The sequence below is a fragment of the Megascapheus bottae genome, chromosome 13, assembly GCF_031878675.1.
Source record: "Megascapheus bottae isolate mThoBot1 chromosome 13, mThoBot2.hap1, whole genome shotgun sequence".
Lineage (NCBI taxonomy): Eukaryota > Metazoa > Chordata > Mammalia > Rodentia > Geomyidae > Megascapheus > Megascapheus bottae.
Window position 1 is genome coordinate 33,860,563 of NC_143521.1, and position 144,179 is coordinate 34,004,741.

The following is a 144,179-nucleotide window of genomic DNA, read 5'->3' on the forward strand; positions in this document are numbered from 1 at the left end:
ATCAGAGATGGAGAAAGGCAATCTAGACAAAGAATTAAATTGGACAAGTAGCCAAAGTTTGGTGTTACAGAATAGATTCCAAAATTGCATGTAAGTTTGGGTCATTTAATGTGACCCACGGTTGAATTGTGGATGCCAGAGTAATTTATATTTTATCCCATAATTTGGTGGAGAACCAAAAGAAGCTCAAGTGAAAGTGTGAAATGAACAAGAGTAAGTTTCAGAAATACTCTGACATCAGTGTGTTAGAATGAATGTGTCTGTAGAGATGAGATGAAGTTTCTAATAAGGTCAACATGAGCAGAAATATAGGAAGTAATTGTGTAATAGAAAATAGATTACATGAAACTCAACTTTTATGACAAATGTCAGCTTTTGAGATCTGCTCTTTGAAGGAGGTATTTGAATAATTCTGTTAGCATGGTCTCTAAAGGCATTTTGAATTCTATGTATGATTTATTCTTAGAGTGGCCAGAAGGTATAATTCTATTCTCAATTCAATCTTTTCCAAAATAAAGAGCAATAGCTTTTTCCTTTCAATATGTTTTGGGGGCTGAAAGAAATGTTAGATTTAGTCTTATGAGCAAAGAATATATTGTTCTAATTTATCGAGGAAAATTACATTTTTTACAAGGTAGTGATTCAAAACTTATGCACTTGAAAATACACAAAAGAGAAAATGCATTCATCCTTTTCCATTTTGGAAACAGGAAAGGAGAGGATTGACTTTCTCTTTGTGGCATACATAGAAATGCCACAAACTTTAAAGTGAGCAAAACACAGGAAACAGACATTGCATAAGAAATGTAAGTGCTATGACAGTATTGGTGCACCATGCCCTTTGAGAACTATTCTGCTTTTAAGAGTACACATGTTTCCATCTGTTTGGTTTTCAACTGATAAATACACATTAGGATTTTTGAAAATGATATCATTGCAGAAACAGACATATGAGCCTTACTTAATAAATGACTCTATTGTTTAACATTCATCTTAAGGCAATGATACAATTGCACGAATCTGTTTGTCTAGAAGGATGAGTTGATAAGTGTTACTCTGAAGAGTTTACAAATATGAATGTAATCTGAACCCAATGTTAAATGGAGAAGATTTTACATTCACCAGAATGAAACAGATAGCACTTAAGAATTCATATGATGCATGTTTAGTTAACATCAGCAAAACGTGAAAAAGTAATAACAGGAATTTCAAATAATCTTTCCTGTGAGAGGTACTAGTTTTCAGAAACACAAAGGGTAAAAATGCAGATAAAGTGGTGCTGTAAACAAATTTGCCATTACTATACCACACCAGAATTTATATTGATCATTAGAGACCAATTTCCAATTACTCAGGAAGAAAATTGTCTTCTAAGCAAGGTATCTTTATGCGTGAATTTTTGGATGATCTTGAGCTTTCAACTTGAAAATAGTAGGCCGAGATTTTATTACCAGGACCTTATACTCAATGAGATGTTGAAAGTTAAATATGTATAAGTACAAACTACTGAATAATAAAAGGAATGTGCCGTTTCAACATTAAAACCTCAATGAAACATCTCTTATTAGAGTAGGAGGTCATATTTAACTATTCAAATAAAATAAACATTAATGTCATATGACCATTGAACAAAAGAAAAATGCTGTTTTATTAGTGTTATTCAAAGAGGACTTTGTGTAAGTGTGCGTGTATTTTAGACAATCTGCAGGCAATGCTTTCTCTCATGAATGCTGTCTTTTTAAGAGGTTTAATGGGAAGCCTGAATATTTTTCCTCAGAGAACAATAATTTCAGAAGATTGCATCCAGAACATTATTTAATACATTGTAAGATACAAAGCAAAAAACAAAACTTACACCAAAGGCAATCATAAGAATGCTTCATCTCATCAAAATAATTACATCCAATATTTCAAACTAAATATTAAAAAAAAGTTATCTATTTTCATTCCACAGTAAGGTCACGGAGTTTTTAAAAAATTTAGTTCCGGGGCCGGGAGTTTGGCCTAGTGGTTAAAGTGTTTGCCTAGCATGCATTAAGACCCGGGTTTGATTCCTTGGTACCACATATATAGAAAAGCCTGAAGTGGTGCTGAGGCTCAAGTGGTAGAGCTCTAGCCTTGAGAAAATCCAAGGACAGTGCTCAGGCCCTAAGCTCAAGCCCAGGACTGGCAAAAAAAAAAAAAAAAAATTTAGTTCCACCTTCCAAGTTAGGATTAAAGTGTAGATTGTTAGCTACACTTTCTTAACTGTTGATCCTTTTCTTTATGTAGAACTCATCAAAAATGCACATACTCATAATAAATATCCATTATTAAATCAAAACCAAAAAACAAAAGGTTATTTTAATGTCACATCAAATACAATGGATCCCATAAATTATTTTGTCCTCTATATCAGATATCAGGAATTTTCCCCCAAATATTAAAATTTTCTAAAACTTCAATCTATGTGGTATTGGTCATAATGACAATTAAGAGATCAATGAAAACTAGTACTATTCAGGACAGCCTTATGATTTTTAAAGTGAAATGCCATGTTAAAAAGAATGCATGGTTCATTTACTAGAATCAAATGTGTGCACAGAAAATAACTATTATCAAGCTGGAAAAATCCAAATTACATAGAAAAAAACACATTAGAAGGATTTGTATTTTTAACAATCCCAAAGTTCAGTTGCAACGTACTTTTAAAATGTTTCTGTGATCAGTTTTTAATACTTTAATACTAAAGGTAACAAAAATATTGAAAAATACTGTGTAAGTAAACATGAGTATTGAACATTTTAATCACAAGACATAAAATTTTTACATTATATTAAAATTCATCTAGAAATAGTAGTCTAAGAATTCAATTTATTCTAGAAAAAATTAGGTTTTGAAAATATTGATGTATTTAGCTATAGTAAAAAAATCATGAGACAAAGTATAATATGAAGAGATTTAATTGAATCTTAAATAACATATTTTTGAGAGTCCATAATTATGCTCTGGAATATCTCAAACTCTAAACCATCTGTTCAATAAGTTCCTATCATATTTTTTGTAAATATATCCTCTTAAAAATATAAAATTTTAAAGAATTTATAATTTGTAGGATCTAAAATTATCAAAAGGATCATAATTAAAAGTACACATTTTGAACTTAGTCATAGACACATTTTTGTCAAAGCACCCTGAAAATATTAGGACTGAAAAAAATCATATACTCAGTATACTCAGTCTAAAAAATGTTTTCTTTGTTTGCCACTCTCTAGGTTTATCAAATTAAAATTTACAGTGAAAATGGGTAATGTAAAAAAGTACATTTATCACACAGTACATAATTGAGAAGACCATCATCAAATAAAAAAGAAAAGCACTATCATTTTGAAAATGCATTGTTCATTCACTAGTGACTCAACATAAAAGCAAGGCTGTAATATTAACTAAAATGCATCAACAGGTTATTTTAAAGTCGACACTACCCATAGGTCACTTTTAAAATAAGTATTTGCTTTAATGTCTATTAAAAAGTTGTTCGAGTTTGTAGGTTATTTTAGCTCTTTAAAAAAATAACTTTTTCTTTTCTGTCTTTTTCTGTAGGTCGAGGGGCTGGGGCTCAGGGATCGGGTGCTGTCCCTGAGCTTTTTTTGCTCAAGTTCCAACAGTGACCCTCAGATCTCAGCCTCCTGAGTAGCTAGGATTAGCGCGTGAGACACTGGCACCTAGCTGAAAATGAATTTTTTTTTAAAAAAAATAATCATTAGACAGCCAACATAAGAATCTCAAAATCTGGGGGGCAGGGAGTCCTCTAATTCTAATTAATTACATGCCCCCTTCAGTTTCCTGGGGTCTACTTTAGACGGAATGTTAGCTACTGCCCATAATCAGCTGGAATAGCTCAAGGTGAGGTCAGAGCACCAACAAGTGACTCGCAGGTTCCTTCGGGGTTGCACACAATTCCCCAAAGTTCTTCTGTGACCAAGTAGCATGAAGCTGCAATGGATTCAAAGACGTTAGGCCTGCCCAACGCTGCTGTCACTTGGAAAGTCCGCAGCAGCTGCGCCTGCGCATCACCCTCGGGAGTCAGGAAGGCAGCGTCAGCTGCATTCTGTCCTTTACAACTGTCCTAACGGCAACTGGGGCTCGTTCTTCCGGTGAAGGAAGTGGCGATCTAGAAACCCTTTGCTCTGATTGGTCCACTTGGCAGGAAAATGTGGCCTGTGGCCCGCCCTTTCCTTTGCTGGTAGGCGGGAACTGTAAACCGGAAGTACTCAGCCCCTCCAGGCATTTACTGGATTTACCGGTCAGCCGTCTTCGGCTGTTCTTTTTGGCTTTTGTCTGTGAGGTCCTTGGTAAGTTTTTTCGAGTTTGGCGTGAGGGGTGTTCAGCGTTCGTCTCCACTGGATGTCACAGTTGCCCACGCAGCCAGGAAAGCTCATTTTGGGTTTTGTTTTTGTGTGGGTCATGGGGCTTGAGTTTAGGGCCTGGGCGCTGTCCATGAGCTCTTCAGCCTCAGGCCTGCGCTCTACCACCCGAGCCACCGCACCACTTCCGGTTTCCTGGTGGCCAATCGGAGATGAGAGTCTCACGGACTTTACTGCCGGGGCTGGCTGGGAACCATGATCCTTAGATCTCAGTACAGGTTTACAGGCGACATTGGGCCTGGCTTGCTTGCTACCTCTCTTCCTTTCTCTCATTTCTTTCCTTTCCCCTTCATGTTTCTGTTTCTCTCCCTGAGAGAGAAGATAACATTACATCATTTTGGATCTACCTCACCCCTCCCAGCCTCTTCGATTGTAGAGTAAGATTAGAGAGAAAAGGGAAAAGGGAAAGGAGTTGTCAGTGACTGACCCTGTTCAAGTAGGAGGGGTTAAGCTTTGGTAGATTTGGGATAGGATGGAATCAGGGTAAATTTTTCAGCTGTAAATCCCCAGAGATAACAGTTGTAACCATGGAGAATGATTGTTTTTATATTCAGCAACAACAACAACAAAAAAAAAACGGGCCAAGAGTTTGGCTAGTGGTAGAGTGCTTGCCTAGCATGCACGAAGGCCCGGGTTCAATTCCTTGGTACCACATACATTGAAAAAAAATCTGGAAGAGGTTCAAGCCTCACAACTGGCCAAAAAAAAAAACAAAACCCAAATAACAAAAAAACAGTACACAGGCAAGTTGGTACCCTTTGGTCTGTCAAAAACTTTGAAAAACACAAAATCTGACCACAAGTGCTGAGACATCAAATGATAGCTGTTGCTTGACTTTAAAAACTGCAGACAATTTTTGTGTGGGTAGTCTTATCTGAGAGAAAAGTTGAATGGTAGAGGATTTTCTGTAGATCAGCCATTTAGATCTTAATTTTTTTCTTTAAATCTCCAGGAATAACTGCAGGAAATATTTAATCCCAGGCTTGGGCAGATGGCATGGAAAGCCTGATCACATTGTATTTAACTTTTTCTTTCTTCTTTCTTTACCCTTCTTTCTCTTTTCCTCTCCTTCCTTCTTCCCTCCTTCTCTCCCTCCCTCTCTGTCTCTTCTCTCACACTCTTTTTGCTGGTCCTGAGGCTTGAACTCTGAGGCTGGGAGCTGTCCCTGAGCTCCTTTTACTCAAGGCTAGTGTGCTTCCATTTGAGTCACAGCACCATTTCTAGCTTTTTCTGAATAGTTTATTGGAGACAAGAGTCTCACTTAAGTGTCCTGTCTGCACTGGCTTCAAACCAATGATCCTCAGAACTCAGCCTTCTAAGTAGCTAGGATTACAGCTGTTAGCCACTGGTTCCCACTTCTGACATTCTTTACTTTCATTCTTTTTTTCTTGTTTAGATTTCGCTCCAGTCAAGTGGAAATAGAAGAAGGACAAATTGTGGGTGTGTATGCCACCCTCTTGATCTCAATGACTTTGCAGTTAATAAAGTGCTTTGACAGTAACTTTGATCATTGAGGCTCACAGTGATGCTACCTGTAGAAGGTGCATGCAGATATAAATTTACAAATGAAAATGAAAAAGATACCTTCACATAAAAACCACATAACCTCATTACTGAAAATGAAGAATAGCTCACTAAAATTATTTAGAATATCAAAGCAAGTAAAGAGATTCATAATTGGAATGCTCAATGTTTTGTTCTAGAAATTAGTTTTACTTAGGAATTTGAGATACAAAAGTAGTTTAAAACATGCTTCAGTGTTAACAGCAACAGAAGAGAATGTTAGCAGAACAACAAAATAGGTTAGATCTGGAGGAAAAGAAAAGAGAATGGATTTAAAAAGTAATATGGAAAATTGTATTTTACATTGAAGTAGACAATTTGGTGGAGAGAATAGAGATTTAAGCAGCTCTAATTATTGTTCAGAAATGTATTATAAGAGGGAGAGTTATAGATGATATATAGGGATACACAGAAAATTTGGAGGGATGATAATGTTGATAAGGATGGCACTGATTAAGATGCATTGTATTCATAAACTGCTTGTTTATATGGCACCTTCCTTTTACAACTACTTAAAGATAGCAATTTTTTAGTAAGTGAAAAATTAAAAAAAACAATTATTACGCCTAAAAAGAAAGTTCTTAGGCAGGTTAAATTGCTTTAAAAAAAGGAGTAAAACTTTCAAAAAAGTATAGAAAGATAGAAAGAACTAAAAACTCAAGGTGTATTTGTTACTGTAGAAAAGTAGGAAAGAATGGTCTTCAAGATCTACAATTCAGTGATGAAAGACAATGCCTAAAGGAGCACAAGGAAGAGGAATTAGCTTTCATTGGGCCTGAGGGTCTCAGGCTTCAGTAGCATCAATTGCAGCTTCAGTTCAGAAATCTGTTGAGAGTGATTTTCCAGCCGAAACAAATGGGATAAGACAGAAACATTCCCTAAGAGGCAAGTTTCACCAGTTTAGCAATTCTATTGACAAGAGGCAGTGGAAAGAGCTACTGTGGTATAGGATTGAAATTATCTGCTTACTGTGGATGGTGAGCTCTGTTCTTTAAGATAAGAGTACATTTCCAACAGTATCAGAAAGCCAAAACTGGGCAGGTATGGGTGGTGGTAGTAATTGAAGAGTGAATGGAAACGAAGAGCTAGTTAAAACATGTTATAGATGACAAAAACAAGTGAACTTTAAGTAAATATGACGACTTTGAGTTTCAACTTTTCTGAGAAAACAGATGACCTCTTTTAATATCTCTCCAATTTGGTTTCTGAGTATAGCATGTTCTTTGGGCAAATTGTTCTAGGCTCCAGGAAGTGCTTATATTTGAATGTCATCGGTGTTCAACTGGTTTTGTTAAGTTTTATTATTTTTGAATCATACATCCACAGTTCATCAAATGAAGTGATCTGAAAAAGCATGTTTATAAATCTTCTGTTCATGTCTTTACCAATCTCTTAGTGATTATAGTTGTTTAATAAAAGAAAATTGTCCATTGGTATTATACTTTACAATACTAATACTGTTTTATGTACTCTATTTTGCAAATGTTAGTTCGTTTATATCTGTTATCATTCAATTCCTACAATTCTCATATAAAGGTAGCACAAAAATGATTTTAATTTGTAAGTGGCAGAAACAGACAGAAACAGGCCCCAGAGTCAGAACTATGAGTAAATTATATAATCAATTTTATTCTTTTCCAAACACCTTTTGTATCTTATTTTTAAGTACAAATATATAAAAATACTAATGTATAACCTTTTCTTCTCTTCAAAAGAGGACAGTCTTTGTGCTGTGTACCTTTTTTTAAACAGTTCACTTCATATTTCAGAAATAATTTCTGCACTGGTATACAGAGACATTCGCATTCAGGGTGGCTTATGTGTGTTAGGCGTGTACTCTTAGTAGTTAAGCCATATTCCTGTCCCCAATTTTTCTTGTTTGTCAGTTGTGATACTCTAGACCTGGGTGCTGTCCCTGAGCTCTTCAGCTCAAGGCTTGCATTCTCCACGTGAGCCACAGTACCACTTCCAGTTTTCTGGTGGTTAATTGGAGAGAAGAGTCTCATGGACTTTCATCATGCCTGGGTTGGCTTTGAACCACAATCCTCAGATCTAAGCCTCCTGAGTAGCTAGTATTAAAGGCATGAACCACTGGCACCTGGCTCCCTTTTTTTGTGTGTGTGGGTCATGGGGCTTGAACTGGGCTTGGGCACTGTCCCTGACCTCATCAGCTCAAGGCTACTGCCCTACCCTTGAGACAAGACCCATTTCCTGTTTTCTAGAGGTTAATTTAAGATAAAGAGTCTCAGGTTCTTTTGTGTTCTGGCTGGCTTTGAACCTTGATCCTCAGATCTCAGCCTTCTGAGTAGTTAGAATTACAGGTGTGAGCCAGCGTGCCCAGCCCGTTTTTTTTGTATTAATATGGTATTACTATTTTGTTGTGTGAATGTATCATAGTTTATTTAAATAGTTTCCTGTTAATGGACATTTAGTATTTCTGTGCTATAGGCATAAATGGTAGTAGTAGTAACAATAATAACAAATATTATTTTGACATCTATATGAAGTAGAAATTACTAGAAGTATACTTACTGGATCAAATGATGATGCATGTGTAACGTTGTATCTGTGTGCCTATATTTTCCAGTAAGTATTGTACAGTGTTGCATTTTCCTTATAAGGGAATATTTTATATCATCTTGGCCTTCTCTGCTTACTGAAGATCAAGGGTTTTATTGGAAAGATAATAGGCTTGATTCTTTATTACAGAATTTTAGTGAATAGTTATGATCTATTTAGGAACACATAGCTCTGTTATTTTCAGACCTGTTCTGAATTTTCTTGACCTATAAATATTTAGAAATTGTCTCCCCACTACTTAGACATGGTGCCTGCATATATATTTCAGTATATAATGTTTGATTTTGAGAGAGCTAAATTTGTATTAGGTCATAACAGTTGCCTCCATCATTAGGGAAACAAATGGCTTCAGAGATAGGTAATTTTTATAGTGGATATAAATTATTTCTAGCAGAATTGAAAGACTCTTCAGTTTCATAGTGAACATATTTCCATATTGTAGGAGGCTTTGGAAAATTTTACAAATAGAAAAATTCACATATCTATATATGTGTTATATGATTGTCATTTATGCTAGAAAAAATTATCCTGTACCTACAGAAAAGCAAGTAGTTCACAAATAATGGCTTCTATAATAATTTTAATACTTACAGTCTTAAAAAATACCTAGTCAGTGTTTCAGCTTTCAGTAGCAATCATTAAGCTGAAAATACTGTTCATTTTTAAAATTTCTTTGTGATGTGTATTCATGACTACAATCTTGAATATTGCCTAAGTCTTAAGATCTACAGCACAGAGAGATATCCGTATTTTCTCATGGAAGGCCACTAGCCACTATTTAGCTCCAATTTCTACCTGTATTTCATTGGTGAAAGAACATTTCCCCACAGATAACTCACATATGCCTAATGCATACTTACATACACATATACATACATACACTACATTAAATCAATACTTGAAATGTAGTTAGGTTTCTATAATTTCCAGAGCATTATCAAAATGAATTTTATGCTCTCAGAGGCATTGAGAATCTGTCCTCTTAGTTGCTAAATTCAGTAGTTAGAAGATTTTTTTAATTAATATTTTAGAGTCTACTTATAAAAGTTCTAAATTCTTTTTATATTCTTTTTAATAGTATGGCACTTTTTCAAAGGCACTATAAAACATAGGTAGAAAGATAAAGCTACTATAAATGGAATTATAATGTAGTATAATAAATGTTTTTTTTTTTCTTTTGTCGATCATTGGCTTTGAATTCTGGGCCTGGGCGTCATCCCTGAGCTCTTCAGCTCAAGGCTAGAACTTTACCACTTGAGCCACAGGGCCACTTCTAGTTTTCTGGTGGCTAATTGGAGATAAGAGTCTCATAAAAATGCCAGGGGCTGGCTTTGAACCATAATCTTCAGATCTCAGCCTCCTAAGTAGCTAGGATTATAGGCATAAGCCACTGGCACCCTGCTAATATAGAATATTTTAAAGCTAGCTATTGTGCTGAAAGAGAGAATGTATCCGTAAATGAATATGGTCATGATTGGTGATATTTGGTGGAAGAGAAGACACCTATTTTGAACCTAGTTTAGGAGGAAGAAAGAACAGTTCTGCTATATTAATTGATATGAACTGAGATAAGTATCCAACATATGTTTTTTAAATCGTTTTTCCATCTGTAGTGAAATAATTTAGTGATACATATGAAGTGCTACAATGAACACCTTCACTTAATACAACACTAACTTACTGGTTAACTGTATAATCTGGAACAGGAGGATATATGCTAGCAGTGATGCGTATTTAAACTTAAATAAAGGATTTTAATCCAGGATTTTAAATCCTATCTGCTGTGCATTATGCTATCAGCAAAATTTTTAACAAGAAATAAAAAGTGTATGAAACATTACTTTAGAAAAATTGTGTAGTGGGAAATTGAATACAGAGTTAAGAAGTTCAGTTGGGAGACCACTGGAATAATTTAATCAATAAATTATGAGAAAATGTAATTTTGACATTTGGAACAATTCAAAAGAATAAGAATCTCTTGAAGACTTAGTGAGTGAAGAGAGAGATAATTCAAAAGTAATTTGAGGATTTGGAAAAGACAAATTCAGAAGAGAAGGGGGCCTAATTCATCCTCAAGCATATATAAATATTGGTCAATATTCAGAAGAAAGTTTCCTAGACATCAAATAGGATGAAATGCTAAGCAGAGGAAATGGCTTAGAGTTCACCATTCTAATGGTGATAATAGTCATAAGAATGAGGAATGTCTTAGAACTATAAAGATAAAGAGTAGATTTTACAGAGAGCTCATAGTTAAGATGAGAAGAGGTAGAAGTCAGAAAACACTTGTGTAGTGAAGGAAACTGAAGAAACAGTGATGCAAAATTAATATGGTTAGAAATATCAAATTTTTATGTGAGATAAAAGAAATTAAGATCAAAGAAATGCTCATTTGATTTATAGTATGCCTAGGGTAAAGTAGTGAAGAGATGAACTTATATTTTCATGTAAATACACACTTGAGGCATTGTTGCCCATTTTTGCAGACTAATTTGTCAGATAAATTGGGAATTCTTTAATTTGCAAGGTGGAAATACCGAGGACTCCATTGGGTTGAGAGCCATAGAAATTATCTTGCTTAAACACTGCTTAAGAGAGGATATGAGCTAGTTTCTAAATTTCTAATTCTAGGTGCAATGAAGTACCATTTTGCAAGCAGAAGGCTAAGCTTGGTCTACTGAGTGGAGCTAATGTAAAGGTCATTCAAAGACAGTATTTGTACTGACATTCCAGAAGGCACATGCTCAGTAGCTTTCTCTGATATTGAGAGAAGAAAAACAAGGAGAGTTAGTGTCTGATAGATGCTTTTTACATAGATAAAAAATGAGAAAAAACCCAGAGATGTCAACTCCCATTCTGACTTAAGATCTAAAACAAGGGTGGCAGCTGGGGATAAAGGAATAAGAACGTCAGTTTTACAAAGGATCTAGCAGTTCATGGCAGAGTACACAGCCTTAGTGACCTGTATTCCCAGACAGTCGCCCCTCTCTTGACCCTGTTTGTTTCTGGTTCAGTTGTCTGTGCCTCAGGGTAAGACTAAAATAGGGGACAACTGGGAAACTTGCCATGGACTACAGAATAAGCCTTCAATTGTCATTTTAATGGGACTACCATTTCACCTTAATTCAATTTCCCTACCTCCAAGAATATATCTTGTTTTGTAAGTTCACGAGCTGACACATCATCCAGAGAGACTATTTATTTTCCCTATCTTCTTCACACAAAGGCTGAGATTATTCTTGAAACTGTAATCAAGATCTTCTGTCTTTGGGTTGCAAAGAAAATGCATTCAACTGTACTTGAAAGAGAAAATTGAAATTCGGCTACAGATGATAAAGCACATTCTCCTTCTCTTTCAATTTTGTGTGCTCATATCAGCTGAACTGCATTAATAAAAGCAATGGATGCTTGTTGCTAGCTATTGGGAAAAAATACAATATTCGATTGCCCAAAATGGTATATTAGGTGTATTGAGGTTTACTTCTATTAGAGAAACTTGTGCTTTTAGTTGTGGGCATTTTTTTCCCCTTGTGAGTGTTAGCGTGGTACAAAATGAACCAGGAAAATAGTCCCTAGAGGAAAATTTTTCTACTAGCTTTAATAGCAGAACAATTGTGAGTCTTCCAGAAAATGATTAAATCTCAAGTGTGATTGGCTTGCCTGTCTGCCTGTTGTAACCATTCCACATTACTGGTGTTAGTTGTTTTGGGACACAATCCAGTAGACATATTAGAATGCATAAGGATAGCTTTAATTATTTATGGAATTTGTTCAGTATGTAAGTCATGAAGTGGCTACTGGGTACATTTACCAGCAGCACAGCTACCACAATAATAATAAGCATCCAGAAATAAAATCAGGGTGCCTCTAAGATAACCGTAAATGATATCTAGGCTGTAGCTTTCTATTTTCTTCCAACAGATAGTTGCATGGATATGCTGACAGTGAAACCATGGCCAAATTTACAAGTTTAGAACAAAGTTAAAATTTCTACTCCTGTGCATTCAATAAATGATTCTTATTAGCCAAATCTAAAATAGACCAGTGGCACACTTTTAGGCAAAATCAAAGATCAGGAATAATTTATCATAAGTACTGCTAGTTTTTTCTTTGTGTGTTTTAATGATATCACTTACTCCAGGAGTCCCACTGATCTTGGAACTGGGATTTGATCTCCCAAACTCGATCATTTGATCCTCGCCTTCATTCTCATCTTTTACTGGTTATATAAGAGATAGACTCTTTTTTTTCTTCCTTTTTTATTGTAATTAATAGAAGGGTTACACTATATTCACCAGGTAGAAGCTGCATTACTTCACAAACATTGATACCCTTTCTCATGACATGGTCCCCATTTCCCTCCCCCTCCCCCAGGTCATCTTGATTTCCCCCCTTTCCCTATCCAATTTCAAATAACCAATTAAGCACATATAAAATATATAAGATAACAAAGTGAAATATTGTAACAATATGGAATAACCAAGGGATAGCAAAAGAGATGAGAGATAACATAGTACATTAAGGACAACAGTCACTCATTATATGGCCTTTGTTTCCTTATCCTGGAGGTCCTTACATTTTTGTGTCATACCATTTGGCCTTATGTCTCTAGATTTTGTTCTATTGTAAATCTCTGCTAGGAGAGCCCAGGGTTTCTACTGATTATGACAAATGAGAGAGACTATTGGGCCTATGTTCCTTTGAGTCTGGCTTTCTTCACTTAATGTGATTTTTTCTAAGTCTTTCCATTTTCTTACAAATGGGGCAGTGTCGTTCTTTCTGACAGCAGCATAGAATTCCATTGTGTACAAATACCACATCTTGTTGATCCACTCATCAACTGAGGGATATCTGGGTTGGTTCCATATCTTTGCTATGGTAAATAGTGCTGCAATGAACATCATTGTGCTAGTGGATTTAGTATGTCCTTGTTTCTGGATGATTGGGTAAATGCCAAGTAGTGGAAATGCTGGGTCATAGGGGAGTTCTATATTTAGTCTTTTGAGGAACTGCCATACTGCTTTCCATAGTGGTCGAACGAGTTTGCACTCCCACCAACAGTGTAGTAGTGATCCCTCCTGGCCACATCCCCTCCAGCATCTGTTATTAGTTTTCTTGATCCTGGCTATTCTAACTGGAGTGAGGTGAAATCTTAGAGTTGTTTTGATTTGCATTTCTTTTATGACCAGAGATGTCAAGCATTCCTTCATGTGTCTATAGGCCATTTTTATTTCTTCCTCAGAGAAGAAAGAGATGGAATCTTTCAGACTTTTCTACCTATGCTGATTTTGAACCATAGTCCTCTAGATTACATTATTCTAAATAGCTAGGAGTATAGACCTGAGCCATTAGTGCACAGTTCCTTATGTGTTTTCCCCCTTTCCTCCAAACTTATTTAATCTTAAGAGGAGATAAAATTTATTATCACTGAAGTTTAAATAATAAAGGTGATAATGATGAAAAATAAATGATAAAAGTCACCAAATTTCTTTGAGACCAGTTAACACTAGATTCAAATAATTTTAATAATTGTGAGGTAATTTTTTGTTTGTTTGTTTTTGTTGGTCATGGGACTTGAACTCTAGGCTTGGGCATTGTCCCTGAGCTCTTTAGCTCAAGGCTTACCACCATACCCTTGAGCCACAGAGCCACTCCTGGTTTTCTGGTGATTAATTGGAGATAAGAGTCTCACAGACTTTTTAGTGCCTAGGCTGACTGAACTATGACCCTCAGATCTCAGCCTCCTGAATAGCTAGGATTACAGGTGTGAGTCACTGGCCCAGCCAAGGTTAGTGTTTTTATTTAAATAATTACTTCCTCTAGTACATCAAGATTTGGTAAACCCAACTCACAAAACTTGGGGGGAAAACACACTAAAAAAACACCATGATTTATTAATTCAATTACTTGTTACATAGTATTTATATTAGAGATTCTCATTGTACTCATTTTCATTGTTAAGACTCTAAAAGACCTTTATCTAAGAAACTTACATAACTGTGTCAATGTTCTACAACCTTTATCTGTGAAAAATTATTTCCAGAACAACAATGAAACAATTCAAAATCTTAGCAAACATAGATGATAGTCTTAGAGCTACAATGACCTATTCCAATAAGTCTTAAATTTCCAAAGAGGTGGAGGCTACTCGAGTTTTTCTCCTTATGGAGGTATTATTTTTGAAAGTGGAAGTTGATATGGGGAGGAAAGCCAGGGTTTGGAGAATAGGAGTCAAATGTTGAGTAAATCAACATTCCAAGTGTCCACAGTCTACCTTGTGTACAAGAGTATAGCAAGTCCTAACAGTGTACAGGAATGTTCACATGTGCTTCAGTTTCTTTATCGTGACTTCTCCCTTAAACACTTCTTAAGGTTCATTACAGGTAATAGAAATAAAGATATATGGCAGTGATTCAAAATATATCTACCTTTCTTGTCTACATATATCAATTAATCTGACATTTCTGCTGGACTTGTTTTGCTGTTAAAAAATATCAACAAAATCCAATAAACAGTTGGTTCAGTATTGCTCTTTCCTTTTTGTATGCAAACTAGTCAAAAAACGTAACAATAGTCTGCAGATAATAGCAAAGTTGAGAAGATGCAAACACTATTGTACTTAGCAAAAGCGTATCTTTTAACTGCTCTCTGAGTCAGGTGATCTCTTTTTTTTTCTCTGACATTGATGTATTAAGTAGGTTGTTTGGGTCCTGGGAGTTTTACTCAATTATAGTTCTTAAGATTTGCTTATTTTGAAGGAAACTGAACAATAACTAAAAATACATTTAACTGAATAGAGTAAAAGAGTAAAGAAATAAATGGTAATATATAAAATGTCCTTTGTACAGTACTGGAACAAAAGAAACTTACTGTCTAAGGCTCATTTTCTGTTCACTGAATCACAATAACAATTTAATTTGGTTTTACAATGCTTACAACTAAGTTTGGCTTTCAGGATGTGTTGCCCTGAAAATTTTGTGGTCCTTTAGTTTGTGCTGAATTTACCATCATTCTGTAATGATACTGGTTGGAAGAAAATAAGAAGCAAGAGTGGGATATGGGCACACAAACCAGTAATGGGATGGTATGATATTCTCTTGTCTCCATAGATTTCAAAAAGATGTAGAAAATATAAGTTGAAATTAAGACAGTATTTTTGTAATTTTGTTTTGAAGTTAGAGAAGGCAACTTTATCCCATTGTTTTATTAGCAGTGCATTCACTTAGAATTGAACTTTGTTCAATTGTCTTTTGTGATCTTTTCCCTAATTTCTCATTTATTACTGTTCCATTTCATTCATTTCTTCCAGATTATATTCTTTATTCTGACATGTAAGTGTTGAAGTCCCGAGACTCTGTCTTTGGATATCTCCCTTTTATATGTCTTCTCATTATGTGATCTTTTAGGTGCTATCTCTCTACAGAAGAACACCTAGAAACTATATCTGGGCTTAATCTGTCACTTGAACATCAGACCCATATCCAGCTGTATACTTCAACATACTCAAACTTTATATTTGATGTTTTCTGTTAAGCCTTTCCCATTTGGTGTTTCACTTTAAGTAAATGGTAATATCTAGACATTAGGTCATAATTTTAACATCACAATTCTTGTCATTCTTGTTTTCACACGCCATATCAGTAAAACTGCTGGATCTCATACTTCTCCATTTCTACTGTCATGTCTTTCATTCCAGCCATTGTTACCCTAGCCTTAATTGTTACCTTAACTCTTGCAACTAATCTTATGTCCATTTAGGTATGCTTCTCATATGGACAGAAAGGTTACTTCAAAATGTCACTATGCTATTCCTTCAGTGAAAACATTTCTGCTTACTTTAACTGTCATTCTTGGAAATATTCAAAATTCTTACCATATCCCACAGACAACAACATTTAACATATTTCCAGACTATCCAGCTCTTATATTTTACTCAGCACTTCCAGTCATTCTTTTACTTAGTGATTTAAGCATGTTTGAGTATTTTTAGTTGCTTGTCGGCTTGCAATGTTCCCCATCTGGCTGTCCACAGGATTTGTCCACTTAGTCTGTTTTTCCATCAGCTTGTCTAGCTTCATTGACTACCATGCTGGAAGTAACACCCTTCTTTTATTTTTCTTTATGCCATGGCTTTGCCTTCATTCATAGTAAAATATAAGGCCTATGAGGGTAGAGGTATTTTCTGTTTATTTCAATTGTCCTTTTATAAACTCCAAGCTTTAGACCTCCTCATCTAGGTACTGAACATATAGATACTAAATGAATATTTGGGAAATACTGTGCCATTTGTACTCTAATGGCTCCATTTGCTTTAGAATAGCATTTTTCCCTCTTTTTATCAGCAATATGGATTATTACCATAGTGAAATCCATTCTACTTGCCAGCGACTTTTGAGATCCACCTTTTAGCAGATAATCTCTACAAAATAGTAGTCAAATTCATGTGATTATGAAAACAGGGCATATACTAAGAAAGACCTAGACTATTCAGATACACCAGGGTAACAAATAGAGTCCTTCCGGAGAGCGTAAGTCTTCTCTTTGTTCCTTGGCTTGATCCACTTTTTTTCTGTAAATGGGCTCAGTTGGCTGTGTAGGTTGAAGTTGTTAGTATTTATGTGAATTCCTTATTATTTGTGATGCTGGCATTCCTTTCAATAAACAGTTTTCTTTTTCATAATAAAATAATGCAGACTAGATTAACTAGAAAATTACAGAATAGCCATTATAGAAAAATTAGTAATTGCTTAAAATTCATCAGGCATGGTTGCTGTAAACAATTGATTTTTGCTTACCTGTTTTACTTTAGAACATGTACGTATGTATCTATCTTATTTGAGTTAGTCCACAGTTATTGAGCAATATTTGTATTTAGAACCTGTTATTCCTTCCTTAAATAAGTTTAATAGAAAAGCTGAAAAATTTTGACTCTTCTCTTTCTGTGAGCTGTTTCTTCAAAAGCATCCCCTTTCCATAGACTTAAATACTTCTTTCTCTCCACATCACCATTACTCAGTGCTTTAATACATTTGTGCTCCTTTTCGTACCTTTCTAGATCTTCCCTTTAATATGTATGAAATACGTTTATGGAAGATTGTATAACTTTGTTTCCAGTTTGAAAGTTTTATTTCTGTTTTACTTTTCTCAAGCTAGCCAGAAAAATGTTGGAAAGCATAATTTAATCGGTAAATACAAGTGTTCAAATGTGTCAAATGTGAAGAGTGGTCCTGTGGCATCTGGACTGTAGACACGGTAAAGAGTTGAGAGCTAACACTGCTTTATTGTAGAGCCTAAATCCAGAGAACATATGTCAAGTATATCACAGGATTACACTTGATGATTCAAGAGAGATATGAAAAATTTAGCCAAAAAGATTATGCATAATACACATAAAGGGAGAAGAAAACGTGAGAGCTGTTCATAAGGATAGTTTGGCTTATTTACCAAATGGAGTCTGTCCCCGTGTATTTGTTTTAATGAATACATGAATGTCATAGAAAGTTTAGATCAATAATTCTGATATTTAAAGAGATATTTTTGGTGCATGTTTTGTGTTGTTGGTGATATATTTGACAGCAGTCGAGGAAAGAGATGCATTTGAAATTGGAGAAAGAGATAAGAAAGCAAACACAGTGCAATTTTAATGATGAAGAAATATGCACAATCATCTGCCTCAATCTCTCATTCTCATTTAGTTCGTATAATGCTTTTTAATATAATTTTATTTTTATAATTAAGGTGTTTCTTTTTAAAATAATGTCAACCCTTTGCTGTTCTGAGTTTTCCCCTCCAGTCCCTGCTCACAAGTTATATAGTTCATTTTCCACAGAGTTTATATTGGATATCATGAGTCCATTTGTTAACCCTCTCTCCCCTCTTTACCCATCCCTACAAAAATAAAACCCAAAGCAAAAGCAAACACTACAGATTTTTTTTTTTTTGCCAGTGCTCAGGGCCTGAGCACAGTCCTTGGACATTCTCAAGGCTAGAACTCTTACCAGTTGAGCCATAGCACCACTTCTGGCTTTTTTCTATGTATGTAGTACTGAGGAATCAAACCCTGGGTCTTTGTGCATGCTAGGCAAGCACTCTACCACTAGACTAAACTCCCGGCCAAAACACCACAGAATTTTAAGTTGGCATGAGAAATCTAGAAATAGAATATTTACAAACCAAGACTTAAATGTGTTATTTCCAAAATTTGTAAGGGATTTTGTGAAGTCTTTGTGAACTGCAGTCATTTGTTACACCCAAGGCAGCCATCTGAGACATAAAGTACATCTCAGAGAAAGTCATCTGAGCACTTGTGGGATCTACTAAGGGTACTACTTTCTTACTCCGGATGTGCTCCTAATGCTATGACACAGCATGTGAGTTATTACTTATCACTAATATGCAATAACATCACTGAGCATCACTGTGGAATGTTGTTTTGCAGATGTTTGAGTCATTAAAAGTGATGTCAACGCAGCAAGAATGCCTTTCATTTTGAGGCATCCATGTCTTCAGCAGGAGTTAGCCATCTACTGTTTTTTTTTCTTGATTATTGGCTCCAAATATGAGAGGCACGTCTACCAGATGGCAAAGAATTCCTTGGACTAGGCCACCAAACTCCTTTCTTTCTTGCATTCTTCATGCCACTTACTACCACAGAAGCTAACTTGGATGAAATAAAATTAGGGAAGAATTAGATATAAAACTTCCCCGAGTGTTAGACAATGTACTGGTGAAGGACCTCTGTCTACAAACCAGCCAAAATGAGAAAAAAGTTCCATTTCTTAAATAAATTTGCTTTCTTATTTCTTTGTTTATCCTTAGGCTAGGAGAACTTTCTCTGGAAAATGTACTCCAGAAGTCACAATGGTGGATATAAGACAAGAGATAGGATTCCTTTTCTTTTTTCCTTTCCTTCATTCTCATTTAACTATACTTAACCCTCTTGGATGTGAGACACACATAATGGCTCTTTTTTGTTGTTAGATTTCTCGTACTTATAGTAGAAAACCAAAAATCAATTACAGTTTTATGTTACTGTGCTTAGAGTATAAAACATGTCTGTAATTTTTCCCCAAATAATGAAGTTTTGTCCAGTAGGAGGACAGCTTCAAGTACAAATAGGGGTTTTCTTATTTCTTTAATTATCTGTTCTTAAATCTATAGGAAGAATCTCCTACATTGAATTTCTGGTTTGATGAGTTTATTATTTGAGATGTTAAAAATAGGTGCTGAGGTTTTACCTAATCCTGTGTGAGAAAAATATTCATCTATAGTTACCTTTTTCTTTACTGTTGTTTTTTATTTTGGCATATATGTTAACACTTTTATTTATTAATCAGGGGTGTTTTGCAGTAACTCCTAGCTTTTGGAGGCTTCACTTTATCATCTGTATCAAATTTTTTATAATTAGCTGATTTTTTGATGTTACAAATATTGAAATATATGTCCATATGTGTCCATATGAAGGACTGTAAAATATTTTATAGTCTCCATAGTTTTTTTTATATTATTCTGAAGTGATTGTTGTTGTTGTTGTTGTTGTTCCTTTCTTAGTCATTCTTGGGCTGTGTTTAACTGTAATCATATTTCTTTTCCTGTTTCTAAGACTAGTGGGACAAGTATAAGTTAGTACTAGAGGTTATCCATCTTGTTTTCTAAATCCTAATTTTTTACACTAGTTATTTTACCTTAGATAGTATTTTACAGATACTAAGATATTGCCCATATGGTAAGAAATTTTAGTAGTTAATTCAGTATATTTATTCCAGCATGAATGAGATTTTTTTTTTATTTTTTTATTTTTTATTGTAATTAGTAAAAGGGTTACATGATATTTGCAAGATAGAAGGTGCGTTAATTCACATACATTGATACCCTTTCACATGTCTTGGTACCCATTTCCCTCCCCCCCCACACCCCCCACTCGTCTTGGTTTTCCCCCCTTCCCTATCAAATTTCAAATATCCAAATACAAATAAATTCAATATATTAGATAACAAAGTGAGATACTATACCAATATGAGATAACAAGGGACAGCAAAGGAGATGAGAGACAACATAGTACATTAAGGACAACAATCATTCATTATATGGCTTTTGGTTCACTATCCTGGAGGTCCTTTTAATTAGCTTCACATTATATGTCCTTATGTATCAAGATTATGCTCTATTGCAAATCTCTGCTAGTAGAGCCCAAGGTTTCTACTGATTATGACAAATGAGGGAAACCATTGAGCCTAAGTTCCTTTGAGTCTGGCTTACTTCACTTAATATGATTTTTTCTAAGTCTTTCCATTTCCTAACAAATGGGGCGATGTCATTCTTTCTGACAGCAGCATAGAATTCCATTGTGTACAAATACCACAACTTGTTGATCCACTCATCAACTGAGGGACATCTAGGTTGGTTCCATATCTTTGCTATGGTAAATAGTGCTGCAATGAACATTGTTGTGCTAGTGGGTTTAGTATGTCCTTGTTTCTGGGTGGTTGGGTAAATGCCAAGTAGTGGAATTGCTGGGTCATAGGGGAGCTCTATGTTTAGCCTTTTGAGGCACTGCCACACTGCTTTCCATAGTGGTTGGACGAGTTTGCACTCCCACCAACAGTGTAGTAGTGATCCCTCCTGGCCACATCCCCTCCAGCATCTGTTGTCATTCGTTTTCCTAATCCTGGCCATTCTAGCTTGAGTGAGGTGGAATCTTAGAGTTGTTTTGATTTGCATTTCTTTTATGACCAGAGATGTTGAGCATTTCTTCATGTGTCTCTAGGCCATTTTTGTTTCTTCTTCAGAGAAGACTCTCTTTAAGTCTTTGGCCCATTTTTTAATGGGATGGTTGTTACTTTGGAGGTTAGTTTTGGAGTGATTCAATTTTTTGAGTTGTTGATATATTTTAGATATGAGGCCTTTGTCCGTTGTTTGGTTGGTGAAGATCTTCTCCCACTCTGTAGGCTTCCTAATTAATTTACTAGCTATGTCCTTTGCCATACAAAAGCTCTGCAGTTTAATGCAGTCCCACTTATCCAGCCTTTCTCTGATTTGTTGTGATTCTTGGTCCTTATTAAGAAAGTTTCGACCTGTGCCAAGGAGGCCTAGTGTATCTCCTATTCCTTCCTGTAGAGTTTTCAGTGTGTCAGCTTTTACCTCCAGGTCTTTGATCCGTTTGGAGTTAATTCTAGTGCGAGGTGACAAAGAAGGATCCAGCTTAAGTTTTCTGCAGGTGCTTAACCAGTTCTGCCAGCACAACTTGTTGAAGAGGCTATCTTTCTTCCATTCTATTTTTTTGGCTCCCTTGTCAAAGATTAGGTGGCCATAGGTCTGTGGTTTAATATCTGGGTCCTCAGTTCTATTCCATTGGTCTTCAGGCCTGTTCCTGTGCCAGTACCAAGCTGTTTTGAGGATTATAGCTCTGTAATAGAGTCTAAAGTTTGGAATTGAAATTCCTCCAGCGCTGTTTTTTCTGCTAAGAAGTGTTTTTGCTATACGGGGTCTTTTATTATTCCATATGAAATTTTGGATTGCCTCTTCTATTTCTTTAAAGAATGACATTGGTATGTTGATGGGTATTGCATTGAATTTGTAGATAGCTCTTGGCAAGATTGTCATTTTCACAATGTTGATTCTTCCAATCCAGGAGCATGGGAGGTTTTTCAATTTCCGTAGTTCTGCTTTAATTTCCTTTTTTAGGGTTTTGAAGTTTTCGTCAAAAAGGTCCTTTACATTCTTAGTTAAGCTAATTCCTAGGTACTTTATTTTCTTTGAGGCTATTGTGAAAGGAGTTTCTTTCCTGATTATTGCCTCGTTCCTCTCACTGTTGGCATAAAAGAAGGCAGTTGATTTTTGAGGGTTGATTTTATAGCCTGCTACTCTTCCAAAGCTTTGGATCAGCTCAAGGAGTTTGGGAGTAGAGTCTATAGGATTCTTTAAATACAGAATCATGTCATCTGCAAAGAGGGATAGTTTTATTTCCTCTGTCCCTACTTGGATCCCCTTTATGCTTGCTTCTTGCCTTATTGCACTGGCTAGGAATTCTAGTACTATGTTAAAGAGTAGTGGAGAGAGTGGGCATCCTTGTCTCGTTCCTGATTTTAGAGGGAATGGCTTTAGATTTTCACCATTAAGTGTAATACTAGCAGTAGGTTTCTCATACACAGCCTTTATTACCTTAAGGAATGTTCCATGGATTCCTAGTTTCTCCAGAGCTTTTAACATGAAGGGGTGTTGGATCTTGTCAAATGCCTTTTCCGCGTCTATTGAGACAATCATGTGATTTTTGTCTTTGCTCCTGTTGATGTGTTGAATTATATTAATTGATTTGCGTATGTTGAACCAGCTTTGCCTCCCTGTGATGAATCCAGTTTGATCATAGTGTATAATTTTTTTGATGAGTTGTTGTAGACGGTTGGCCAGTATTTTGTTGAGAAGTTTTGCATCGATGTTCATCAAAGATATAGGTCTATAGTTCTCTTTCTTTGATGAATCTCTGTCTGGTTTGGGGATGAGGGTTATACTGGCTTCATAGAATGAGTTTGGTAAGGAACCTTCATTTTCAATTTCGTTGAAGAGCTTGAGGAGTATTGGTGTGAGCTCTGCTTTGAAGACCTTATAGAATTCAGCTGTGAATCCATCTGGCCCTGGGCTTTTGTTAGGTGGAAGTTCTCTAATTGCCATTTCTATTTCAGAGCTTGAAATAGGCCTGTTGAGTTGGCTTAGTTCTTCTTGGTTCAGTGTGGGTATGTTAATATTGGCTAGGAATTCATCCATTTCATCTAGGTTCTCAAATTTGTTGGCATAAAGGTTTGAGAAGTATTCCCTCATGATATTCTGGATCTTGGTAATTTCTGTCGTGATACTACCATTTTCGTCTGTGATTTTGTTTATTTCAGTATGCTCTCTTCTTTTTTTGGTAAGATTTGCTAAGGGCTTGTCAATTTTGTTAATTCTTTCAAAGAACCAACTCCTTGTTTTGTTGATTCTTTCTATAGTTTTTTTGGATTCCAAATCATTTAATTCTGCTTTGATTTTAATTATTTGCTTTCTTCTACTGGGATTAGGGTTGGTTTGTTGCTCTTTTTCCAGGAGCTTAAGGTGGGACATTAACTTGTTGGTTTGCAATTTTTCCAACTTGTTGTTGTAGGCACTCAGCACTATAAATTTTCCTCTGAGTACTGCCTTTGCTGTGTCCCAAAGGAGTTGGTATTTTGTGTGCTCCTTACTGTTAAATTTCATAAACTGTTGGATTTCTGTTCTGATCTCTTCAATGACCCATTGGTGGTTCAACAATGTGTTGTTCAGTCTCCATGAGTTACAGGGTTTTCGTTGGTGGAGGTGTGTGTTCAGTTCAAGTTTGATGCCTTTGTGGTCTGAGAGTGTGCATGGAATAATTTCTGTGTTTCTGAATCTGTCCAGGTTTGTTTTATGGCCTAAGATGTGATCTATTTTGGAAAATGTTCCATGTGCTGCTGAGAAAAATGTATATTGTGTTCTTGCTGGGTGGAATATTCTGCAGATGTCTGTTAGATCTAGTTGGTCTATATAGCTGTTCAGTTCTAAGGTTTCTCTGTTGAGTTTTTGCCTTGTTGATCTGTCCATAGGTGAGAGTGGTGTGTTAAAGTCACCGACAATCACTGTATTTCGATCTATGTATGGTTTCAGTGTAAGTAAAGTTTGCTTGATGAAGTTTGGAGCTCCGGGATTGGGTGTGTAAATATTTAGGATCGTTATGTCTTCCTGGAGGAAAGATCCCTTTAGTAGTATGTAGTAGCCTTCTTTGTCTTTTCTTACTAATTTTGGTTTGAAGTCTATTTTATCTGATATGAGGATGGCAACTCCAGCCTGTTTATGGGGGCCGTTAGCTTGATAGAGTTTATTCCAACCTCTCACTTTCAAAAGATGCTTGTTTTTTTGAGTAAGATGTGTCTCTTGAAGACAGCAGAACGATGGCTCTTGCTTTTTGATCCAACTAGACAGCCTATGCCGTTTAATTGGAGAGTTGAGTCCATTGATATTGAGAGTTAGGATTGAGAGATATTTATTAGGTCCTACCATTTTTAAAAGCTTTTATTTGGGCCTGTGTCTTGACAGTTCTTGTGGTCCTTAGGTGGTATGCTGTTTAGGTGCCATTTCTTTCCCTATATTGCCTTTATTTTGGTTTTCTATGTATAGAATATCTTTGAGAATTCTCTGTAGTGTTGGTTTTGTTGCGACATATTGTTGCAGCTTTTCCCTGGAATGGAATGTTTTTATTGTTCCCTCAGTTATGAATGAGAGCTTAGCTGGGTACAGTATTCTTGGTTGGTAGTTGTTTGACTTAAGGGCATGACATATATGCTTCCAGTCACTTCTTGCTTGCATGGTCTCTGCTGAGTAATCTGGGGTGATTCTGATTGGTTTTCCTTTATAGGTTACTGAACCCTTTTCCCTGGCTGCCTTTAGGATCCTTTTTTTGGTTTCTACTGATCCAGTTCGGATTACGATGTGGCGGTGAGATGTTCTTTTCTGGTCAGGTCTGTTTGGGGTTCTGAAAGCTTCTTGTATCTGGATGGGTCTGCCCTTCTGGATATTTGGGAAATTCTCTGAGATGATTCCCTGAAGTATATTTCCAATACCATTGACCTCTTTCTCCAGACCCTCCTCAATACCAATTAGCCTTAAATTAGGCTTCCTAATTGTATCTTGGACCTCCTGAAGCGCTCTCTCATTTTTCCTAGATTTGGATTGACTCATTTTCTGTTCTTTCTCTATAATAACTAAATTATCTTCAGCCCCGGAAATTCTCTCCTCTGCATTGTCTAACCTGCTATCAAAGCTATCTACTTTATTTTTTATTTCCCTTGCTACTAATTGCTCATTTTTGATGCCTTGCATCTCTTCTTTTAGATCATGTATGGATTTCTTTAGCTCCTTGATTTCCATTTGAGTGGTTAGCTCAGTAGCTTTATTTTCTTTGAACATTTGCTAGAGTTCGGTCACCTTTTTATTTGTGGATTCTATGAATTCATCCATCTTTCTTTGAACAGCCTTTATTATGGCTTCCTTTATGGCTCCTTCTTTTTCACTTATTACCTTGTTTATGGTTTCCTCTTGTTCAGCTATGGCTTCCTCCCTTATCTCTTTCTTTATATTTTCACATTTTTCATTAATGATGTTTATCAATTGCATTTGTACAGCACTTGGAAGACTCTCCTCTAGGCTTGCCAGTGACTGTTCCATTGTCTGTTTACATTGGGTGGGGGAGGTGGGAGGTGTTGTTTCTTGATTTGACATTTTTCTTGAGTTTCTTGTTCTGCCCATTTGAAAATGGGAGCAAGATTAATACTAAACACGATTATAGTTTTTCAGATATAACCAACCTAGACCTCTGTAGCTGGCAGACTCTAGATGTTCACGAGTTTTGATTGGTGTTATCACTCTTTTCGTGCAGTTACCGACTAGTCTAATTTTTCACTGATAAGCAATTTATATTCAAAACAATAAGCCTCTCAATCCAATCTCTATTGTCTTTAAGTCCCTCTGAGCCTAGAGGATAATTAAACACCTAGATATACAATGTTGCTCAACAGCCGTCAAGTGTAGATCCATGCAGTATAAGGGTTGAAAGAGGAGCAGAGGTCCAGAGATAGAAAAATAGAATGAGAGAGGTCAGGGGGTAAGTAGGTAGAGTATTTGGAAAGTATTAGAATAAAACTTATGTGTTGCTGCGCGACTAGCTCTTAGCCCAACCAGTGGCCTCACTGTGGACCATGGGATGGATCTGCGAGCTTCTGTCTGAGCGCGGTTGGCGGACGTTTTCCTGTGCTGCTTCCAGGGGCGGCCCCAAGCCAAGGGTCTGGGGATTGAGAGTTTCAGGACCTCTCAGCAGGACCAGCAGGAGGCCCCTCTGTTCCCAGGGGCGGGGCCCAGCTGGGGGCGTGGGCTCCAAGGGCAGAGCCTCGCCTTTTTGGTTCTCAGAAGGGGAGCTTGGCTGCTGGTAGGCCCTTCAGATCCCTGCTGTGTTTCCACTGCTTTGTCAGAGTCTGTGACTGTGGGGGCGGCCCTCGGTGGTGTCTTGCTCAGGGTTTCCAGCTGGAGGATGCCCCACTCGAGAATTGAGGGGGGGCAGATGCTGGCTCCTATTTACCCGCACCCCCTACCCACTTTTGTAAGGCAGGGTCTCAAAGCGCTCCACTCTCCAGATCCAGTGGCCTGGGTGAGGAGCCTGGTGGGCGGGTGGGAGCTGGGACAGCTCCGTCTCCCCTGGTGGGGTGCTGAGTCATAGGGTCCGCCCGCTTGTCAGTCTCCAGTCAGAGGGCTGGGGGTTGAGCCTGTTGGGCGGGTGGGAGTTGGGACAGCCCCGCCTCCCTTGATGGGGTGCTGGGTCTTATGGGTAGCCCGCCTGTCAATCTCCAGTCAATGGCCTGAGGGAGGGGGCTGTTGAGTAGAGGGACAGGATTCTAAATTCCTTGCCCCCCTGCTCCTGCCAGTCTTTGTCGGGGCGGGGTGTTGGGGTCTGAGTTAAGTTCTATTGCTTGGCACCCACTCCGCTTTCCCGATGTGTTTGGGGACGCGCTGTATTACTCACGCCTCTGCGTCCATCTGCGGGTGCTCCACGGTGGTGGGGAGTCTTTCACTCCCCTCGGGTCTCCGCAGCCGCCTGTGTTCTGCGTCTGGGTTCCGCTGCTTGCTGTCTGGTTCCGCGTCTGGGTTCCGCTGCTTCCGCCGTTCGCTGGCCCGGTTCTGTGCTGGTTTCTGCAGCCGTTGGGTTCCCAGCCTGGTGCCCTCCACTGCTGCCGCTTTTCGTGGATTAGAGCCCGTGCCCGCCCCTGCTTTCCCCGCGTGGAGCCGGTGCCAGCTCAAGCCGCTTTTCGCAGCTTGGTCTGGTGTGGCTTTCCGTGGCTTTGGGCGAGAGGTGGGGGAGGGGTCTTCGCGTTCCGAATTCTTTGAGAAAGTTGGATGTGAGCTTTATCTGGATTTCTTTTCCGGTTTGAGTCCTTCTCCGTTGCTTTTTGAGTTTGTTGTCGTGGATTTCTTTAGAAAGTTGGCTCGTGGGACTCCCTGGTTCTCTCTTTTTGTCAGAGAAAGCTAAGCAGCATCCCTATTGTCTCGGCGCCATCTTCCTTCTCCATGAATGAGATTTTATTTGGAAAGCAAACCCAGTTTAGGAACATCTTATCTAAGTAATGTGCCCAAAAGAAAAGATGAACTAGGAGTGAGAGACAGGAGAAGTGGTTAATGGTGAGTATTTTAAAGGCAGTGGAGTATATTTATCCAAAGTTTTACCATGACTAGTGAGAAAGCAAAAGTTCTTAGCCTCAATGGTTTTGAAAGTCGTGGATTTGGCCCAAAACCTCAGTTCCTTTGTTCAATAACCTACATTTTCACATCTCTGTTATGAAATTACTTACTCTATACTCATTTTCTACAAATTTTCATCTACTTTCTACCCAAGTTTATCTTATATTGCTTCTGTAATTCATTTCTAATTGTTTTTCCAGTGGTCTTTGAGATTGTTTTTTTTTTTTTAAATCTTTTAGTTGTAGTGGATTTTGATATTGTTCAATTAATATTGCTGTTAATTTTAGTTCAAAAAATCTAACATTGTAAGCAGAGAGTGGAGGTAAGATTTCCTCTCCAGATTGCACAGGATAATTCATGTGTAGATTAGTATTTTGTTCTGATGTAGCAGGAGCTGTTATCCAGGAACTATCAAATAGTGTTAGCTTTCTAACAGAACACATGCATATAAAAGTTTCAGAAAGATTTTTAATGTGATAGAAAATACTTGAGAACAGTTTTACATTTAGATTTAAATTTAATTCTTTGATCGGAGAACAACTAATACTGTTAAATGGAAATTCAGTCACATCATGAGAGGTTGAATCATAGTTTTTATTAGAAAGCCAGCATCCACAAATGGATGCATATCCCCTCACCAAAACTTTCAGACTTGAATATACTTAATACTGTTAGGAATCTGAGGCATGGGAGTAGTAAAGAAAGAGCAGAAAAATAATGTCAACAAATCTGATCATTACTTACAGAGAATTGAAGGGGGATGCCATGGTGATCTGAGGAGTGTCAGGAGACATGAGACATGGTGCAAAATGGTGGCAGAGGTAGTGGGGCCCAAATAATGTCAGTCATAGTCAAGGATCAAGGGTTGCAGGGAACTTGAGAGTTCACAGTCTCCCAAATTCATGGTACAAGGCCGGTTGATCACCTGTTGTCAAAGTCTCCACCCCCACTGGTGGGAATTCAGGCACCTATTGCCTGAGGCAGAGTGAGAGTAGTTCACTTGTAAGAGGGGGAAGGGGAAAAGAAAAATGATTTTGAGGGGGATGGAGGTAGAGAAAGTGGGAGAAAAACATGAGAAAGGGTTACCAATATTTAAGAAGTAATGTACTCACTACCTGACAAATGTAACTACAACCCCTCCATATGCTACATTGACAATAAAATTCAACAACAACAACAACAACAACAATAATAATAATAATAAAAGAGTTTTTGGATCCACCAAGATGCAAAGATGGCACCAGTTAGACCAGTGTTCATATTTTATTCCCTACTGGCTTTGTGTACATAGAATAAAAAAATAGACTCTTCAATTAGAGGGCTGTATTGAGAACTTAGGACCATGAACTTAACCAAATTATTACAATTTTAAAGTTTTAAGAGGCTCCTGTACTAGACCTGTTTCTGGTGTTCGAGATGTGTATTTTTTAGAACCCACAAAGCCTTCTTAACTCTAAAACCTGTGTTAGAAATACACGGAACCAGGATTTTATCATCCTTTCATAGAAATTCACAAGATCATTAAAATATTACTATCTAGTATGTTTATACAAATTTTGTTTATAAAATGTTGCCAGGTACTGGTGGCTCACACCTGCAATCCTAGTTACTCAGGAGGCAGAGGTCTGAGGATTGAATCTGTGAAACTATCTCCAATAAATTACAAAAAAAAACAAAAACAAAAAATCAGTAGAGCTGTGGTTCAAGAGATAGAGAGAGCATAGGCTTTGAGCAACAAAGAAACTCAGGGACAGTGCCCAGGCCCTGAGTTCAGGCCTCAACAAATAAATAAATAAATTATATTCATTCTTTTGTAACATAGAGTGTATCCCATTCATTTATCTTAAATATTTATCCTTTATAATAATACACTTAGTGCAATTTCATTTTATAAAAATTTTCTCCTTATTTTATAATATCAATTTATGTTCTTATGGATAATAGGAAAACAATATAAGGAATATTTATGCTTTGATCACATTATTATTTATTTGAACTAGTGATTGTTACATAGGAAAACAAGTTGCGAGCAGTACATAAAGTTTACCATATTTGCTCCTGGATTGGAAGAATCAACATCGTGAAAAAGACAATCTTGCCAAAGGCTGTCTACAAATTCAACGCAATACCCATCAATATCCCCATGTCATTCTTTAAAGAAATAGAAGAGGCAATCCAAAATTTCATATGGAATAATAAAAGACCCCGTACAGCAAAAACACTTCTTAGCAGAAAGAACAGCGCAGGAGGAATTTCATTACCAAGCTTTAGACTCTATTACAGAGCTATAATTATCAAAACAGCTTGGTACTGGCACAGGAACAGGCCTGAAGACCAATGGAATAGAACTGAGGACCCAGATATTAAACCACAGACCTATAGCCACCTAATCTTTGACAAGGGAGCCAAAAAAATAGAATGGAAGAAAGACAGCCTCTTCAACAAGTTAAGTGTTGGCAGAACTGGTAAGCACCGACAGAAAACTAAACTAGGATCCTTCTTTATCACCCTGCACTAGAATTAACTCCAAATGGATCAAAGACCTGGAGGTAAAAGCTGACACACTGAAAACTTTACAAGAAGGAATAGGAGATACATGAGGCTCCTTGGCACAGGTCGAAACTTTCTTAATAAGGAACAAGTATCACAACAAATCAGAGAAAGGCTGGATAAGTGGGACTGCATTAAACTGCAGAGCTTTTGTATGGCAAAGGACATAGCTAGTAAATTAATTAGGAAGCCTACAGAGTGGGAGAAGATCTTCACCACCCATACAACAGACAAAGGCTGTATCTAAAATATATCAACAACTCAAAAAATTGAATCACTCCAAAACTAATCTCCAAAGTAACAACCATCCCATTAAAAGGCCAAAGACTTAAAGAGAGTCTTCTCTGAAGAAGAAACAAAAATGGCCTAGAGACACATGAAGAAATGCTCAACATCTCTGGTCATAAAAGAAATGCAAATCAAAACAACTCTAAGATTCCACCTCACTCAAGCTAGAATGGCCAGGATCAGGAAAACGAATGACAACAGATGCTGGAGGGGATGTGGCCAGGAGGGATCACTACTACACTGTTGGTGGGAGTGCAAACTCGTTCAACCACTATGGAAAGCAGTATGGCAGTTCCTCAAAAGACTAAACATAGAGCTCCCCTATGACCCAGCAATTCCACTACTTGGCATTTACCCAACCACCCAGAAACAAGGACATACTAAATCCACTAGCACAGTGATGTTCATTGTAGCACTATTTACCATAGCAAAGATATGGAACCAACCCAGATGCCCCTCAGTTGATGACTGGATCAACAAGTTGTGGTATTTGTACACAATGGAATTCTATGCTTCTGTCAGAAAGAATGACATCGCTCCATTTGTTAGGAAATGGAAAGACTTAGAAAAAATCATATTAAGTGAAGTAAGCCAGACTCAAAGGAACTTAGGCTCAATGGTTTCCCTCATTTATCTTAATCAGTAGAAACCTTCGGCTCTACTAGCAGAGATTTGCAGTAGAGCAAAACCTTGATACATAAGTCCATATAGTACGATGTCAAATGAAAGGATCTCTAGGATATAGAAACAAAAGCCATATAATGAATGATTGTTGTCCTTAAGGTACTATGTTATCTCTCATCTCTTTTGCTGTGTCTTGGTCGTCTCATATTGTTACAGTATCTCACTTTGTTATCTGATATATCGGATATATTTGTATTTGGTTATTTGAAATTGGATAGGGATGAGGGCCGGGAGTTTGGCCTAGTGGTAGAGTGCTTGCCTAGCATGCACGAAGACCCAGGTTCGATTCCTCGGTACCCCACATACATAGCAAAAAGCTGGAAGTGGTGCTGAGGCTCAAGTGGTAGAGCTCTAGCCTTGAGAAAGTCCAAGGACAGTGCTCAAACCCTGAGCTCAAGCCCAGGACTGGGAAAAAAAAAAAAAAGAAATTGGATAGGGAAGGGGGGAAAACAAGATGAGGGGTGAGGGTGGAGGGGGAAATAGGGACCAAGACATGTGAAAAGGTATCAGTGTATGTGAATTAGTGCACCTTCTATCTGGCAAATATCATGTAACCCTTTTATTAATTACAATAAAAAATATCAAAAAAAACTTTAAAAGGTTTACCATATTACATAGTCAAACTAAGTATTGTATAATTCAGAGAAAAATATTACCAGTTCCATAGAGTAGTTCAAATAATTATCTGAGAGCATGGAGACTAAAAAGAAATTCATTCTGGTAGAGGAAAGATTGTGGGGACATCTCAGGGTTGTTGAATAGATAACTAAAATGTGATGCTATTGGCTAGGCCTCCTAAATCTGTCGGTGCAATAATTTTGGGCTCTTTTCCATAGTCACTAGAAACTTGCTGGATTTGACATGATACAACTGGTGCTTTAGGGAATTTGATCAAGAGAAATTGTATAATGTGAATTAGAGGCAGTAAAGCCTGTCATCTAGTCTGTAAGCATGAGCTGAAAGTCTTCTGGTTCCAGCTATAATGTTGTTCTAGCTATATAATGTATAGGATTGACAAGATGGAAGAATTTTATAATTTAGAGGAACTTTATAATGTGGATCAGAGGAAGCAAAAGCCGTTTTTTGGTCAACAAGAATGAGGTGATACTCTTAAGGTCCTACTGATAATCTATAATCTAGATTGATTGATTTTTTTTCTCATGCTATTGAATTTGAAATGCATTTTAAACATTTTTCTTGAGTAATTATTTTAATCCATGAGATCTCTAAAAGTATTTGAGGACTTTTCATTAAAAAGCAAAATAAAAAAATTAAAATAATTTGTAATAAATGGTTAGAAATCATGCCTGGTGTCAGTGGTTCATGCCAGCCACTTGAGCTACTCACAAGGTTGAAATCCGAGGATCATGGTTCAAAATCAGCCCAGCCAGGAAAGATCATGGAACTAATCTCTAACTATCAAAAAGTCTGTAAGTGGAGCTCTGGTTCGAGTGGTAGAGTTGTACCCTTGAGAACAGTCCCCAAGCCCTGAATTAAATCACTGAACTGGCGCGCACGCGCGCGCACACACACACACACACACACACACACACACACACACACCCCTTTATATAGAAGGTATTTCTCTATATTGAGGCCACTTACCTGTATATGGGTAATTACCATACCATATGCTGTGTTTATATCTATATTTAATATATACTATAGTAATGCAGTATATACACACATACACAGTATGTGTATGTATAAATATATATAGGACTTACACACAGGTAAGTATGTGCTCTATATAATTCAGGAAGCTTTATTATCCAACCATAATATTAGCATCAAAAGGGAGATAAGAAGTATTTTTGATAAGTGCTACTGGGAGGTATAAGTGAGCTTGCAATTTTTGCACAACTTAGAAGAGCTATAGGGAACAGCGGATATGTCAGGGAAGGAGCCCATTGATTAATCAGTAATTTGGCTCTATGTCTGTGAGCAAAAAAACACAACAGAAGCAAAGGAATCAGGGTATAATTACATGCCAGTCTTATGTAAAATACATCAAATATCAATGTTGAGAGAAATTTCTAAAACCATCTGCTTAGTTTGTATAATTAGACTAAGTTTACAATTCTCTTGTATTTTATAATAGGTAGTTGCCATGGATAAATAATATTACAGGCTTCTCAGAGAGACTAAACCATAGATGATACATTTTGTTTTAAAGTATGGATGTTTATAAAAAATATACCTCACCAGAGGATCTGTGTGAGGGACCATATGCTTTTGAGGAGTTACCGATATGTAATATAAAATGAAGAAAAGATAAATTTCAGCCTGTTGTTTATTCTTAGTTTTGTTATTACTGAAAAAGTTTATCCTCAGAGAAGATTTCAGAAGTAAATTTTTTCTCATCACTCCTCTTTCAAGATCTTCTTTTATCTTAATTACAACCTCATTGCTTTGCCTGAGGTATATTTTGTGGAGCTTAAAATATAAATTTTAACAAATTTTACTTCTCCTTCCAGACATGTTGGTTTTACTCGAATGAAATGTGAATAAGTAGTGGGTTTGTATCTTAACTTTAAAACTATTCATTAAAATCAATCCATACAAAATCTGAGGTAAGTGTCCAGGCTTTATGTAAAAAACAAAATTGATGGATAAACCAGTACTCACAGGCTAATAGAAGCCTTGCTCTAGTTCAACTGGACACAGAAAATAAATTTACACTTGTATTTGACAGTCCACCTTATTTTAAACCATTTACGCATTGGGTATTTAATTCAATTTCTTTATATTTCAACTAACCAAAAATGGCTTAAATAGAAAACTAAACAATAACTCCATTACTAAGAAATAATAATAGAAAAATTTATTAAATTCTCACTATATTCTAAGTGATTTGTATTTTGTTTTCAGTAATTAACATTAATTCATGTAAGATATGTAGCATCATTACTCCATTTTACAGAGGACAGAAATTAGACACAAAGTTAATCTTTGAATTGTGCAGAATTACATGCCTAGGAAGTGGTGAAAACATAAAATTCCGACTGTTGGCATCCTATTTTCTGTATAGAAACTCTGTAAAATCAACGATGGTTACTGCTAAATTATGCTTGTTGTAAGTTTCTTGGCAGAACTAGAACCTAAAATTCTAATCTTGACTTACATTGGAAAAGATACACTAACTGGGATAGTGTGTTGTTCTTAACATATGTGTTAAATGTGATAAAAATGCATAGTTAAATTAACAATTCCTGCCACTAGGCTCTATGACAGGGTTTAAATGACTAAAAGAATGCCTATTGATAAAATTTTGAAAATTTTCTTTCTGAAGGTTGATAATTAGTTTTGTATTCGTGAATGTTAGAGAAAATCTGAAATGTAAGTATCTCTAAATACATGAGTAAAATAGTAATGGCTACCAGACTGAATTGTTAGTTATACTTCACTTATTCTTCCCCAGCCTCCTTTCCTAGAAGAGAAAAGTAGAACTTAATGATGTAAAATATCTTGTTCAGCTGGGGGCAGTGGTTCATGCCTGTAATCCTAGTTACTCAGGAGGCTGAGATCTGAGAATTACTGAGGATTCCCAAACTAGCTTGGGCACTAAGGTCTGTGAGACACTTATCTCCAGTTAATCACTAGAAAACAAGAAGTGGCACTGTTGGCTCTAGTGGTAGAGCAGTAGCCTGGAGCTGAAGAGCTCAGGACCAACACCCAGACCCAGGGGTAGGATAGTAGCCTGGAGCTGAAGAGCTCAGGGACAGCACCCAGGCCCAGAGTTCAAGCCCCAGACTGACCAAAAAAAAAAATCTTGTTCAGAATCACAGAATTTATGAATGTCAAATTCAGGATTGTAGTTCAGATCTTTAACTCGTAACATCTAATATGTTTAAACCTTTCAGTGGGAACCTGGGAGTCAAAAAATCCCCACAAAATTTAAAAAAATGTAACAAAACAAATTGGCACCCATAACTCATGCATAAAATCATAGTTATTTAGGGGGCTGAGATCGGAGGATTGTAGTTCAAAGCGAGCCTGGGCAGGCAGGGAAGTCAGTGAGACTCTATCTTCAATCAACTACCAAAAAGTGGATCAGTGGCTTTATGTAGTAGGCATCAACTTTGAACAGATTAGCCAAAAGATAGTAGCCAGGCCAGTACAAGTTCCAGTACTGGTCAAAAATAAAGGCACTAAATAAGAAAACAAAAACAAAAATGAGTAGTAGAGGGGGAGAAGTTGAATTAAGATTTGGAAAATAGGTTATACTTGTAGCAAAGGCAATAGGGAAAGGAAACAAGAAAGCTTAGTCAGGAGTACAAAGTTCCCTTTTCTTCACATATCCTTCATTTCTATGACAAATTAGAGTCAATCAAATTGTTAAATGAAATTTCTACCTTAGTTGTTATTTGACTTTGACAATTTTCCCAACTCAATTTCACCATAATATTGTATGGATTAATATAGCCATCAGTTCAAGTTTCATAAGACAAAAATATTAGTACATCAAATATCTGAAGCTTCCCAAAGTATAAACAAATATTTTGCTACAGCAATTAAGACACCACAGAATTATTGTAAAATTAGAAGTTAATATGAACACACATGTGCGTCTGAGAAGTGTGTGTCAGATTTAGATGATGTTCTAAAATATTTACTTTTAAATTAGCTTTTAATATGAAAAAAGTAGAGATGTTCCATAATTTATCAACCTAATTTGTCATGTTTAGAGAAGTCAGAAAGATCAATTTGGGCATCAGTGGCTCACTCTTGTAATTGTAACTACTGAGGAGCCTGAGATTTCAGACTCACAGAAGCCATCCCATGCAGAAAACTCCATGATATTCTTCAATTGACCAGACAAAACATGTATTGGAGGTCTTGCTCCAGTAGTAAAGGACCAGCCTTAACTGAAAAAGACAAGTGACAATGTGAGGCCCTCCTTGCAAGCCCCAGAAATGGCACAAAAATAGAAAACAGGAAAAAAAAGTTAAAGATCTAGGTTACCCCAGATTTGCATTCCCAAGTGACAGCAGTTGTCAGATACTGGATGGACAGTATTATTTTTTTCTTAGGTCATTCATGGGGCTTGAACTCAGCCTGGGCACTGTCCCCAAGCTGTTCACCTCAAGGCTACTGTCCTATCCCTGGGCTTTAATGCCTGGGCAGTTTGTGAACCTTGATCCTCAGATTTCAGATGTCAGCCACTCGAGTAGCTAGAATTTCAGGTGTGAGCCACCGCACCTGGCTGGATGGACAGTATTTCTAAAAAGAGAACTGTTTAGTTTGTATCACTCTATTCTCTATTTTACTTTTACTTATCTTAATCTTGTAATTATTGAAATTTACAGTTGCTAAAATTAATACATTCATTTTCCTATTTGAATATATTCTCACTTTTCATCTTTATTTTTTCCTTATTCTGCTATATGATCCCATGTGTTCTATTATATTCCATATTGTAGTATATTATTGTACATTATTTATCTTGTGTATCTTTGGTACTTGTATAGGTTCTTGGAGGGCAAGCTATGTCACATAAGTTAGTGAAAACTAGCTAAGTTGTACTATAATATAACTCTATAGTTGTACTATATATAACTCTAGTTAAGTGTAGAGATGAAAAAAAGAAAAAAAAAATTCCTTGCTCTTTGCTCTTTACAGTGCCAGCATTGCTTTAGCATGGCTTTCCTCTCTTCAGTGAAACTTAGTGCTGCATATATTCTGGAAACATGTTTTGATATGTTTTTTTTTTACTTGAGCAGCTATCCCACTGGGAAATTGTGCTTGTTCTTTTGTTTAATTTAACTGTTACAGAAATATGTTGAAATGCTCCACTATTTCAGTTCCTACTGTGAAAATATTTGGTAAGCAGCCTTATTAAACACTTTTCTTTTCTCTCCCAACTCTGCAGATCGTAGGAATTTGAAAGTTGGAAGGGACTAGAAAGCTTATCTGCACCTCCTCTTAAAGTCTAGAAAATTGTAGGCTTGTAGTTCACCCAAAGGTAGAAGACCCTCAACTAGAACCCAGAGTTCAATTCAACCCAGGGTTCTAATTCAAACTCTTTTTACATTTTAAATAGATTTTAAATAAAATGATATTTGCAAAGCCAACAAAATGGATTCTATTTAGATAGTTATATTCACTCCCTCTGATTCCAAATCAGCCAGCACTTACTAACTTACTATATGGCATAATTTTGTTCTCCTACAAATCATATAGGGTGAATACTGTTATTTTCTTCAACTCACAAAAGAGAAATTTGAAGTTAAAATGGGTTAAAAAAAACTGAAGGAGGGGCCGGGAGTTTGGCTTAGTGGTAGAGTGCTTGCCTAGCATGCACGAAGACCCCGGTTCGATTCCTCGGTACCCCATATACATAGCAAAAAGCCGGAAGTGGTGCTGAGACTCAAGTGGTAGAGTGCTAGCCTTGAGAAATTCCAAGGAAAGTGCTCAGACCCTGAGCTCAAGCCCAGGACTGGCAAAAAACAAAACAAAACAAAACAAAACAAACAAAAAAAAACTGAAGGAATTCACGACTAAAGAGAAATCCAAGTGAGAGTTTGACATTTATCCTGAGGCTCCCGTTCTGTATATTTTACCACTAGATTCTCTGAGTGGTCATCATATATTTGTTTTTTAATTTTCTAATGAACTTGTCTCAGTGAAAGAGTTCTCAGTGATAAAGTTCTTAGTTTTTTTTATCCAGAATTTACCTTTATTAAAAATGTGTTGGTGGAGAGATTTGAACTTAGGGCTTTGTGCTTATTAGAGCTCTACCACTCAAGGTATACCTTGCCCCCTAGCCTCTCTGTGCTCAAAGTTAGTGCCCCACAACTTTAGCCATAGCTCCATTTTTGGCTTTTTATGTGTAGTTTGTTAGAGATAAGAGTCTCATAGCCTGTTCTGCCCAAGCTGGCCTGGAGCTGTGATCCTCAGATCTCAGCCTCCTGAGTAGCTAAGCTTACAGGTGTTTACTACTGGTAACCATTACAGTCACACATTTACAGTAAAAAATTTCTGTTTTCATTACTTGTGTCTCTTTTTTGTTCCAACTATTTCTATTTGTACTCATCATTTTACATGTGAAATTCAGAAATTATTCTATTTGGATTAATAATATTTCACTAGACTATAAATATATTTTTATTGATGCTTGCCTCAAAAAACAAAATACAACTTTTAAGCATTGTTGACTGTCTAATTTAAAAAATTCGCTAGTACCTTTGCTATAAGATTTCTTAATAAGCTCAAAAATGTTTTCCTATAAGGGCATGTTTGCTCTTTAACTGTTCATCCTTCCTGTGAGATTTATGAACTGTATATATTTTTTAAAGGAAGATTTACTGTTCAAAATTTTTGTTTGTGCAAATACTGGGGCTTGAACTCCGGACTTCTCTTCATTTAGATTTTTGATCACAGCTGATATTCTACCACAGCTCCATGTCTTCCTTTTTGCTAACTGATGATAAGAATCTTAAAAATTTGTTTCCTTTGGGCTAGGAATGTGGCTTAGTGGTAGAGTGTTTGCCTTGAGCAAAAGTAGCTAAAGGACAGTGCCTAGGCCCTGAATTCAAGCCCCATGACTGACCAAATGAACAACAAATCTGTTTCCCTGGTCTGTCCCCAAACGAAGATTCTTGTATTTCAACCGTCTGTGTAGCTAATATTAGGTGCTTAATCCATCTGTATTTGGCTACTGTTTTTGTTGTTTTGTTTTGTTTTAATGCCAGTCCTGGGGCTTGAATTTAGGGCCTGGGCACTGTCCTTGAGCATTTTTTGCTCAATGTTAATTCCTTACTAAATGAACAATGCCTCCATTCCTGGATTTTTGGTAACTGGAGATAAAATTCTCATGAACTTCCTTTCCTGGTCTGACTTTGAACCATTATCCGTAGATCTGTCTCCTGAGTAGCTAGGATTACAGGAGTGATCCACTCTGGCACTCTAGTGCCAGCTTCTGTTCAGATTCTCTTTTTTTTTTTTTGTCAGCCATGGGGCATGAACTCTGTCCTGAGCTCTTCAGCTCAAGTCTACTGCCCTACCCCTTAAGCCACAGCCCCACTTTCCATTTTCTAAGGTTAATTGGAGATGAGTCTCTCATTCTTTAGTGCCCAGGCTGGTTTTGAACCGTGATCCTCAGATCTTAGCCTCCTGAATAGCTAGGATTACAGGCATGAGCCACTGCACCTGGCTTTATTCAAATTCTTAATAACATTTTATATTCAGTTATTCAGTTTGGCACAATGAGAGAAGACTAAGGAAACTAGGTTTTTCAGTTGACAGGGAGAGAAGTTAATGAATCCTATAACAAATACCTATGAAATAATTTTTAGCATGGAATAATCAAGATTAATGTCCTAGTCCACTGGAATTGGTCTGAAGTGTGTTAGTTGAAGCACCAAAGAGATAGGTAATGTTAAACAGGGCTTTGAAAGAACATCCTCATCTCATAGACTGTGATTTCAGTCCTCATTGGTTTGTAGTAACTTGGAGAACACATATAATTCAGATCTCAGCTATTATTTTTATCTAAAATGATATTATTCTAATGATTAAAGAAAGCCATATTTAACTGTGAATGTCTTTGGATAGTCTAAAAAATGTAGGAATAAAAAACATGAACTCAGCTGGGTGCTGATGGCTCAGGATCATGATTCAAAACCAGTCTCAGAAAGCCCATGGTATTTTTACTTCCAGTTAACCATGATAAAACTGGAAGTAGAGCGATGGCTCAAAATATTAGAGCCTGGAGCAGAAGAGTTTAGGGATAACCCCCAGGCTCTGAGTTGAAGCTCCAACAAAAAGAAAAATTGGCCTCAGAAAAATCCACTATAAATTCCTGCCTATCTACTTCTCTGGATCCGTGCATGTATTTTACTACTTAAACATGTATCTGAATGAAAATAGATTTATAACTCACGTACTACTCATTTGTTTGCTAATGTAACTTAATATTGTGTAACATATATGCCTCTATAAATTCAACAAATTTGGGATTGTGGGTAAATTATTTTGGAACTGTCAATCCACTTATAAGAGTAGCACAATGTATGATCAAATTTCTTAATTCTATGAGGTATTAGATAGTGGAGAAAAATGAACATAAAAGGCCCCTACCAATTGTTTCAGGGTTCATAATCACAAACTCAGAAATTAGGTTTAGGTGGTACTGGTGGCACAGATTCAAAGCCAGGAGGAGAATGCTCATAAGTCCCCATGATAATCTATTTGGGGAAGCCTATTCCAGACAACAATAAAAAAAAATCATCAAAGATGAGTAGAAATGTATATGAACAGGATTTACTTTTTAAAAAATGCTTTCATGAATAAAAATGTATTTCATAGCAAAAAAAAGAGTAGCACAGTGTACAAAGGTAATTTGTCATATGCTTAATATTGTTTAAACACATGCTGTTAAATGTCTTCAGTATATTTCATTTATGGTGATTAGTACATATATCATTTTTAAAAAATTAGAAATGAATATTGAGAACCATTATAATGAAATCTTCATTTTCTCCTTATTAATTGGATAAATAATAGTTAAATCTCGGTAGGAATGAATCATAGCTATAGACTTAATAGATTAAATCTGTGAAATTTAAAAATGAGCAAAATCAGTTTTTTTCTTCTAAGTAAAACATCATTATGCATGATTTTATAAAATATAGATGAAAATATAATCTGTATACCATCATTTCATTATTTATGTTTTTATAATTTTTCCTATTAAAATACTATAGAAGCATATTCATTAAACTATACAAATGACTTTTTCCATGTCATTAATTTTTTTCTAGCTTTCAGAGGAATTTTATAATATTCTCTTACAAGAATATACAGTTACTTTAATATCTGGTATACAGCAGACATTAAAGTATTCAATTATGTCATAATCCACAATAAACATCTTAATATATACTGCTAGATTTAATTCCTGATGCCTTCCATTCAATTATTACTTTCACAAACATGATTGAGGTAGATATTAAGTGTCAGGCATGTGCTGACACAGGAAAATAGCCAATGACTTCATTGAACTTATAAAATAGAACTTTCACAAAGGGTGACAATGTTTGCACTGTCCTATATAGTTACTTTATTTTAGGTCATGTGTATTTGAATTTAGATAACCACAGATGGCTCTTGGTTACTATTTTGGAGACACAGCATCATGTACAATTTACTTAGTTATAAAATCTGCTACCACATTTCACTGTTGTGTACTGTTAGAGCACTCACAGTACCTGTACTAAGATATTGTTTCATATATTACAGAAGAAAAACAATTGTATTATTCTAAGGAAGTTCTCATAAATCAGCAATACTATTTTATACTCACTATATTAGGTATCCAGTAATTCGAAATAAATTGGGAAACTATATAAAATTACATGTTGATGCATGTTAACTTAGATAGTACTCTGTTACAAATAACTAATTATGAAATACTGCAAAATTAATTAGTAGCACCATTTTACAAACAATTATTCTTTCTTCCCACTATATCTTTGTTTCCTTGATTTATGTCATTAAAATAGTTTTAAAGTTCCTTTACTTAAATTATCTACAAGTAAGGCATGGGATTCTCTGCTATTACATTTTCCCATTTTACTTATTTGAGAACCTGCATATAATATATTTAGATTCTAGTGTTATACATAAAATGTGGAAAAATTAAGTACATAATTTGTAGATGATTCACAATCACTTGAATGAAAAATACATTGCTAACCATGATATGTAATTATATCTTTATTTTATGCTGGCTATTAATAATAATAATAATAGTAATAGTAGTAGTAGTAGTAATTTTTTATACATCACCAAAGCAAACAGAGCAAATATTCACTCAAGACAGAGCTAAAATAAATGAAAATACTAAAAGTAACTTGCAAGTTCTATTATAATCTAATAACACAATCACACTAAAGAGAATATGAAAGAAAATATTGTGAACAACAATATATTGTGTGGCTAATGACAAAAACTCTGCACAATTGCTTTTACTCTAATTTGTAAAGTTAATGGGCATTTGTTAGCAAAGTACACATTATATCCTGCCAACATATGTATGTTGGTATGTGTTTTCCTAGAATTTCAAGTAAATGTTTGATTGTCAGCATTGAGTTTCTCACTATCACTTAAAGTAACATAAGTAAAGAATATAGGGGTGGGGAAGGGAAAATGGGGACAAAAACATGAGTGGGGGTGTCAATGTGTGAGAAGCAATGCACCTACTACCTGAGGAATGTAACTGTAACCCCTCTACACATTATCCCAACAATAAAAAAAAGAACATGGGAGAAGTCTTAAAAATGCATGTGATAGTATTACATGCATATAAATTTGTTGTTTTATGAAATATGAATATGAACTAATAAATATATTATTACAATTCTGAGTAGACTACAGGTACCGAGATAGCAAATGCTGAACCATTGCTCTTATGTTAAATACATTGTGTTAGTAATTGGTGAGCTTCTTGATCACAATATTTCAATCACCCGATCAGCTCTGCCATTTTGTGCTTTAGTTATTTTCCAGGTGGGTTCTCATGTTTTTGAAACTATGATCTTCTTGCCTATTCCTCCTGCATAGCTAAAATCATAGATATGCACCACCACACCGGACTTGTTGGTTGAGATAGTGTCTCATTAGCGGTTTTATTTTGCAGGGGCACTGGGCTGGCTTCTCTGTATGTCTTTCTGTCTCTGTCTTCTGCGTAACTGAGTTTATACACATGAGGCATATATTATTGAATTATTTTTAATACTAAAGTCACAACCAGTGTTGTCACTCATTGAAATCTTACCTAACATATACGTTGTTCCATAAAACATCACCTTTAACACTTTGGCACAATAGATGGACTTCAGTGAACTCACTATCTAAACATAAAAATACAAAAAACTTGGCAATAAATAGATTAAGAAAATAACATTGTTTATATAATGAAATGGAGGCCAGAAACCTTATACTTCAGCTGTGATCATGGTCTTTAAGTGACACTCATTTTCATAACTATGAAGGGATCTATGAATGACTAGTAAAATGACTTGAGAATTGATTTCAGGCTTACAAATGACTTTTGGTTAATAGGTAAATATATGAATATGCTAATAAATAATGAACATTAACTGCATGTATATGTTCATGTAAAGCTGTTAAGTCTGCTCAAAGGTTCACAAGTAATGGCGGTCCATTGACAATGATTATGCATCAGCACAAGTTTTTTGTTTCCTAGCACCTTTGCTTCAGAGAAGGATGAGAAAAGTTATACCTCCAAATCTTGGAGTGCCAGAAGTAGGGAAGTACACAGGGAGAAAAAGGATAATAAAGGATAATTATTTGCCAGAAAAGCATAGGAGACAACCTGAAAGCATTTTTAATGACCAAAGTTGGAAATATTGAACAATAAAATGAACAATAATATTGGATCTTAACCCACAGAATGAAATAAAATATTCATAAGTGCTTACTGTTGTCAGTAAATTATTCAATAAACAAACAAATAGATGAGGGGAGAAAAGATGGCTTTTCTTCACAGAATTTCAGTTAATAAATAAGGAAAGAAAAAGGGGAATTAAGAATCACCAATAGGCAAGTAACAGTAATAAACTTTGCAGATAGAAACTCCTGTGGATGCTAAAATTAGAAGATACTGAGGAAAAATAGGAATTTGCATAGTATCTTTTCCCAAGACATTTATTAACTTATAAATAAGTGGGGAAACCAGCTTAGTCAAATAAGATAGATATCACTAGAAATAGTCAAAATTGGTAGATCCCATTAACTTCATGATACATGATACACTGAGAACATTATATCAAAATTTCATTATTTCATACTAACATTAAGAGATCTATGGATAAACATAAATTCTAATATAGAGGCAAATAGTGAGAGGCACATGAAGGAAGACTAGGAAGTTGTTAATTATAAAATAAGTTAGCTCATCTAGATATTGATCTAGTCTTATGCTTTTCTGTGCCTTACAGTGTAAATGCCATTCCTAAGACTAATGAAGAGTTAATAAAATGAAATACAGGTGCAATTAATTTAACTTTTTAGTCTGAATAATGGAGCAAAATGTAGGGAAAATATATGACGCAATGGACAATATTGATAACATATACAAAGTATTTAAGTATATATACATCAGCATGAATATTGCATTATATACACACATGTAAACAGAACAAAAGGAACACATTTGAGATGTGTTTCCTAAAACATAAACCTTAAATATCTTCCCCTTTCTGAGGCTAAGGAAATATGCAACCAATTTTCACTGAATAACTGCAGGATGCTTAACTATAGGTAAATCTAGATTAAAAAATGGGTACTAAAAAATGAGTACTAATCACATTAGGACAACACAGTGTGTTTGTATGACAGTATTTTATAAATAGTGGAAATTTTCATAAAATTTTAAACAAAGCAACAAGGAACATTTTTCATTTCTCAAGAATTAGTTGTCTCACAGTACATGCTTATTAGATTTAATTATATTGATTTTTTGAAAACTAAATTAAAAGCCAATCTAAGCATGTCATAACAATGAAAAGTTTAAAAATAGGTTTTATTAGCTACTTAGTAGTTAAACTGAGTCACCTTCAATTGATATTGCATGTCAGCCATTTTGAAATATACCAACTTTCAAAGCCTTATAAACAGTGAAGTAGTATATTTCTGGCACTAATTAGGTCTTCTATGAAGTTTAATAAGGCTGAATGTCATTTGCTTATCAGTAAACAGCAAGATTACAAAGATTCACTTTCTCCAAAAATTTGTAAAAAATTGTCATAGTTGTTAAAAAAATTAGCTGAAAATTGTTCCGTATAAAAAGTAAAATTGTTGGGCTGCAAGATTGGCCTACTGGTAGAGTGATTGCTTAGCATGATTCCTTGATAGCACATATATAGAAAAAGCTTGGAGTGATGTTGTGACTCAAGTGGTAGAGCTCTAGCCTTGAGAAAACCCAGGGACAGTGCCTAGGCCCTGTGTTCATGCCCCAGGACTGGCAAAAAAAAAAAAAATTAAAATTGTTGGTAAATGAATGCTTATGGGAGCAAGAACTGAGAACCTTGCTGGGCTCTACAAATTCTTATGTAGCATCAACTCCCGTGGCTGCTTCTAGGTGTGGCTAAAGCAGAGGTTAACAGGGAAGGTGGATAGACCTGGTTGTTCATGTGCTTGCAGAATCAACTTTCCATTTACATTTTATTTCTGTTGCTCTCAGATGAAGCTGGCTGCTCATCTCTCGGAAACTACTTTTCTCTGTTTCCCTCCCATTTCATTGATACTGTTTTGCTTGTCCTGTGCAGAGACATACCTCTTTGGCCTCTAAATATTGTAGCACCCTAGGACTCATATTACTTTTCTGTTGGTGCATAACAAACCACCATAAATGCAGTGGTTTCTGTTAGTTTTGTGGCTATACCTAATTGGGTCCTCTATATAAGAAGGCAAACTTATCAGATGGACTGGCAACCATCTTCATGCTTCACTAAAGAAGTATTTATTTCCAAGCTTGCTCATAGTGCTGGCAGAATTTATTTTCTTAAGGCTATAGAAGTAGGATTTTTGTTTCTTGTTAGCTGGAAGCCAGTGGCTTTGGAACTAATAGCTAGAGGCTTCCCTTAGATCTTTGCTGTGTGTTTTCTCCCTGAATAGGCTGCTTGCTTCACAAAAAGTGAAGTGAGCAAGAAAAGATGAAACCCAAGCAAGACTGTGGCTAAATTTTATGTAAGAAAACTTATGCAGTCATACCATATAACATTTGCTTAGCTATAAAATGCTGTCCATATTCTGTTGATTAGGAACAAATTAAATGATTAAATGACACTCGAGATAGGAATTATACCATGAGGGTGGCTACAGTATGCTATCCAAGAGTCTCCACTTCAGTGATGGTTCTCTGTTGTCACTTTTTTTTAACTTGCAGTTGCTAAAAAAGAAAAAAAAAATACCTGATGGCTTTAAAGTCCATTGATGAGAGGACAATTTTCAATTTTCCTAATCTATCTACTAATAGATCCTCTCTAGACGCCTCACTGAGAAAATTAGCTGCTTAGTAGAGAAGTCCATTTCTGTTTCCTTCAATTTCTCTTAGCTATCACAGACTATTCCCTTGAATATGAGGTGAACCCTGCCAGAATTCCTCCTACCTGCACTTCGAGGCAGATAGATGGCGATTCATGGAGACTGCTAGTAGCCTAATGAGGGTGATCCTGAGTAGAGCCAGTGTGAGGTGAGTTTGTAAGTTTTGGAGGGGCCACTGTAGGAAAACAGGTAGTTGTACCTCATCCTGTCCTGGGCTTTGCAATGCTTTAACTGCAGCTGTGTTTCTTTAAAATCGATTTCAAGTAGATAGCCTTTTATATTAAAAAAATTATGCAACAAAGCCTAACAGACAGTTGCAAATAGAAATTCTCTTTTGGAGCCCAGAACTTATTGCTGAATATGAGATTTTAGTACACATAAGAAGCAATATGATTCCCACAGCCCTTGACAGTGTGAGGGTTTGTAATGCATGGATTGGCTCTGAGAATAAAGTTGATGTAAAAGCTAATAGAGTAACATGTAGTGATTTTCTCTAAGTAACATAATTTATACATACATGATTTTGTTGTCTATTTCTCTAAAGCATTATTGTATTTTTAGGAAGTTGAATTTTAGATTTCCTAAGGAAAGTATGTGGGCTTCAGTGTCCTTCCAGGTATGGAGAAAATATGGAAAATGGCTCATGTTTACAGTATAAATTTCAACTATAGATAACTTCCTTATGGGGAACAAAGCAAAAAGGCTAGTAGGTAGTCTAGTAGGTAGTAGTCTGTGAAAAAAATAAAATAAAAAATTTAAAAACCTTGAAATTGTTTTGAAAATTGATAAGTGTTTTTAAAAACATCTGTTTCTCACAGGAGTTTTATCTTGTGCTATTGTTCTTAATTTATTATGCTATTTCTCTTCTATTTTTTTCCCTTACGGTTTATCTCATGTTGATAATGTATTTGACTTTGTTAGCTGGTATGTTGTATATACATTTATTTGTTTATTTGAAATAGGGAAGGGAAGGGGGAAAACAAGATGGTTGGGTTGGGTGGGGCAAGGGAAATAGGGACAAAAACATGAGAAGGGTATCAATGTGTGAGAAGTAATGCATCTATTACCTGACCAATGTAGTTGTGACTCCTCTATACATTATCCCAACAATAAAAGAAAAAAAATAGTGCTGATAATAAAAAAAAATCTGTTTCTCATTGAAGATCAGTCCTATCACAGACAAGAATAAGAGGCAGATTCTATTCTGAATTGACAAATGTTTCTAAAGGAAAATAATTCCTATAAGCAGAAATATTTTTACTTGATTTACCAATTTTGAAGTGTTAACCACCCAAAACAGTTGGATGAAAACAGAAATGTGTGTTTTGCCAGAGCCATTTCAAGAGATAAGTACTCATTACAAGTGTTACTTACTTAGAAAAATCTTTTATTTGGCCTGCTAAGACCCACCACATGTTTTAAAATATGCTATCCATCATTTTAGTGTTAAGAGCGCCCCCTGGTGTGATTGTATAATTACATGTTAATGTAAAGTTTGGTCCTTTTTTATTTTCTTAAAATCTCATTTTCCTATTAGATGATGATGGGCTTCTTTTGATGCTAGGTTAATTTAGTTGATATAATGTAAAACAATCTAAAATATGTATTTAGCTTTTTTCTGAGTTAGAGGTTGGGTCAAAAGTACAATTTGAAATTATCTTATTCTTAAACTTTCCATTTCAAGTGAACTTTCATTAATGAGTATGAAATTATAAAATGTTAGTGGATAACCTTTTTATTGTGAAATTGACCTTGTTAATTGGAAAGTTGTGGTGATCATTTCCTTTTTGGTAAATGACTGGATATTTTATATATTTTTATTGAAAAGTTTGTAGTTTGAACTTCAGGCATTATACTTGGAAGGCATATTCTCTACCACTTGAAACACTTCTTGAACTCTCTTTTGCTTTAGTTACTTTTCTATATAGGTTTTTGTGATTTTTCCCAGTCCAGCATCTGAGTGTAATTCTACTACCTGTTCCATGTAGCTGGGGATTATAAACAGGAAACACCATGTTCAATGTATTTGTTAAGATGGAAGTCTTGTTAAATTCTTTCCCAAGCTGGCCTAGACTTGATCTTTCCAATCACCACCTCACACGTAGGTGAGATTACAGGCATAAGAAACTGTGGTTACCACTTTTGGATATTTTAGTAGTCAAACTAGAATTCAAACTTGTTTTGCTTTTAAAAGTCTATTGTGTGAAAAGGTCAATTGATGGAATTTTTATATAAAATTTAAGCTCCCTTACAGTTTTAGAACTTGTAGACATAAAAATAATTCATCTATGAATCATAATTGGAGCTCTTATTTATTTCCTGTGACCTTGTAAGAATATCTCCAACTCCCCTTTACTTTATAAATTCTTGATTAAAATTGGCAGATAGGTGCTCGTTTTACAGCTGTTATTTTGCCTTACATTCTTGCCAAGTTCAGATGCACATATTTTAAGGCACATTGATAAATAAATATATACATATATGTATATACACACATATGCATTACATATAAACATATATATACACATGTATATTTATTACATATACAGGTATACATTTATTACATCTGTAGGTATATATATCCATTACATATACATATGTATATATGTATAAATATGCATATATATACATATACATACTTGTACGTGTATGTGTGGTACTGGTCTCGGTACTGTGATACTGTCACTGAGCTCCACTTCCAGTTTGATGTTTAATTGGAGATAAGAGTCTGAGGGACTTTGCTGCCTGGGCTGGCTTCCAATCACAGTTCTCAGATCTCATCTTCCTGTGTAGTTAGGATTATGGATGTGATCCACAGGTGCCTGGCAAATCACATTTATATAAATTTGATGGCTGCAATTATATTTTCATATTTTCTCTTCTCTTTGCTGTTATCTTTATTTCAGTTTCATGCAGATTTTGTTTTGAATTTGATGATTTTCTGGTGTGCATAGCATACTGTTTAAAAGTGTATTTTCTTCTCTGTTTCCCTCTGATTTATGCTGAAGTCATAAACTCAGGATGGTATTTACATTACTTCTTGCTTTGTTGTAAAGATTTAAAGTATCAGAGTAGTGAATTTTTCTTAGTAGCCTGTGTTTGAATCTTGAATTTCATAAATATTTGAAAAATTATGGCTTTCAATATCTCTCAGCAACTTAATGTCTTCTATAAAAGAGTAATGCAAAGCACTACTTCAAAGAATATTGTTAATATATTGCTATATTTAAGACTGTCAGATTTGAGGCTGAGTGCTTTATGGGTAATTTCTTGCAACTCTGGGAACTAAACATAATTTATATTCTATTAATTAGACATATGAAGAAAACTTGTAAGTGAAAAGCCAAAATTCTAACCATTGTCTTTCTAAGTGAGAGGATATGATTTAATTAAATCATGCATATTCATGTTTACTAATTTGTTGATTTAGTCCTTCTTGGGGACAGACTATCTTTTAATGAACAAATGAAGAAGAAAACAGCTTTTTGATCATAAGAGAATCCACTTAGGGGTGCCCTTCTGGTGTATTTTAGAAATTGAGTGCCTCTAATTGGACAAGTGCTCTTGGTGTTCCGTGCACCTGTGGCTAGAATGGAATTCCTGTGCATGATACCCTTCTCTTGAAGTTTTTGATTGGCTTGTGAATCTTGTATTATGTTTCTTGTGGATTAAGAATTGTGCTAATAACTTTATTCACATACATTATTGCTTAAATGCCATTGTAGCCAATAAAATAAATGTGTGAATATATTAATAATGTAGTTTTTAAGTATACACACAGTCTGAATGGCCAACCATAACATATTTTGTCCTCTTATTACAGCTTCAGTTTACAGAGGATAGCCTGAAGGTAGATATTTTGTTATAGTACTTGCATCTTAGTGCCTGGTATATAGAAATTACTCATAGTAAAACATTACTTACAAAGTCCACGATGTTGGACAAAAAATAGAAAAATGTTGTGATAGTATTCCTAGAATTACTTGATTCCCTCTGTCAGTATGTAGAAGGAAAGACCTGATTGATTTCAGTACAGTCATTACTGTACAGGAAAGCTATGTTAACTTCATTTGCTCTGTGGGGATTGACATTGACTTTTCGTATTGCATGCACTCTTCAGTGTACCAAACTATTCTATCCTGCTTACTCAATATTCATTTTCTTTCCTTTGTACTTGCTGACTCTTGGTACTGTTGTTGGTGCAAACGATTGCACAAGTGCCCCCATTTTCTCATTATCCCTATTTCTATGGGGGATAATCAGTTGTAATTCTGTCCAGTGATACACAAAAAGAAATCTTATAGAATTTCTGGAAAACTTCTGATGCGTTGGCATATAATTTTTTTTGTAGGTCATGTGGCTTGAACTCTGAGCCTGGGCGTTATCCCTAAGCTCTTCAGCTCAAGGCTAACACCCTAACCTTGAGCCAGGCCCCACTTCCCGTTGTTTTCTACTGGTTAATTGGAGGCACATGTTCTTTGGTTCCCAGGCTGGCTTTGAACTGTGATTCTGAGATTTCAGCCTCCTGAGTAGCTAGGATTGCAGGCGTGAGCTACTGCACCCAGCTCTTGGTATTCATTTTGTCCTCTTTTTCTTTTGGCTTCTTCATTCCCTCCTAATTATTAAAAGGTAAACTTGATGAATGGAGCTAGACCAGATGACTCACATTTTGAGTAAAAGGAAGGCTAAGTATGATTGAACTTTAACTGTGATACTCTTGGAATTTTAAATGCATACCGGTATTACCTTAAACTTCTCATTTCTTCAGAAAATGCTATATTATCATATTTAAGCTATTGTTATTTGAGTTTTCCATTTCATAGTTCTCCGACTAATATCAAAGTTAATGGTTTAGTCACTTCTCCACTTTTTTCAGTGGAATTAATATTTCCACCAATCATATATTATACTACTTAAATTTGTAAGAAACACATTTCCTAAGTAAATGGCCTTCAGTGTATAACAGACACCTTATAAGGTAGAATATACAATATGGTAAGCATCACAGTATGTAAATGTAGACAAACCTAAGGGTAAACATAAGAGAGTGTTTTGATCAGGATCCCTTAAAAATGTCCAATGTTTTAAAGTCAGGAAATGAATTGTTTAAGAGTTCTGACATCCTAGTGAGGGTTTATTCCTGTGCCTCTGGATGACACAGTGTAGATAGTCTACTCTCTAAGTGTCAGCCTTTCTTCTTTTAAAAATGAAAATGAGCTCAGTCTATCCCAGGGTAAGGATGAAATGCACATTTGGAGTTGCTGACAGGCATCTTTGGGAAGCCACGCTAGTAAAAGCAGTCTGTAGAGGAGAGGCAAGAACTGACACAGGAAGTTGCCAAGGATTCTGTTGACACTGAAGCAATAAGCCAAGAATGTAACAAGGAAAGCAGTAAACAAGAAACTGAAGCCCAAGAAGCAAGAGTTTAGTTTAATGGGGAGAGACATTAAAACATCAGGCAGTGGATGGCCTGAAACAAATTCACAAGAGGGAGGGCCAGGGAACAAATCTTACAGAGAAAGTACAAAAACAGGCTGCTCTTACTCAGTGGATACTGGCAAAGTCTAAGTGAGGAAAGCCAAACTCAGACCATAAAAAGTTCAAAGAAGCTAAAAGAAGGAAAAAAAAATCTAAAAATAACACATAAAAATTACCATGGAGTTGATACTTTAAAAAACCACTCAGTATTCAAAGCATTGATTGAAAAAGACTGGCATTAATTCCAGTCTAAGGTGTGTGTGTGTGTGTGTGTGTGTGTGTGTGTGTGTGTGTGTGTGTGTGTGTGTGTGTGCTTGCTTGTAGATTTTAGAATGTAAAATCTCTGGAGGTGGACAAAATGTCATTCAAAATTTGGGGGGTTGAGGTAAACTACCAAAGGCAATTTATTTTTTCTAATTGATATGCAAGGTATTCCCAGAAGATTTCCACTGAGCTAGATTTGTATAATTATGACTAAAAACCTCCAGCATGCCTTGAAATCACACACTTGAAAAAACTCTGAATACCAGTAAGAGCATCAAGACATGTTTGTGCAATCATAACAAGCTCTACACTTTCCCCTTTACCAAGCATTAATTAATGCTTTACTGGATGACCACTGAGGTCTGATGGAAAATCTTTGATCCACTGTGGCACAAATAGTGTTCTTTAAAAACTAAACAGAGCAGCTCAACTTAGAGCATATTAATTTCTGGCTTCTTTGGCAGTATTCTATCTGAGCAATATGTGCAGTAAAGAACAGTAATCACTTCACTTAATAACATTGAATTGTGAGGGGTTTGTTGAAATAGTTTTATATTTTGTATATATTTATGTTTTATATAATATTACTGATAATATTGCATGTTACTAAATTAGCCAAGGTAGGATATTCTACTAATTCACTCAGAATTCTCTGTTACTTTGAAAGTAAAGAAGATAGTATTTTATTATGTCTGTAGCAGCATAATTGCTTTGTATGATGCTGGATGTTGATTAGATATGTAACCTAAATATGTGAACTCTTTCTCTGCCCCATCTATCCCTTTCTGTCCCTCCTTCCCTCCCTCCCACCTCCCTCCCTCCTTCCCTCCCTTCCTCCCTTCCTTCCTTTCCTTCTCTTCTTCCTCCCTCTCTCCCTCAATTCCTCCCTCCTTCCCTCCTTCCTCTTTCCTTTTCTCTCTTTACCAGTACCAAGGCTTGAACTCAGAGCCTCAAATCTGATCTATTTTGCTTATTCTTTGTCACAGCTGGCTCTCTGCCACTTAAGCCATACCCTGTTCTTAACATTTTGCTGGTTAATTAAAGTTTCATTCTCAAAGGTTTTTCTTCTCAGCATGGGTTTGAAACTTGAGTTTTTTAAATTTTACTAATGTGAGCCCTGGCACCCAGCACTAAGTTTATTAATTTGATGCCTATATAGCATAAGTAAATTATCCACATTTTTTGACAGTCTTGGGGGTTGAACTCAGGGCCTAGGCACTGTCCTTGGGCTTTCTCGAGGCTAGTTCTCTATCGCTTGAGCCACAGCACCATTTTCAGCTTTTTCTGTGTATATAATATCAAGGAATTGAACCCAGGGCTTTGTGCATGCTGGACAAGCATTATCACTAGGCTACACTTCCAGCCATAATTTTTCTTGAAAGTATTTGCTTGTAGTTATGAAGTTGCTTTTGTTGTATAGGAATTCAGTCACAAGACACAGAGACACCACATTTTGAGAGGTCAAATTGGGAGTTTTTATTAGAAAGCTGGTGACTGCAGGTGGGCTCCCATCCCAAAGACCAGCAGCTTTTTGAGTACACTTAACACTGTTAGAAAACAGAGCCATGATAGCAGGAGAGGAAAGAAAGAGCAGAAAATAGTATCAGCAAATCAGATGAACTCCATTGTCTACAATGAAGACAAGATGGTACCAGTTAAACCCAATTTCCTATCATTTTCCACATGACTGAAAAGACACTAGTTAGACCCAGTGTCCTTATTTTTACTTTGAGCTGTGAGATATAGTAATGTACTTCCAATGACTGGACTATTTTCTACATAAGTTCTAGACATCTAGGATTCAGCAAATACCCATGTCCAATTTGCCCATGCTTTTCATGTTTATAATTGTAGCCATTACTTATGTCTTGTTTTACCAGATTCAGTTCTGATCTTTTCATTTAGATATCAATTTTTATTTTCATTTTCCATATTGTAGTTTAACCTTTGGTATTTCTGAAATCCAGTAATGAACAGCATGAGGGAATATAAGAACATGCAAAGCATGTTACATGAACATAAAAATCATGTGGCTATCCAGTGGCTATAATTTTTCCAAGGAGCACAATATTATTTAAACATTTTTTTGTTTGTGGTAAAATAGATACAGTTTTTATGGTTTGAATATTACTAACCCCCTACAGAACTCGAATGGAGTTGACTGTCTTGTTACACGTGATGAAAATGGAAGCTTGATTGGACTTTTGTTTACAGGGACCTTTGGATTGTGATTAGGATTAGACACTGGTATGAGGATGGAGTGTCTGTGACTAAATACAGGCAATGGCTTTATGAGGGAAAAAGATCAGGTATATACATGTACTATCTGTGTTTATTGCCACATAATATCTTTCACAGCCTTTGACTCATATGAGTAAGAGACAAACAGTTCTGTTGATTCCATTAATATTTTTACAAGTTCTGTAACTGTAAGGAAGCTTCAGGTTTGTAAGAAAATTTCTGAATTTCGGTTTTTTACACAATTTACTTTAAAAATCAAAGCAAGTCTAAATTCTTTCATCCTATTTTATTCTTTAGATTGCTACCTAGAATATCACATGGTGCATATATCACATTTTATTATCTTATCATGTGATTGACACCAGAAAAGTTTTGCAGATCATCTACACCTCTAATTTCATGAAGTACTTGCTGACTACTGTGCACAGTTGCTGAATTCATTAATGGGCCTGCTAGCAAAGCCTCCAAGATTCATTTCATTGTTGCACTGTAGCATTTGGTGTCACCTAACTTTTCTGATTTTACTCTGAAAATGGTCATTTGAAATTCCTGTATATCAATAGTGAGAACAGACTTCTTTCTACTTGAAACTCATATTCACTCTTTGTTAGGTTTCCTGTCTTTTCTTTTTTACACAATGAAGATGTCCCTCTCAGTCTTGAATCTTTCTGTGAACTTTGCCCATTGTATTTTTCAGAAGAAATTCTCCTTTACATTTTGTCAAGCTTATTAGCTATTACATTATATGTTCTGAATCAAACTTTATAAGGTCTAATTTGCAGTGAAATATATGCATATAAAAGTATGACTTACAGGAAGAACGACATTGCCCCATTTGTTAGGAAATGGAAAGACTTAGAAAAAATCATATTAAGTGAAGTAAGCCAGACTCAAAGGAACTTAGGCTCAATGGTTTCCCTCATTTGTCATAATCAGTAGAAACCTTGGGCTCTACTAGCAGAGATTTGCAATAGAGCAAAACCTTGATACATAAGGCCATATAGTAGGACGCTAAATGAAAGGATCGCTAGGCTATAGAAACATAAGCCATATAATGAATGGTTGTTGTCCTTAAGGTACTATGTTATCTCTCATCTCTTTTGCTGTCCCTTGGTTATCTCATATTGTTACAGTATCTCACTTTGTTACCTGATACATCGGATATATTTGTATTTGGTTATTTGAAATTGGATAGGGAAGGGGAGAAAACAAGATAAGGGGTGGGGTTGGGGGGAGACACGTGAAAGGGTATCAATGTATGTGAATTAATGGACCTTCTATCTGGCAAATATCATGTAACCCTTCTATTAATTACAATAAAAAATATATGGAAAAAAAGAACTTTAAAAAATAAAAAAAAGTATGACTTAGGCTTTAACAAAGTCATATATCTGTGTTCTCACCCCCACCACCAGAGACACAAAATTTTTCTTCCCAGGGGAATAAAAAGTGTCTTTGTGAACTTTTACAGTTGATTTTTGCCCTTCTCTCTAGCCCTAAGAAACCAGTGTTTTGTCACTGTGGATTATTTCTGCGGCATCTTGGGTATCACTTAAATGGAACTCTGCAGTGTGAACAGTTTATATTTAGCTTCATCTGTTCAGCAAATGAGTGAAATTTAAAGGAAATTTGTAAATCACAAAAGAAGTTTTGGGTTCAATTTTTTTTCTGACTGAACTATACTTTTTGGTGGATAGTTTCACTATAAGATTGTTATGTGAAACTGTTTTTCCTTTAGTTTAAAACTGTCATTGTAATGCATTCTGGGAAGGTGCCTTTATGTCTTTCTGTCTAATAACTCTACAAAGAGTCCTGAGTCCCAGTGGATTTTTTCCATTCTCCTTCTCACTCTATTTCATTTGTTTATTTTGACTTTCACTTCTTCTGTCTTAAGTGGATATTGATCCAATTTAATGAATTTTACATTTCAGTTATTGTATTTTCCAGCTGTATATTTTCCTTTTCTTTTTTACAGCTCCTCAAACTTATGAGTTTATCTATTTGTTTAGTGAATACTTTTTTCTACTGTTTAAGAAGTCATTTCCTTAGAATTTTCTGAATATATTTATAAGTTGCCTTAAATTCTTTGTCTGACATATCCAACATCTTTGCTCATTTTAAAATGAAATCTCCATTGAGGCCAGACTGGGAAAAAAGTGAGACTCCCATCTGAAAAATGAATCTAGGTATGAGAATATATAGTACTAGTCTCATTTACTTGAGAAGCAGAGATAGGAGAAGTGTTATACCAGGATGGCTTTAGGCAAAAGTATAAGACTATCTGAAAAATAAAACTAAAACAAAAAAGACTGGGTTTGAATCAAATGGTAGAGTGAGTGCTTGTCTAAAAAGCTCAGTTCTTTCTGAGTTTCCATCTGCTTTTTCTAACTTCTTCTTCTTCCTCCCCCTCCCCTTCCTCTTCCTCCTTTTCCTGCTGTTTCTTCACCTTTTCTCTTCTCTCCCTCCCCCCCTTTTTTGTGGGTTATGGGGCTTGAACTTGGCCTGGGTGCTGTCTCTGAGCTCTTTAGCTCAAGGCTACCGCCCTACCCCTGGGTGGTGCCATTATCCCTGAGCTCTTCAGCCCAAGGCTACCACCCTACCCAGGAGCCACGCCCTACTTCCCATTTTCTAGAGGTTAATAGGATATAAGAGTCTCAGGTCCTTTTGTGCCTGGGCTGGCTTTGAACCTTGATCCTCAGATCTTAGCCTTCTGAGTAGCTAGGATTACAGGCATGAGCCACTGCACCCACCCGGCTTTCCTGCTTTTTTTTTTCCTTTTCATTTAGGTGTCTGTACTGGTGATTAAACTTAGAATCTGGGTTCTCTCCCTCTTTTTCCCTAAGCTAATGCACTATCACTTGTGCCACAGCTCCACTGCTGGCTCACTGGAGATGCGTCTCACATACTTTCTGCCCAGTCTGGCTTTGAGCCATGATTCTCAGATTTCAACCTCTTGAGAAGTTAGGATTATAGGTGTGAGTCATCTTCAAGCAGCCTTCTTATTATTTTTCTTATTGTAGTTTTTTTCAGTTTAGCAATTAGCTAAGAGTTTTGTACATTGGGTTTAGGTCCTAACTTGGAATACTTCAATTAGTGATTTCTTTTTTAGCTATAACATGGATTCATTGAAATTAAAAGCATTTTAATATATATTACTTTTCATTTTGACTTTTATTTTTTATTTTGATATTTCGATTTTTATTTATATGTTCTATTAGAATGCAGCGTTCAGGAGTAACTGAAACTATGATATCCTGATTTTCTGAAGCAATGGTATCATAGGTACTCAGATTCTGAAGCTCACCCATTCTGCTTTTTCTTCATTTAGTAATGTGAATTTTAATTTTGTACATTTTATTGTGAATTACACTGTTTTTTTTAAATGTATAAAACCAGTCTTGAGGTTTTAGATAATTTGATTCTATTAAATAGTATTTTTTTTTTTGCCAGTCCTGGGCCATGAACTCAGGACCTGAGCACTGTCTTTGGACTTTCTCAAGGCTAGAGCTCTACCACTTGAGCCTCAGCACCACTTCTGGCTTTTTTCTATGTATGTGGTACCAAGGAATTGAACCCGGGTCCTCATGCATGCTAGGCAAGCACTCTACCACTAGGCTAAACTCCAGGCCCTAAATAGTATTTTCTTTACAGATATTTTGGGTTTGATTGGCTAATACATTTTGAAAGAGACAAATGTTATTCTCTTGGTCTAGTTTTAGTTTCAGAGTAATAATGGACTCTAGGAATGGGGGTATATCCTACCTTTGTAAAATAGTTTGCTGGTTTTTTTATTATTTTATTCTTACATGTTTTTGATAAAATTATTTTTTAAAAATCAATGTAGACATACCCTTCTCAGGTAAGTTTGGAAAGCAGTTTCTATAGTTAATATAAGTCCATATAGTTTTCCTATCTCTTGTTGAATCAGTTGTAGTAATTTGTGTATTTTTTTGTTAAGGAATATTGCTGTTTTATCTAAATTGTTGAATTTAATGGAATTTAGAGTAGGTATAAAATGTTCTAACGTTTATTGACATTGTATTTTAAAGCTATTGATGTTTATTCTATTTACTATAACATCATTAGGTTTTGTAGTGCTACCTCTTTTTGATTTCTTCTTTCAGTATATTATGTCAGCTATCTTCCTGATTGGTTTAGCTGATTTTGACATTGCCATTGACATTCTGGTAGATGTCTACCAGTTCATTCATGGTATAATTTATTGATGTTTTTGTATTTGTTGTCAACCTTCCTTCTGTAGACAAGGCCTCTATTTTCTAGGAGAAATCGTATTGATAATGTCTGGTTGGAATTTTGGCAATGTTTACCATTCAATGGATCCAGCAGAATTTGTTAGGAAGCTCTTTCAGAATTCTTTCGTATTTTCTCAGCAGCGGAGAGGTTTTTTGGATCTAAAGCTTATACAAAGCCTGGAATATAGCAGGCATGTCTGTAGGTCATCAAGGGCATCATACCTAAACACTGGCCTGTCAAACTCATTAACTATTTCTAGTAGTACCAGTCCTCTCAGTTTTGTGTGGTATAGTAGGTAAGGAAATTTAGCCCTGTTTCTCCATATAGGTGTCTGTAGACAAGAGTTTGGTTTCCTAGACTTTATTTATTGTAGAGTTAATCAGCAGAGACTCCTTAGTATTCCATAATAATCCCAGTTGACAGAAGTAAACTGTTTGTGACATGATTATTCTTCAGATAAGAAATTTGGGTCATTTTTGGAGCAAGTAGGTGTTGACATTTATATGTTAAAGATGAGAAAACATGATCCCCAAAGGGAGTTAAATGACTCAATCAACATAAAAAGATGGGAGTTTAACATATCCTAAATCTAGAATTGTGTGTGTGTTCATGAGTGTGCATAGGTGTATATGTGTCCAGGTTCCACTAGCTAGGGATTATAGGCATATGTCATCAGCATACCTTACTAAATAAAGAATTCTTTTTTTTTGTGGCTCATGGGGCTTGAATTTTGGGCTGGGTGCTGCCCTGAGTTCTTCAGCACAAAGCTATGCCCTACTCCTAGAGCCACAGAGCCGCTTCAGCTTTTCTGGAGCTCTGCAGTTTAATGCAGTCGCATTTGTCCAAACTTTCTTTAATTTATTGTGTTTCTATGTTTTTATTAGGAAAGTTTCGACCTGTGGCAAGGAGACCTAGTGTATCTCCTATTCCTTCTTGTAAAGTTTTCAGTGTATCTGCTTTTACCTCGAGGTCTTTCATCCATCTGAAGTTAAACCTGGTGCAGGGTGACAAAGAAGGATCCAACTTTAGTTTTCTACAGGTGCTTTACCAGTTCTGCCAGCACGAATTTTTGAAGAGGCTGTCTTTCTTCCATTCTATTTTTTTGGGTCCCTTATCAAAGATTAGGTGACCCCATAGGTCTGTGGGTTAATTTCTGGGTCTTCAGTTCTATTCCATTGGTCCTCAGGCCAGTTCTTGTTTCAGTATCAAGCTGTTTTGGTCACTATAGCTCTGTAATAGAGTCTAAAGTTTGGTATTGAAAGTCCTCCTGCGCTGTTTTTTCTGCTGTTTTACAGGGTCTTGTATTATTCCATCTGAAATTTTGGATTGCTGCTTCTCTTTCCTTAAAGAATGACATTGGGATACTGATGGGTATTGCGTTGAATTTGTAGATAGCCCTTGGCAAGATTGCCATTTTCTTTTTTTTTTTTCATAAGACTCTTTTTTTTATTGTAATTAGTAAAAGGGTTACATGATATTTGCCAGATAGAAGGTGCATTAATTCACATACATTTATACCCTTTCACATGTCTTGGTACCCATTACCCTTCCCCCCAACACCCCCCACCCGTCTTGGTTTTCCCCCCAAGATTGCCATTTTCATAATGTTAATTCTTCCAATCCAGAAGCATGGGAGGTTTTCCACCTCAACAGATCTGCTTTAATTTACTTTTTTCGGGATTAAAAATTTTCATCATAAAAGTCCTTTATGTTCTTAGTTAATTTCTAGGTACTTTATTTTCTTTGAGGCTATTGCAAAAGGAGTGGCTTTCCTGATTGCTGCCTAGGTGTTCTCATTGTTGGCATATAGGAAAATGGTTGATTTTTGAGGGTTAATTTCATACCCTGATACCTTGCCAAAGTTTCGAATCAGCTCAAGCAACCTGGTAATGGATTCTTTAAATACAGAATCATGTCATCTGCAAAAGGGGAAGTTTCACTTCCTATTTCCTGGGGACAACACTTTTAATAAACTCTACCAGATAAAGGGACATAAAGGCAAAGTTTCCACACTGAGGAGACAGTATAAACAAAGTACCAGGAGGAGAAAAGTGGAAATGTTGTAAAATAGTATGATATTGATAAACAGAATTTTACAATTAAAGCCTACTCTAAAGAGTTACAGAAAAGATAAATTATTATATCCAGTAGTAAATCATACTGCTACCACTTAATTAAATTGTACAGGAACCAAAAAAAGCATGGGAAATGTGATTATTTTTTAATATTTTTATTGTAATTAATAAAAGGGTTACATGATATTTGCCAGATAGAAGGTGCATTAATTCACATACATTGATACCCTTTCACATGTCTTGGGAAATGTGATTATATATATATACACACACATATATATGTATATATATATATGCAAACTAGGAAACTTCATTGTCTTCAGACAGACCATGAAATATTAATGATCAAAATGTTCAAGATATAAGAAACTACATGTGGAGACTACCATCTCTAGTCATTTCGGCTGACATGGCTGAAATTTCCCAAAATATCTATTTGGTTATCTGCTTTGAACTCTAATCCATTACTGGTAACAAACTTCACAAACTTGGGCACAGTTTTCTTTCTTTTACAGAAAAGACAAACTAAGTTGAGGTTTACTTAGGAAAACTTTACAGGAATCTATTTCATGGTCGATGAATCCAATTAACTCACAAAAATAAGGAGGTTGAGTAGTTAAAGTATAGATTATCTACTTTTTCCTTTAGTTGCTCCTCTTTCAGTATTCAGTTGCCTACTGGAATTTCTACTGCATAGTACCCAAGTATAGGGAAACTCAAAACAAACAAGTACACAAGCTATTAGATTATATGACATGATTCAATGTATTTCTCCAATTACTAGCATAAGTGCTAGTTTTAGAACAGACAACCATCATGTCAGGTGCTGGAGGCCCTCACTATAGCTATAAACCTAGCTACTCTCAAGGGGTTGAGATCTGAGGATCTTAACTCAAAGCCAGCTTTGGCAGAAAGGTCAATGAGATTAAACAAGTGAAAACCAGAAGTGAACTAGTGGCTTAAATTGAGAGGGCTAGCCTTGAGCAAAAAGAAGTCTGGGACAATACCCAATTATGTTTCAACCCTGTCTCTGAGTTCAAGTCAATTGAGTGGGGGGTAGCAACTATTATTTAAAATTTTCAAAACAGAAAATATATTTTAAAAGTATAATCTGTGAATGTTCACAGTTTTGCTATTTAATGAAAAGATATTATTGTGGTTTCTGCTATCACAGAAATTCTAGAATTCTTGATGGGCACATTTCCTGTCTATGGTACTAACAGCACCCTAGACAACTGGAGAAGACAACACCAAGGAAAAGTGATAGTATGTTTCAACAGATCCATACAGAAAAAGAATTGATATTAGCATGGTCCTCTATGGTGTCTTTCTTAAATCTGTGAAGCTGAACACAGGGCTTTCTTATTTTTTTTCCCTCTCCCTACCCTCATAAAGCCTGAAATTTTTTGTTATGTGATCAGGGGTACACTCCTGGAGAAATTACTTTTAAAGATCCAACTAAAATGTACTATGCTTTCATCCTGATAATCAAAATTTATCTAATTCCTCCAATGTAGATGACAATTCTCAAAACTTTGCAAACAATATAATCAGAGCAAGATTCTATTTAGTATTGTCACATACTTAAAACTTAAATGAAATAACATTACATAACAACTAAGGAAAATAATCATTTTCTGTTAAAATATTTTTTCAAACCCAGTGCCTATGGCTCATTCCTGTAATGCTAGCAACTTAGAAGGCTAAGATCTACGCATAAAGGTTCAGAGAGAGCCTAGGTACCAAAGACTATGAGACTCTTATCTCCAATAACCAACAAAAAGCCAGAAGTAAAGCTGTTACTCATGTGCTAGAGTGCCAGCCTTGGGAGGAAAAGCTAACTAGGGGACATCCCAGGCCCTGAGTCCAAATCCCAAAATAGAAGAAAAATATTTGCTTGCAAATTTGCTCATAAAAATAAATAAAAAATAAATTGTGTGCTAAAATATCCAAACATTATTAATTATAACAAATTTAAGCATATTTTGTTTAAAATGGCCTATCAGTATTTGTTTAAAAATGTTTGTCATCCAAGCACACCATTACTCCATTATGTCTATTTATAGTCAAGAAAAAAGGAAATCTGAAGCAGGAATAGAGTAAGATCATTAATTTTCAGTTGTGCACCTATATTTCTATTAAGCCATTCAACAAATAGTTATTTTAATGTGGCCTAAAACTTTTATAGATAATTCACAGTTGTGTCCTCAATTTATTTGGCTTACTTCATTTGGTGATAGGGCATTTAAATAGCTCTAAAGAGATATATTCCTGAGTCTTTTCCTCACCTTTATCACTGCAGCATTTTGAAATGTATGTTTTTTCCTTTGGATCAGTAAATAATGGCCACTACATTTCCAAAATTCATATTTATTTATATGTGTAATTTATTTTCATGTATAAGCTTGCCTTATTGCTTCTCTTGTTTCACTACCACTTTCTTACTTCAGAACTATGCCATCTAGACAACTGGAATCACTCCACATGCTGCTGGTAACTCATTTTTAAATTCATTTTAGTTATTTTTAGCGTATGCCTTTTTTTTACCCATAAACTCGAAGCACTTTCAAGCTCAGTCTCTCACTATTTGTGAAGCAAATCTGCCCAAATAAAGCACTTTATTAAGTCTCCCTGGAGTTTGAGGTAAATACTGCTGGTAAATTTGCCTTAGGCAAATGCCTGACCATCATTTCAGAACTCTTTACTAACTCCCTGAATGTCCGATTTTTGTTGTTTGAAATATCAAATCTTGGACATATTCTCACATTATTTTCTTGCAGTTCCCCAGTGAATCTATAATTCAATTATAAAGTTAATCTATTTCACTAAAGTATTTCACTTTACTTCAACTAATGCTTAAAGTGTTAAAACTGTTTTGTACTAATCACACAGATTTCATTAAGCAGGAATAACATCTGTAAACATAATATTTTATCATTCTAACATAAAGAAATATTGCAATAAACAAAAAATGCTTGGTTTTAAGTAGATTTTTAGGAAAATCTTGACTGACTTGGTATTACCGTTTGTGTTTTTTAATCAACCCACTTTAGAGCCAACTATGTGGTAAATATATTGGGAGCTTCCTTTGGACTCCTTTACAAGTACACTGCTGAAACCAAGTATTTTCTTTCTAAACTGAAATTGTAAGCATTCAAAGACAGCAAAGTGATTTTTTAAAATATTCAGTTAAACACAAGCACCTTTGCCCAAAATGTTTACTGCAATCCATGAAACCCTGCTCTCATGTTTGTTCTGTTTAAAGAAAACAATGTATATAGAAGTCTACCTATGAAATCCAAATTTACACAGCATACAGTGTCACTCTCATCCAAGCATTTCTTTCCACACGTTGTGGAGAGAACAAGGGACCCTTGTACCTGTGGTCCTCATGCTTAAGAGCTCTACTTTTCATCATAGTGTTACCAATTAGTGTTTACCAAGATTTAACTACAGAGTACAAGAATAGATGGCATTTTCTTGTTCTGTCTTTAATCTATACCACTGAAGTGAGATAAAAAGGTATAAATAGATACAGAGCTAAAGAAGATCTTATAGCTGCTTGATATTTACTATTTCAGTTATTTATCTTTAAGACGTTTTCATATTGAATGTTGAAAAATAAACCCAACTGAAAATCGGATACTTTTTATCTCTTCTTTTTTAAAGCACAGAGTTGTAGGCATGTTGAGAAATCCTTTAAAACAACATTAAGTTATTACATTTACTATTTCTATAACCAGTAAATAGACACAAACTCCAGTAGACACTGGATTTTGGAGGGAACGTATTGATCATGTAGGTATGTTACTTTAGTTAATTTACCACCTGGCTCCAAAACTGTTTTGGAACAAGGCCCAGAATAAAAGAAGGCTACATAGCATGTTCAGGCTGCCATGCAAGCCTTAGCTAAATGACTTGAGATAATATTAGTACCTAAGGCATTACTGGAAGACAGGAATGCTGTTTGGAGTCTCTGGTAGGCCCAGTAGGTAGGTGAGTTGCAAAGCAAGTCCCTACCATGATATGCAGGTAACTACTGCTGTTTAAAGAAACATTGTGATTTTGGCCCCCGGTATCAAATTTTAACTGGTCAGAAGTCTGTGGAATCATTTCTGTGTTTTCAGTTCTATTCCATTGGTCCTCAGGTCAGTCATGTGCCAGTACAAAGCTGTTTTTGTAACTGTAACATTATAATAAAGTTTGGTATTAATATTCCTACAGCACTGTTCTTCCAGCTAAGGATTGCTTTGTCTATTTAGGGTCTTCTATTATTCCATATGAATTTTTAGATTGCTTCTTCTATTTCATGAAAAATGGGATATTGATAGGTATTATATTGAATTGGTAGATAGCTTTTGGCAGTATTGCCATTTTCACAATGTTAATCCTTACAATCCAGGAGCATGGGTGGTTTTTCTACTTCCTTAAATCTGCTTTACTTTCTTTCTTCAGGTTTTTAAAGTGTTCATCATAGAAGCTCTTCACATCTTTGGTTAAGTTAATGCCTAGGTATTTTTTAATTGTCAGAACAATGTATAGAGGGGTTATATTTACATTCGTCAGGTAGTCGATATATTATTTCTCACACACTGATACCCCTTCTCATGTTTTGTCCTATTTCCCTCCCACCACCCCTTACAATCATCTTGTTTTCCTCCCTTCCCTTCCCTATTTCAAATAGATGAATCAATGTATATACAAAATACCAGGTAATAAAGGTCAGATACAGTAACCACTTGACATTAACCATAAGGGCTAAAAGAAAAGTAACATAGTGCATTAAGAACAACAACCACACAAGATAAACGTCCTGTTTCTATATCCTAGAGTTCATTTCATTTAGTGTCAACCTATATGATCTTACATACACAGGGGTTTTGAGCTATTGTAATCCTCTGCTAGGATAGTCCTAGATGTATACAAATTATTGCAAATGAGGGAAACCATTGAGCCTATGTTCCTTTGGGTCTGATTTACTTCACTAATATGACTTTTTATCAATCCTTTCCATTTCCTTACAAATGGGGCAATGTCATTCTTTCTGATGGCAGCATAGAATTCCATTGTGTATAAGTACTACATCCTGATCCATTCATCTACTGAGGGACATCTGGGTTAGTTTCATAACTTAGCTATGGAAAATAATGCTGTAATTAACATCACTAGGCTAGTGGCTTTCATATGTCCTTCTTTCTGGACATTTGGGTAAATGCCAAGGAGTGGGATTGCTGGGTCACAGGGGAGCTCTATGTTTAGTATTTTGAGAAATCTCCATACAGCTTTCCATAGTAGTTGAATGAGTTTACACTCCCACCGAAATAGGAGTAGCATTCCCTTTTGGCTGCATCCCCACCAGCAACCGTTGTTATTAGAGTTCTTGATAATGGCCAGTCTAACTGGAATGACTATCTCCAAAGGATAACTGTACCTGAAAATCTACTATAGCTTTACTTACAGTAGCCAAGATATACAAATAATTCATGTCCAGATAAATGGCCAAAGAATTGTATGTAATGCATCTATGAACTGAATAAGTGCTGGTCATGAAAAATGTTATTTTATGAGAGTTTATTTTATTTCAGTAAGCTATGTAGAAGGTGTCTTAATTTAGTTTCATTAGTTATTCTTGTAACTTGAATAATATACTAAAAATACTAGCAAATGTTTTAATGCTGATAAAGCTAATTGATACATCAAACTATTTAGTGGATCAACAGCTGGCATGATTAAATATTCAAAACACATGCTATATTTAAAATGTCTACTGATACTATATGTTTCATTTCATGTATTAGCATCAAATGCTTTTTTTAAAAGAAAATTAGGAGTAACAGTGAGAAACCATTTAAATAGGTCATTCATAATTAAATGTTCTTTACTTTTGTTGTTCTGTGAATATCTTGGTTGAGTGATTATGAAAATAAACAAAAAATCTGCATAAATTTACCTAGAATTGCAATACTAATGCAATTGTTAATACTGCAAATTTAATAGTATGGGAAGTTCCTAAGATATCTTGCTTGAAAATTATATTTTACAGTGTATTGATTAAAGAAAATTAAGAGGCCTATGAAGTACTTGTATAATGTACAAGTTTGGTTTGTTAGGCTTGGCAGTAAGGAAACTGCTACACAGTTGAGGTAGAAAATAATTTATTGGGAGGAGAGCACACTGCCTACCCTAAGGAGCTGGAGGTGTGGAGAAAAAGGAAGCAAAGTAAGGGGAAAAGGGGAAGAGAAGGGAAAGTGGAACTACTTATGGCCAGATTGGGTTAAATGTAGAGAGAAGGGCTGGACCCTTGACCTCAGTGTCTGAGAACCTCTCACAGTTCAAAGGAAGTGTGACTGGGTGGTCCAGGATGGGACCTCAGAGAAGGGATAAAACTGCCCCCAGGTGCACCAGTTACCTGGGTTAGCAATGTTGGGTGGGGGCTTCTTGGCAAGGGGCTTTGTGTGCACCCAGGAATATTGGGGAAGGGGATATTTTCCTGGGCATAATTAACAAGGTTGGCCCTTTTAGGAGAAATATGAACAGAAATGATAGTTATATGAAAATATACACATATAGCCTGGAGAAAAAATTCTGAATATTTGAAAGAAAGTATTATAGGATTTGGTTCTTTAAATCATACTTTCTGTACTCCCTTTTTCTCTGCCCCTGCGCACCTCAGTCATAGATAGGGAGTTATTTCTCTCCAAACCAAGTGGAGTGTTAAAATTAGCTAGTTAATAGCAATAGCTCATGCTGTTTTCTAGAAAATGTACACATACAGAGTAAAAGCCTCATATCAACCTCATATTTTTTTTTGGCTGGTCCTGGGCTTGGGCTCAGGGCCTGAGCACTGTCCTTGAACTTTCTCAAGGATAGCACTCTACCACTTGAGCCTCAGCACCACTCCCGGCTTTTTTCTATGTATGTGGTACCTAGGAATCAAACCTGGGTCTTCATGCATGCTAGGCAAGCACTCTACCACTAGGCCAAACTCCCAGCCCCTCGACCTCATATTTTAATAGAGGATAATAAATGCATTATATAATTTAGTCTTCCTTTCCAATCACCAGGTTTGTCTTGATCTGTTACTGAAGAATATGAGGCATTTGTATTTGCCTTAGTTGCATGGCAAAATGAGGCCGGCAAAGTCTACCCTTATTAGGATACTGTGTTTTGTTTTCTCATCTCCAGTTTTTGAGTTGTACGACTTTACACCTTTCTTGGGAAGACAAAGGACATCTATATGGCAGCTTTTACATATGTATAGTCTGCTTTAACTATCTCATCAAAATTGAACTGAGTACTCCTTGGCAGCCAGTGCTTCCATTTATATCCAAGAGTCCTTTATAATTTGATACTCAGTGGCATGATTGCAGCAGTTTTCTCTTTCTCTGCTGCATGCATTTTACTTTTTCTTTATTGAATAATTTCAGATTAGAAAATATACTTGGTATCATTCCTTCATGTTCTTATTTGCATTCATATTCTGTTCCCCTTTTAATTAAACAGATTTCTTATGAGTTGCATGTATTGACTATATCTAGTTGTTGTCTATCTCTTTTTCATTTATTTTATTAGCTTATTTATTCAGAAGGGAATTTCATTGTTACATTTCCACATGTTTACAATAGGTTCCAGTCAATTTCACCTTTTATCAATTTTCTTTTCCCATTTCTCTTTTCCCAAAGCAATTGCAACAGGTTTCCTTGTTTGATTTTCATAGATGCAAATAATCTGTTCTGACCATATTCAGCCTCTTTCAAAATGTATTGAAAAACTATTCACCCTCTCTTCTATATTACACTTTTCCATTCTCCCCTTAAGTAATCCCTGAGTTGGATGCATAATATATACAAATGTGTACATACATATGTATATACATATGTGTATTATTTCTATGATCTATTTTCTAAGGAAAAATATAGTACGCATGCTTTTTTCCCCCTTTATTCCATTATAGAAGCTTGTATAGTCCCAACACTTCTATTTTGCATTTTTCAGTGTGTGTTAACACAACATTGACATTTGATACAAATATCTCTTCTTGAAATTCATTTGATTTCCATTTGATCAGACTCTTGCTTTTCTGTCTTGACTTAAGTTCCTTAACAACTTTTCCACTGCTGCTCACCTTCCTAATATTAAAATCATTCTGTAATTACTCTTTGATAATTTTTCTTTTCTTTCTATATGACTTATTTGATGATATCATATAGTCTTGTGATTGTCAATGCAATTATATAAATTGTGTTACTTTGCTTAATCATCTGTACCCTGTGTCCCTGAAACAAGCTTTCATTTTTTCCCCAATTCTTTGACAAAAATAACTGTGACAAAAGTAATTCAATACTTCCCTGTAGATTGTGTATACTTCACTACAGGGGTCTCTAACATTATCATGTAATTTACTGAGTTTGGCTAGTAAAATGAGAGTACAAATTTCTGCCTACTCATTCATTTTCCTGTAAACTTTTCACAGAGAAGTTATGTTGAAAGGTAAATCCTAATGATCTTTTTTTTTATTACTTTTAAGTGACTTTTCACTCAATTTGGATACAATAACAATGCCACAGACTGTAACTTCTGCACAATAGGAATTCATTGAGATTAAGGTGTTAGCCCATTTAGTATTTGGAAGCCTACTTTCAGGTTCATAGATTGCTATCTTTTCACTGTATCTTTATATATAGTAGGAGAGCCAAAGGAACTCTGTAAGTTTTTTTTTTTTCATGAAGGTACTGATCCCATTTATGTTCTTTCTTCATTAGTAATTATTTGGAGATGAGTCCTTTGAGAATTAATTAGGTCAATAATGATATCAAAGAGGAAACTTTCCATAATGTAAATCCTTGTAGGAATAGAAAGTACATTAGCGGTACTCACTAGACACTAAGTTGAAGATAAACAATACAATCTGAGGGTGAGGAAAAACTGGGAGAGAGCAAGGGAAGGGGTGATATTCTTCAAAAAGAAATGTACTCATTACCTGACTTATGTAACTGCAACCCCTCTGTACATTACCTTTGAATTCAAAATAAAAATTCATAAAATGTAAAAGAGGAAGTAAGACCAGAGTTTTCCATATAACACGTAGACCTACAAAGAGTGAAGTGTATGTCTGCTATCCCCAAGGATATATTCATGTGGACCCAAATCATCAGCCTCTGAAACTTAATGTCTGTTGGTTAAGCCACTCAGTCTGTGTATTTCGTCATAGTAGCACAGACAGAAGCAGGAAGACTTGATATGCATGATTTCAGAAATATGTACTTTCAAAGGTCTTAAGATGTTCTCAAGTTACATGAGGAAAGTGTTATTCTGAAGAAAAATGCACCTACTTATAAAATAGCAAACACAAATTACCATGTAGCATTTTCTAGAATGTACATGTCAAATGATGGCATTATGTTACAAGTATGAATCATCATAAGTTCTTTTAAGTATTGCTAGAACCTTGCATAGTCATCTAAGTTGCCAAAATGTTCATCTTTTACTCCATGATATCAGGATGAACTTCAGTAAAATAGTACTTACACATCAAAGTATTTATTTTATTGTTATTATAGAGTTGATATGCTAAGGGGTAACAATTACATAAGTAATGACTATCAGTACAATTCGTTTTGAGCCATGTCTCCCTTCTGTAGCTCTCTCCTAGTCCTTGGTAGACAAAGGCTCAAAAGTTATGTATAGATCATCATATGAAATCATATGCTATCAAATCAAAATATTCTTGATACACTTAACATACTGTTACTGAAAACCTGATTTAAAATCAAGTAGATATTAAACAAGCTAATAAATTATTTTGACTTTCAGCCTAGCAGATAGTGGGCACTTATTATTAGCAGAATAATTATATTGAAAGTTCATGTGTTTTTCTCAAGGACTTAAATTTGTTAGGAAATTATGACTCTTAGAAGTAGGAAATACATTTTTGGACATCTTATTTTCATGACATACTAACATTTTTCTATATAGAATATAAGCTTCTAACACATCATACTTGATTTGAATGATAAGCCAGTCTTGTCATCATTTAAAAAATTCTTACATTTAATATGTATTTAATAGAATGCCACAAATGATAAGAACTGGAATACTGACTCAATATTGACCAGAACTACTGTACTGCCAACTATGGTGAACTACATGCTTTTGCAAATAGATTAAAAGAAGGAAAATAAGTTATAGTATTTGAACTTCAATTTAGTTTTAAATGGAAATCCCATATCCCTGTGATAGTATTCTCAGAGCTTTTATCCTGCATTTATGGCTTTTAAATAAGGAGTAAAGTTTGTGATTACTACTTGTCTTCTTCCAGTATTATGGAAACAAATGGGTTTATTTTTCGAGCTACTAAAATAAAACAGCTGACAAGTAAGAAGCCAAAATCCAAGAGCCATTGTTATTTCCTCTGTTATCTTCTTTATAACTAATTGGTCTTCAAAAGCAGGAAAAGATATAATCGTTGATCTCTCTTCTTCTTTATATGCTTTGGTATACTTTAAAATTTCTAACATTGAGTTTAGTATAGTAGTACTCATTTTGCCTCTGGATTTTTCCTTTTTCATATCAAGCATACACACACACACACACACACACATACTATGACTACTCTGCAGCTTAACATTCATTAATAATTCTTCATAGCTACTATGCTCACATTCAAACATACTAACTTAAAATGATAAAAATAACTTCTAAAGTTTTGAGTTAAATGCCAATGGCTCATACTTGCAATTGTATTTGACCATCTGAGATTCAAGCATTCATGTGGAACACCTCAACCAATAGGTAAATGTGTTGGTACATCTCATCTCTACAATAGAAAGCTTAAAATAGGTGGATCATAGTCCATTATCTCATAACAAGTGGGGGGAAAATCCTTGAGGGTATTGCTAGCTAACATCTGCATACCAAGCTCAAAGCCCCAAATTTAAAGCTCAATATTATAAATAAGTAAGTAGTTTAGCCATACGACATTTTTTTGATATATAACATACAATTTCCTTTAAAAGTAAATGTGTGTGTGTGTGTGTGTGTATGTGTGTGTGTGTGTTTCCTTGCTTTCCTGCTACCATACTATCATGAGCATGAACTTTTTTTTTTACAGAATCTCCATTTGCTCATACTTTTCCAGCATTTCAACCTATCTCTAATTGTTTGTTGCAATTCCTTTTTTTGTGTGTCTTTTTTTTTTGCCATTTATGGGGCTTGAACTGAGGGCCTGAACAATGTCCTTGGACTTTCCTCAAGGTTAGTGCTCTACCACTTGAGCCACAGCTTTTATCTATGTATGTGGTACCGAGGAATCGAACCTGGGTCTTCATGCATGCTAGGCAAGCACTCTACTTCTAGGCCAAACTCCCGGCCCCTGTCATTCTTTTTCTATGAAATATAAACTTCTTGAGGTCTGGAAATGCATCATTTTAGCTTGTTAAATCCCCATGAAAGTTGCTATTACATACTAAGTCTGTATTTAAATATTCTTCAATTTAAATGTTCTGCTGTCTTTTATGGAATTGCCATGGTCTGTTGGCATTTCATCTTTTAACATATACTTGTTCTTTTTGGCAATTGTTTTACTTATATTTGTGCTTTTCCTCCAGGAATAATATGTTAAAAAATTGTCAGGGTAATGTATAGAGGGGTTACAGTTATGTTCATAGGGCAGTGAGTACATTATTTCTTGAACATTGATTCTTCTTCCCATGTTTTTCTCTCACTTTCCCTCTATCCACCCCCCTCCTGAGTTTATTTGAATTAGGAAAGGGAAGGGGAACAACAAGATGATGAGACAATGGACAAAGGATGAACCAATATACACAGTATGTTAGAAATGACTCATGTGACAGGGATACTGCTGTTTCTCAAGGAAGGCTGTTTCCTATAGGATAACTTTAATCTTTTTAATCTTTTTACCTATTAAGTCAAAGTCTGATTTGATTTTCTGTTCTCATTTACTACACCATAGCCCCTTTGAGCCCCAACTACTGTTCTTTCAGATATGATAAATAATGAAGGATTTGGGCTCACTTTCTCTTATAATAGATTTTTACTTGGTAATCGGAAAAAAACACATTATTCAGAAGCTTTCTGATATATACCCATACATAATGCAGGAAGAAGTTCATTGCAGTGTGACCTAATTAGACAAAAACATTCAAACATCCTATTTATCACCAAACTGTAAAAGATGATGCTAAAAATGTAGTGTACTGTAATGTACATTATACCTCAGGGAAATGTAAAATTCTAAAAACTGGGTATAATGATTTCCATAATGAAAGATTTAAAGTCATCATAACCACAATGACTTTTTGCAATTGCATTAGAACAAGAAAATGAATTGCAAAGATTCTTTTCATGATATATGACTGTAATATTTGGCTCCAAAAAATCTGATAATCTGGTTTACAAAATACATTTTTATAATATATGATTTTCATAGAATATTGTATATTTGTTTTGTTTGGTTTTGTCTTTTATTGTAATTAATAATTACATGTAATTACATGATATTTGCCAGATAGAAGGTACATTAATTCACATATATTGGTACCCTTTCACATGTCCTGGTCCCCATTACCCACCCTTCCACTCCCCCATCTTGGTTTTCCCCCTTCCCTATCCAATTTCAAATAACCAAATACAAATATATCCAATATATCAGATAACAAAGTGAGATACTGTAACAATATGAGATAACAAAGGGACAGCAAAAGGGATTAGAGATAACATAGTGCATTAAGGACAAGAATCATTCATTGTATGGCTTTTGTTTCAATATCTTGGAGGTCTTTTCAATTAGCTTCATACTATATGGTTTTGCTCTATTGCAGATCTCTGCTAGTAGAGGCCAAGGTTTCTAGTGATTGATAAATGAGGGGAACCATTGAGCCTAAGTTCCTTTGAGTCTGGCTTACTTCACTTAATATGATTTTTTCAGCATAGAATTCTATTGTGTACAAATACCACAACTTGTTGATCCACTCATCAACTGAGGGACATCTAGGTTGGTTCCATATTTTTGCTATGGTGAATAATGCTGCAATGAACATTGTTGGGGTAGTGGATTTAGTATGCCCTAGTTTCTGGATGGTTGGGTAAATGCCAAGTAGTGGAATTGCTGGGTCATAGGGGAGCTCTATGTTTAGCCTTTTGAGGCACTGCCATACTGCTTTCCATAGTGGTTGAACGAGTTTGCATACCCACCAACAGTGTTGTAGTGATCCCTCCTGGCCACATCTCCTCCAGAATCTGTTGTTATTAGTTTTCCTGATCCTGGCCATTCTAACTGGAGTGAGGTGGAATCTTACAGTTGTTTTGATTTGCATTTCTTTTATGACCAGAGATGTTGAGCATTTCTTCATGTGTCTATAGGTCATTTTTGTTTCTTCTTCAGAGAAGACTCTCTTTAAGTCTTTGGCCCATCTTTTAATGGGATGGTTGTTACTTTGGAGATTAGTTTTGGAGTGATTCAATTTTTTGAGCTGTTGATATATTTTAGATATGGCCTTTGTCTGTTGTATGGGTGGTGAAGATCTTCTCCCACTCTGTAGGCTTCCTAATTAATTTACTAGCTATGTCCTTTGCCATACAGAAGCTCTACAGTTTAATGCAGTCCCACTTATCCAGCCTTTCTCTTATTTGCTGTGATTCTTGGTCCTTATTAAGAAAGTTTCGACCTGTGCCAAGGAGGCCTAGTGTATCTCCTATTCCTTCTTGTAAAGTTTTCAGTGTGTCAGCTTTTTCCTCCAGGTCTTTGATCCATTTGGAGTTAATTCTAGTGCAGGGTGACAAAGAAGGATCCTAGTTTAGTTTTCTGTGGTGCTTAACCAGTTCTGCCAACACAACTTGTTGAAGAGGCTGTCTTACTTCCAGTCTATTTTTTTGGCTCCCTTGTCAAAGATTAGGTGGCTATAGGTCTGTGGTTTAATATCTGGATCCTCAGTTCTATTCCATTGGTCTTCAGGCCTGTTCTTGTGCCAGTACCAAGCTGTTTTGATTATTATAGCTCTGTAATAAAGTCTAAATTCCTCCGGTGCTGTTCTTTCTGCTAAGAAGTGTTTTTGTTATACGGGGTCTTTTATTATTCCATATGAAATTTTGGATTGCCCCTTCTATTTCTTTAAAGAATGCCAGTGGGATGTTGATGGGTATTGCCTTGAATTTATAGCTAGCCCTTGGCAAGATTGTCTTTTTCATGATGTTGATTCTTCCAATCCAGGAGCATGGAAGGTTTTTCCATTTCCTTAGTTCTGCTTTAATTTCCTTTTTTAGTGTTTTAAAGTTTTCATCAAAATGTCCTTTACATTCTTAGTTAAGCTAATCCCTAGGTCCTTTATTTTCTTTGAGGCTATTGTGAAAGGAGTTGCTTTCCTGATTATTGCCTCCTTCCTCTCACTGTTGGCGTAGAGTAAAGCAGTTGATTTTTGAGGGTTAATTTTATAGCCTACTACCCTTCCAAAGTTTTGAATCAGCTCAAGGAGCTTGGGAGTAGAGTCTATAGGATTGTTTAAGTACAGAATCATGACGTCTGCAAAGAGGGATAGTTTTACTTCCTCTTTCCCTATTTGGATCCCCTTTATGCTTGCTTCTTGCCTTATTGTACTGGCTTGGAATTCTAATACTATGTTAAACAGGAGTGGAGAGAGTGGGCATCCTTATCTCGTTCCTGATTTTAGAGGGAATGGCTTTAGCTTTTTGCCATTAAGTATAATACTAGCTGTGGGTTTGTCTTACATAGCCTTTATTATATTGAGGAATGTTCCATGGATTCCTAGTTTCAACAGAGCTTTTAACATAAAGGGGTGTTGGATCTTGTCAAATGCCTTTTGTGCATCTATTGAGACAATCATGTGATTTTTGTCCTTGCTCCTGTTGATGTGTTGAATTATGTTAATTGATTTGCATATGTTGAACCAGCTTTGCCTCCCTGTGATGAATCCTGTTTGATCATAGGGTATAATTTATTTGATAAGTTGTTGGCCAGTATTTTGATGAGAAGTTTTGCATCGATGTTCATCAAAGAAATAGGTCTATAGTTCTTTTTCTTTGATGAGTCTCTGTCTGGTTTGAGGATGAGAGTTATACTGGCTTCATAGAATGAGTTTGGTAAAGAACCTTCATTTTCAATTTCAATGAAGAGCTTGAGGAGTATTGGTGTGAGCTCTGCTTTGAAGACCTTATAGGATTCAGCTGTGAATCCATCTGGCCCTGGGCTTTTCTTAGGTGGAAATTCTCTTATTGCCATTTCTATTTCAGAGCTTGAAATAGGCCTGTTGAGTTGGGTTAGTTCTTCTTGGTTCAGTGTGGCTATGTTAATATTGGCTAGGAATTCATCCATTTCTTCTAGATTCTCAAATTTGTTGGCGTAAAGGTTTGAGAAGTATTCCCTCATGATACTCTGGATCTTGGTGATTTCTGTCATGATATTACCATTTTCGTCTGCGATTTTGTTTATTTCGATATGCTCTCTTCTTTTTTGGTAAGATTTGCTAAGGGCATGTCAATTTTGTTAATTCTTTCAAAGAACCAACTCCTTGCTTTGTTGATTCTTTCTATAGTTCTTTTTGGATTCCAAATCATTTAATTCTGCTTTGATTTTAATAATTTGCTTCCTTCTACTGGGGTTAGGGTTGGTTTGTTGCTCTTTTTCCAGGAGCTTAAGGTGAGACATTAACTTGTTGGTTTGCGATTTTTCCAACTTGTTGTTGTATGCACTCAGTGCTATAAATTTTCCTCTGAGTCCTGCCTTTTCCGTGTCCCAAAGGAGTTGGTATTTTGTGTGCTCCTTATTCTTAAATTTCATGAACTGTTGGATTTCTGTTCTGATCTCTTCGATGACCCATTGGTGTTTCAACAATGTGTTGTTCAGTCTCCATGAGTTACAGGGTTTTCGTTGGTGGAGATGTGTGTTCAGTTCCAATTTGATGCCTTTGTGGTCTGAGAGCGTGCAGGGAATAACTTCAGTGTTTCTGAATCTGTCCAGGTTTGTTTTTTGGCCTAAGATGTGGTCTATTTTGGAAAATGTTCCATATGCTGCTGAGAAAAACGTATATTGTGTTGTTGCTGGGTGGAATATTCTGCAGATGTCTGTTAGATCTAGTTGGTCTATATAGCTGTTCAGTTCTAAGGTTTCTCTGTTGAGTTTTTGCCTTGTTGATCTGTCCATAGGTGAGAATTGTGTGTTAAAGGCACTAACAATCACTGTGTTTCGATCTATGTATGGTTTCAATGAAAGTAAAGTTTGCTTGATGAAGTTTGGAGCTCCGGGATTGGGTGTGTAGATATTTAGAATCGTTATGTCTTCCTGGAGGAAAGATCCCTTTAGTAGTATGTAGTAACCTTCTTTGTCTTTTCTTACTAATTTTAGTTTGAAGTCCGTTTTATCTGATATGAGGATGGCAACTCCAGCCTGTATATGGGGGCCGTTAGCTTGATAGTTTATTCCAGCCTCTCACTTTCAAAAGATGTTTGTTTTTTTGGGTAAGATGTGTCTCTTGTAGACAGTAGAATGATGGATCTTGCTTTTTGATCCAACTGACAGCTTATGCCGTTTAATTGGAGAGTTAAGTCCATTAATATTGACAGTTAGGATTGAGAGATCCTACCATTTTTAAAAGCTTTTATTAGGGCCTGTGTCTTGACAGTTCTTGTGGTCCTTAGATGGTATGCTGTTTAGGTGCCATTTCTTTCCCTATATTGCATTTATTTTGGTTTTCTATGTATAGAACATCTTTGAGAATTCTCTGTAGTGTTGGTCTTGTTGCGACATATTGTTGCAGCTTTTCCCTGGAATGGAATGTTTCTACTGTTCCCTCAGTTATGAATGAGAGCTTAGCTGGGTACAGGATTCTTGGTTGGTAGTTATTTGACTTCAGGGCATTGCATATACGCTTCCAGTCACTTCTTGCTTGCATGGTCTCTGCTGAGAAATCTGGGGTTATTCTGATTGGTTTGCCTTTATAGGTTACTGATCCCTTTTCCCTGGCTGCCTTTAGGATCCTTTTTTTGGTTTCTATTGATCCAGTTCAGATTACGATGTGGCGGTGGGATGTTCTTTTCTGGTCAGGTCTGTTTGGGGTTCTAAAAGCTTCTTGTATCTGGATGGGCCTGCCCTTCTGTATATTTGGGAAATTCTTTGAGATGATTCCCTGAAGTATATTTCCAATACTATTGACCTCTTTCTCCAGACCCTCCTCAATAAGAATTACCCTAAAATTAGGCTTCCTAATTGTATCTTGGACCTCCTGAAGCGTGCTCTCATTTTTCCTAGATTTGGATTGACTCATTTTCTGTTCTTTCTCTATAACAACTAAATTATCTTCAGCCCCGGAAATTCTCTCTTCTACATTGTCTAACCTGCTATCAAAGCTATCTACTTTATTCTTCATCTCCCTGGCTTCTAGTTGCTCATTTTTGATGCCTTGCATCTCTTCTTTTAGATTATGTATGGATTTCTTTAGCTCCTTGATTTCCATTTGAGTGGTTAGCTCAGTAGCTTTATTTTCTTTGGACATTTGTTGGAGTTCGGTCACCTTTTTATTTGTGTTTTCTGTGATTTCATGCATTTTTCTTTGAAAAACCTTTATTATGGCCTCCTTTATGTCTTCTTCTTTTTCACTTATCACCTTGTTTATGGTTTCCTCTTGTTTAGCTATGGCTTCCTCCCTTATCTCTTTCTTTATATTTTCACATTTTTCATTAATGATGTTTATCAATTGCATTTGTATAGCACTTGGAAGACTCTCCTCTAGGTTTGCCAGTGACTGTTCCATTGTCTGTTTATATTGGGTGGGGGATGTTATTCCTTGATTTGACATTTCTTGAGTTTCTTGTTCTGTCCATTTGAAAATGGGAGCAAGATTAATACTAAACACGATTATAGTTTTTCAGATATAACCAACATAGACCTCTAGCTGGCAGACACTAGATGTTCACAATTTTTGATTGGTGTTATTACTCTTTCTTTTTGTGCACTTACAGACCAGTCTAATGCAACCACTGATAAGCGATTTATGACCAAAACAATAAGCCTCTCAATCCAATCTCTATTGTATTTAAGTCCCTCTGAACCTAGAGTATAATTGAACACCTAGGTATACAGTATTGATCAACAGCCATCAAATGTAGATCCGTGCATTATAAGGGTTGAAAGACGAACAGAGGACCAAAGATAGAAAAATAGAATGAGAGAGATTAGGGGAGGTACAAGAGGATTAAGGTAGGAGTGTAAGATTATTATAGTAATGAAGACAAGGTATAGCATAAGGATAACTGACCTAAGGTGGTAAGTAGGTAGCGTATTTGAGTACAAAGTTTGGTAAATATTAGGTAAAACTTATGTGTTGCTGCACGACTAGCTCTCAGCCCAGCCAGTGGCCTCACAGTGGGCCGTGGGATGGATCTGCGAGCTTCAGTCTGAGCGTGGTGGGCAGATGTTATCCTGTGCTGCTTCCAGGGCGGCCCCCTGGCCAGCGGTCTGGGGTTTGAGAGTTACAAGGGGCTCTCAGCAGGACCAGCAGGAGACCACTCTGTTCCCAGGGGTTGGGCCCAGCTGAGGATGTGGGCTCCAAGGGCGGAGCCTGGCCTTTCTAATTCTCAGAAGGCAAGCTTGGCTGCTGGTAGGCCCTTCAGATCCCTGCTGTGTTTCCACTGCTTTGTCAGAGAGTCTTTGACTGTGGGGAGCCCCTTGGTGCTGTCTTGCTCAAGATTCCCAGCTGGAGGATGCCCTGCTCAAGATTTGAGGGGGACAGATGCTGGCTCCTATTTTCCCGCACACCCCACCCGTTGTTGTAAGGCAGGGACTCAGCGCCCTTCACTCTCCAGATCCAGTGGCCTGGGAGCGGAACCTATTTTGTGGGTGGGAGCTGGGACAGCTCTGCCTCCCCTGGTGGGGTGCTGAGTCTTAGTGTAGCCTGCCTGTCAGTCTCCAGTCAGAGGGCTGGGAGTTGAGCCTGTTGGGCTGGTAGGAGCTGGGACTGCTCCGCCTCCCTTGGTGGGGTGCTGGGTATTAGCACCACCCGCCTGTCAGTCTCCAGTCAATGGCCTGAGGGAGGGGGCTGTTGAGGGAAGGGACAGGATTCTAAATTCCTTGCTCCCCTGCTCCTGCCAGTCTTTCTCGGGCGGGGTGGAGGGGTCTGAGTTAAGTTCTATTGCTTGGTACCAGCTCTGCTTTCCCGATGGGTTTGGGGACCCGCTGTGTTACTCACGCCTCTGCGTTCCTAGTAGGTGCTCCATGGTGTTGGGGAGTCTTTCACTCCCCTCGGGTCTCCTGCGCCGCCTGTGTTCCGCGTCTGGGTTCTGCTGCTTGCTGTTCTGGTTCCGCGTCTGGGTTCTGCTGCTTCTGCGGCTCGCTGGCCCTGTCCAATGCCAGTTTCTGCAGTGGTCGGGGCTGGCGGCCGGCGCCCTCTGCCGCCGCTTTTTGCGGCTCAGAGCCAGTGGCGAGGGGTGGGGGAGGTGTCCTCGTGTTCCGAACTCTTTGAGAAAGTTGTATGTGAGCTTTATCTGAATTTCTTTCCGGTTTGAGTCCTTCTCCATTGCTTTTTGAGTTTGTCATTGTGGATTTCTTAAGGTAGTTGGCTCTTGGGACTCCCTGGTTCTCTCTTTTTGTGAGAGAGAGCTAGGCAGCGTCCTATTGTCTTGGCGCCATCTTCCGTTCTTCTATATTTGTTTTTGTATAAAAACAATTATCTTCAATAATAGCAAGCACCTGGCTATTAAATCATGTATGTTTGTTAATTATATTTAGTACCGAGAAGTATCTTCAATGGTGTCTGTAAGTGGTTATATAGTTTAGCCACTAGAAACCACCATTATATTCTACTTCTTATGGTCTTTAACTTTGAATATCATAAAGTGAAAAAAATATCACCTGAATTTTTCTGAGTCTAATTTTGTCATATTTGACCATAATATTCTTCAGCTTTTTGACACAGATGACAGGACTTATTTTTATAATGGAAATAGTCTGTGTGCGTGTGTAAACATTTTTGTCTACAATTTTGGAGAATAGACATTATGTTTCACTTTACCTCTTGGATATTGTTACTAATGTCAGAATGACTATGTGACTGGAAATATCTCTTTAAGATAATTACTTCATTTCTTTTAAATATATGCTATGAAATGTAGTTGCCAGATCTTATAATAGTTCTATTTTCAGATTTTTCAGCATATTTCAAACTGCTTTCCCTTACAGCAATCCCAATTTACATTTCCACTAACAGTGTAGGAACATTTCCTTTATTGTATATTTTAACCAAAAATTAATCTCTTGTCTTTCTGAAAATGGCTATTCTAACTGGAGTGAAGTGATATCTAATTGTGGTTTTGATTTGGATTTCCTCGATAGTAATTTTGAGCACTTTAAAATATTCTTGATTATTATTATACTGTATATCTGAATGTGTATGTTAAAGACTTTGAGGTCGTACCTGGGCATTGCTGAGAGGCAATGAACACTGTGGGAGGTGGAGCTTGGTAGAAAGAAACTAGGTCAAAGAGGAAGTTAGGAGAGTAGCCAGTTCCTTTCTCTTTTCTTTCAGACCATTACGAAGAGAGTAGATCTGCTCTACTACTTATGCCCTACCATGATATTTTGTTGTTCTTAAACAACAAAGCGATCTAGCCATGTTAGCATGAGCAAAATAAAATAAACGATTCATCTTTTAAGTTGAATTTCTTAGGTATTCTGTCACAGGGTTAGAAAGACATTTATGTTTTCTTTGGAAAAATGTCTTTTCAGAGCTTCTGCTTATTCATATTTATTTATTATTGACAGAATCAGAGATTCTTGTTTCTCTAAGTAATCTGTGGGTCTCTACAAGAGATAGTTCTGAAGCTTGAAGCAATGGAGATCAATCTAGTGCTTGTGACAATTTCCCTCTTTCTTTTTTTCATATATTTTTTTATTATAATTAATAGAAGGGTTATATGATATTTGCCAGATAGAAGGTGCATTAATTCACATACATTGATACCCTTTCACATGTCTTGGTCCCCATTTCCCTCCCACTCACCCCCACCCTTCATCTTGTTTTCCCCCTTCCCTATCCAATTTCAAACAATCAAATACAAATATATCTGATATATCAGGTAACAATGTGAGACACTGTAACAATATGAGATAACCAAGGGACAGCAAAAAAGATGAGAGATAACATAGTACCTTAAGGACAACAATCATTCATTATATGGCTTTTGTTTCTATATCCTAGAGGTCCTTTCATTTAGCATCATACTATATGGCCTTATGTATCAAGGTTTTGCTCTATTGCAAATCTCTGCTAGGAGATCCCAAGGTTTCTACTGATTATGACAAATGAGGGAAACCATTGAGCCTAAGATCCTTTGAGTCTGGCTTACTTCACTTAATATGATTTTTTCTAAGTCTTTCCATTTCCTTACAAATGGGGCGATGTCACTGGAGGGGATGTGGCCAGGAGGGATCACTACTACACTGTTGGTGGGAGTGCAAACTCCTTCAACCACTATGGAAAGCAGTATGGCAGTTCCTCAAAAGACTAAACATAGAACTCCCCTATAACCCAGCAATTGCACTATTTGGCATTTACCCAATCATCCAGAAACAAGGACACACTAAATCCACTGCACAACAATGATCATTGCAGCACTATTTACCATAGCAAAGATATGGAACCAGCCTAGATGTCCCTCAGTTGATGAATGGATCAACAAGATGTGGTATTTGTATACAATGTAATTCTGTGCAGCTGTTAGAAAGAATGACAATTTCCATCTTTCTTACAACAGCCAGGCTGTAGGCTAGTGACAGGTCTAGAGTCTCAGTCTTTTAGAGACCAAGGGCAGATGTACAGCTGGAATCTTTTGGAGCAAACTAGTAGTCCTGTATAGATGCTGTCTTGGACCATGAGACTGTGAGTGTGTGTGTGTGATCTTCCTAGTTCTCAGAAAGCCACCTTGAATTTGTCTCTTTGAGGGTTGACTTGGAGACAAAACCACTAGCTTGAAGCTTAGGGTCACAAGGGTATGTTTGCATGTGAGGCTGTTTGGGTATTTTCTTAGTGCCTAGGACCATGGGAAATAGAAGTAGACATGGGACCGGGAATCATGGGAGCTGGCCAGTTATTTAGGACTGCAGGTACTAGTCTGATGCCAGAATTCACTGGGCACATCTAATCCTGGGGTTTCAGTGAAGTGAAACAGGGTGTTCATTTCACTCCCTTACTTAATATAGTAGGTGTTTTTGCTGTGTTGTGTAGACTTCAGGGAAAAGGAACATCATGCTTAACTAACTGCCACTCCTACCTTCTCAGTAAGTCTTTGCTCTATGCTTATTCCAGTGCTTTATTCACTCACTTGCATTCCTGAATTCTTGTAAATATCTTTTTTTTCATGCATCAATGCTTGTTTAAATATCTCTGCTATTTTCTAACTGACTGAGATAATTGATTTGGAATAGTTGATTTAACTGCTTGATGACAAAGGTACCTCATCTATAAGCTATTACAAACAACTTAGTTAACTCTAATAAAGAGCTCTTGAGGACATAAACTGTAAAAAAAAAAAGTATGTTATTTGTAAGGGGAAATGGTCTGCAACTTCTATTCCACTATCGCTGATATCACTTCTACTTGAAAAAGTATTTGTTGTTTTGAATATTTTTATGTCAACATTTTTGAAATAAGGCTTTATCTCATAATCAATAATATAAATGTAACGGTATTTTTAAATCTCTAAATAACTTATTAAATTGATAGCATCTTCACAAAGAGGAAATTAAGAAATATTTACTGGCCTAATTTATATTTAAAGGTCTAAAAGAGTATGAAAATATATTTACCAAAGTTGGTACACTGGTTGCTCTAGAAGGCTAACAGTTTTGGAAGATATAATCTGCTAAGCCACTTTAAATTTGTAATATAATAATAGACTTTTCTCTAAGTAATTCTGACCTGAGTATATTAGTATATTATCTTTAGCTATATTTGTATTTCCAAATTCTTTTTTTTTTTTTTTGCCAGTCCTGGGCTTGAGCTCAGGGCCTGAGCCCTGTCCTTGGACTTTCTCAAGGCTAGAGCTCTACCACTTGAGCCTCAGCACCACTTCCGGCTTTTTTTCTATGTATATGGTACCGAGGAATCGAACACAGGTCTCCATGCATGCTAGGCAAGCACTTTAACCACTAGGCCAAACTCCCGGCCCTGTATTTCCAAATTCTTATCTAACTGGTCTAATATCCTGCAAGAACTTCAGTTGTATTTCTCATGTAGCCAAATTATACTCAGGCTAAGAACAAACTCAAATATTACCTTCAGTAAATCTGGGTAAGATTTTACTTTTATTGATAAGTCTTTCATAATTTTAATTTCATGTAGTTTATTTCATAAGTTTTATCTGTTTTAGAGTATCTGATCATGTGCATATGTTTATGCATATTCACATAACACATGCACAGGTTAATGCATGTGATATGTGATGCATCATATTTTTGGTATATTCTTTCTTATTCTGCTGATTGAAATGTTTGTATTCATATTAAGAAATTATAGAGCAGGTAAAGTACAACTTGTTCTGTCTATATGTAGTTTTTTTTTTAGAAAGTCACATGCAATTTAGCGTATTTTAACAGGTATGAGGGAGATAGTTAAATAAACAAATATGTGTGAAATGAGAACCAAATTTGGTTTAATGGTGAACAGAAGAATCAGGAGTATGAGGAGAAGGGCTTATTTGTGAGAAAATGTTTAAATAAAGTTTTTAGGAAATGTCACAATGAAATATTTCAGAACCAATTTAAAATATTGGATTGCTACTGGAAGGAAAAAATTATGTCCTTAATTCTGTTGCTTACACAAAATGGGAAAATATGTATGTTTTCTCCAATATGATGTTATATACTTTATAGAATATGAAACTGAGAGAAGAAATTGTAAATATCTAAACATATATATCTAAATTATATATCTAACTGTATAATTATATATATATATCTAGTTACATATTTATGTAACTGATATGATATAGGAAACATTGATTCATCGTTTTTCTTTTATTTCTTTCAACTACAAGGCCATAGTAGAAAAGCTATGGCCTCATAGTTGGATTATGTTCTTCTTTCATGCACTGAGAATTCACATAAGTAAAGAAATCTTAATTATTTGTATGATTCAAATATGAGCAAGAGTTCTTATTCCCATTCTGACTCACTAGCAAAACAAAGTCCTCATATAAAAATATACCTCAAGCTCAAAAAATAATAAATATTCAAAGAAACAACCACTCCTTTAATAAGTTGGCTAAGGAATTAAAGAAAAGAGATGTCTCTGGATAGGAAATAAGATAGCCAATAGACACATGAGGGAAATGTTCAACATCTCTGGCCATAAAAGAAAAGCAAATCAAACAATGTGTGAGGAGTAAGGCACCTACTACCTGGCGAATGTAACTATAACTTCTCTAGACATTACCCCGACAATAAAAAACAAAACAAACAACAACAACAACAAAAAAAAAACGCATTGAGATCTACCTCACTCCAGTTAGAATGGCAATTATCAAGAAAACAAACAGTAGTGGATGATGGTGGGTGTGTAGCTAATAGTTGTTATTACTACACAGTTAGTGGGAATGTTGACTGGTTTAACCACCCTGGCGAACAAGTAAGGAAATTCCTCAAAAGACTGAACATATAGTTCCCCTGAGATCTAGCAGTCCCATTCCTGGGAATTTACCCAAATGATCAACAACAAGGCCACACTAAATCTACCAGCACAATTGTGTTCATTGCAGCATTATTTACTAAGATATGGAATCAATCCCGATGCCTCTCAGTAGCTGAATAGATCTATTGCTTCTATCAGGAAGAATGACATTTCCCCATTAATAAAGATATGGAAAGACTTAGAAAAATTCTATTAATTTAAGTAAGCCAGATCCAAATAAACATGGTCTCCATGATTTCTCTTGTTTTGTTTGTAATAATTAGTATATGTCTAGGATAGTTCTTGCAGAGGATCACAATAGCTCAATAGGTCTGTACATCTGATCATATAAAATGATGCTAATTGAAATGAACTCCAAGATATGAAAATAAGAAGTTTTTAGTTTTGTTTTTTAATGTACTATATCCATTCCCCCCCTTTGGTTTATCCCCTGTTGTCATAGATCTTGATTTTGATGTCCTGAGTCTTGTGTAAATTTTTCTCTGATTCGGGGAAAGGAAGGGGAATAACAAAATGGTAAGACAAAGGACAATAGGGATACTCACAAGACACTATATTGGAAATGAACTTCATAACTTGGGGTGGGAAAGGAGTCTGGAGGGAGGGAAAGTATGAGAAAAACCTGGGAAGGAGACAGACCAATGTTCAAGAAATAATGTATTCACTACTCGGTGAATGTAACTGATTCCTCTATACATCACCCTGACAATGACAGGTATCATTAGAGTGGTATATGTGGTGAGAGATGTAATAACACTTCTCTCTGCTGTCACTGTTCCATTGTCATCAATTCCTACACTTATCAAGCCTTTTATGATCCGTATCTTCTTAGACTGTAGTAAGTTACATTATTCTTATTTGCATATAAGAAAATAGACAAAGGGGTGTTTCTAATGTGCTCAAGCTCAGATGGTTAACAAAGAGAAATAAAAATTCAGTAGTAATCACTAAGTGAATTAGATGTAACTATGATGAAAGAGATCGGTAAGGTATTTTAATGAAATTTTCAATTCCCTTATATTTTCCTGGTATCAATAACTTCTGACCAGTGGTTAGAATTTCTGATTTCTCTTGGGTTGTCTTGGTTTTAATCTTTGGTACTTCCAAAGGTCTGAGGTTATATATCAAAAGCAATTCATCATGTTTGCCAGCAGAGATCTATGATTCCCTAGAGTAAAGAAATGAGCCTGTTGAGTTTCAAGCAACTGGGAATACTGAGTCCAAACATTCACATTTCTGTCATAAAATAGTAAATGGAAGTAATAGCCCATAGAAAATGTATTCTTTGCCTTAATTCTGTGGCACAGTTTCTTATCAAGAGAGAAAGTTACAACATATGCAGGAACAGGAACAGTTCAGTCCTCACTTGGCCCTGGAACCAAGAGAACACAGTGGGAGAGATTGACCAATTAAAGCAGTATAATTCACATGAGAAAGGAAGAAGGAATTGTGTATGTAGTAAAAGCCATTTCTAATATGCCTCTAAGAGTCAGTGCCAGCTCTTTAATGGATACCTTGGCTGCATGGAAGCAGTAGGAAACTATATTGCTACCATTTAGGGGGCCTCCTGCTACTAGATTTGCTGACAAGCATATTGTACAAAGGACTTATTTTAAAGCTTTTTTCTCCCCTTCGTACTTACTTAAAAATGAAATTCTCTGATTGAGCGAGAACTGAGTCCCTGCTAAGAAAAAGCATTTATTTTGCTATGTAAATAGCTCATCCGCTGTCCAAGTTTACTTGTGTTTGATTTGCAGAAAGCTTAAGTGACTGAACAATTAAAGGGCAGACTGGTTTTATGGGTGAAGAAAGAAGGAAGTCCCCAGGAGGCTCAGTCAGAAGGCATATTTTTAGTGTAATTTCTTCCATGTAAACTCAGCATAGCAATTCTGAGTTCTCTTCCTGAAATTCAGACACATCAAAAATTTTTTCAAATGTTTGTTGAATTCTGGATCAGATTTGCCTTCTTGTTTGTTAATTCTCTCTTTAGTTCTAATTAATAGCCATTAAATTTTTGTTTTAATAATTTATAATATTTCAGTTTTTGTCTGTTTTTCACGATGCTTTTCTTAATCATTATTTATAGTCCCTTGCCAAGGACCATGTCAGCCGCTAGACTTTCTATATTTTGTACCTTTCAGTAGAATATAAGAAAGCAAGAAGATTGAAATACATTATTTTCATCACTATAGCCAAATTTTCAATGAATTCTGATTGAATTAATGCTACCTCAGCTTTAATAGATAGTGTTATCAGAAAGGCTATGTAAGAGATAGTAAATCACTTTGTCTACAAATAAATATCTTTAAATACAAGATTCTGCATTGCTGAATCCTGCTGACTTTGCTAACTTAACTCTGGTTCCGGCTTCCTTTCACATTTGCTGCATTTTCTGCCTCAAGATCTGTTTAGAACTTCTGAAATGATGTGACAGGTGAATACATGGCAATTTATACCATGTGACTTTCCAATTAGTCAAATACCAGCAACCCTTACAGTGTAAACAAAAGTTTATTCATTAATACATGCACCGTGCTTGTATCAACTGAATTTTTTTGAAGTAGATTATCACATGAGCAGTATTACAAAGAGTTTTCTGTGTTAGAATACAGTTAATGTTTTTATTTTTAGAAGGTCATAATTTTGGTTAGTTGTTGGAAGAGTAGTTTGAAGACAGAAAATGAGAGAGGTATGAGATCATTCAAGGAAAGCATATGAATTGAGTAAAGGAAAGTAAATGAATTGAGTTTCTGTGGGTGTCAAGATTGAGAAGTGAGAACCTGATGTTTACTAAGATAGAGAGCTTTGCTGAGGACCATGTTTGAAGGTAGACAGACTAAATAGCATGGCTGTAGATTTAGCCTTATTGATTTTACAGATACCTTTGTGCTCTGTTAGGGAGATATTATACAGGTAGTAGTTCATTGTATTGCTCTGGAACTAAGAGGGTTTATATGTGGAGGTATAATTTGATAATCATCTGTGTACCTTCATCATTGTTTATTGATATGTTTTGGAATACCTAGAAAATAGGAGCATAAAATGGGAAAAATATTTGAGTGAATCATGAAGAAAATCTACATATAAAGAGTTATTAGAATAAGATGATTCATAAAGGAACTGCCATAGAAATAGGAAGAAAACTCAGGGAAAATAAGCTAATAGAAGTGAGGCCTTTTGGGGGACAGAACACATTAGTAATGTTAACGTAGTGGAAATCAAGAAAATTTTTCTAAATTGCTTATTAGGGGGAGAGTGTTATTTGTTCCACTAACATATATTATGATGGAGTAAAATTTGTTCCTTTTGGGAGGGTTTCCAAGCCTAGGACTTGGTAACTGATCCTTTCACTCATTGGCTAGTGCTCAGTTGAGGCAATCCCTAGAATTTTCCCCTTCATATATATTTATGTTATCAAGTCATGAAGAAGAGCAGTTACCAAAAAAGTATTAAATACATGAAAGGGTGAATTAAGTCATCTCTGAATCTCTCAAACATGTTTATTTAGATTTAATCAAGGTAGTAATCTAAATGTAAGGAAACCTACTAATACATTATCAGCAATAGTGCTAAGCTGTATTCACTGTGTATATTTGTGAAAAACATATGGGGCCATTTGCATAGAATTCTTTTCTATCCTATTTCTATTCTATTCTTACTTTTCTAACTCAAATGGTTATGTTGTGCAATTTTAGTTTAAAGAATACCAGGAAACGTGTACTCAAAAGAGGGCCAAGGGGAAAGGGCTAATAAAAGAATGGAGCTGGGAATGGGGAGATGCAAGCAATAATTCATTACATACACCACAGGATTAAGGAATATAAAGGAAGAGGTCAAAGGGGTGTGTATGAAGATTTGAAGTGATGACACAGATCAAAATGCATTGTACACATAAGTTTGAAATATTTTATTGTCGGGATAATGTACAGAGGGGTTAAAGTTACATTCATCAGGTAGTAGGAACATTATTTCTTGCACACTGATACTCCACATGTTTTTATCCCCATTTCCTTCCCCTCATCCCTTCCCAATCATCGTGTTCCCCCCTTGCCTTTCCTATTTCAAATGAACAAATAAATATATATATAATATACAAGGTAACAAAGTTAGATGCAGTAACAACATAAGATTAATCCAAATGGCAAAAAATATAAAAGAAGATAAATAACATAGAACATTAAGAACAACAATCACAGAAGATAAAGCTCTTGTTTCCATATTCTAGATATATTTAATTTAGTCAGTGAGAAATACTTTTGTCATAGGGCTGACTTCATAAACTTATTCCCCCAACTTCCATCCCTGTAGATGTCTCAGCAGAAACAGAAAGAAAGGATGTTTACACTGTTTTGTTAAAAGGCAAAGCAATTAAATAGATAACCTAAAATTATGATAAGGAAAGGATTGTAGCTTGGAAGGAGTGAGTGACAATGTTGAAAGGGGTAACAATTATCAAGATACACTGGATTCATAAACAACTTTGGTGAATGGCAACTCCTTTGTACCACTACTTAAAGATAATAAAGAAAAAACCTAGTTACTTCTCAAACTAGCAGTCTGATTGGGTTTTTTTAAAAATTTGAAAGGAAGTATTTGTATTCTGAATTTCTGTTGCCTGTTCTCAGATAAACTCTTTCAATATTATTTCCTTTGTTAGTATCTTTCTCTTAGGAAAACTATATCTCTTATTAAAACTATAATATCAGTTCACTACATCAAGCACTGTGCCCTGAGGTTTGGCAAAGTGCATCCATCCTTTTTTCCTGTTTCTCCTGAGGCATCTACGAGGGGAAGGCGTTGAGGGAATAAGTTTACCAAAGTTAGTTCCTATAGCAAAAGTTTTTGTCACTTACAAATAATGACTCTAAGAAAGAATAAAAGAGGTGAAATGCCAATTTTTTGTTACAAGTTTATGGAGTTTCTCAAATTTTGTGAATGCAGAAGAAAAAAAATAGCCTGAAGGTAGCAATTCCTTTTGAATTCTGTGAAATGCTCTTATCAAGTGAAATTTCTCTGCAGATTTTCTTTGTGTAGTATAAGTAACAGGAAGAGCAAAAGTTTTCATTATAAAGTTTTAATTTATGAACATACTTTAGAAGAATTTAGGAAAGCATACATGGTCTAAGATGGAAATTAAAAAAAAGTCTATAGGCTTAAAAATGAAGGAGCAAGCTGGGTGCTGGTAGCTCACATCTGTAATCCTAGCTACTCAGAAGACTGAGATCTGAGGATTGTGGTTCAAAGCAAGCCCAGGCACAAGAGTCTATGAGACTCTTATCTCCAATTAACCACGAAAATCAGAAGTAGTGTTGTGGCTCAAGTGTGTGGCTCAGCACCTAGAGTTCAAGCCCAATAACTGAGAAAAAGTTAAAAAAAGGAATGAAGGAGCACTAGGGAAAGATTAATTTGCAATGGTATTATAATCTGGATTTGAAATTTCTGAAATTAATTTCTAGATAGCATCCTTAAGTATCCTAATTTCTAGGTTACAATTAAAAACATTTTTTATTTAGAATAGCAATGTAGAGATGAAAAATAACTACCTCCAGACCCAAAATTATTCCCCTTCAGAAAGCAGAATAAAAGAATAATAAAAAAAAAAAACCCTCCAATTCGAAAAATCTCCAAGGACCCAAAGGCCTTTAAAAAGACTGTGTAAACCCTGACTGACAACTCTTCCCCCCACCTCACTGCCTCACTGAGTTGGGGTGCGCATGGACGAGTTCCCTGCCTGGCATAAGCATTGCTTTTGCATTTTGGACGTCTCTATCTTGGTGGCTTTCTTTAGGGACCCCGTCTCAGGGTACAACAAGCAACAGTTGGCCAGTATCAAATATCTTTGATATCTTAAACTCAAACATTTTGATTTTACCAGAGTTATAGCAGTGGCAACTGAATGTTCATTTTTAGAATTAAATGAAAATTTCAAATTATGCTATTAGAAGTCATTGTTGTGACTTTAATGATGTCTACAAAGACTCCTCCATTCTAAGACACATAGGGATGAAAGTAGAGGAAAAGACAGGAGAAAGGTCTACTCAAATGTTATAACTCCCAAAACTTCAGTGACATAATCAATACCAGATTCAGTAGCTTTTTATGACTGTTAAAACTGCTGTGCTTTACCAGACACACTAAACTTCTTAAAAGTCTCCCCAAATAAGGGTTTTGATTTGTTCAATGTCTTTTGGAATTACCAAGCTATTGGAAATTCCTAGTGATGTAACAGCATTGGGGATACAGAAGGATCCTTTTGTGTTTCCCTAATGTATCCTAGAATATCCTAATCTATTGTGGAGATATGTACTAGACAAAAGTAATATTTTCAGCTGTTAAGAAAGTGCCATCCTTCTTAAGGAATTACTCTATGCACCAGCACAATGGATGCTTAAAAATCAAAGGATTTTGAGCTCTCAATCTCATCAAACAGAAGTACTGAGGAAATTTCAACATGAGGTCACTTTGTGATTGCAATATGTTTTCACGTAGTTAAACTAAGAGAGAACATTGTATATTCCAATAACTGGAATGAACTATCCTTTTCTAAGAGGTCATAAATAAGGTATTGCATTCCAAGTCACATTATCGGGTTCTTAGAATTCCCGGTGGTATTTAGTGGAGGTGGAGTCTTACATGTTTGGTATCTCCAGTGCATATACAAATGTACTGTGATCTTACCATATAAAGATAAGGACTGGATGAAAACTTACAATGACCTTGCCAAGAGGGTAGTATGTGTTGGGAACTTCATGGTACATGTACTCATTTATGTTTTCCATATTTCTCATCAAACCTTTATAGTAGTGCCGTAGCCAACTTCTGTTCCCTACTGAAATATAGCTCTGTAAAAACTACTGCACAATTGTATTAAAGCAACATCTTACTTGTACTGCTGATCATGTAACTCACTTTCTTGATGCCTTTTTGTAACTTTATATGGACAAAAGTCAAAGTTTCAATATGTCATCTTGGATATCAACTTTTCCCTATCCCAAGGTAAATTGGAGAAATGATATACACTTTTTAGTGTTTTGATCAAATCCCCTAAGTAATAACCACAACATCTCACTTTTTACATTGCCAAAAAACCACAATCGCTTATTTTGCTGTTTGAAATGTATTGTAGTATAGGAAGGACCAGGATACCTTTTTTTTCTGTGTCTTTTTTTTATTGTAATTAATAGAAGGGTTACATTTATATTTGCCAGATAGTAGGTGTATTACTTCACACAAAATTGATACCCCTTCTTATGCTTTTGTGCCCATTCCCTCCCCACAACCCCTCCCATTATATTGTTTTCCCCTTCCCTTTCTTATTTCAAATAAACAAACATATATACAGTGTACGAGTTAAAAACGTAAGATACTGTAACAATATGAGATAAATAAGGGATAACAAAAGAGAAGAAAAATATACTACATTAAAAACAAAAATTACACAGTATATGGCTCTTGTTTCCTTATCCTGGAGATCCTTTCATTTAGCCTCATCCTATATGGCCTTAGGTACCTAGGTTTTGAGCTATTGTAATTCTCTGCTAGGAGAGTCCAAGGTTTGTATTAAATATTACAAATGAGGGAAACAATTGAACCTATATTCCTTTGGGTCTGGATTACTTCACTTAATATGATTTTTTGTCTTTCCATTTCCTTACAAATGGGGTGATGTTGTTCTTTCTGATGGCAGCATAGAATTCCATTGTGTATAAATATCACATCTTGTTGATCTAGTCATCAGCTGAGGGGCATCTGGATTGGTTGCATATCTTTGCTATGGTAAGTAGTGCTGCCATGAGCATCCTTATGCTAGTGGAATTATGTCCTTGTTTCTGGGAAATTGGGAAATGACAAATAGTAGAATTCTGGGTCATATGGGAGCTCTATGTTTAGACTTTTGAGGAACCACCATACTGCTTTCCATAGTGGTTGAAGGAGTTTGTACTTCTACCAACAGTGTAGTAGTGATTTCTCCTGACCACTTTCCCTCAAGCATCTGTTGTTGTTAGATTTCTTTATTTTTTTATAATTTTTTATTGTGATTAATACAAGGGTTACATTATATTTACCAGATAGAAGGGGCATAACTTCACAAACATTGATACCCTTTCTCATGACATGGTCCGCATTTCCCTCCCCCCTCACTTATCTTGTTTTCCCCCCTTCCCTATCCAATTTCAAATAACCAATTAAGCACATATAAAATATATCAGATAACAAGGTGAAATATTGTAACAATATGAGATAAACAAGGGATGGCAAAAGAAATGAAAGATAACATAGTACATTAAGGAAAACAATCACTCATTATATGGTTTTTGTTTTTATATCCTAGAGGTCATTTCATTTAGCTTCATACTATATGGCCTTATGTATCTATGTTTTGCTCTATTGCAAATCTCTGCTAGGAGAGACCAAGGTTTCTACTGATTATGACAAATGAGGGAAAACATTGAGCCTAAGTTCCTTTGAGTGTAGCTTACTTCACTTAATATGATTTTTTCTAAGTCTTTCCATTTCCTTACAAATGTGGCAATGTCATTCTTTCTGACAGCAGCAAAGAATTCCATTGTGTGTAAATACCACATCTTGTTGATCCACTCATCAACTGAGGGACATCTGGGTTGGTTCCATATCTTTGCTATGGTAAATAGTGCTGCAATGAACATCGTTGTGCTAGTGGATTTAGTATGCCCTTGTTTCTGGATGGTTAGGTAAATGCCAAGTAGTGGAATTGCTGGGTCATAAGGGAGTTCTATGTTTAGTCTTTTGAGGAACTGCCATACTGCTTTCCATAGTGGTTGAAGGAGTTTGCACTCCCACCAACAGTGTAGTAGTGATCCCTCCTGGCCACATCCCCTCCAGCATCTGTTGTTATTAGTTTTCTTGATCCTGGCCATTCTAACTGGAGTGAGGTGGAATCTTAGAGTTGTTTTGATATGCATTCTTTTATGGCCAGAGATGTCAAACATTTCTTCATGTGTCTATAAGCCATTCTTTTTTCCTCTTCAGATAAGTCTCTCTTTATGTCTTTGGCCCATCTTTTAATGGGATGGTTGTTTCTTGAAGATTAGTTTTGGAGTGATTCAATTTTTTTGAACTGTTGATATACCTTTGATATAAGGCCTCTGTTGTATGGTTACTGAAGATGTTCTCCCACTCTGTGGGATTTCTATTAAGTTTGTGAGCTATGTCCTTTGCCATGCAGAAGCGCTGCAGTTTAATGCAGTCCCATTTATCCAGATTTCTTTGATTTGTTGTGTTTCTGGGTCTTTATTAAGAAAGTTTCAACCTGTGCCAAGGAGACCTAGTGTATCTCCTATTCCTTATTGTAAAGTTTTCAGTGTATCTGCTTTTACCTCAAGGTCTTTGATCCATTTGGAGTTAATCCTAGTGCAGGGTTCCAAAGAAGGATCCAACTTTAGTGCTAAATCAGTTCTGCTAGCACCACTTGTTGAAGAGGCTGTCGTTCTTCCATTCTATTTTTTTTGGCTCCCTTATCAAAAGTTAAATGACCTGTGGGTTGATATCTGGGTCCTCAGTTCTATTCCCTTGGTCTTCAGGCCTGTTCTTGTTCCAGTACCAAGCTGTTTTAATTACTATAGCTCTGTAATGGAGTCTAAAGTTTGATATTGAAATTCCTCCAGTGCTGTTCTTTCTGCTAAGATCAGTTTTTGCTATACGGGGTCTTTTATTATTCCATATGAAATTTTGGATTGCCTCTTCTATTCCCTTTAATAATGACATTGGGTTATTGATGGGTATTGCATTGAATTTGTAGATAACCCTTGGCAAGATTGCCATTTTCACAATGTTAATTCTTCCAATCCAAGAGCATGGGAGGTTTTTTCTACTTCATCAGTTCTGCTTTAATTTACTTTTTCAGGATTTTAAAGTTTTCATCATAAAGGTCCTTTACATTCTTAAGTTAATTCTTAGGTACTTTATTTTTTTTGAGGCTATTGAAAAAGGAGTGGCTTTACTGCTTTCATTGTTGGCATATAGAAATGATGTTGAATTTTGAGGGTTAATTTTATATCCTGCTACCTTGCCAAAGTTCCAAATCAGCTCAAGCATCTTGGGAGTGGAGTCTATAGGGTTCTTTAAATACAGAATCATGTCATCTGCAAAGAGGGTCCTCTTTTTCTATTTGGATTCCCTTTATGCTGACTTCTTGCCTTATTGCTCTGGTTAGGTATTCTAATATTATGTTAAAAAGGAGTAGAGAGAGTGCACATCCTTGTCTCATTCCTGATTTTAGAAGAAATTGCTTGAGCTTTTTTTCCATATAATTTTTATTGTAATTAATAGAAGGGTTACATGATATTTGTCAGATAGATGGTGCATTAATTCACATACATTGATACCCTTTTTTATGTTTTGGTCCCCATTTCCCCCCCCACACCTCTACCCCTCATCTTGTTTTCCCCTGTTCCCTATCCAATTTCAAATAACTAAATACAAATATATCCGCTATATCAGGTAACAAAGTAAGATACTGTAACAATATGAGATAACCAAGGGACCGCAAACGAGATGAGAGATAATATAGTACCTTAAGAACAACAATCATTCATTATATGGCTTATGTTTCTATATCCTAGAGATCCTTTCATTCAGCGTCCTACTATATGGCCTTTTGTATCAAGGTTTTGCTCTATTGCAAATCTCTGCTAGGAGATCCCAAGGTTTCTACTGATTATGACAAATGAGGGAAATCATTGAGCCTAAGTTCCTTTGAGTCTGGCTTACTTCACTTAACATAATCTTTTCTAAGTCTTTCCATTTCCTAACAAATGGGGCAATGTCATTCTTTCTGACAGCAGCATAGAATTCCATTGTGTACAAATACCACATCTTGTTGATTCACTCATCAACTGAGGGACATCTAGGTTGGTTCCATATCTTTGCTATGGTAAACAGTGCTGCAATGAACAATGAACATACTAAATCCACCAGCACAACAATGTTCATTGCAGCACTGTTTACCATAGCAAAGATATGGCTTGAGCTTTTTGCCATTATGTATAATGCTAAGTGTGCGTTTGTCATATACAACCTTTATTATACTGAGAAATATTCCATGCATTCCTATTTTCTCCACAGCATTTAGTATAAAGGGGTGTTGGATCTCATCAAATGACTTTCTGCATCTATTAATACAATCATTTGATTCTTGTTCTTGCTCCTGTTGATGTAATAAATTAATTGACTTGAGTGTCTTGAACTAGCTCTGCATCCCTGTGATGAATCCTGTTTGATCATAGTGTATAATTTTTTTGATGGTTTGCTGAAGACAGTTAGCCAGTATTTTGTTAAGCAGTTTTGCATCAATATTCATCGACAAAATGGGTCTATAGTTATATTTCTTTGGTGAGTCTCTCTGGTTTGGGGATGAAGGTTTTGGTGGCCTCGTAGAATGAGTTTGGCAAAGAGCCTTTCAATTTCATTGAAGAGCTTGAGGAGTATTGGTGTGAGCTCTGCTTTGAAGACCTTGTAGAATTCAGTTTTGAATCCATCAGGTACTGGGCTTTTCTTAGAAGGGAGGTCTCTTATTGCCATTTCTATTTCAGTGCTTGAAATAGATCTGTTTAGTTGGGTTTGGTTTCTTTGGTTCAGATTGGATATGTTAATATTAGCTAGAAATTTGTCCATCTCTTCTAGATTCTGAAATTTGTTGGCGTAAACTTTGAAAAGTATTGCCTTATCATATTCTGGTCTTGGTAACTTTTGTCGTGGTATTTCCATTCTCATCCCTGATTTTGTTTGCGTGTGCTCCCTTCCTTTTTTGGTAAGATTTGCTAAGGGTCTCTCAATTTTGTTAATTTTTTCAAAGAACTGCTCTTTGTTTTGTTGATTTTTTTTCAATAGTCTTTTTTTGGACTCCATTTAATTCTGCTTTTATTTTACTAATTTTCTTCCTTCTACTGAGATTGGGGTTGGTTTGTTTTTCTTTTTCCAAGAGCTTAAGATGCACCATTTGTTGATTTGTGATTTTTCAGGACCAGGATATTTCTTTGGAGTAAATATTATTGAGCTGTGTAATGTCTAACAGGAAATCAAAAGGAAAATAATTGAAGTCATGCAAGTCACTTGCAGGGTGACAGGAAGAAAAATTCTCAATTTTTGTTCCTCTTTTACCTCTGTTTGGTTATCAGTAAAGAAGAATGAATACAATTAAATACCTTTGTAACTCAGTATAGCTTGAAGTTTTGGGTAATTATGTAAAAATGTTTAAGTGTGTTGATTTGTAATATACCAATTCACAAAGGCCAATATCTTTGTTTGCACTGTCATACAATGGTTAAATAGCACAGAGATCAGATTTATTAAAGCTTGTTTGGGAAATCATAAAAAAAAAACAATTAAATACCTTTGTGATTAATGGGGACCATGTTATGAGAAAGGGTATCAATGTTTGTGAAGTTATGCACCTTCTATCTGGTAAATGTAATGTAACCCTTCTATTAACCACAATAAAAAATTATTTAAAGAGTTCCCTGCCGGCCTTAGAGGCCGCCATGGACACAGCCGAAGTGGAGTTCCTGGCCCAGAAAGAGTTGGTTACCATCATCCCTAATTTCAGTTTGGACAAGATCTACCTCATTGGGGAGGACCTGGGACCGTTTAACCCCGCCTTCCCATGGACGTACCGCTGTGGCTGGCTGTCAACCTGAAGCAGAGGCAGAAATGCTCGTGCTACCTCCCTCCTGGATGGAAGTTGAGCAGCTGGAGAAGCTGAGGGATCATGAACAAAAGGAGGAAATGTTTACCCCTGTGCCCAGCCCATACTACATGGAGCTCACCAAGCTCCTGTTGAATCACGCTTCAGACAACATCCCCAAAGCAGATGCCATCCGGACCCTCATCAAGGATCTGTGGGACACGCACATGGCCAAGCTCCGTGTTTCTGCTGACAGCTTTGTGCAGCCGCAGGAGGCTCATGCCAAGCTGGACAACCTGACCTTGCTGGAGATCAACATGAGCGGGGGCCTTCCTCACACAAGTGCTCAACCACAGGTACAAGCTCCGCACAAACCTGCAGCTTCCCAAGAGTGCCCAGTCTCAGGACTTCTAGAAGCCTGGCACTTGCTGGCAGACTTGCTGGATGATATACAAGTGCTCTGGACACGGGAGAGGTACTTGCGCTTCTGGAGTTCTGGAGATTTCTTTTTGTGATGCTAGAGAGCCAGTAGAAATAGCTCTGAATGTGGGAAGAGCATGTAATGGTACAAGGAATGGGTTTTTAATATTGGTTTGTGATTAGTCCTCCAACTCAGCTCCTGAGTGTTCAGTCCCTAGGTCATTTTGGGGTTCAGGATTAAGGTCTCCTGGGTGTCATATACACCGAGTTCAGGAGCAAAAGAGCAGGAGTGATGAGCCCCAGAGCCCTTGTCCAGCCTTCTTGCTCTTCATTTGGTAGGCTAAGCTTGGATGTTCAGGCTGCTTACATAGGATGGCTGGTGGAGCCGCAGGTGACTGTTGACCTTATTCCTGCATATCTAATAAAAACCGGCTTATTTGAAAAAAAAGATACTTAATGAATGACCTACACTAACATGATCAAGCCCATAAAAGAACTTGAGTATTACTGTAATTATTCTCAAATTATTATATAATACTTTTATTTTTCCATACATTGTAGAAATATCTTAGTCCTTTTGATTTTGACTGCGGGAAGATAAGCAAGAAATACATCTGTCTTATAGCTCTTTACTGTTTAGACAACATTTGCTATTAGAGAAGATTAACTCACAAGTTCTTTGTATATTATGTAGTTTCTTTTACTTGGCTTTACAAATTGATGTCTATAATCTACATTCTGCTTACTTGGGTAGCATTTACTTATGTAACTTTTTGGTTTAATGAAGTGACAAGTCATAGAGTTACTCAAGTGGATATTTGGATTCAGTGACTCAGGAGAAGATACCATTACATATAAAATTGAGCCATTGTTCAGAACTTCCACCAGTACTGGTGAAAAAGCTGAAGCTTAAGTAGTCAGCTTTGAAGACAATTTTCACTGGGTACACTCACCACTCACAGAGCAGCAGACTCTTCTGGTAAATCCATAAATGAACTGAAGGCACTGAAAGCTGTATAACATGTATTTTCATTTCAAGAACATTGCCTTTTTATTTTTTCTTTTGCATTGATAATCTGTAGCTGCAAAAAGCGGAATAAAAAAAGCAGGTAGAAATTGCTACATTTGAATAATGTTGTCTAGGAGCCTCAGCTTTGACAATATATCATCTACTATACAACAGAACAGCAGTTTTACTAGGGCTTTTGATATTTTAAAATGCTTCCAAATGTTGACTAACTTGTTCCCGGGAGACGTCTCTATCATTTTTTCAGGTTACTCAAATCCTGCTTTCTAAAATACTATGGTGGTTAATTTCATTACTACTGTACTCCTTCAGTGGCCTAAAACAATGAGTGGCTTTCCTAAAATGATGTACTTTTTGGAATGTTTTAGCATTGGAGCTTATGACTATGTATTTCATAAACATGTCTTAAAAAAGACTTTCTTGAGAATGTTCAGATGTTTAGATTCTTGAGCTATTCCACGAAATATTCTTTTACAAATACATTGACATGGATCCAAGAAATTTTCATTTTATAATGAGAATTATAGGGGATTCCTAGGATCTGACAGGTTTGAGAAAAATTCAGTTTTAAAATTCCATTTTTACTTTCTTGTGAAAAAAGAGGTCCAAATAGATTTTAATAATCCCGCTAAATTATATTGCAGTACATTTTAAATATTTCAGGACATCAAGATGTATTTTCTTAGAACTTAAATAACCATTGTGTTGAAGAAAATAATATAAAAGTGTCTCATCTGTATAAAACTGAAGTTTGAGAAACACTGTTATAGATGAGGGAAAACAAAAGTCTGGTTTAATCAGAAAATGGTTGGAATAGGAAATTTTGAGTGGTAGAAGTAGCATTATCTACCAACCCCCTTCCCTAGACCAATGGGTCTAGCCTATGAGCACATTATTTAAATATCAAACTTTATTGTGGAGTAATTCTGGACATAAAATTTTTATACAGCAGTACGGCAGAAATGCAAAATAAGGACAAACAGAAGCACTAGAATCTGAGAAACTACATTGTTTAGTTCTAATGTTATTTTCCTGTCTTTTTGTTACTGTTTTGTTTTCGTTTTTAGGTCCTGGGCTTGGAGTCTGGGCCTGTGTGCTGTCCCTGAGCTTTTGTGCTCAAGGCTGGCACCACTCTACCACTTCAGTCAATGCTCTGCTGCCAGATTTTTTGCAGTTAATTGTAGATAAAAGTCTCACAGGCTTTTCTGCCTGGGATGGCTTTAAACTGCAATTCTCAGATTGCAGTCTCCTGAGCAGCTAGGATTATGGGCATTCATCATCACCACTGAGCTACTGAGCTGTTTGCTCGTATTTTCATATTATCATAAACCTAAAATTTCAGTGTTAATAATTCTCACCAACATTAGCACTATTTTTCTTCCAGTAAAGAAGCCAAGACCTGTATGATTGAATCTAGCAAGATTTATAAATCCTCAGTTTTCTAGAACTTCTTTTCTCTTTGGGCTCAGCTGCTGGGCATTTGCTGCTTCAATTCTGATTACCTTGCTTTACTGAGATCATCAGATTGCCCCATCACCATGGTATTTCAGACCTCTGCATTTTTGCTGCTTCATCTATAATTTCTTCCTAGATTTTAGTTTTTCTTTTATTTCTAAATCATATTTTTAGTGTCAAGTATAGGTACCAATCCCAAACAATTTCTAAAATCCAGACAGAAAATTGCTCTCTTACCTGGATTGAAAGTACTTTGTGCTTATCTCTAGTCAGTCTCCTTTCCTGCACTATGTCAGCTTCTTTATTAGGTGGATCATAAGTTGGGAGCAGGTATATGGAAGTAGCATCTCTAGTAACCACGTTGTTTTTTTTCTTTTTGTATGTCTGCCTTGTTCTTTGTTTTTCAGTGCGCAGAGTTTAATGACTTTAAGAAGAAACAGTACAATTGAAAAACATCCATTGGGCTTAAAAACAGAGGACTTGTGATTATATCTTGTCTTATCATTTTCCTTTTTTTTATTCTTTCATGTGTGTAAAATAAGGATAATCACTAGATGTGTAAATCCTGTCACAATTTATCCCATAGGAATAGGCTAAATGAATGTTACCTTTTTCTTATATAATTACTTTGTTTGTATGGCCTTTATTGTTGTGAAATTATTAGTAAAGTCTCATTACGTTTATGGTACAGTATTGTTACTTCCATCTTAACTGAACTTGTACATTATTAAGTTACTGTAATCTGAACTGAACTTCTACATAAAGTATATAAAGCTATATAAAGTAGCTAACACCATCAGTTATCTCTTTGTATTCTCATAGAATAATTCATTTCCTTAAATTCTTTATATTTATTCAGAACATTTTATTTTATTGCCACAATCATGAGAGAATCTTTACTTTGTTCTTACTACCTAGAGAAATCTGTTTTCTGCCATCTTTTTAATGTCTGTATGCATCAGAAAACATCTACCTTACAAGTATTTCTTTTACTTGAATTATATTATTGGGTTTTCCCCATTTTGTGCTTTCATGTGGTTTTAGTTCTTTAGGTAACAGTCTTACGATTCACTGATAACATAGAATTTATTGTAGAAATATGTCATATGCAGTTTAACGATATAAAGAATTCCTCTAATTAGTGAGTTCTTAGGTTTTACATTTGTTACATAAATGAAGATATGAAGTAGAACCAAAGACAAGTAAAAGAGGTTGCTTGTGTCATCAAGAAAGAAAAAATAAATAAAATGAATGGGAAGACTACAGAATTTCATTATCAGATTAAATGTTAACTATGTACAATAGGATTTTTTAAAGGAAAATTCGTAACCACAGACACTATTATAAGAAAGTCTAATGGAAAAAAAAGAAAGTAAGTTTAGTGTAGATGGAAAACAAAGGCTTCACAGATATGTGAGTAGTAAAACAAGGAACTAAGATACTAAAGGGTATAATTACTGTCACTGGAAATAAATTATAGTGTCTAAGTAATGGATCAATTCGTTATAAGGCAGCAGCCCACTAGAGATGCTAGTTATCATAAGTTATGCTCTGATTGTGTGCTTTCCAAAGTCAGAAGCAGATGATACCTAGGTGCTCTTGTATTGAATTAGGCCTGCACCTGTCATACACTGACACATTTCACCTGCAGTGAAATTTGGATGCTTTTTGGTGTAGAGGTTTGTTATTACTATGAAACAATTTTGAATAGTTGAACTTTAGAACACAATTTGTTTTGCCACTTATGATAGGAAATAAAGAATTGCAGGGCCATGTCTTCTATGTTGTGAATAATGTGTTTGGGGTTGGCTGTTCTCAGTGAACAGCCTTTTTATATCCAGGTTGCCTACATTGGGCCACAGTTAAGAAATTTCATTGCTAAATAATAAATACTGTTTGATAGCTTAAACAGAGGGAGAGAAATGAACAATTCTCCAGTGTGTTTTTGTTGCTAGATTTTACTTTTCATTACTAAGAAACAAAATCATTAGAGCTACTATAAAATGTACATAGGATCTCAGTGATTTTCCCTCCTTTTCTGTCTATCCTAGGGCTTGAACTCTGGGCTTGGGTGCTATTTTTGAACTTTTGTTCTCAAGGGTGGTACTCTACCACTTGAGCCACAGCTCTACTTTTGGCTTTTTTGGTGGTTAATTGGAGAAAAGATTCTTATTGACTTTTCTTCCTGAGCTGGTTTCAAATCGTGACACCTAGGATTATAGGTGTCAGCCACCAACACCCTGCTGATTTTGTTATTTTTCACCTTTTCTTGGTATTTATTTTAGCTTCTTATGATGCAACTGATGTCCAGGTTCAAAAGGTTCTTTTCCAACTTTTGTGTCAGTTTATCTCTTAAGAACATTTCTATCCCTCTCTTTGGAAAACTTGTACTTTATAAGAAGAGGAATAACAATTTTTTTCATTTTTTAAGATTGTATTAACACTGATTTTTACATCATATTTCAAATGTCATGTTTAACAAACAAGTATTCAAGAAAGGAATCTCTATATGCAGTCACTAGCACATAGATTTTAGAACATAATTAAAATTAAGCTGAGTGTTTATATGTCATAGATACATATTAATCTATATTATAAAACATATCTAGAGAGTATATATCTCATCATTGGTTTTTTCCTATTTTTTATTGTAATTAATAGAAGGGTTACATTATATTCACCAGATAGAAAGTACATTATTTCACAAATATTGATACCCTTTTTCGTGTCATGGTCCCCATTTCCCTTCCCTCTTCCCTCCCCACCCCCCACTCATCTTGATTTCCCCCCTTCCCTATCCTACTCCAAATACCCAATTAAGCATATATAAAATATAACAGATAACAAGGTGAAATATTGTAACAATATGAGATAACCAAGGGATAGTAAAAGAGATGAGAGATAATATAGTAGATTAAGGACAATATTAAGGTCATTATATGGCTTTTGTTTCTATATCATGGAGGTCCTTTCATTTAGCCTCATCCTATATGGCCTTATGTATCTAGGTTTTGATCTATTGTAAGGTTTCTACTGATTATGACAACTGAGGGAAACCATTGAGCCTATGTTCCTTGGGGTCTGGCTTACTTCACATATGATTTTTTTCTAAGTCTTTCCATTTCCTTACAAATGGGGTGATGTCATTCTTTCTGACAGCAGCATAGAATTCCATTGTGTATAAATACCACATCTTGTGGATCCACTCATCAACTGAGGGGCATCTGGGTTGGTTCCATATCTTTGCTATGGTAAACAGTGCTGCAATGAACATCATTGTGCTAGTGGATTTAGTATAACAGACAATTTTTTGAGTGACAATGCAAGCTAAAATCTAGGACAAAACATTTTATGGAAGTCATAGTTGATAATAGAATGGTGTTCAGAATGAACAGAGTAATTTTAAACAAAACAATAAGAAAATCAACTACCTGCTGTAAAATGGATAAATGACGTGAAGATATAAGTAGTAAATGAACATTTTAAAAAATGCTCAACCCTACATATATCAATTGGAGAATTGGAAATGGAATAACCTATATATGTATTAGAATGATTGAAGTCCAAACACTAACACTTATGCTGAATGATCTTAAAACTGGCCGGATCTGTTTCCTCATTTGTTAATGGTGTGAATAAAAAATAGTACAGCTGGTCTGATTATTAGGGAGTTTCTTACAAGCTAAATATTGTATATTGTGACTATTAGCTAGCAGTCATACTCCTTAATATTACTCCAGTTAGTTAAAAACTTACACTCTTATGAAAATATGCATACAAATATCTAGAGTATCTCATTCATAATTGTCCATCCTTGAAAATGAACAAGATTTTTGATTCTTCAATTAGAGAATGGATAAATGAATATATCTAGGCAATGGAATATTATTCAATGCTAAAACGAAATGGCTAGGAAGACCTAAAAAGATATGAAAAACACTTAAAGTATATATTACTAAATAAAACAAACCAGTCTGGAAAGGCTACACATAATTTAGAATCCAACTCTGGATTAAAGGGAGATATCAGAGTAAATAAAAAGGTAAATTGAGAGGCCAGGAGTTTCGCCTAGTGGTAGAGTGCTTGTCTAGCATGAATGAAGACCTGGGTTCCATTCCTTGGTACAACATACATAGAAAAAAAGCCAAGGCTCAAGTGGTAGAGCTCTAGCCTTGAGAAAGTCCAAGGACAGTGTTCAGCCCCTGAGGTCAAGCCCAGGACTGGCAAAAAAATTAAAAAAGGTAAATTGAACAACAAAGGATGAATAGGCAGAATCCAGAGAATTCTTTTTCTTTTAAATTGTATTTTAGTGTCAGGGTAACAATGTATAGCAGGGTTACAATTACATTCGCCAGGTAGTGGGTATATTACTTCTCGAACATTGACACCTCTTTACTCCAATCCCACAGGAAGCTCTGTGCCCCTTGCTGTTCCTCAATACACAGAAAATTATTTTTAGGTTACTAAAACTTTCTGTATGATACTGTAATAGAGAGTACATGCCATTGCACATTTGTCAAAACCAACCTAGTTAGTATACAGTGTTAAGAGTGAACTCTAATGTAAACTACTAATTTGAGTGATATTAATGTTGATGTAGGTCCATCAATTGCACTGAATGCACCATCCTGATATGCTGCCATTAGAAAGAATGACATCACCCCATTCGTAAGGAAATGAAAAGACTTGGAAAAAAATCATATTAAGTAAGCCAGACCCAAAGGAATATATGCTCCATGGTTACTCTCATTTTTAATAATTAGTATACACCTAGGATTTCCCTACTAAAGGATTACAGTAGCTGAAAAGCTACGTACATATGGCCACATAGAATGATGCTGAACGAAATGAACTGGCGGATATAGAAACAAGAGGTTTATCTTTGTGGTTGTCGTTTTTAATGAACACTGAAGATATTTCTTTTTTCTTTTTTTCCCGCCTTTATGGTTTCTCTCCTGTTGTTATTGGTTCCAATGTAACAGCAATATTCACAAAAACAGTATGCTGGAAATACAATGAACTTTACAACTTGGGAGGGCACAGAGATGAGGGAGGGAAAGTGGGAGGAAGGCATGGGAAGGGGTAACAATATTCAACAAGTAATGTACTCACTACCTTATGAATATAACTGTAACTGCTCTATACATCACTGTGAAAATAAAATAATTTTTTCTTTTTTTTGCCAGTCCTGGGGCTTGAACTCAGGGACTGGGCATTGTCCTTGGGCTTTCTCAAGGCTAGCACTCTAACCTTGAGCCACAGCACCACTTCCAGCCATTTCTATGTATGTTGTCTTAAGAAACATACCACTCTACCAAGCACTCTACCACTAGGCCACACTCTGGGCCTTAACATATTATTTTAATTTTATTTTATTGTTGGGGTGATGTACAGAGGGGTTATCATCAGGTAGTGGGTACATTACTTCTTGAACATTGTCACTCCTTCCCATGTTTTTCTCCTACTTTCCCTTTCCCCACCCCCTCCTACTGATTTTGTTCTTCTCTTGCCATCCCTTTTTCAAATAAACAAACATATATTTAATATACCAGGTACCACATTTCAATACAGTAACAGCATGAGATAAACCACAAGGGGAAAAGAGGAGAAAAGAAATAGCTTCACGGGCCGGGAGATTGGCCTAGTGGCTAAAGTGCTTGCCTAGCATGCACGAAGACCCGGGTTCGATTCCTCGGTACCACATACATAGAAAAAAGCCGGAAGTGGTGCTGAGGCTCAAGTAATAGAGCTCTAGCCTTGAGAAAGTCCAAGGACAGTGCTCAGGCCCTGAGCTCAAACCCAGGACTGGCCAAAAAAAAAAAAAAAAAGAAATAGCTTCACGTAGTACATGAAAAACAACAATCACAAAGATAAGCCTCTTGTTTCAATATCGTAGAGTTCCTTTCACTTAGCTTCATTCTATATGGCTTTTGAGATATGATCCTCTGCTAGGAAAGTCCTAGATATATACTAATTGTTACAAGTGAGAAAAAAATATGGAGACTATGATTCTTTGGGTCTGGCTTTACTTAATATGATTTTTTCCAAGTCTTTCCATTTCCTTACAAATAGGGCAATGTCATTCTTTCTCATGGCAGCATAGAATTCCATTGTGTATAAGTACCACATCTTCTTGATCCATTCATCTACTGAGGTTTTGTTCCTTATCTTATCTGTGATGAATAATGCTGGAATGAACATGCATGGTTATAATGGTAGGTTTAGTATAGCCTTGTTTTGGGATATTTGGGTAAATGCTCAGGAATGAGATTGTTGAGTCATAGGTTTGCTCTATGTTTAGTCTTTTGAGGGACTGCTGTATTGCACTGGTGGTAGAGCAGAGTGGTAGATCTAAAAGCTAAAACTAATAGCTACACCCCCCACCCTAAAATAAAATTTTTTAAAAAAAGAAAAAAAACTTGGCTGGGAAAAAGAAAGAAATGGTGATTTGTAGCCATGTTTTTTTTTCGTTTTTTAAAATTTCATTTTAGGGCTATGAGTATAGCTTAGTGGTAGAGTGCTCTACCATTCAAAACCTAGATTCATAAGGTCATATAGGATGAGACTAAATGAAAGGATCGCTAGCTTTATCTTGAGTGATTGTTGTTCTTAATATACAATGTTATTTCTCTTCTCCTTTGTTGCCTTTTGGTTAATCTCATATTGTGTATTTGAAATAGGAAAGGGGGGTAAAACAAGATGATTGGGAGGGGCTGGGTGGAGGGCAATGGGGACAAAAACATAACAAGGGATATCAGTGTGTAAGAAGCAATGCACCTACTATCTGGTGAATGTGTAACTTTACCACTTTATACATTACCTTGGAAATAAAAAATAAAATGAAAAAATCAAAAGTAAGTAGAATGTTTCCTGTGTGAAGGAGAAAGGTATGTTTTGCAAGTAGAGATGAGAAATAAGGAAAGGGGGTTCAAAAGAAAAGAGAAAACAGGAGGAAAGAGAAGAGGTGTGACTTACTCCATGGTTGCCCTGTAATTCTTACAGAAATGTGAATTTTTAAGGAGATATGAAGGAAGTACCTCATTAGACTAGTGAGAAATTTGGGAAAAGCTAGCCATTTTTGAAGTCTACCTACAGAGTAAACCATTGTGTACGTCTGATGAATGGAAACGCTAATACTGTAGATTTACTTATTTGTTTGGCATTAACATAATAAATTCCTGGGTGTTGGACATGATTGTCCACTCGATACTGAGAAAATTGAGGCAAAGTGGTAAATAAACATTCATGTTCATGTAACTAATGAGTGGCAATGTGAAATTTATGTCCCGACCTCATGATAATAACAAGATTCATATGTCTTGTTAATAATCTGAGAGAGGGAAGGGGGGAAACAAGATGAGGAGTGGGGGTGGGGGGAGGGAAATGGGGACCAAGACATGAGAAAGGGTATCAATGTCTATGAACCAATGCACCTTCTATCTGGTGAATATAATATATCCCTTCTATTAATGACAATAAAAATATATGAAAAAATATACAATATGAAAAAGATAAGCAAACAAAAATTATGAGAAAAAATTAAGAACATCAAAAATGAGTATTGTTTTCCTATTGATGTAGTGCTTACAATTGATACAAAATATGTGACTTCCTACTATGTGTCTTGATTTTTTGTATGGGGAGGAGAGAGAGAGAGAGAGCGAGAGAGAGAGAGAGATATTGAGAGAGAGGGAAGAACGTGGGAGAGGAGAGAGAAAGGACATGAGAGTACTCTATATTCATTATTTGATCTTTCTTTAACATATTGACTATAATATTATAATTTCCATTATAAATCATCTATGCTCCCAATTTAAGTATACATTAATGTAGTTAATTTAAATATGCTAAAAATTTGGACCTATTGACAGATAATAGATTACAAAGAAAATAATGTTTGTTGCATATACATATATATATGTGCATATATGTTGACCAAAGTAACTCTAAATAAGATTTAGTCATCATTTTAGAAAAGATTTTAGGTAAAGCAGTTATCATTTGTTATTTCTAAAAGAATAAATGTTATAATAACCTGAATAAAAACAAACATAATCTGAGAGGTGGGAAAACAGTCAAAGAAGAAACTAAATCTAATTTCCCTTGTTTGTTTCTTTGATTTTTCCAGATTGCTCTTCAACAAGACAGACCAGCAGCTGAAATCAAATACGGTCAACTCAGAACAATGTTTCACTTGGCCAGAAATATACTAAATAATCTCAAGATTCGAGGCTTTCAGCAAATTGTGGCAAGATCAAGCCATGTAAAGCACTCATCAGATTTTCATGACAATTACGGCAATGCACTGCTAGCTGGTGGAGCCTCTTTCTGTGTTGTTGCATGGTTAATTTATATTACACAGATGGGAGTAAAATGGAACGTGACTCCCATCGGCAGAGTTACCCCCAAAGAGTGGAAACAAATTTAATTGTTAGTTACTCTAACATAGAATTGACTTAAAACCAACTTGGTATGTAAGCATTTTCTTGTTAATTAAAATATAGAAGAATTGAAGAAATAAAGTTCATTTCAATTTTGAAAATTTGTTGCAAATAGTTATTTTAGTGCATGGAAGCAATAAAGACAGTAGTAGTATATTTCAGTTACATCAATTATGAATATCATGTTTGAAAATGGAATTAATAATACATGTTCTGGTTTAATGACATATGCTTCCATGGACATACACATATACTTTATGAACTTGTTTAACAGAATCTCTTTTTAAAATAATAATTATTTGCATTTCTTTTATGGCCAGAGATGTCAAGCATTTCTTCATGTGTCTATAGGCCATTCTTTTTTTTTCATATATTTTTATTGTAATTAAAAGAAGGGTTACATTATATTTGCCAGATAGGAGGTGCATTAATTCACATACACTGATACCCTTTCTCATGTTTTGGTCCCCATTTCCCTCCCTCCACCCCCACCCCTCATCTTGCTTTCCCCCATCCCTATCCAGTTGCAAATAACCAAATACAAATATATCCAATATATCAGATAACAAAGTGAAATATTGTAACAATATGAGATAACCAAGGGACATCAAAGATGAGAGATAACATAGTACATTAAGGACAACAATCACTCATTAAATGGCTTATGTTTCTATATCCTGGAGGTCCTTTCATTTAGCATCATCCTATATGGTCTTATGTATCTAGGTTTTGCTCTATTGCAAATCTCTGCCAGGAGAGCCCAAGGTTTCTACTGATTATGACAAATGAGGGAAACCATTGAGCCTATGTTCCTTTGAGACTGGCTTACTTCACTTAATATGATCTCTTCTAAGTCTTTCCATTTCCTAACAAATGGGGCCATGTCATTCTTTCTGACAGCAGCATAGAATTCCATTGTGTACAAATACCACATCTTGTTGATCCACTCATCAATTGAGTGACATCTGGGTTGGTTCCATATCTTTGCTATGGTAAATAGTGCTGCAACAAACATCGTTGTGCTAGTGGATTTAGTATGTCCTTGTTTCTGGACAATTGGGTAAATGCCTAGTAGTGAAATTGCTGGGTCATAGGGGAGCTCTATGTTTAGTCTTTTGAGGAACTGCCATACTGCTTTCCATAGTGGTTGAAGGAGTTTGCACTCCCACCAACAGTGTAGTAGTGATCCCTCCTGGCCACATCCCCTCCAGCATCTGTTGTTATTAGTTTTCCTGATCCTGGCCATTCTAACTGGAGTGAGGTGGAATCTTAGAGTTGTTTTGATTTGCATTTCTTTTATGACCAGAGATGTTGAGCATTTCTTCATGTGTCTATAGGCCATTTTTGTTTCTTCTTCAGAGAAGACTCTCTTTAAGTCTTTAGCCCTTCTTTTAATGGGATATTTGTTTCTTTGCAGATTAGTTTTGGAGTGATTCAATTTTTTGAGCTGTTGATATATTTTTGATATGAGGCCTTTGTCTGTTGTCTGGTTAGTGAAGATCTTCTCCCACTCTGTAGGCTTTCTAGTTAATTTGCTGGCTATGACCTTTGCAGTTTAATGCAGTCCCACTTATCCAGACTTTCTCTGATTTGTTGTGTTTCTGGGTCATTATTATGAAAGTTTCAACCTGTGCCAAGGAGACCTAGTGTATCTCCTACTCCTTCTTGTAAAGTTTTCATTGTATTTGCTTTTACCTCGAGGTCTTTGATCTATTTGGAGTTAATCCTGGTGCAGGGTGACAAAGAAGGATCCAACTTTAGTTTTCTGCAGGTGCTTAACCAGTTCTGCCAGCACCACTTGTTGAAAAGCTTGTCTTTCTTCCATTCTATTTTTTTTGTCTCCCTTATCAAAGATTGGGTGGTCATAGGTCTGTCTTCCCTTCTATTCCATTGGTCTTCAGGCCTGTTCTTGTGCCAGTACCAACAAGCAGTTTTGTTCACTATAACTCTGTAATAGAGTCTAAAGTTTGGTGTTGAAATTTCTCCTGTGCTGTTCTTTCTGCTAAGAAACAACTCAAAGATTCCACCTCACTCCAGTTAGACTGGCCAGGATCAAGAAATCTAATAATAACAGATGCTGGAGGAAATGTGGCCAGTATGGATCACTACTACTTTGTTGGTGGGAGTGCAAACTCATTCAACCACTATGGAAAACAGTATGGCAGTTCCTTAAAAGAATAAACATAGAACTCCCCTTTGACCCAGCAAGTAAGCCAGACTCAAAGGAACATAGGCTCAATGGTTTCCCTCATTTGTTATAATCAGTAGAAACCTTGCGCTGTCCTAGCAAAGATTTATAATAGATCAAAACCTAGATACATAAGGCTATGGATGAGGCTAAATGACAGGACCCCCAGGATGTAGAAACAAAAGCCATATAAAAGAGTGATTGTTGTCCTTAATGTACTATGTTATCTCTGCTGTCCCTTGGTTATCTCATATTGTTACAATATTTCACCTTGTTATCTGATATATTTTATATATGCATATTTGGTTGTTTGAAGTCGGATAGAGAAGGGAGGAGAGGAAAACAAGATGAAGGGTAGGGGTGGGGAGCGGAAATGGGGACCAAGAAATGAGAAAGGGTATCAATGTTTGTGAAGTAATGCACCTATCTGGCAAATATAATATAATCCTTTTATTAATTAGAATGAAATATATGAAAATAATGATAATTATTATTATTACTACTAATATTGCCAGTCCTGGGATTTGAGCTCAGGGCCTGGGCACTGTCCTTGGACTTTCTCAAGAATAGTACCCTACCACCTGAGCCACAGCACTACTTCCAACTTTTTCTATGTATGTGGTAATGAGAAATCAAGCCCAGCAAGCACTGCAACACTAGTCCATGCTCCTGGCCCATATTTTCATTATCTTTAAGTAGATATACAAAGAAGTTGCTATCTAATAAATCTGTTTGTTAATTCAGTGGCTGTTGATCAGTGTTACCCCTTTCAATATATATTTCCACCCACCCCTTCCAACACTCCTCTTCCCTCGCTGTTCTTAAATTTTAAGAAATGTATTGATTTTTTTGTGATTTAACAAAGCAGTGTATGTCTATAATGCATCTTGATCTGTGTCATCCATTCAACATCTTCACCAAGCTTGAACCCGCCCCTTACCTTACTTTTTGATGAATCCTTTCCTGCATTCTCTCTTCTTCCCACTTAATTCTTCTACCTTTTCTGTTGACCCCAATCCCCACTCCCTTGCAAGTATCCATTTCTTGGTAATTATTTTAGGTTTGACTTCGTCTTTTTAGAGAATTAACACTGAGAAAATTAACATTGTGAAAATTAACATTGTGAAAATGACAGTACTGTCTAATTTACAAATGCCCATCAAAATCTCAACATTCATCAGTGTTATAGAGAAATCGATCCAAAAATTCATATGGAATGAAAAAGTCCTGGAATATCAAAAGACCCTGTAACAAAAGGAATCCTTAGTAGGAAGAACAGTGTTGGAGGAATAACAAGAGCAAACTTCAACCTCTATTAAGGAGTCATCATAATGAAAACACAATTGTACTGGCCTCAGAATCAGCCTGAGGACCATTGGCTCAGAATAGATGAATCCACAGTTAGATAGCCATCTAATATTGAATGAGAGAACAAAAGGATAGTAAGGAAGAAAGACAGCCTCTTCAGCAGATGATGTTGGCAAAGTGGGATATCCACAAGCAGAAAACTGAAACTAGACCTTCATATATTACCTTGCACCAGAATCAGTTCTAACTGGATCAAAGACCTCAATATAAGACTTGAAAGTAGGAAACTATTACAAGTTGTAATAGTGGAATCACTATGGCTCTGAGATGCAGACAGAATGTAAAGATCCAGAAATGCCAAATGACTTCATGTGATTGAGTCAGACTTTAATGTTTCTGCATGGCAGCAATAGACATAGCTAACAAAGTAAATAAGCCCACAGAAGGAGAGATCTTTTCCACCTATATATCACACAAGGGCATAATATCCAAAATATGTTTAGAGCTCACAAATTTTAATTAAATCTTACATTTCCTTTTGAGTTGAAATGAAATTATACCTTGAATTATTTGAAACTGACTAGTTTCCCCACATCTTTCATCTTTCCTACTCTGGTCTGCACCATCTCAATCATAACTTCCATATCATTTCTGGGATTATTAAAACACTTTCTATCCAGTCTCCATGCTTCTGTACTTGCTCTCCCGCTGAACCACCTTCCTGAAAGCACTTCCTTCCCACCACCATATAGAATCCATTTTCATCACAGCAATGAGAGAAATCATTTTTAAAAATATCTCATGTCACTTCTCTATTCAAATAGTAATGCTAACTCATTTCTTTCCAGATATAAAGCTACAGTTATTCTTTTATAAGTTTACCTGTGTTCATTCTGGGACTTGAACTCAGAACCTGGTTGCTGTTCCTGAGCTTTTTCTCTCAAAGGTACTAATACCCAGCATTAAATGTATATTTTACTTACTGATTATTTATGTGTAAAATTGTGAGATTTTAAGTTTTGAGGCAGTTTTCCAATTTTTTAAAATCCCTACAACAGGCCTTCAATTAAGATGAAGGAATTAATTTATGGATAATTATAGATAATTTAGAGTCCTACTTTATCTGAAAGTATGAATATGTTTACCCATGAGTTACAATGACTATTAGAGAATATATTCATGATTTTTACTGTCTTACAAATTAAACCCTAAAGCTTGTCAGTATATATGTATGTATATATATATATATATATATATATATATATATACATGTGTGTGTGACACACACACACATGCAGTTTTGATGATCAGGAATCAGAGAATCATTTAATGGCATGCTTCTAGTGCAGTAGTAATCCATGTTTAACCGAAGGGCTGAAATCATCTCAAAGCAAACTGAGGGAGGATTCACATCCACACACACACTCAAGTCCTCAGAAGCTTGTTGAACATGGCTGCCTATGTCAGACCTTTGTCATGTGGGTTTCTCCATTACTAACGTCACAGTATTTGCTCTTGGCATCCCTCAGAGTTGGCCAGGGCCCCCAAACAGTAGCCAGAGGCTACTAACCTTAGGGATGATAATTATGTCACTTCTCCCACATTCTGCTCACACATGCACATGCCAAGGATGAGTGTAGGCCATAAGTATATGATGGCAGAAATAATTGAGGACTGTTTTAGGACTGCCTACTGCAAGTGGAGACCTCCTACTTCCAAGTGTTTCTCAAACACAAATATGTAAATACTATTTTGTAGGTGAAGTAGACTGCATGGATTTCCTGCCACCCAGTTTTCATTTATGAGTTCCTCTGAGGATTTATCTATACATAGAATTAGTAGGCTTTAGCTAATGTCCATATCAAGCTTTGCCATCACTTCTAATGTATTCTCCACAGTTATTAAAATTATCAGAGACGTTAATATTTACTCCATTGAATACAAATATTAGCTCATGCTCTACTGTCTATTGCTCTGCTTTTTTAATGATGTGCAGCCTGTGTTTGTTTCTTGTGCCATTTTTGATTTGGTTATGTGTCTTTCTCATTTATAGTTTTTCCACATACTGTGCATACAAAATTGAATCAGAGTTAAATCAGAAACGCAGGACCAATATGAATAGTTTAGAATTAATTATGGGAATTAGAATAAATACAGTGGTGGGAGCTGATAGAAAAGCCTGTGTAAGATACTGCTTCTGTGTCTGGTATGCAACAGGTCCTCCATAAAGGAAGACAGTTACTTCTGAAGGAGTGGTGAATTAGGATCAACAGAAATGGAAGAGAATGAAATAAAATCATGATTATGAATTGAAATCTGTGCTATTTTGTCATTGTCTCTAAAATAACTTGGATGACCTATAAAGAAGTTGGTATTCTTTACCATAGGGATGAATTTTCATGTGATACAGGATTCAGAAAAGCTGAAGGAAAAGAAGTAGTGGGATTTCACATGGCTATTATTTCTTCTCAACAAAGCAAGAGAGAAGACCAATAACAGATTATAGAGGCTTTTATTGTGGTCAGTGTCCTATACTAACCCTCAAAATGCAAAATGATTTCATCTCTACATTCATTGTCCCATGCATTTTTCTCTGTGGCCAACTTTAACCTGAGAAGGAAGGAAATTGTTTCACTTCAATATCCCTCCAAAAATCTGTACTTTACTAGTTTTCTCTCCAAAACCATACTTTTGTAAGCAGAGCCTGGTAGGAGGCACTTAAGAGGTGGATTGGGATAGATTAACTCCCTACAACTTCCTTTTGGTGTGCCAAATTTCTCGCATTAGCTCACTGCAACCATAATGTGCTACCATCTGCTGGGCCCCCTCAGAAAAAAAGGCCAAATAAAAGGGGCTGCAGAGAGCATTGGACATAGTCAAACAAAGCAGATTAATATCTAGAAAAAGTAGATTAGGCTTACTAAAGTTAACACATAGAAAGCTACTACAATCTCACTTGTGCAGCATGACATCAGTACACAGCTTTCCTGACCATAATTATCTTTCACATGAAGACAATAGTGAAACAAGCTTCTATGTAAAATGATGTAAGTTATGCTTTTAAAATGTAAAACATAACTCTCTTCTCAAAAGAAGTCACTAAATCCCTTCAGCTTTGTACTTTCAACTTCCAGCTTAATTGCTGTGGTGCCTAGTGGAAGCCTAAAATCTCTGTAGCCCAGTAAAGTTCTAAGTCTTGCTAAGGGATCACTAAGGGTACTAGTGAGAGGAACCACATTTATACTTAGTTATTGTTTTCAGTATGTAAATCCTGACTGTGGAAAAACTGTACCATATCTTTACTCCATATTTACACTGTATCCAGCATTCTGGTAGGCATTACTTTCTCCCTTCGAGATGGCGCCAGATAACCATTGCTACACCCACCCCCTCAGAATGCATACTACTATCCTTTCAATGAGAAAAAAGAAGACCCAGTGCTTCAGTTGCATGAGATGAGTGCTACTTCATTTGTTGTACATTTTTTTCAGATATTCGTGCTGCATCATAATGTTGAATGCAGCATATTTTTAAGTCCATGTATTTTAGTACTAGTCCAATATTGATACAAAAAGAAAAGAAAACTGCAGACTAAGTACATTTATAAATGGGGACAAAGTGCTGCCCTTTCCATAATGGAAAAGATGCAATGAAATCAATTTGGTACTGACAGCTGGGTGATCATCTCCTTTTTGGTCAGGAAATGGTGCTACATGGAATAAAGTTTTGGTCTGTTCAGTTTGGGAGAGGTTGGGCATTTAGCAGTAGCCTGAACCATACTCATGTGGATGAGTCAAAGTCCATGTTATTAAGCTTAAACATGATATCCATCCCTTTCTGTTATGGTCATTCTATCACCAGTCCATATCCTGGAAAATAAAACAATAGCCATAAGCTGAAAATCATCTCTTGCTGTCTCTGGCAGAAGCAAGTATGGACACCAGAAGTAAATTATGGAACCAGCCCAATGCCCTCCCAGGGATGAACAGAACAAGAAAACATGATGCACATATATGAAATGGAATTTTGTTCCTCTATCAGGAAGATTAATATGTCACTTTTAGGGAGGTGGTTGGGCCTGGATCATATTATGTTAAGTAGATAAGAATCAAGACAGGGCACCATGTTTTCTCATTTTCTCTCTCTCCCTCCCTCCCTCTTTCTTTTTTCATATTTTTTATTGTTATTAATAGAAGGGTTACATTATATTCACCAGATAGAAGGTGCATTACTTCACAAACATTGATATCCCTTCTCATGTCTTGGTCTCCATTTCCCTCTCCCCACCCCCACCCCTCATCTTGTTTTCCCCCCTTACCTATCCGATTTCAGATAACCAAAATAAGCATATATATAATATCAGGTAACAAGGTGAAATACTGTAACAATATGAGCTAACCAAGGGACAGCAAAAGAGATGAGAGATAACATAGTACATTAAAGATAACAGCCACTCATTATATGGCTTTTGTTTCTATATCCTGGAGATCCTTTCATTTATGCACAGTTTCTAATATCGCATAATTCCCTGGCTACTCTGTCAAGACATAGGTAGTGCCATGGCTTGGTATAGAAATAGCCGTCAGTTACTTGAGGTCTTAATCACCAGAAATAAAATTCCCTCCTCCAGGGTCAGCCTGGAAATTTACACTGTATTACAAAAGTTGGCCAATGGTCAGGTATGTTCAACTTACCTTGTAGAGACAGGCTTCAATTTTGGGGGGGTGATAGGAAACTGTCCATGGATCCATAGATTGACACATTTCTAAGCTCAAAGTTCAAAATGACATGAAATTTTCCTCAACATATAAACAACATATGCAGGCATGAAACCCACATAGTTCTGAGCTAGTTTCCAATTTTTGTTCAGACATATAGTTTGGAAATTCAGGAGAAAGTTTCAAGAGACTGAGAGAATCATTTGCAAAACTTACTGGAGTAGATAATTATCAAGAATACAATGTGGCATGTAATGAATAGTTTTAAGCAGAAATTACTTTTTTCTTTACCTTTGTTCTAGGCTTTTTAAATTTATAGCAGCTTAAAGTCTGCCTGTTTGGATGTGTGTGTGTGTGTGTGTGTGTGTGTGTGTGTGTGTGTGTGTGGTGTTTAGAGCAAAAAAATGTACACATGGCTATTCAAAGATAGAAGCAGATATGCATACATGTATATATTTTTCACGGAACAGTTATTTCAAAGGATATATATGTGTACATAACAAAGTGAAAGTGCAAAAACTTTGAATAAATTATCAATTGTAAGATAATTCTCATACCACACATTTTTATTTGCAAAATTGTGCTCTTATGTATGTATGTATTATTAAAAAAAGATTACCTGACAGTTATTTAGCATTTGTTGGTGTCAACAAGGTAGCTTGCTTTTGACATGCACACTCCCTCTATTTGGAAAATCTGGGCTAGTGAAACTGTAATCGGATACTGATCTATAAGTGAGAAGAAAAAGTAGAGTGAACCATTAAAAAATACACTATTTCGCTGGCTTTATATTTTTAAAATATAGTTTTACTCATTTGAAATTTATAATGATTCTATGAAGTCTTAAAGCTGGTCACTCTAGTTACAGAATAGATATCTATCATAATGAGGTATAAGTTGGTTAAATGATGGGATGTCATTTTAAGACTCACTAAATTCACAATACTTCCTGAGATTTAAGACATGCTAAGAAAGACAAGCAGATCTTATTTCAAGTGATGATGGGAAATAGCCAAGTGCTTTGGCTGCATGCTTATTTTTAGGAAAATCACAGGTGAAAGGACAGGGTGGAGAATAGGACAAATGAGTGGTGTTTGTTTTATTATTCATTTTATTATCAGTCTGCTTTATTGCAGCACATCAATAACATATTGATATGAGATTTAGTATTTGTCATTTTTTGTTTCAAACTTATTAAAAAATCAGAAAGTTCTGTCCAAAATCCATGTTAATATTAGTCACAGGCTTTATCAGTTCATATACAGATATATTCCTATGTTGAATACATAAAGAAATTCTTCTTTCTTTTATTGACCTAATAGATAGGTAGTGTAACATCTTTAAAGATAATCATATCTTTAATATATGAGATTATAAGAAATTACAAGCCAGCTGTTGTAAGCATTGTGAAAAATTTTAGCAGTGAAATGCACCATTTTATAGAGGCCTGTTAATCGTTTTGTGAGTTAAGTATTATTAGTTTCCATTTATTACAAGAATAGAAAAGTGCCTACATATATAACATACATCAGAAAATCTTTCATGATTTTTCTTCAGTAACAGCAGTTGCTTTCCTAGGGGTATGACATTAATTTGAGTAGTATCCCTTATTTTCCAATAACCTTTTACATTACAAAAAATCTGCAACTTCATTTTCTTCTCCTATCTGGAAACCATAGAAACCAATGTGAAATTATAGCTAAGAAGTTCGTCACTGGCTATCTCAAGCTGATCTCCATGGAAACATGTCACATTTCCTTGAAATGAGATCTTCCAATCAGACACACAGCCAAAACTGATGGGTATTTGACAAATATAACAACAAAAAGAAGTATATATTTTGTCAGATAATTTATGCAGGAGACTTTTAAAATTAATTTACTGATAAAAATCTTTAGTAAATATGACTTCTGCTGCAGAAATGATGTTAGAGTTTGGAAAATTACAATCTGTCTTTTAGTCTCCACAGATTGTTCTTGTTAGATCTCTGTTTTAAAGACAATTTCTGAAAATGGCATGTATTTTGATTTCAGAAAGGTCTGTGTTGAGAGCTTAACTAAATTATTCACCTTGCCTTCTGGATTTTATTTTTGTGGGTCATGTGGCTTGAATTCAGCCTGGGCGCTGTCCCTGAGCTCTTAGGCTCAAGGCTTAAAGCCCCACCTCTTGAGCCACATCCCCACTTCTGGTTTTCTAGTGGCTAATTGGAAATAAGTCTTTTGTTGTTTAGTGCCTGGGGTTGGCTTTAAACAGCCATCCTCAGATCTCAGCCTCCTGAGTAGCTAGGATTACAGGTATCAGTCACCATGCCCATCTAACAATTACAAATTTTTTATCTAGTTAAAATGAATCAAGGCACAAGGACAGTGTTGGTAATGGCAGTTTTAGCCTTGTAATGAATGAGAGGGTACTGAGGGCTGATACTGTTCATAGAGATAGATATAAAATAAGAATGCCATATTCTTTAGTAACAACAACTTTGACGATTTAATTTTGATAATACAAGACTATCCACAGTCAAAACTCACCTGTTGTCCAAACATTCATCTTTAAACAGAAATTGGGGTATGACAAAGTATTCATATTGTCATACTTTTACACCACATTTTTCTTCACCAAATTATCCTAAATTACACATAATTCCTTTTCATATAGCTTTACATCTATACCAAGACACACACACACACACACACACACACACACACACACACACACACACACACACATATATATATAGATGACAAATATAATTGTATAGCAGGCTCCTAGAGAGTATGAGGACATGCCATGCCCTTCATGAAAACAAAGCCAAACTGAGAGAATAGGATCACATTGACTCATGAATATACATATAAATAGATGAATTTACACATAATTCATATTCATACACATCCACATATTAATTCATACACATCCACATATTATGATAGGTTTGTGGGTATCAATATCTAATATGTATCATAGATACAGAATAGTTGGTATAGTTCCAATCCACTCCACAGGCCTAAGAACAGAGAAATAATAGTATAAATAAGGCCAATTGGGCTCAAGACCTGAGAAAATTTGATGTTTCAAGATCAGTCTGAAAGTCAGAAAGATCAAAGCCTTTTACTGGCCAGTGAAAGAAGTTTCCCAGGTGTGGTAGATTCAATGCTTCCCTTCATAACACCTTCAAAAGAGTGGATAAATGAAGCTTATCTATACATTTTGAAGATATTATGCTTTCCCTGGTGTACTGATTCAAATGTTAATTTTATTCACAAATATCCACCCAGACATACTTAAAGTAATGTCAGAAAAATTGGTGTGCCTGGCTTCCCTATACAACCCTTAGGTAGAAGAGCAAAGAACTGAATTTCAGCTCTTAAATAAAGGACCGTGAAGATAGAATAATCAGTATGGTAAAATACAGATGAATTAGATGTTAGAGGAAAAAGTACACTTTAATACTTTTTCTTTTTCCAGTCTTGTGGCTTAAACTCAGGTCCTGAGCACTGTCATTGGGCCTTCTCAAGGCTAGACTTCTAACACTTGATCCAAAGCACTACCTCTTGCTTTTTCTAATTATGTGGTACCAAGGACTCAAACCCTAGTCTTCATGCATGCTAGGCAAGCACTCTACTAGTAGGCTAAACTCCTGACCCCACATTAATACTTTTCCCAAATGAAAAGTCAATCATTCAACTGCTTGGTACCAGAAAATCAAATTTCAAAATGAAATGTATAAACCAAAATAAATGAGTTTACTATTAGTAAAGTTATCACTAGTAATTTTTCAGCTAAAGCTGAAATACAACAAAGAAGAAAGCATTGATAATAACAATCCAAAAGTATACCTCCTTGTTTCAAATGATCACCTCATTAAACATCTACAAGATAATCATGGCTTTTAAACATATTGGGAGAAAACACAATATAGGTAATTATAGTGGCTGTTGTTTCTTCTAAAGTTAAGAAGTAAGTACAACAGAGGTTATTCTGTACAGCTTGGATAAACGTATAATTCAAAAGCCTATACAAAATGACTCCTTTTACCCACCAAGTCAACAGTAAAAGAAATTTGAAGACAAAAATGAATTGAGTTATATCCAGTATTGATGACATGAAAAAATTAATTTTGTTGAGCTATTTGTGCTACAAAGAGCCAATTAAAAATTCAATGAAATCCTAAAATTCCAATTGAATTGGTGGCATATATAAAGCAACAATAAAATTTGTATAGAATTAACAAATGACCGCATAAAAACAACTTTGAGAATAAAACAAAGAAATGTCACACTTAGTCACTTAAAATGTTATAAAACCACACCAAATGGTTACTTTAATTAAATAATTGCTGATTTTTCACTAGTAAGCTTGGCAATAACCTTGCCATGGCAAATACAAAACGATAACTATCCAGGTGGAGAATGAACATTACTCTGTGTTTACCTCTAACTCAGTAATCTTATTTCTAGAAACCTATTCCTAAAACATAAGGACATAGTTTTAAAACTAATGCTACATTCTACTCATGAAAATACCTAAAATAATAACAGATGAAGCTGAACAGCCACTTATTAAACTCTTGTCTGTCAGCTAAGCAGTTATTCTTGGTGTAAATGAATTGAAGTTGTACAATGGACTTGTTAGCTCTGGCGGTTTCTACCAGAAGGGGGCACTGTAACAATATGGCCTTATTTTGCCTATCATTTCTTTGTGGTACATTTGTTTATCCCAAGATTGTCTTTGTGTTGTACTTTATGTTGTCTGTATATTGTACCAAAATTTTTTGGCTAAATCTTTACATGATGGATATAATTAATTTGGAAAAATAAATACTATTCGGGAATGTATTTTAAATCAGTTTTTTGATAATTAGTTAAGTATAGGAAAAAATAGGTAAAATTCATTTCGTTTCTGGCACTGTCCACAGCATTACTCCCTGTTGCTCTTAAATTTAAGTATAAGAAAATCATTAAGTATAAGTCTAAAAGAAAATGTAAGCATCATTGTTTCACCCAGGTAGAAATTCCAGAAAACAATCCCTTACCTAGACCCAAGGAACCAAAGAAGATACACTGACATTGGGAAGCATAAATAGAGTCAACCAATCCGCATATCAAATTTCTTAAGAATAGGTACTGCTCTGCATTTAAAGATTTGCAGAATTGGCATCCAGACCTCTGTTGAGATAAAAACAAAAAACAGGCTTTGATTAGCTGCAGTAGCATAATAACAGATAAAGATCTGTATGTAAGACATGGAAAAACTTGAAACAAATCTTCCTTTGGAGAAAATGAAAAAAAATCTTATTAAAAATGAATTTACACAAAAAGTCAATATTTCTCCTTCTGTGCTATATGACATCTAAAAATGGTAAACGAATGCATATTTAATATGCATTGTATGTTTTGCAGTAAGTGAAGAAAAATGACAAAATTATTATTCAAATGCCATCATATATCTGAACAATGGTAAGTGCTACTGATATCATGTAAAACAGATACATAGAACTTGTGTTTGTATTTGCAAAGTAAAAGGACAACAGTAAGATATAATGCCAAACATATAGGGCAGAATCCAAGTTGTACCACAAAGTTATAGGACATAAGGAGACAGCAGAATGTGCTGACAGCACCATAGTTCTACAACAGGAAAAAATAAGGTTCTAGAAAACTCTTTTGGACAAATACTCAGTTTCCTCCTAGAATAAATGTCAGAAAGGACAGGAAGGAGTCAGAAGTTATACATACAGAGAGATCAAAAAGAGAGACATGATAAAATTGCAATATAGAGATTTTTCTTGAGTTCATAGCGTTGTGTAGAATCACTTCAAAACAATCCCATGTGGCAAACACAGAGGGGTTTTCTTCTGGCAAAATGAAAAAAAAATGAAAATGACGCAACATTATCATTTATTAAAGCTCAGAATTTTATGTACTGGGCTTATTTTCCTATTCAGTTATTTTTATATTTCCCTATTTGATTTTTTACAGAAGGAAGTATAATCTGATCCTTTTATTTTTCATGTAAAAATAATGACTATCAGTCCTTAATTTAAAATATTTTAGTCTTTACATTAAATTCATTATTTTTTAAAATCTTCCCCCAAAGTGTATGATCTATGTTTGCATATTTCCCCTGTTTATTTAACTCAAAGCCTTCTTCATTTAACTGCCTCTCTGCCACTACTTCTAATTTGTTAGTGGTTCAAGTAAATGACAATTTCAGTTGCAAGTTAGGAAATTTTATGTATTTTGGAACCATGTTTAAAGTTTATGAAGCCATGTTGATTTTGTGGGTTATATTCCAGATGCTGTAGGCTGTTGTAGGAACTACTATTCCTATTGTCTTACAGATGAAAAGAAGTTGACACATGAGGAAGTTGGATAACTTGCTCAAAGTCATGTAAATTTTAAATTGCTTCTAGGTTGTATGGATAGAATTTAACACAAGAGCCTATTTGCCTAAAAATGTATTGGCCTGTCATAAAGAGCTAAATAAAGAATAACTTACCATGGTTCTGTAGTAAGTAGCCTTTCTTAAAAATCTTGAAGTGTATTTTTTATATTTTTAGGTAATCTATATAATATAGTAATTTTTGAACATTTTATATGTCTTGTCAAAAGGTATCTTAGAAAAATTTAGTCTGCTGTTTTCTTTAATTTTACACCACATAAAATTTAGCATTATATGAAGTTCAGAATATTTTAGCCCCATTAGTAATCTCATGAAAAGGCAAAAATGTTAATGCAAAATGTTATTTTTATAATAATTTTATATCCTTGATTATCAATATTATTAGACACATAAAAATGCAGTCACCAGGGCCAGGAGTTAGTGGTAGAGTGCTTGCCTAGCATGCACAAAGACCTAGGTTCGATTCCTCAGTACCATATACATCGAAAAAAGCCAGAAATGGTGGTAGAGCCCTAGCCTCGAAAAAGCCAAAGGACAGTGCTCAGGCCCTGAGTTCAAGGCCCAGGACTGGCAAAAAAAAAAAAATGCAGTCACCATGTGTAATATTTGTGGATTCTTATGTTTCTTCATCTCTTTTTCATCATATTGTAAGACCCCCGACTCAGCAGGATGTCTACAGATGGAGACCCTTCCCAGGAAACAACGAAACCACGCAGACGGATGCAAACTACAAGAGGTTTATTCGGGTACACAGGCGCCCGGGGCAACAAAGTCTCCTAGAAGACTTGCGCGCCAAGGCTGGGGAGAGGGGAGTATTTATGGGTAGCTGAAGCGTGGTTACAGAAGCAGAAGCATGGTTACAGGGTAGGGATTGGTTAATTCAAATGAGGCTGGGGGTTTATTCTGGGCAGTAGTGGAATTTTCCTTTTTGGCTAGAGAAGGGCTTACGTGTCCTTCTTCTGGTCATAACATGTTATTCACACACTCCTTATCTTACTCCTTATCCTGTCTATACAATTTCAGTTCTCGGTCACTCTGACCGTGAACATCTTGCTGGTTATTTTTCAATTTCTTTTTATAACTAAACTGCAGCTGCTACACAAAATGGAGTCACTTCTGCTATCCCTGGTAATTACAGTTAAGGCTATACATTTCTCATTCCCCCATTTTCTTCTGGTTCCTTGAATGGAATCTTTCATTCAATGAAGACTGTCTCTCTATTTTTCACTTGCTGATATTGCTGGGTAAGGCTGGGCCACCAAGTGCCAGGAGTATGAATTTTGGTAGTTGACCAGACAACATCTCCTGTTTGAGATATTATTTGCCAAGTGATGGCTTTGGGAACATAGGGATTATCAGAAGCCAAAAGGAAAGGAAGTAGGCAAGAAAGGATTACAACTGAGAAAGTCTTATCTTTAAGGGGTTTTGGGTGCGCTGCAATTTCCATTCTGGGGTCTGGTTGATGGAATTGTCCTGATCCTGACGAGCCGCTTTCACGTGGGAGGCGTGGACCCAGGCAGCGATCCCGTCTACTTTGAGTGCAGTGGGAGTTGTCAGCAGGACGGTGTATGGTCCTTTCCAGCGAGGCTCCAAGTCCAATTTTGGCCCGCCCTGCGTTGACCCGAGCGCATGCAGAACACTGATCAGATACTCGCTGCAGGGCTTCATCTTTTCCCAATAGATGGCCAAAGTTTTCTTGCCGGTCTATGAGAGTCTTTATTTTATTCTTGCTTAAGTGGGTTAAGGTGTGGAGATTAGAAATAAATTCAAAAGTCCACTTTTTGGGCCAAACTGTTTTCCCATTGAAAGTCCATTGTCCTTGTTTGGGGTCATAGGCTGCCCCCATTTTCTTAAGACACTCAATATCCTCTGGGGTGTATGGGAGTGGAGGAAGGTTGCAGAGGGACTTTTCTGTCATTGGGAGGACTCGCACTTGTGGAGTTCTCTGACCCTGGAGTGCAGCTTCCCGGGCCGCTTTGTCTGCTAGGCGGTTGCCTCTAGCCTCCATTGATTCCCCCATAATGCTCAGTCTTTCGGGCAAGAATAGTGCAGTCAACAGGGCTATAATTTCGGCTTTGTTCTTAATGTCCTTTCCCTCTGAGGTTAGTAAGCCCCTTCTTCTATAAATTTCTCCATGTATGTGAGCCGTAGCAAATGCATACCGGCTATCCGTGTAGATGTTGAGTCTCTTACCTTCAGCCATTTGGAGGGCCTTGGTCATGGCAATGAGTTCGGCTTTCTGAGCCGATGTCCCAGGAGGTAACCCTCCGGCCCAAATCACCTCAGTCTCGGTGGTGACAGCCGCTCCCGCCTTCCTCTCTCCATTCTCCAAAAAGCTGCTGCCGTCTGTGAACCAGGTGAAGTCTGCGTCTCGGAGGGGAAGGTCTGTTAAGTCGGGCCGGGCCCCGTCTGTCTCCTCCCTGTCTATCCTGTCGCTGTCCTGTCACTACTGTGGCCAGTAACTTACTCATCTCCTTACTTCTTTTCCGGTCCCTAACATTCTCTCTCTCTCTTCTGCCTCCCTTCTCAGCCTCTCTTCTCTCTCTTCTCTTGGGCTGTATCTCTGTCTCTCTTTCTCTGTCTGTCTCTGTCCCTCTGCTACCTCTCTCTCTCTCTCTCTTACTTCCTGCTTCCCTTCTTCACTTGCTCTGTCCCTCTTCCCTACTTACTGCTTCCCTTCTTCACTTGCTCTGTCCCTCTTCCACTACTTCCTGAGTCTCCCGCTTATTGTACACTGCAGGAGACTCCTCACTTTTCTGGGTCACTTGCTTAACCTGAGCCAAATTGGTGGGGCACCTGGAGGCCCCATGGAGACCCGCGATAAGCAACCGGCGATAAAGAATTAGATGGTTCCTACGTTCAGGAGTAGTAAATTCCCAATTAGGATGCTCTAGAGGAAAAGCAGCGTTTATCTCATTGGGCAACTGGGTGGGGCGCCCATTGTCACCCGGTACATTTTTCCGGGCTTCCAGGAACACGCGTTGTCTCTCTTCCGATGTCAGCAACGCCTGCAATAACTGTTGGCAATCATCCCAGGTCTACTAAAATCTATTCATCTGGGGGTAGGACCTTGGGCTGTTTCTCAAGTTTCCTTTTTGGAGAGGCATTTTTTTTTCCTGCAGTTTAGGTTACTGCCTAAAACTCCAGCAACAGTTTAAACTCAAATAAGTTTTTTTTTTCCTCAATGCAAGAACTGCAAACATCATCAGTGCATCAAAAGTCTGAATCTGGACTTAGTTTCCTTCTTTTTCTGAAATACGTCCAATTGCAACCCAGTAACATACAGAGATAAACTTTTAAACATTCATTCCTTTTAAAATGCTAATCAGATTACCCAGATTTTACCATCAGATTTTCAGTGTCAGTCTGCAAAGAAAAAGAGCAAAGATGTGGATCTCAGTCCACCTGACCAGGTTAAGTGAACGGGCCTTCATTCCAGCTTATTTACCCAGAGCTGCACCTTTGCCAGTTCACCTCTCACCCCCCAAGATGGTCACACAGGACTATTCTAAGTTTTCCCATCCTTTCTCTTAGGTAAAGTCTCTGACATTAATAAATAAATATACATTTTAATTCCTAATATTTATCTCCAAATTTTAACTTAAGGAAATAGATTCCAAATTCCCTAATACCTCTGGGCTAAACAGGACACAATGTTTACAATGTAAACAGCTCTATGCATATCAATATTAAATTTTTTAATGCAAATTTCATTTAGAAAATACTTTTTACCAGTTTCTCTTTAAAACAATGCAATAACCCTTTGAGACATTGTAAAATATTTTAACCTAATAATTTTCTTGAAGTTTAGACTTAGATTTACCCAATTGCCTTTTTTTTATTTCAAGTATAAATTTATCCATTGTTTTATACAGCATGCTGATAATTTAACCTTGAACATGTTCACTCACTCATTCACACACACTCATCAAAGTTGGCCACTCAGAAGAACAGAAAATCATCCATCTGTTTTTGCGGACTTCCACTGACAGATTGCTGGCCACGGTCCGCACATCCTTCCAATGCTGTAAAGTCAAACTTAGAGGGGTTGTCACAGTCTGTCCCATGTTAGTAGTCAGTTTCAGTCCCGTCACAATTAAAACAAGAAACAAAAATACACAACAGACAAAAAAACTTCACAATGCGGCTTCGTTCCAAAACCGAAAGTAAACTGGTGTTTGGAAGAAACCCAGATGTTTCCCTTATCAGCTGGACTGAAGAGTCCTCAGACTGAGGCGAAGCCCCAAAAAGAGAAACCAGACGGGTCAGAAATCTGACCCCAGATGCCTCAGGGACGTCTCCCAGGGGCTGCGGTCGGGAGTACGAGCTCGTCAGCTCCTCCACGGGTCCGCCAGAATACAGATTGACACGGCCGGGTCACAGATTCCAGAAATACTCTTAACATCAGACAAGACACACAGAGAACAACAAAAATTTTGCTGGCCAGCTTACCTCCCGGAGGTGGGTCGGTGGTCCCTGGGTGGGGGTCTCCTATCTCGGTGGGACCTCCAAATGTAAGACCCCCGACTCAGCGGGACGTCTTCCAGGAGGAGACCCTTCCCAAGGAGCACCGAGACCACGCAGTCGGATGCAAACTACAAGAGGTTTATTCGGGTACACAGGCGCCCGGGGCAACAAAGTCTCCTAGAAGACTTGCGCGCCAAGGCTGGGGAGAGGGGAGTATTTATGGGTAGCTGAAGCGTGGTTACAGAAGCAGAAGCATGGTTACAGGGTAGGGATTGGTTAATTCAAATGAGGCTGGGGGTTTATTCTGGGCAGTAGTGGAATTTTCCTTTTTGGCTAGAGAAGGGCTTACGTGTCCTTCTTCTGGTCATAACATGTTATTCACACACTCCTTATCTTACTCCTTATCCTGTCTATACAATTTCAGTTCTCGGTCACTCTGACCGTGAACATCTTGCTGGTTATTTTTCAATTTCTTTTTATAACTAAACTGCAGCTGCTACACAAAATGGAGTCACTTCTGCTATCCCTGGTAATTACAGTTAAGGCTATACATTTCTCAATATTGAGATGTGTGTGTGTGTGTGTGTGTGTGTGTGTGTATGTGTATTGGAGTTTGAACTCACGTGCTAGGCAAGCACTAAATCCCTTGGGACATACTCCTAGCAAAACAATCAGTAATTATTTTCTGTAATTTATCCTGCAAACGTTTTATTTTTATTTTCTTTTCCCTTAAAATTGTTCATGGCATTTTTAAGGGGCACATTTTTTTTGTAGTGTGGATTTGTTATGAATCCTGGTTGTCAAAAGCTTGACCTCAACAGAGACTTTCCGTCCATGGACTCAAGGATCATAGTTCATTGAGAGACTATGGAAAACTACTTGTGCCTAAGAAGGACTCCTGCCTTACTACAGGCATTACAAATAATAATGGGGCAGTGTGGGCAGGAGGAAATGAGGAGAAGGAATGTAAATGCTGAAAACATTGAAGTAGGATTTCATTTTGGTTAGCATTGCTTCTACATTTCATGTGTGCATGCATGCATGTGTACTGAGGTTTGAACTTGGCTGCTTGCTTAATAGAGAGGTACTTTACCATGTAAGTCACTCTCCCTATACTTTTTGCTTTAGTTTTCTTTTAAAAAGAAGTCTCGCACTTTTTTTCCAGGCTATCCTGGACCAGGGTCCTCCTTCCTATCTCTCCCCAGTAGCTGGCTTTACAGATACCACCTCAGCGGGCTGTGCGATGTTCCTTTAATGATGATATTGGTAGCACATAGTAAAATATTTAAAGATTCATCATTCAAATATGCAACTTTTTTCTTCATTTATTTTTTACTGTAATTAATAGAAGGGTTACATTATATTCACCAGATAGAAGGTGCATTACTTCACAAACATTGATACTTTTCCTGATGTTTGGTCCCCATTTCCCTCCCCCACTTCTGCCCCTCATCTTGTTTTCTCCCCTTCCCTATCCGATTTCAAATAACCAAGTAAGCATATATATAATATATCAGGTAAACAAGGTGAAATACTGTAACAATATGAGATAACCAAGGGACAGCAAAAGAGATGAGAGATAACATAGTACATTAAGGACAACAATCACTCATTATATGGCTTTTGTTTCTATATCCTGGAGGTTCTTTCGTTTAGCATCATCCTATATGGTCTTATGTATCTAGGTTTTGCTCTATAGCAAATCTCTGCTAGGAGAGTCCAAGGTTTCTACCGATTATGACAACTGAGGGAAACCATTGATATGTTCCTTGGGGTCTGGCTTACTTCTCATAATATGATTTTTCTAAGTATTTCCATTTCCTTACAAATGGGGCGATGCCATTTTTTCTGACAGCAGCATAGAATTCCATTGTGTATAAACACCACATCTTGTGGATCCATTCATCAACTGAGGGGCATCTGGGTTGGTTCCATATCTTTGCTATGGTAAATAGCGCTGCAATGAACATCGTTGTGCTAGTGGATTTAGTATGTCCTTGTTTCTGGACAATTGGGTAAATGCTGAGTAGTGGAATTGCTGGGTCATAGGGGAGCTCTATGTCTAATCTTTTGAGGAACTGGCATATTGCTTTCCATAGTGGTTGAATGAGTTTGCACTCCCTTCTGGCCACATCCCCTCCAGTATCTGTTATTATTAGATTCCTTGATCATGGCCACTCTAACTGGAGTGAGGTGGAATCTTAGAGTTGTTTTGATTTGCATTTCTTTTATGGCCAGAGATGTTGAGCATTTCTTCATGTATCTACAGGCCATTCTTATTTCATCTTCAGAGAAGTCTCTCTTTAAATCTTTGGCTCATCTTTTAATGGGATGGTTGTTTCTTTGGAGGTTAGTTTTGGAGTGATTCAATTTTTTGAGCTGTTGATATATTTTTGATATGAGGCCTTTGTTGTATGGTTACTGAAAATCTTCTCCCACTCTGTGGGATTTCTATTAAGCTTGCGAGCTATGTCCTTTGCCATACAGAAGCTCTGCAGTTTAATGGAGTCCCACTTATCCTGACTTTCTTTAATTTGTTGTGTTTCTGGGTCTTTATTAAGAAAGTTTCGACCTGTGCCAAGGAGGCCTAGTGTATCTCCTATTCCTTCTTGTAAAGTTTTCAGTGTATCTGCTTTTACCTCGAGGTCTTTGATCCATTTGAAGTTAATGCTGGTGCAGGGTGACAAAGAAGGATCCAACTTCAGTTTTCTATAGGTGCTTAACCAGTTCTGCCAGCACCGCTTGTTGAAAAGTCTGTCTTTCTTCCATTCCATTTTAGCCCCCTTATCAAATATTAGGTGGCTATAGGCCTGTGGGTTAATATCTGGGTCCTCAGTTCTATTCCACTGGTCTTCAGGCTTGTTCTTGTGCCAGTACCAAGCTGTTTTGGTCACTGTAGTCTGTAATGGAGTCTAAAGTTTGGTATTGAATTTCCTCCTGCGCTGTTCTTTCTGCTAAAAGTGTTTTTGCTATAGGGGGTCTTCTATTATTCCATATGAAATTTTGGATTGCCTCTTCTATTTCTTTATAGAATGACATTGGGATATTGATAGGTGTTGCATTGAATTTGGCAAGATTGCCATTTTCACAATGTTGATTCTTACAATCCAGGAGCATGGAAGTATGCCCATGTCCCCAATTCTGCTTAATTTCCCTTTTTGGGGTTTTAAAGTTTTCATCAAAAAGGTCCTTTACATTCTTAGTTAAGTTAATTGCTAGGTACTTTATTTTCTTTGAGGCTATTGCAAAAGGAGTTGCTTTCCTGATTGTTGTCTTGTTCCTCTCATTGTTGGCATATAGGAAGGCAGTTGATTTTTGAGGGTTAATTTTATACCCTGCTACCTTGCCAAGTTTTGGATCAGCTCAAGCAGCTTGGGAGTGAGTCTATAGGGTTCTTTGCAACTTTTTCTTTAATTCATATTCAGTATCACAAGGAACTACAGACATTCACGTTTGGGTTTTTTGACCAGTCCCGGTGCTTGAACTCAGATCTTGAACACTGGCCTTGGGCTTTCTCAAGGCTAGATTGTGTTACAGCACCACTTCCAGCTTTTTTCTATGTATGTGGTACTTAGGAATGGAACCTGGGTCTTCATGCATGCTACACAAGCACTCTACCACTCAGCCATGCTCCCAGCCCCCAGAAATTTGCTTTTGACTGTAAAACAGATCAGCCAAATTAGTACTTCAGCGATGACTTGCTGTTTTGTCCTCATTTCCTCACCAATGTGTGAATTTAGAAATCTGACTTTTGTTTAGAAATCTTATTAAGTTGAAAAAGAACATTTTGAAATACATTTTCTACTATAATACTTATTTTAATTTGCACCTAAGTAAGACAAGTTTATTGTTTAAAAGCTCAAGCAATGTACAAAGGCTTAAAAAAAAGAAAGAAAAACAAGTCTTTTATCTGCAGTAAAAACATTTCCACAGCTTGCAGATTTTTTTTGTGGATAGTTTTTCATAAATCTCTAAATCATAAAATGAAATTTATTTCTTGATTAAGTCACTTTAGCCATTGTCTGTGGGTATCTTTTTATGATTAATTTCATTCTGTTCTTTTGGCATTGTAATACTTATCAAACTTTTGTTGGCTGTGGGTGGAGATTCTTTTTAATATGCAGGGAAGGATTCAAATGCTGCAACTCTCTTGATCAACAAACTTAAAAAAATGAATAGCAAAAAGCTAAAAATGTTTTGTCAAAGATGTGAGTTTAATGGAGGAGGCATAGAAGAATGGAGAAAGGGAAGGTGAACAAATTCAGCTGTAATATTCAATGTACATGTGATAAATGAATTTAAATAAATTGAGGGTTTGGATAGGGTTGTGAAGAATGGGGAACTGACAAAAGAGGAGACCTTGAACAAGATGCATTGAAATCATGATCATCTTTGTACACTTACTTAATGATAATGAAATTAACTAAGGAAATCTGAATAAACTTAGATCATAAAAATGTATGAATTCGGGGCTGGGAGTTTGGCCTAGTGGTAGAGTGCTTGCCTAGCATGCACGAAGACCCAGGTTCGATTCCTCGGTACCACATACATAGAAAAAAAGCCAGAAATGTTGCTGAGGCTCAAGTGGTAGACCTCTAACCTTGAGAAAGTCCAAGGACAGTGCTCAGGCCCTGAGCTCAAGCCCATGACAGGCAAAAAAAAAAATGTATGAATTCTAGTCAATTTCTTGGTAATTGGCATTTCCTTTGTGGTAGCATTTTCAATTATTTATTTATTTATTTTGCTTGCTTTGTGTTTTTTTTTCCACTTTCTATAAGTCTTGACTACCTGTCTCAGAATTTAAACAATTTTCTGAAATCAAGAAGGGCTTTGATCCATTTGGAATTGACTCTGGTGCAGGGTGCTTTGTAAGGATCTAGCTTCAGTTTTCTGCAAGTGTATAGCCAATCTGCCAGCACCATTTGTTGAAGAGGCTGGCTTTCTTCAATTCTATGTTTTTGGCTCCTTTATCAAATAGTAGCTGGCTATAGGTATATGGGTTCATTTCTGGGTTTTTTATTCCAGTGGTTCTCAGGCCGAGTCTTGTGCCAGAACTAAGTTGTTCTTATTACTACTGTTTTGTAATAGTGTTTGAAGTTTTATACTAGTATTCCTCAATCACTGTTCTTCCTGTTAAGAATTGTTTTTGCTTCCTCTATATCATTGAAGAATGTTGTTGAGATTTTTATGGGTATTGAATTGAATCTGTAGATAGTTTTGGGCAGTATTACCATTTTTATGATGTTAATCCTTACAATCCAGGAGCATGGAAGACTTTTCCTTTTCCTTAAATCTGCTTTAATTTCCTTTTTTACATATTTTTAAAGTTTTCATCATAGAGGTCCTTCACATCTTTGGTTGAAGTATTTTCTAGGTATTTTTTGAGGATATTAACAATGGGATATATAGGAATTCTTCTATTTCTTCCAGATTCTTTGTAAACTTAATGGTTGGCAAAGTATTTACTTATGATGTTCTGAATATTGCTTGTTTCTTTCATGATGTTCCTACATTTGTCTGTAATTTTATTTATTTGGGTATGTTCTCTTCTTTGTTTGGTTATGTTTGTTAATCTTTTCAAAGAACCAACACTTTGCTGATTCTATGTTTTGCTTGGTCTCTAATTCATTTAATTTTTATTCCTTGTTTTTGTCTACTAGATGGGATTTGCCTTATTCTTCCTTTTCAAAGAGATTAAGGTGTATCGTTAAACTGCTGATTTTCAGTTTCTCCAATTTGTTATTTTAGCCACTCAGAGCTATAAATGTTTCTCTGTGCACTGCCGTTGCTGTGTCCTAGAGGAACTGGTATTTTGTGTGTTCATTTTTGTTGCATTCCATGAACATATGAATATTCATTTTGATCTCTTCAGTGACTCACTCTTCACCCAACAATGTGTTGTTTAGTCTCCATGAGTTAGAAGATTACCTGTAATATCTTTTGGTGTTGAACACTATTTTTATTATGTTGTGATATGACAATGCAGGGAATGATTTTAATATTTCTGAATTTGCACAGATTTATTTGTGTCCTCAGATAGGATCTGTTTTGAAGAATGTCCCATGAGCTGCTGCGAAGAATGTATATTCTTTCTTCCATATATTTTTATTGTAATTAATAGAAGGGTTACATTACATTCGCCAGATGGAAGGTGCATTACTTCACATACATTGATACTCTTTCACATGTCTTGGTCCCCATTTCCCTCCCCCCCATCCCCACTCTCATCTTGTTTTCTCCCCTTTCCTATCCAATTTTAAATAACCAAATACAAATATATCCAATATATCAGATAACAAAGTGAAATATTGTAACAATATGAGATAACCAAGGGACAGCAAAAGAGATGAGAGATAACATAGTACATTAAGGACAATAATCACTCATTATATGGCTTATGTTTCTATATCCTAGAGGTCCTTTCGTTTAGCATCATCCTATATGGTCTTATGTATCTAGGTTTTGCTCTATTGCAAATCTCTGCTAGGAGAGCCCAAAGTTTCTACTGGTTATTACAAATGAGGGAAACCATTGAGCCTATGTTCCTTTGAGACTGGCTTACTTCACTTAATATGATCTCTTCTATGTCTATTTCCTAACAAATGGGGCCATGTCATTCTTTCTGACAGCAGCATAGAATTCCATTGTGTATAAATACCACATCTTGTTGATCCACTCATCAACTGAGGGACGTCTGGTTTGGTTCCATATCTTTGCTTTGGTAAATAGTGCTGCAATGAACATCGTTGTGCTAGTGGATTTAGTATGTCCTTGTTTCTGGACAATTGGGTAAATGATAGTAGTGGAATTGCTGGGTCATAGGGGAGCTCTATGTTTAGCCAATTGAGGCACTGCCATACTGCTTACCATAGTGAACGAGTTTGCACTCCCACCAACCGTGTAGTAGGGATCCCTCCTGGCCACATCCCCTCCAACATCTGTTGTTATTAGTTTTCCTGATCCTGGCCATTCTAACTGGAGTGAGGTGAAATCTTAGAGTTGTTTTGATTTGCATTTCTTTTATGACCAGAGATGTTGAGCATTTCTTCATGTGTCTATAGGCCATTTTTGTTTCTTCTTCAGAGAAGACTCTCTTTAAGTCTTTAGCCCATCTTTTAATGGGATATTTGTTTCTTTGCAGATTAGTTTTGGAGTGATTCAATTTTTTGAGCTGTTGATATATTTTAGATATGAGGCCTTTGTCCGTTGTATGGTTAGTGAAGACCTTCTCCCATTCTGTAGGCTTCCTAATTAATTTACTAGCTATGTCCTTTGCCATACAGAAGCTCTGCAGTTTAATGAAGTCCCATTTATCCAGCCTTTCTGTGATTTGTTGTGTTTCTGGGTCTTTATTAAGAAAGTTTCGACCTGTGCCAAGGAGGCCTGGTGTGTCTCCTATTCCTTCTTGTAAAGTTTTCAGTGTGTCAGCTTTTACCTCCAGGTCTTTGGTCCATTTGGAGTTAATCTAGTGCAGGGTGACAAAGAAGAATCCTAGTTTTGTTTTCTATAGGTGCTTAACCAGTTCTGCCAACACAACTTGTTGAAGAGGCTGTCTTTCTTTCATTCTACTTTTTTGGGGGCTCCCTTGTCAAAGATTAGGTGGCCATAGGTATGTGGTTTAATATCTGGGACCTCAGTTATATTCCATGGGTCTTCAGGCCTGTTCTTGTGCCAGTACCAAGCTGTTTTGATTATTATAGCTCTGTAATAGGGTCTAAAGTTTGATATTGAAATTCCTCTTGCGCTGTTCTTTCTGCTAAGGAGTGTTCTTGCTATACGGGGATTCATCACAGGGATACAAAGCTGGTTCAACATATGCAAATCAATTAATATAATTCAACACATCAACAGGAGCAAGGACAAAAAACACATGATTGTCTCAATAAATGCAGAAAAGGCATTTGACAAGATCCAACACCCTTTATGCTAAAAGCTCTGGAGAAACTAGGAATCCATGGAACATTCTTCCGTATATTAAAGGCAGTCTATGACAAACCCACAGCTAATATTATACTTAAAATCAGGAATGAGACAAGGATGCCCACTCTCTCCACTCCTCTTTAACATAGTATTAGAATTCCTATTCAGAGCAATACTGCAAGAAGCAAGCATAAAGGGATCCAAATAAGGAACGAGGAAGTGAAACTCTCCCTCTTTGCAGATGACATGATTCTGTATTTAAAGAACTCTATATAGACTCCACTCCCAAGCTCCTTGAGCTGATTCAAAACTTTGGAAAGGTAGCAGGGTATAAAATTAACCCTCAAAAATCAACTGCCTTCCTCTATGCCAATGGTGAAAGGAACGAGGCAACAATCAGGAAAGCAACTCCTTTTGCATTAGCCTCAAAAGAAATAAAGTACCTAGGAATTATCTTAACTAAGAATGTAAAAGGCCTTTTTGATGAAAAGTTTAAAACCCTGAAAAGGAAATTAAAGAAGAGCTGAGAAAATGGAAAAAACCTCTGAAAAATGAAATTAAAGCAGAACTGAGAAAATGCACATACCTTCCATGCTCCTGGATCGGAAGAATCAACATCGTGAAAATGACAATCTTACCAAGGGCTATCTACAAATTCAGTGCAATTCCCATCAACATCCCAATGGCATTCTTTAAAGAAGTAGAAGAGGCAATTCAAAATTTCATATGGAATAATAAAAGAATGTATATTCTGATGCTAGGAGGTGAAACATTCTGTAGATGTCTGTTAAGTCTAGTGGTTAATGCAGTTATTTTGTTGTGATATAGGTGATCTATCTAGAGGCAACAGTGATTTGTAAGCCACCACAATCTATGTGTTTGGATCTACATGTGCTTTTAGGTTAAGTAGTTTTTTTTTTTATGAAGTTAGTTGCTCCAGCATTTGGTGTGTTAATATTTGTACTTCCTCCTGTAGAAGAGATCCCATTATTAGTATGTAATTCCCTTCTTTGTCACTTCTCACTAATTTTAAGTTGAAGTCTATTTTATCTGCTATTAAGATTACTACTCTTGCCTATTTATGGCGGCCTTTTGCTTGGAAGATTTTATTTCAGCTTCTTATGGGCATGATCTATCTCTTGAAGTCAGCAAATATATGGATCTTGCTTTTTGATCCAACTAGTCAATGTATATTGTTTAATTAGAGAGTTAAGTACTTTAACACTGAGAGATGGACTGAGAAATCTTTGGTAATTCCTACCATCTTATTGGACCTTTTTAGGATTTTCTTACTATATTTGTATATATCTTACTATATTTGTTTATATGTTATTATGTTTTCTTACTATATTTATTTGGTTCTGTGGTAAAGGGGCCTTTTCTCTGTCTCTATCTTGTTCTTGTGGTTTCTATATTTAGAGCATCTTGGTTTGGTGGAAATAATTTGTTCCAATTTTTCTTTATGATAGAAAGTTTTTATTTGTTTCTTGGTATGAAGGAGAGCTTTGCTGGGTACAGTATTCTTCGTTGGTTATTGTTTGCTTTTAAGGCAACTCATACATAATTCTCTCCTTTCCTTGCTTTCATGACCTTGGCAGAAAGATCTGTAGTTATTGGGACTGGTTTTCCTCTATAAGTAATCACTCTTTTCTCTGTGATAGCATTAAGGATCCTTTGTCTCTGTGGATCCTGTTCAGATTACAATGTGTTAGTGGAATGTTCTTTTTGTATCTTGTGTCTGAATGTTCTTTTGGATGTTTTGGAAGTTCGCTGCTAGAATTCTGCTCAATGTATTTCCTATCAGTTTAGTAGCCTTCTCTTCTCCTTTCTCCATACCTCTCAGTCTTTAATTGAGTCTTCTGGTTGACTCTAGAAGTCCTTGCCAGTTCATTTCTTGAGTTTTAGATTTGTTCTGGATCAGTGTCTTCTCTTTATAATGTCTAAACTCTATCTGAGGCTCTGTCTTCTACATCATCTAATCAACTATCAATATTTCCTTTTTTTTTTTTACTTCTCTGACTTTCAATTGATCATTTTTTGGTGCCTTCTATCTTTTTATTGAAGTATTCATTTAGGTTTTGCTTGGGCTACCCATGTTCTTGATCTGTTTATCTGTGTCTTCTTTCATACCTTCATCTGATTGACTATGTTTTCGTCGGACTCTCTTTCTTTCTCTGGAGTTCATTTAACTTTCTGTTTGTGGACTCCATGAATTTTCTACTGCTATTTGACTAGTTTGATCATGCTCATAAATTGCCTCATATACACTTTCTTCTATCTTTTCATTTACCATATTTGTCAATAGTTTTTAAAACCTTTTGAAAACTATCATCTAGGTGTGAGCTCCTCAACTTTCAAGTTGAAGGGTATGTGCAAACCCCTGGGCACAGTTGCAGTGTGATGCCACCTCCCTTGGTTATTCTTCACTTGTTTCTGTCTTATGCAAGCAGCTTATAAACTTCTTATTTGGTTATAACTCTATATAATTAGAGCTTACTTGTAACTCTGTAGATATGTAGTGTCTGATAGGATCCTAGATGTCTTCTTGGAAGAGAGCTTGGTTGAAATGTCTTATTTTTATTTATTTTATTTTTAGTTTTAGTTTTCTGTGGATATCATCATCCACTTGGGATAATGCATCTTTCCAAAATTCTAAAAGTAAATCACAAACAAAAGGACCATGAAGAAAAGGAACATATTTATAGTAAAAAATCACAATAGAGAGCTCATGAGAAGCAAATTGAAAGAATGAAAAATCTAACAGAGTGTGCTGAGAGGCTGGCTCACCTTCTACAAATACCTGGTAAAGTAATGATTAAAAAAAATTATGAGGAGAGTCTGCAGCTGACTGTATTTTGTCATGATGACATCAACACATCAATTCCTCTTTCATTCTTCTCTGTGCTTTGATAAGTAAATGAAGAAATTCAGAATTTCTTCTATTGTTTTAGATTTGCTGTATCACTGAAAATAACCACATTGATGATATTCAGAGTGATATAAGTATTTATTAGTTAGTGCTGTCAAAAACAATCTAAAAATCTTCAAACTGGAGTTGGTCAAATAAAAGATATTCCTACCAAGTTATTACAGTACTGGAAATGTAATTAAATTCACATTCAAATTCACATTCAAGGCAGATATAATTGCAAAAATTAGTGTTTCTTTAAATAGCAGCTGGTTTGCTTGTTTCTATAGCAATAGGAACAATATTCAAAAATGCTTGAAAGTATTTTCCTTTGGGCAAAATTAATGGTTTTTTAAGACCTTGTAATTGTAAAACAACATAAGAACCCCATTAGAAATAATCTTGAAGAAAACCACACTTTTTGTGAGGTAGACTTATTAATTTAAATTTCTGAACTCCTAATAGGTGTACATATTTTACTTTCTATATGAAAAATCCAAATGAATTAGAAAGTTAACAAATATTCAGTGAATTTGAGTTACATGTGCCAAAAATGAGAAAATATTAAGAAGGTTTGGCATGATTCATTAAAGAAATTTGGTCTACATTTAAATTTTATCATACCAAGAGGATGAAATCTAGAAAACAGATTGAAAGAAAATATTTATAAAAGCATATTAGATATAAGACTTTTCATTTAAAAATACAAAAAATTAAGTTTTAACAATAAAATATGAACAGCACGTTTTCAATATCTGTCAAATAGACTCCTTACTAATGATGTTATACATCTAACAAATACCATATAAAAAGATTCTGAGCACCATATTCTATGAGGGGATTTTTAAATCAAAATAATGTGACCCCACAGCTAATCCAATGAAAATGGCCCAGATCCATTCGATTGGGGAAGCACGGGCTTGTAATCCACAGATCTGTGGAGGCTAAGGTGATAGGATCTCAAATCTGATCATCTGGGGCACATTGCAAAAGCCTGTCTCAAAAAGAGATGAAATTTAGCGTCATACTATATGGCCTTATGTATCTAGGTTTTGCTCTACTGCAAATCTCTGCTATGAGAGTCAAAGGTTTCTACTGATTATGACAAATGAGGGAAAGCACTGAGCCTATGTTCCTTTGAGTCTGGCTTACTTCACTTAATATGCTTTTTTTCTAAGTCGTTCCATTTCCTAACAAATAGGGCGATATCATTCTTTGTGATAGCAGTATAGAATTCCATTGTGTACAAATACCACATCTTGTTGATCCACTCATCAACTGAGGGACATCTTTTGCTGTCCCTTGGTTATATTGTTACAGTATCTCACTTTGTTATCTGATATATTGGATATATTTTGTATTTGGTTATTTGAAATTGGATAGGGAAGGGGGGAAAACAAGATGAGGGGTGGGGGTGGGGGGGAAATGGGGACCAAAACATAAAAAAGGGTATCAATGTATGTGAATTAATGCACCTTCTATCTGGTGAATATAATGTAACCGTTCTATTAATTATAATAAAAATATATGAAAAAAGGTGACTGACAATAAACTGTGAAGATTCAATCATTTAATACTTACAAAAAAAAAGATGAAATTCAGCCAGGCATGGTGGCTTATGCCTGTAATTCTAGATACACAGGAGGCTAATATCTGAGGATTGATGTTCAAAGCCAGATTAGGCACTAAAGTCCATGAGACTCTTGTCTGCAATTAACCATCAGATAATGGGAAATGGCATTGTGGCAGAAGAGGTAGGCTGGTAGCCTTGAGCTGAAGAGCTCAAGGACAGCGCTCAGGACCAGAGTTCAAATCCCACAAATGACAAAAATGAAAGATGGAATTCAAGCAAAAATAAAGGCAAGAATAAAAAATTCTGGCCAGGTTACAAAACAACAGAAGTATGTGTTGTTTGTTGATAGAAACGGAAGTGTATAACCAATTTCAGGAGCAGTTGGCTGTATCCCATGAAACCAAACATTTTCTTACCATATGATCCAGAAATTACTTTCTGACTTTTCCTCAAATGAACTAAAAAACTTATTTTCAAATAGCAACTTACACATGAATGTTTCTTGGAGTATTGTTCATAATTACTGACCCTTGTATACAATTTCGATGCCCTTCAGAAATTGTTTTCCAGACAATGCTAATTCAGCATGAAAAGGAAATGAGCTTTTCAAGCCTTGATAAGGCATTCAGTAATCTCAAATATGTATTGTCAAGTGATCAAAACCCATCTAGAAAGATCACTTACTGTATGATCCCAAGTACGTGACATTCTTGTAAAGACAAAAAAAGTATGGAGTTGGCAAAAAGTTTAAGGTTGCCAAAGGTTAGGGAGGAAAGAGGGAGAGCTAAAGGATTATTAGGTACCAAAGAGTAGAGAGTGTCTGTCATTACATATTTATTGATACTAGAATGTACATTACTAGAAGTAGACTGCAATATGAACTAGGGATGTGGGGTTGCCATGATTATAACAAATCTTCTATGAGTGTTTTTTATTCAAGGCAGAAATATTTTTTTCATACTTAATTCCAAAATTAAAGCTTATTAAATTTTTTCTAGAATGTCCAGGAATAAGTTATACAGGAAAATGATCAGGGATCATACAAAAAAGGTATGCAGTGTTGCTGAATGATAATGAGTTCATGTTTTTATCCCTAAGTCAGTTGGAATCTGTTTCTGTGTATAAAGCAAGACAATATCAAGAATTTATTTGATACATGGGAAATTCACTCTTTTGGAATAGCAAAAGTTAGACTTCATTAGAATGAAAATAGAGAGATTGAGACATATGACTATTTTAATCATTTAGGTTAAATCCATGGAACACAAAGGAAGAAGTGACAGGGAAAAGTGAAGAATCAAGTACCATTGGCATTAGGAGTGGCAAACCTTTGTGACAGGTTGGATGTAAGAAGTTAAAAAAGGGCAGGGAGTTTGGCCTAGTGGTAGAGTGATTGCCTAGCATGCACAAAGACCCGGGTTTGATTCCTCGGTACCACATACATAGAAAAAAAAGCGGGAAATGGTGCTGAGGCTCAAGTGGTAGAGCTCTAGCCTTGAGAAAGTTCAGGCCCTGAGCTCAAGCGCAGGACTGGCAAAAAAAAAAAAAAAGAGGTTAAAGAAGGAAGAGCGATGGAGGCCAACCCATTTCTAGGTCCTGATTTAAAGTCAGATGAAGCCAATGTATCAGAAGTGTTTAAAAATTATGAACAAAGTTACCCATTGGGCTGGGAATTTAGCCTAGTGGTAGAGTGCTTGCCAAGCATTCACAAAGCCCTGCGTTTGATTCCTCAGTACCATATCACAGAAAAGGCTGGAAGTGGTGCTGTGGTTCAAGTGGTGGAGTGCTAGCCTTGAGAAAGACCAAGGAGAGTGCCCAGTCCTTGAGTTCAAGTTCCAGGACTGACAAACAAAATACAAAAAAATCCCTGAAAAAAACTCTGAACTACCCATTAACTTCTTTCATCTTGAAAAATGTAGTTATATAACACATTAGCCATAGAATACAATATCATTAACTATATTAGTCTAGATAATGTTTGCAAACAAATAATAACTAAATTTAATAACTATCATATATGTTGACTTGTTTGAAATTATTAGAAGACAATAATGGTTTAAGATATTATAAAGTATTATTATATTCAATATACGTGAAAATTAATGTTCTCACTAAAGGAATACATTTATGAAAGCAAGAATTATTTTCAAATATTTAGGAAAGATTTTCCTTCCTAGATAAAACTGTTAACACAACATGCATATTATAATGAGTATAGTAATTTTAAATACATTCCTAGTAATCAGTCTTGCTGTCAGTAGAAAGAATTGGGGTCATACTTCCTATGTTTCCTGTACACTCATATGCACACAAACTCAACATGAATTGTTAGTGTTACTAATATCTCCAGCTACCTCGAGCCATCATAGGAAATGCAATAGAATTTTTAAGTACCTTTAGCGCTACAAATTGGAACACAAAGAGAACAAGAAAATGGATACTTGGCACTAATGGGAAGTGATATTCCACTTTTGTGAGCTTCCATTGTTGTCATATCTGCTGTCTGAAAGATTTGACGAGTTCATTAATTTGCCTTTTCATTTAGTTAAGTATGTCTGCAGCCTACATCCTCACCCTCTCTGAAATCAATAGTGACACCATTCCCACTCCTTCTCATTCGGAAGTAACTCTATTTTATTTCAAGCATATTGGGAGAAAAGTTCTGAGAGACATTCACATAGATCCTTTATTTTGATTCTCTTTTCTATGCTTATCAAAAGTTTATTATGTTTTTTTTTTTTTTTGGCAGTCCTGGGCTTGAGCTCAGGGCCTGACCACTGCCCTTGGACTTTCTCAAGGTTAGAGCTCTACCACTTGAGCCTCAGCACCATTTCTGGCTTTTTTCTATATATGTGGTACTGAGGAATCAAACCCAGGTCTTTGTGCATGCTAGGCAAACACTCTATCACTAGGCCAAACTCCCGGCCCAACTTTATTATGTTTTATTATTGGGCTTTACTTATCCAGATGGCTACATATTACATTAATAAAAAGTAAAGTTGTTCTTACTCTTTTTCTGAAATGTCACACTTAAGTGTTTGGTAGGTCCTCACATATATGCCCTTTTTCTCTGAAGCATTCTTTTTCTTTGATGTGCAAACTGTTCCTACAGCATGTAAGGTCAAATGAAATTTAAGAACCATAAAAGATATAAATAAGATTATTAAGTTTCATTTTATAGTCACAATTCTATCTATAAGTAAATATATATAAAATCACTATACCTATAATACAGGTAGTATACAGAAGAAATGCAA

General features: G+C 36.1%; 1 protein-coding gene and 2 pseudogenes across 1 annotated transcript; all 3 read left to right on the plus strand.

Annotated features, from left to right (window-relative positions):
* The first annotated feature begins 4,225 nt into the window (after nucleotides 1-4,225).
* Cox7b2 (cytochrome c oxidase subunit 7B2) lies at nucleotides 4,226-109,539 on the plus strand. The gene is made up of 5 exons (XM_090344078.1): nucleotides 4,226-4,334; nucleotides 5,803-5,846; nucleotides 50,236-50,262; nucleotides 63,175-63,217; nucleotides 109,126-109,539. The coding sequence occupies exons 4-5, from the start codon at nucleotides 63,179-63,181 to the stop codon at nucleotides 109,423-109,425; spliced, it is 339 nt and encodes a 112-aa protein (XP_090200204.1). The 5' UTR covers nucleotides 4,226-4,334; nucleotides 5,803-5,846; nucleotides 50,236-50,262; nucleotides 63,175-63,178; the 3' UTR covers nucleotides 109,426-109,539.
* LOC150055801 (small nucleolar RNA SNORA40) lies at nucleotides 46,645-46,804 on the plus strand (annotated as a pseudogene).
* On the plus strand, nucleotides 97,953-98,509 carry LOC150055802 (DNA replication complex GINS protein PSF2 pseudogene; annotated as a pseudogene).
* Nucleotides 109,540-144,179: the final 34,640 nt, after the last annotated feature.

Coding starts and splice junctions, on each gene's coding strand:
- Cox7b2 (XM_090344078.1), top strand. CDS start 63,179: ATGCCATCTAGACAACTGGAATCACTCCACATGCTGCTG. Junction 63,218..109,125: donor AATCACTCCACATGCTGCTG/GTAACTCATTTT, acceptor TGATTTTTCCAG/ATTGCTCTTCAACAAGACAG.